Source organism: Argopecten irradians, chromosome 8, assembly GCF_041381155.1.
Source record: "Argopecten irradians isolate NY chromosome 8, Ai_NY, whole genome shotgun sequence".
In the NCBI taxonomy this organism is placed as follows: Eukaryota; Metazoa; Mollusca; class Bivalvia; order Pectinida; family Pectinidae; genus Argopecten; species Argopecten irradians.
The window spans coordinates 39424073-39560589 of NC_091141.1; the positions used below are offsets into that span (position 1 = coordinate 39424073).

The following is a 136517-nucleotide window of genomic DNA, read 5'->3' on the forward strand; positions in this document are numbered from 1 at the left end:
AAATACACATCCTTATAACCACTCCTTTCAATAGAGGATCTGACAACATCCCATGTCAATTGATAACGCCATTTCGTCACAATATACATATGCATTTAGCTTTGTTGTGCACTTTGGGCGAGATGGCTTCGTACACGAAAATAATTTTGACAGCTTTTTCAAACTATTTCGTCCCAAGTCAAGATTATGGTGCCAATTATCTTGAGGTGACCCCTGATGGGATGTTATCAGATCCCCTTATCAAACGCAGTGATGATAAGGATCTGTATTTCAATCAGATTGTATCAAATGCTTCTTGTTTGTAATGCAATGATTTCTCTTCCCAATATAGATCATAAATTACAAATTCAACGATTATTACAAAAACACATTTATTGAAAAATATATAATATTTTCTCTGAAATAAAATGTGAAATATAAAAAGAATATTATGCATGTACAATCAACATTATTCAATTGAATATTAATCTCTTTCACCTTAAAAATCCTTAAGAACTATTCCAGCCTTTGAATAAGCACAGTTCAAATATGTATCCAGGGATGAATGACTGAACTTTTAATTAGTGACACGATACGAACATAAATGGTAGTTTTATAACTGTTAGTTAACAATAATGGTACCAAATACAGGTAAACGTTGAACCATTTTGTGAACGTATGTATACCGTATTGTCTCACTCAAGAGGACAATACAATAAAAACATCATCAATGCAAAATATGGTATATAGTACAAAATATAATAGTGTTACCTATGCTATAATATTTATATACTTGAACAATATAATTAATATAATGCAGCTGTTAATATTAATCTAAAAATAGCTAAATACAGTATTTATAATAATGAGTAAATATACTAGATACTGATTATATTCACTCAAATGTTCTGCACTGAATCATGAATTCATGCGAGTAACTTGATTGTAATAATTTTAAGAATATTATAATTTGTTGAAAATGTGCTGCTGCATTACGTAATGATGTATCATGACATTGAGCGTTGTATATGTAGCCATTTATATCCAGCTTATTTTGTATTTGCATATTACAGAGTTATCTACCCTTGAAGGTAAGCATTGATTGTGACATCATGGGTTTGCAAGCGTAACGTCATACTTTACGGAACTGCGTTCACAAAATAATGACGTAACAATCGATACCTACCCGCAAAGGCATGTAACTCTGTAATATGCAAAGACGGAATAGAAACGTAAAGAGTGAATCGAGATGAGTGGTATCAGAATTATAACTGTGTCGTGTCTGTCCTGACGGAAGACAACGAAGTACTTGATTCCATGCTCTTGATGTCACCTGCTCGTTTGACTGGAGCGTCCATGGTCATCGGCAGACCTATACGGAAATGAAAAATATTGATAATAAATATCATTTTGGTGAACCGAAAATCATGCATTCTTCATAATAGCATACTTCGATAAAGAAGAAACATGTATTGTTTTGATGTAAAAGTGAAACATTTCTAGAAAACAAACATTATTGGCGATTCAAGAGGCATATGAAACGTACAACCAAATCAAATACACTAACGCACAAACATAAAGAACAAAATAAATATTTAACAAATTAATTAAAAATTAAGCGCTGTCCATGATTTCTAGTTGGACTTACTTCATTTACCCCTGAAATTCCAAAATGGACTAGTCTAGTCTTTGATTTGGAATAGCCTAAATGTGTCATTAAGGGTAAATGAGCTAAGTTGATAGTTTTTATGTTTTATAGCTTTAGTACAGGAATTTGGACACTTGAACTTGTGTGAAAATGCAAGGTCCATAACGTTTGCTCGTCACACATGATTTATTTTTTCCTATTACGCACTCTGACCGTTACACATGAAATACTACTCAAAGTGAACGTAGCACTTTCCAAAAGATGGATGACACCAAAATGAACGCTGATCTATCTTTATTTATAGTGTCAGTAACAATTAATGTGTTTATCGACGCAACATCCGCCAAATTAAATTCAATAAATTCTTTATTTTGCTCAGTACAGGAAAAGTACTTAGAACGTTTATCATCATGATATTTATTAATCACAAATGAATACAAAATATCAATTTTGATTTGCTAATTTACCTGAAAAGACTGCCATAGCTGTTGGAGTAGTTGGTAAAACGGACACAAGTGAGCATTTTAATTTGGTAAGCTTTTCCCTAGCGTTGTGGATTTTCGAAACCCTACGCTTTATTGATGCTTAAATTTCTATGAAAACATTTTAATGAAATCGGGAGATTGTCTATATTTTTGTAGCTACTCAAAATCTTATCCTTCCTGTATCATCAAATTATTAATTGCTTTTTTCTTATTGCAATAACACTTTGATTGGTTTTGAAAGTCGATGCATTCGACAGTCTTTTCAAAAGACGTCCTTAGAAAGAGTTATAGTCCTTAGTTTATCGTTTTGGCCATTTTGTCGGCAATTAATAATAATAGACAACAAAAACAAAAACAAAAGTAAACAAGGCATACGATGATTAAATAATTACTATTAAAACATCTTAAAAAATCATATATTTTCAAAAGTGTAAATCAAATTTGTGTTGATAAATCATTAGAAACATGTCTTTTTACTATGATACATTACAAATTAATACATTTATGTCGCAGGAATAAAATATGAAATATACATCAAACATCATGCATGTAAAATAAGCACTTTTCAATTATACATATTATTTATTTTAATTTTATCTTGAATATTATTAAATTCACTCGCCCTGAAAATATAAATGAACCATTCCAGCCTTTGAACCAGAAAAGTCAACATGTATTTCCAGGGGTGAATGACTTCACATTTCAATTAGTAACACGGTACAAACATTAATGGTAACTTATTGGTAATTACGTTACAGGTAAGTGTTGACTTTTTGCCAAATATGATATCAACTTAGCTAGCTATGCTTTCAGAGACATTGTTACATATTCTACAGCGATTAAATAATCATTAATAAAGCAGTTAGAAATATTACATACATTTGCATGTCCTTATCATAGTCTAGTTGCTGAGTTGGTGCAAATATTTTTGTAAACATGTAAATGTTCATGGCTTATAACGTACATTTGTATGTTAGCAATGTTATAATCCCCTCTGTAAAAGGATCTACTAGATGTACATGTATGTCCAAAGGGAGATAACAATAATATTCAATTTACAGGTTAAGGATAAATGTTATTATAGTCTATTGAATTTGACATTAGTTTTGTTTAAGTAACCTGCTCTGTTAGCGCAACAAACAAATTAGTAAACGACAAGATGTGTCAACATTGTTGTGATAGTGTAAAACATATGTTACTGTGTGACTTACCTCCCTTTTCTCCTGTTTACAATTATTGAAACAATTTTAATACACTTTTGATAATGTCCTCATCTAGGTATATCACGGGAGTTCTGTTTTTCATTTCAAATTAAATAATGTATTAGCATTGACACCAAATTTCATAATATACTTTATGGTAATAGATTTTTCGGTTACTAAACCGACATCCTCGATACTGCAGAGTTTCGATCACTTACGATCTCTACACCCCTGGACTATTTCATAGTAAAACTGAAGGCAGCTTACATGAAAACGTCTGAACCAATCACAGGCCTGCAAAAAAGTTTCTTAGAAGACTACAGAGAGAGAGAGAGAGCGACTCCCACCTTTCAAACCGAAGTCAACCACAGTGTACCGTTATACGGCTCTTTTGATGTACATCAAACGACTAAATTACCTGTTCTACTCTGTTGCCTCCAATTCTACTATGAGATAGTCCAGGGGTGTAGAGATCATAAGTGATCGGAACCCCTGGAGTATCGAGGAAGCTAACCGAAGGATATTCTTGAAATTATACATTCTCTTTTTTGAAACCCACACTCTATATATGCATTGTATATGTCGGGAAGACATAACAACATAGTATATATCCTCTGATTATTATTTACTGTAAACCAATTAATTTTTAGTGTAAACCAATTTATTTTCGGGCACAAATATAAAATCGCGAAATTCAATCACTGCGAAAAATTGTCACGCATATCTATACTAGAACTTACCCTATGGCACTAAATCGCAAAGTTAAATCACCGTAAAAAATGGATATTATATAAATCGACAGAAAAAAATTAAGTCTACGTATGCTTATTACAGTAGCTTTGCAAACTAAATACAGAAACATTGTAATTTATCTTAATTTTGATGGCTATGCGAGGATGGTATGAACTTTAAAACCGAAAGGATTCGCGTTTCACGTGAAAACCATATTGTACAAGTGTATCATCTAGATCTATTTTATTCCCATATTAGCAACAGGATCGGACACAAGTTAATTCAATCTTACAAACGCCCTCTCCAGTAAAATGTACAACACATATGGCTTCATATCTAATAATATCACCAAAAATTTTTGTCTTAAATTTGAACAGATAAGAGAGAGAGATAGAGAGAGATAGAGAGAGATAGATAAGATAGGGAGAGGGAGGAGAACGGGTTATAACATTAACAGTTTACATTTTAATATTTACAATCATTTGAGATATTATGTACAATAAAAATCAATATGATTAAAATACAGATTCATATAACCACTACGTTCAATAGAAGCTCTTTTCAACGTTGTGCTAATAAGGATCGGTATTGTAATCAGATTGAATAAAAAATTGTGTCATTCGGTACAGCTAAATTCAAACCAGTAAATTATAATTCCAAAACTTTCAGTTTTTTCTAAATATTTGTCACATCCTATACAACTGTAACTTACCAATGACAGTTTTAGAGAACGCTGTTGTTGATTTTTTTATCATAGACCGCAGTGTATCCCCCTTCTCACCCCAGCCATGTCCGTAAGACTCTACAGGATAGGCGGGCTCGCCGTGTTTAGGAATATCCAATCCTGAAAGAACATTAGTACACTACAACTTAGTTATGTGGTGAAGTGTTTCAGGTAAAAATTATTGCAATAATATCACAAGTTGAAAAAACACGAGATTAAAAAATACATAATAAATTAACAGTTTTCAGAAATCGTTTCTAAGACAAGCCTAGTTACAACACTGCCGTATCCAAGAATGTGTAGACATTTTTCTTTTGCTCGGCTCTATAACAAACCCCTATATGAAGCACAGGCGTTTTTTCTAAAGAAAGAAAAAGAAATTGGCTGCCTCAATAGGGGAATTTTCATAAACGATTCTGGAAATGCTTTTTTGTTTTGAATTTCTTTGACTGCTTATCAACTTGCATTGTCAGCCACCAATTTGAAAATAGAACACTGTACGCATGAATATTTTTATTTTTCAAATTGCAAGATAGTAAAACGTTTGTCATCAGAACTTTTTGTATGAAATTTAAATCGGATTAAATTGTCACAAATGGGGAATCTTGATATTAAAAATGCATTGTTTGCTATTCTGAGAGTATGTAATGGATTGATTATACAAAACGCATTTTTGATGAAAACACTGGTGTTGTAAATTCTGCATAGAGTCATGCTGATCAGCCAAACAAATTGGAGTTGGAAGATATTGTTTTAACGTGATGTGTGTAGGGCCTGAGCAATAAAATTTCGGTCATATCAGTCGACATCGTATAGGTTATAGACACAAAAACACATTAAAGGACAAAACATTTTGTAGAAAAAAAACGTTATAACAAAAATGTTTTTATAGTTTTACCTTTTAATTCGTACTCAAATGATACCCTCAGGTAGCCCACTGCCTTCAGAAGTAAAAACATCAAAGAACACAGAATACCGCCCCAGGCAATAATAGCTACGATACCCACAAGCTGCCAGGCCAGATGCTGAAATATTGATATAAGGTTTTACACAGAGGGTGAACACAACATATGGGTAATTCAAAATCCGAAATTCTTTATTTCCGTAAGTATACAGCTTATTGGAATATTAACATAAAATATACATATATACAATCAACAAGGGTAAACATTAAATTATCATAGACAAATTGAAATGCACATATGTGATTAAGTGATTCTGCTGTTGTTTGCCTCAATTATGTACTTGCCTAATCTTTTATGTTATGTGTATTTAGCAATTCAATAACTTTGTAAACAGATGGCTTTACCCAAAAATAGTTTTTAATATATTTTCTCCGAATATCTGAAAATTTTGGACAAATAAATAAAAAATGATATTCATCTTCTATTTCGAAGAGTTCACAGTTTCTACATAATCTATTATTCCTTTCAACCTTTCTATATCTACCTGTCTCGATTGTAAGATTATAAACAACGTTATCGTCGTCTAGGGTGTCTAATTTGCCGAAGGTGGACTTAAATTTGACTGAAATAAGACAAAAGAAAAGTACTCCCACATTCAAAATATGAATCCCAACTGAACGTTTAATTTTAGACGGGCAAAAATATTTCTACGGTGACACACGAAAAAGCAAAATACATTCTGTACAACGGTCTTTAGAAAATGCTACATATGCAATTACAAGCTTCGCATTGGGGACACGTGCCATACACAAAACTCATTTAAATTAAATGTTGATAAATGGTGACAAAATATACAATAGAATACCGTTATCACGAACCTCTTGTGAGGACCAAAGAAATCACTTCGTTATAAGCATAGTTCGTTATATACTTATTGCAGCACCTTGGCAGGTGAGGACAATTACTTTGTTATAACAATGGGTTCGTTGTAAGTATATTATTTATAGACGTGTTTTACTGCATTGATCTTTCAGTTGACATCAACCGACATCAGCCGCCATCAGATGAACACACGATGACATCAGCTGAACACGTGACCACATCAGCTAAACACGTGTTGACATCAACTGAACATTGATGACATCAACTGGACACGTGATGACATCAGCTGAACTCGTGACTTACCAGACCGGAGTTTGTGTCCCACTTGTATAGGATGCCGAAGTCTGTTGAGAAAAATGCTACTGAAATCACGCCCCAGGTGCCACCTCCGAAATGTACTGAAAGAAAGAAACGATGATATAATAATATGAACCAGTGGATGTCACAACTCTGGATCGTGGTTGGGAGCAGGAGGTGGAGATTTTCAACAGAAATTTTTGTTTTCTAAATGACATCAAATATCTTTTCTGCTTAGTTTCCTGTTCGAAGCCTTACCAGCAGTTGCGTCCAAAGGATCGTCGACCTTGAACTTGAACAGAACAACCCACGTGGTAATCATGTACGCCAATCCTCCAATAGCACCAACACACAGAGCTCCATATGTTTCAATCTGATTGGCTGGGCCGCATACTGCTACCTGCCATAATTAAGAGACAAAGTATGATAATAAAACAAACAAAGACTCTTAATTAAGCATTACAACGTCACTGTAATGAAATAAATCTAGTTTTAAATTCAAATATCCGTATCTGTGTTATGTTTTTTCATGATTTAAAAGAATGTTGAAAAAAAATCCTATTGTAAAGCATGCAGAGACAGGACTATATCGAAGTCAAGATGTGCGATAATGATTCGTACACTTTTGATAAAGATCAATAAATATTGAACATAGCTAGGTGGGTCCCACTTAGTCAAACAAGCCGATATTAGCCGACATTGTAATGTCAATGCTGAGAACGTCATGTGACTACCGTAACTACGTAACGTCTGTCCGAACTGTTCCGAGAACGGGTCATGAACTTTCTGACTTGGATCCGTTCGGCAATAATCGCAACTTCTATGGCGACCAGTTTAAAATGAGGCATGTTTTCAAGTATCGACTTTCAACAAATGCCGTATCAGAGTTATTAAGAAATCATTATAAATATTCTTTGATATGACTTAATTTTAACTTCATCTACAAATACTAACGATATTGGGATAGAATCTAACTTGACGTTTTGTTTGATAGTTACGTATAGTGTGGCTTTTAGTAGGCTTGACGTCCATTCAATAGGTAGGGTCATTTGAAGATAGCCTACCCTGTGGGCAACTCGTTCCGTGTCGGGATGTATGTATGTTTTGGGAGGCTGTAGTATATTCATATTGTGTCTTCTTGTCAGAGTGGAACTGTCCTTTTTATAGTGTTATCTCACTGAATCATGCCTCCGAAGGCACCAGAAAAAGTCCAGGCCACATTATACTGACAACTGGCGAACCAGTCTTCCCAATTCTTTATGTTGAGCGCTAACCAGGGAAATTACCATTTTTATAGACTATGCATGTCCCAGTCAAGGGATATAACCCAGAGCCTACCTCACAGGAGCGAGCGCTCAACTGAAGGCCAAAGGCGAGGCGGTGTCAAGCGAGATGTAAGAAAAAAATAAAGTCAGTTAGGAAGAAAGGAAACCTTAATTTAGTCGCCTTTTGCGATGGTGCAAAGTGGTCAACAAGTGCACCTCTAACGCCCTACTTGCATGTTAGACAATTGATGTCTTTTACAATTTATTTTGACAGTATCAATTTGGTATAACGATAACTACATTAGACGCTGTTGTAGGAAACGAAGGCAAGGTCCAAAACTAGTTGATGTATCATTGCAAGGGTTAAATGTATGACCACTTTGTTGATATGACTAGCGTAGTATATATTTGGACGCTTCTCAAAGCTTACCATGCCGGTCAGGGCTCCGTTGAGAGTGGTAAGAAAGCTCCATTTTTTGTCACCGATAGCTGGAAGTTTGTTCATTACAAGCGTTACCAGAGCTCCTGAGGACCCGGCAATCACAGTGTTCTTTACGGCGATAGCGACGGCCGCCCCGTCGCCCTCGCTAGATATGGCGCCCTGCGACGATCCATTAAAGGCGAAGAATCCAAACAACAAAATGAACCCGCCCAAAGCTGAAAGCTGCAAGTAATTTATCGGTAATGCGAACTTTAGAAGTGAACAAACAATATCAACTTCATGAGAATAAACCTTTTAAAAGTATTCTGAACAATACAAATTGTGCTGTAATGTGTATTGCGGGAAAGATGTTGTACAACATGCTTCATCTACTGTTATACATCTATTGTGGCAGCAACAAACTTGTAAACAAATACAGCGGGACGTCCTTAATAAACCGACCATGGTCGGTGCATAGAATTTAAGGTAAACTTTTCACTTATGGAGTTCAACAAATGAACCGTGAAATGGTCGTTATGAAACCTATCTATACACAAACATGATATCTCAATAGTGGCAATTACCGGTAGTAAAACTATAAAATTCTGTGATGTCCCTAAGCCATATATCTAAATCTATATGTCTCAATGACCTGTGTGCTAAGCGTACCGGGACCGAATGGCCCTTTATGTCCTCAGGTGCCCCGGTCTCTTTATCGAATCTCCCAATTCTAGGGCCCATGATCAAGGCTCCTGTGAAAGCTGCAATTCCGCCGAGCATGTGCACAACTCCACTTCCGGCAAAATCCTGTGGATGCAAGGATAATCATATTTCGTAAGGTAAATTATAAACTTTTGTTGAATAAAAGCCTGGATGTAGTTATCAGCAATGCAGAAGATCTTACAAAATCTGGTGTTTAAATCCTTCTCTTGTGAGAGGTCACGCTATGTTAATAGAACGACGTTTAAAAAAATCCAATTTAGGGATTATTTTAGGGATTATATTTCATACAAAATATAGTAAGGAATATTTTCATAAACAAGTTTTCCTTACACTATAACCGATTTCTAGTGTGGTCTCGTTGTCCACGGTGTATGTGAAGCCCTTCAGAAGCCAGCCTTCACTCGACCAAGCCCAATGAGAGAGTACGGGATATATAAAACCTGAAAATAAATACCAACAGTTTACAAATTCGGTTAACGGTAGACAGTAAATGACTAAAAGATGCTCCATCGCCGACAGAGCGTAAAGAATACTTATCAATGTTAGAATAATTGGTGTCTAATTAACACAAAAAATAACATGATATAGTTATTTTGCTTTTGGTGCATGCGCAATTACTACTTCATTCCATAAAGTGCCACAGAATTTTCGGGATGCAATTAATTTTATTATTTTGCCTTGAAGTAAGATTATATGCTCAAACTTTTCATTGGTGGCAATGGTGTAAAGTAAGTAACTTTTGTAACTGAAGAAAAATACTAAATCGTCTGCTCCTGTTTTGATCGCGAAAAAATGTCATTTGTCAGCGGTGGAGCATCTTTAATGTAACTAAACTACACATGAATTTGTTGTCATTATCTCCGGATTCTTACATTATCTGATTGCTGAACATTAATCAGAGGTGGTTTACTATTAAGGAGTGGATAGAACGACAGTGATAGTAACCCCTGAAGTATTGAGGATGAATGCTGCCATACATGAACAATAACCTGAATAGACTATCAAACAATGAACGTAACTTGAAGGTGGTAAACTTATCTCAATATCGGGACCGCAAAAACAAACAGAAATAGATTCCTTGAAAACACCTTTTGGAGCTTTATGACAATCTATTTCTTACCCATCTGTGATAAGTTGTATGAAATCAGAAAACGAAAAAATTAACTCTCAAATTAAACAAAATATCTTATAATTAGTAACAATGATATTAACTTAATTATAGCGATTCCCTCTGCATTGTATGCCATGTGTTGAGTGGATGGGGGAATTTGTACCTGTATTACATGTTTGTATATAAGGTTAAACTGTTAAGTCAAATGGCTTAAAGTAATAAGTTACTTGAAACTGAATTACCCACCTGTGATGAGCGAGCTGTAGACAAGATATGCTACGAAGTCACACCTCTCGGCAACAGCACCCGAGACAATGGTAGCTGCTGTAGCCGCAAACACAAAGTGAAAAAACCAATAGGCGTAATTCGTGTCCTCGAATTCGCTGTGCGCAAAGTTCGCAGTCCCTATGAATGCGTTACCCCCTCCAAATGCAAAGGCGTATCCGAACAGCCAATAACATACTCCTGAAATAACTAGAAATAAAAGATTGCATTATTATAGCTTTTGTATATAAAGTATTGTTTCAAAAATAAAGCTAATTTTCTTAGTCTACAACTAACCTTACGTAGGAAATGTTTCGAGTCATGTTTTCAAAGACTACACCAGACATTTGCAATGGAGACTTCTAGAAACATCTGATTATGCACTCCAAACATAATTACTTCCAGTAACGTACATTTGTAAAGCATAAATGAAATAATGCAAACAAATATTTTGACATTGTCTTACATGAATCAAGAAGATTTTTGATGAGGATGTTTGTCGTGTTTTTGCTTCGGACAGATCCAGCTTCCAATAGAGCAAAGCCACACTGCATCACTGCAACGAAATGGATTACTAATTCACACAACACGTGGACAAAAGTACGTTGGACACTTCATATTTTTACAATATATATTTCATACATTACCAATTTTCTCTACGAAATTTCCTGGTCTTTATTGACAAATTAAACTAAATTCAGTATATCTATAGAATAGAGAATTGTCTAGACTTTCAGCTCATAATGATTTCATAATTTTACTTTATAATATATTTTGGTAAATTAACAAGAAACACTTTTTCGTTGGCATTATGGTAAGATATGGACCAAGAGAGGGAAATGACGTCATCAATTCTAAGCGGTGATATTTTGAATACGACACATCGGATTGATGCAAATAGTACGAGCTGAAAGTGTAGACAGTTATCTGCAAGTGTACATTTGGTTAAAAATCAATACAACGATAACTATAGTGGAAATTCCCCCGGCATATGCAATTGCATCGCCTATACCCGATCTAAACCTTCACGAAATAATTTTAAAGATTTTCTTTCTGATTCATTTTTATCTTAGCGAAGTTTCATGAACATTCCTTAAATTTAGGGAATCCCTTAACTTAAAATTGTCCATAGGAAAGCACTACATATTTTAAGGAAGGCTCCTTAATTTAAGATTGTTTCCTTAACCTTTGTGATGCTTTTCTATGAGGAAATTTAAGTTAAGGAATTCCTTAAAGTTGAGGAACATTCATGAAACTGGGCCCTGAAGAAATATAAATACAGTAAAAATCGGATCCGTCGAAGTCGACGGGACTTAAAACATTTGACTCATCCGATGTATTCGATCCAAGCGTGTTCGACTCAAGCAAGTTTTACTGTACACTTGGCTTCTCGAGTGCCTGTTTTAGGAGCTGCAATTTCGTAATGTTCGTAGCATTATTTTAGTTGTTTTAATCTGCATGTTTTTTAAGGAATGATTTATGAGTAAATCGTTGTATTATCCTTAATTTGGAATGGATCATTCCTATTTTGCAGTTTAGACACAAAATCCTTCAGAATCTATATTTATGCCCGGTTGAACGATTCCCTGTATTAACTAAAAGTAGTTTTGCTGAAAATAAGAAACATGATCAGTCGATTTGAAGTGGACGTCACCAGACAAGCGGAAATACCAAGGAAATTATTCGTGCGTGTCAAAGATTGTATTTACTACATAGATAAAAACAAGTTTAATTATACATGATGCAGGTACGTCGCTATGCAATAAAAGACGCTTTATATAAATTTAACTTAAACTCAGTGAGAAATGACGAAGGTGAAAAAATAGGTCAGGTTTTGGTGAAATTATATTCTGGATAAACATCAATGTCATGAAATATGAACCCCTAATGACGTCAAAGTGATGCGTAAAAATAGGATCTCTCTTGCAGTTTCTTGTCGACGAACAAAGGATTGCGAACGACCTGTTACAGAACATTGTCATCAGCTTTTTACGACACGGTATATCAGGTCATTATTTCTTTTTATAGACCATGCGACAAAGTCAGATGTAAACCGCACATTCTTCAAATTTCAGATTCCGCGTATCTGATTTTGTGCATGTTGGTACTTCTTAATGAATATGTGATGATTCTCAATTAATTACGGAGGGGGGTTATTGATATATTGCTATAACTTATTCCCAATCCTTTTTGTCAACTTAAAAACGTAAAATAGAATATCTTAATTCTTTAAATCAATTAATTGCACACAACGCGAAACACTTTACGAAATTTATATCAACACGAAATTCATGAATGCCATCATCTTTTGTTTTCACACTTATGGATATTTTCACAAGATGTAGAGAGGTAGGATCGCAACTTAACGCGAATATTGATAAGTTTTGCAATCTCCCTCTATAGATGAAACTGCCATTTGTTTGTTAAACGCCTGTTTGCATAACATTTGAATGACCTCATACAGCTTTTCTTCTTGTGTGAAATTTCGTTATAAGATACCCCAAACATCGTGACGTCATGATATTGTGTGTAAGAAACCCAAAATACAGTGATGTAGCAATTAATCATTGTTTATGGTTCCTTTGACACGCCATGGCAGAATTTGAGTTTTTTTTAACTTAATACAATGCAACTTCATCCCATATTTTATATCTTTAAACGCATTATATAGGGTTTCTACCAATCCACATGAAATTTAATGATTTAAATTAATTATTTCGAGGTGTTTTAGATGACAAAACACTATGATAGAATCCTTCAAGTTTGCATCAAGGATTTGGGAGTATCAAGCCACGATCACTGATTCGAATTGGGTGGCAAAACCGAAACCAAAAGGCATTGAGTTGAGGAAGAACGGAACTGGTCTGAATTTCAAATAAAATCTTCTTCGACCATACTTATTTCTATACCAATGATCCATAGATATTACAAAATAAATTTTAATGGGAACAAGCCTGTAAGATAGGGATTTGGCTAACCAGAAATGGCAAATTAAGAATTTAAAAAAAAATAATAAATCATACTTGCGAAACGGCGCATAAAATCTGTTTATAAAACGTTTATTAGACTTTGTATGTTGAATACTTGATACAGTATTGAGATACCGTAGCCAAACTTTATTTGAAATATGATGCTAGTGTGTAGGTATTTTTTATAAGGTCAGTGTCCTCACGGTTGTTAGGAATGTGAGAAAGAGTGACCGATATCAATAAAGAGAATAAAGACAGAATACTTAGCCTGCTAAATTTGCGGGACAAAATTTTCGCGTTTCGGATTTTAAAAAAAACCTGAAAAAAAAATCAATTTTAGCGAATGATTTGGCCTCAAAGATATTAATAGTTCAAGGATCAAGGTTCGCGATCCAAATAAATTCGAGAAAGTTTATTTCTGGGAAAGAATATCAACACAACTTATATTGATAGGAATTTCTATTTAATTTTAAATCCGCGAATTTTAATCTTCGCTAACTACGAAAGTATCTACGTTCACATTAAATACTATCATAATCTTTCTCAACCGAGTTTTTGGTTTCATTCATCTCCATGGTCTCCTCATTTCCCTTTGTATACATGTATCCCCTTTCTTACAAGAATGACAATTTACTCATTCATTCGTTATTTAATTACTTTTTCATCTTAGCATTTGAAAAGAAATCCTGAAATGCATACATCCCTTCGGCCAGGCGAGGCAAACGGGGTCGGGCCAACGGGGTCAGATCAAATTTTTTATATCACTTTTGGAAGAATGGAAGGGAATTTTATGATTGAGATTAAATACCCTTTTATGATGTTTTCACCCGTGAAAAACATAATGATAATCGGAGCGATATACAGCCTCGCTTCCTCCTACATCACGCGATTTCATTGCTGTTTCCACGTCATTCAAATTTGACTCATAGATATTTGTATTGTAAACTGAAACATCCTCGATACTCCAGCAGTTACTATCACTGTCGTTATATATATTCACCCCTGGACTATATAACAGTGAAATTGAAGGCTCTGTGTGCAACAACGGATGAATATGTATTTTGGTCATTTGATGTACATTAAAAGCATTAAATAACAGTACATTTTGCGGGTTTGAAGTTGGGCGTTGCTCTCTCTGTTTTCTTCAAAGGAAGTCACTGCAGGCCTGTGTTTGGTCAGTTTTTTCCTCATGGGCTGTCTTTTGTTTTTAACTATGACATAGTCCAGGGGTGGAAATAACGACAGTGAAAGTAACCCCTAGAGTATTGCGGATGACACTGTTTGTGTTAGCAATGACGCGGACGACGATCATTCGCCTGTAACGTCTGGTTCCGTGAAGTTTCCTTCACAAATTAATTTGGGTTTTTTTGATAAAAAGAATTATCGGTTTTTAGTTCCGTTGTAGTGCCGATAAAATGTGTACAGTTTTTTTAAGCTCAAAAGTGTCCGACCTCACATCGTGTCCGACTTATAATCACTTACCCTATGAGCTGTTTGAGAGTAGCAAAGCTCGCCTCTGTCTAAACCGAATCATTTTCATACTCACGGATAAAGATGAGCTTTTAATATTTTATTCATCATGAAATATTACCAACATTTTGGGAATTGCAATACTTACAATGCATAGATTTTAATTTATTGGTACAAATATGAGCTGAAAATATTTTTTGGCAGTACTGTCAAAATGCCTTATTAATCTATATATTTACATTCACAAAGCAGTGACATGAATACATACGGTCGGACAAGGAAGCCAAGTTGCGGTCTATAATTTCATTTTTACAGTGGTGTTACTAATTGTAAAGTGCAGGTATGTTTCCATGAGAACATACATAAGGCTGCTATGGCATAAAATAAGAATTTTACAGAGCATAAATTCTGTGATGTAATTTATGTTAATAAGACATCGTACATGTTTGTCTGCCTATTTGAATGATTTTCACGGCTGTATTCATCACACCTGGTGGTTGTCAATAGATTTCTGAAGAAAAAATAACACATCAAAATTTTCGCCCATTTACGGCATATATAACTTTAAATGAGACAATTTTACTTTTATATATATATATATCCTTTGATGGCATAAACGCTAAACCATGCAAGTTCGGTTTGCCCAATTGGGCTTCTTGGGATTCTCAAAAGGCTTTGTATCTCCACTAAATTTCGCGATTTCCGTTTCAAAACATTTTCACGGAGATTAAGTTTCGTGGATTTAAAACTGAATGGAAATGCCTTTGAATTGAATACTGCAAGAATGATGAGAGATATTGAATTCGCTGTCATAAAATTTCGCTAATTCAACTTCTCGCGGAAATAAATCGCACACGAAATGTTGGTATACTGGAAATAAGCTGATTTTCATGGTGATCTAATTTCGCGGGGTTTTTTTTCAACGACATTTTGAGGTGATTGAAATTCGAGATTTACAGATGTAACGGTCTGACCTACTGGTAGTTTTTTGTTTGTTTGTTGTTGTTTTTTTCTGCGATTAATTTTTCGCAAATTCTGGTCGCCCGCCAAATACGCGAAAAGTTATCGCACGCTGAAGTAAGTTAATTTAAACAGTACCCTTCAAAAGAAGTTCTAGTTTTGACCAAGACAGAACATTTTCATTCCAGAATATGTCAATGAATATATCCTTTCATCAATGCAAACTGTCCACTAAAACCACTATGGTAAGTGTCTAGTGGTCCACAATTAACCAGGTGTGCCCACTGCGTAATCTAAGGTCATTTTCAAAGCAGCCCCAGGTGGAAATCTCACTATAACGCATATAAATCTATTTTTGAGTACAGATTTAACAATTATGGACCTATGTTGAGGTTAACATGGTATCATACTGCTCTGATTTCAATGGGAACCATTACAGATGTCCTCCGAACGACACGGAGACGTATCATTGTGTTCGGTGTCCGTCTTAAACGCCTTTGTCCAAATTTTCATCTCTTTCAAGCACCGTCAAAACTTTCTTCCATTTTGTCACTATGGCAACGGATCATAACAAAAATGTTCCAATTGTTTTAGGTATTTTTCGTAACTGGACGTACCAATTAAATATTCATCTTTTTTCGAACATCTATATTTCGATTAATCAAGAGCCTGTATAATTCAACATGTACATGTGGTAAATATGAACAGAGAAATGGATGTTACAGAGTTCTGTCTTTTGGTAATCAAAGATTACAATGAATTGTTCCCTGACTTTGCCACAATTGCATCTATTTTGTTAACATGTCCACTGACCAGTGTTCCATGTGAACATGGGTTTTCATTACAAAACAGACATGTAAATGCTGTTACAAGGAGGAGGTCTGTGTCCTCAGTTGAGGATAGAATGGTAATTGAATATTGTTCCAAGCAAAAGGGTTATAATCAGAATGAGGTTGTACAGAAAGCTGCAGAGAAATACTATGCACAGAACTGTTAAGTTCAGCACAATACTCTGTACCTGTACAATTTCATGATTGTTTGTACAAACTGTTGATAGAAATGAAAAAATAAAAACGAAAACAAGTTATTTTTACGAGTTGTTTTTATTATCTTTTTCATTTTGTGAAACAACCCCCCAGTTATTTAACAAAACGCCCTCTTTGAAAAGCTGGGGGTTATGAAAACCTTCAACAGCTAAAAGTGGTGGGAATGCTGCCGTATTTTGTTTCCATGGCACCTATTTATTCGAAAATGTTGCATCCCCTTAAACCACTATAAACCAAATTTCAGCTGAATCAGAGACTGAAATCTTTAAACAGAATCTTGGAATTCTGGTCCGGTAAGAAGCCTTTTACCTCTGGAGTGTGTCTGTCAAGTTCCGTGATAATTCTTATATCATATATGGAGTTTCTTATTTTAAGAAATGTCAAAATGGTTATCTGATGTGCTTTATCACATGCACACGAAGAACGATGGCCTTAGAACACCACCCTGTGGAACTCAACGATTGACCATAGGCGTTCACAAGCGCAAAACCGACGCAATTTTAACATTCGCGTTACAATAGTTATATCAACTCGGTGTTTCTAAAAAATGGAAATATAGGGTCATGTTTTCTGGGTGGGACTTGGGGTGGGGTTGGGAATGAGCACAATGTGCTAAAAACTAGCTAAATTTCTTAAAATTGTGTGGTTCGATGAAACTTTAGTTGACGAAAAGTGTTGATGTATGGGTTGCCGAAAGGTTGCCAAATTGTCTGCCAAGGGTTGGTGGTGAAATCTAATGAAGATATCGAGTACACAAACATTTTAATGGAGTCTACAATCCGGATCGTACAGATATCATGGGTTAACTTTACAATTTCTTCTTGTGACTAGACCGAGACCATTGTGTATTGCCCTTACAGATTTGTCAATTGCCTACCACTGATAAATACTTTCTTGTCGATCTGTTTACTATAAATAGAAGTATACTTTCATTGACTATACATTGTTTATGGTAGTAGATGCTCGTATTGTATTTAAATCAATTCATGTATTTTTGCCTCGAGTCATAACACATCTTGGGATTTTATATACATGTACAGGGCGTATACAATCAATCGCCGTTTTAATGGAGAATTGTTGTTTGATATTTGTAAACAAAGAAATTATACCTGTGGAAATATATATAAAGTGGGTAAAATATTTCTACATCTGTACAAATTTCTCGAACATGTAATAACCATTTAACAGTCTATTCACACAATAAGGTCATTCAATTATGGAAAGTGTACTAAGCGGAAATGTTTAAAGATATGTAACATATAAATTGGACATTGTGACAACTTAGGTCGAGAAGCTAGTACAAATTGTTCAGATTATTTCCGGAGCTTTGTTGGATCAAGAAAAACACTTCATTTTTTTATCGAAAAACTTAAAAGGATAAGTGTGCAACCAGAATGGAAATGTATCCATCCACATTAAAGAACGAACCTCAATGTATCTTCACCAGAAGGCTGGCCTTTCAATAATTCAATCCATTGATTGATTGATTGATTGATTTTGGTCAATTATAATTAGACTGTTGGCTTACCACAACTTAACATTTTAAGATAAGGTTATATAACAAAAGGTTTCGTTATGTCGGGGGTATTAGTCCAAAAGTCAGTATTTTGCATAGAACTGTGCGTCGTTTGTCTTCTTTATTGATTCACAACCCGCACACATTCTCTAAATCAAAATATGAACGTAATTGATTTTTATGATTTGCTGTTTGAAACTAGATTCACGCATTCCTGTGAGCAATATTATACATGTACATTACAGATAGCACGTACATAAAAAATTGGTTCTAGATAAATGCATCATGTAATGTTAATCATTGCTGATTTGTTCGTCCATATCATACGACCACGTAACAAATACCGTACGGCGCATGTGTAATAATAGTATCATGACGTCACAGTATCATGACGTCATGAGTACTCTGCTTTTGACGTAACGTTGTCTTATTGTTTTGTCGACAGAAACCATCAATGCTTGATGGACAAATAATGTATTTCGTATATCTCTAGATTAACTCTACATATATATACATCCTCGATACTCCAGGAGTTCCGATCACTTACGATCTCTACATCCGTATATTTGGTAAACATCTGAATCAATAACAGACCTGCAAAGATTTCCTTTGAATACTACAGAGAGAGCGACGTCCAACTTCAAAGCCCCACAGTCGACCACAGTGTACCGTTATACGGCTCCATTGATGTACATCAAACGACTACATTACCTGTTCTGTTCTATTGCCTCCAGTTATACTATGAGATACTCCAGGGTTGTAGAGATCGTAAGTGATCGGAACCCCTGGAGTATCGAGGATACTCTTTATATGGACATTACCCGTAGGATACCCTGCATAACATAATAACAGAAATTCTTTGAGGGATATGTAATCATATAGCCTATCTGTCACCTTCCTACTTAGAAATACAATTTCATATCCATGATGTGACATAATACATATGTGGCAATTCATAAATTGAAAAAAACCCACTGTATATAATTCGCCTCATTATAATACTTTGCGGAATCCTATTGCGCATGCAATTATTATTCACATTCAATGGAGCAGGGTGTTTGTCGTTTATTTTGTATGCTCGAGTTATTTTGGTGTCTGGAGCTGGAGTTTTATATTCGAGACATAATAAAGACGGACGATGAGGGTTTGTGTCTTGGTGCACAAATTTAGTCAGGGTCATACGAGGATTTGTGTCAAGGAAACAGTCAGGGTCATATGAGGGCTTCTGTCTAGGGGCACCAACAGTCAGGGTCATATCATAGTTTGTTTCCAGGGGAGACCAACAGTCAGGTTCATGTGAGGGTTTGTGTCCAGGGGGCACCAACAGTCAGGGTCATATCAGGGTTTGTGTCCAGGGGCACCAACAGTCAGGGTCATGTGAGGGTTTGTGTCTAGGGGCACCAACAGTCAGGGTCATGTGAGGGTTTGTGTCTAGGGGCACAACAACAGTCAGGGTCATACGAGGGTTTGTGTCTAGGGGGCACCAACAGTCAGGGTCATATCAGGGTTTGTGTCTAGGGGCACCAACAGTCAGGGTCATGTGAGGGTTTGTGTCTAGGGGCACCAACAGTCAGGGTCATATCAGGGTTTGTGTCTAGGGGCACCAACAGTCAGGGTCATGTGAGGGTTTGTGTCTAGGGGACACCAACAGTCAGGGTCATATGAGGGTTTGTGTCTAGGGGGCACCAACAGTCAGGGTCATGTGAGGGTTTGTGTCTAGGGGCACCAACAGTCAGTGTCATATGAGAGTTTGTGTCTAGGGGCACCAACAGTCAGGGTCATATGATGGTTTGTGTCTAGGGGCACCAACAGTCAGAGTCATGTGAGGGTTTGTGTCTAGGGGCACCAACAGTCAGGGTCATGAGAGGGTTTGAGTCTAGGGGCACCAACAGTCAGGGTCATACGAGGGTTTGTGTCTAGGGGAGACCAACAGTCAGGGTCATATCAGGGTTTGTGTCTAGGGGCACCAACAGTCAGGGTCATGTGAGGGTTTGTGTCTAGGGGACACCAACAGTCAGGGTCATATGAGGGTTTGTGTCTAGGGGCACCAACAGTCAGGGTCATATGAGGGTTTGTGTCTAGGGGACACCAACAGTCAGGGTCATATGATGGTTTGTGTCTAGGGGCACCAACAGTCAGTTTCATTTGAGGGTTTGTGTCTAGGGGACACCAACAGTCAGGGTCATATGGGGATTTGTTTTTAGGGGCACCAACAGTCAGTGTCATACGAGGGTTTGTGTCTAGGGGCACCAACAGTCAGGGTCATAAGAGGGTTTGTGTCTAGGGGACACTAACAGTCAGGGTCATATGAGCATTTGTTTCTAGGGTCACCAACAGTCAAGGTCATACGAGGGTTTGTGTCTAGGTGGCACCAACAGTCAGGGTCATGTGAGGGTTTGTGTCTAGGGGCACCAACAGTCAGGGTCATATGAGGGTTTGTGTCTAGGGGCACCAACAGTCAGGGTCATGTGAGGGTTTGTGTCTAGGGGCACCAACAGTCAGGGTCATGTGAGGGTTTGTGTCTAGGGGACACCAACAGTCAGGGTCATAAGAGGGTTTGTGTCTAGGGGACACTAACAGTCAGGGTCATATGAGCATTTGTTTCTAGGGTCACCAACAGTCAAGGTCATACGAGGGTTTGTGTCTAGGTGGCACCAACAGTCAGGGTCATATGAGGGTTTGTGTCTAGGGGCACCAACAGTCAGGGTCATGTGAGGGTTTGTGTCTAGGGGCACCAACAGTCAGGGTCATATGAGGGTTTATGTCTAGAGGCACCAAGAGTCAAGGTCATACGAGGGTTTGTGTCCAGGGGAGACTAACAGTCAGGGTCATACGAGGGTTTGTGTCTTGGGGGCACTAACAGTCAGGGTCATATTGGGGTGACTATCTATTTGAACGTTGGTTCCGGTATCACGGATCGTTAAAATACAGTCGAATCTCGTGTTCGACATATAAGCACGTGTAGCTGGTCTACGACCTTAGAATTCGTTTCGTAATGTAAAAAAATATCCCGAAATCACTGTACCATGACTATTCCAATGTTTACAACTGACAACGTTTCCTAAGGGTGTCACAGGGTTGAAAACGTTTGCGTGACTAGGATGTATCTCCGTCAACGTGAATTAGCGTACAGCGAATTCCAACAAAGAAAGGACATATTTATAATTCGATCAACACATCTACATGTATATAGTCTGTATCACTAAATATATTATAGCAAACACCTTGTTCAGGAGGTGCATGCATAATTATATAGACTGCACAATAGTGGTAAAATAAATTGAATTGTTCGAACCATGCATCATTTTACATTGCCAAAAATTACATTGCAGTCACCTGAATTAGAAAAAGGACGCAAGTATACACACGACATCACTTTCATGAAATCGATGCCTTTGTTTCATCGCTAGCGGCAATTTCAATTTCAATCTATTTCTAAAATTAATACAACTTATAGGAATAAGGTTATTCGGAACAGATGCGAAATATCAAAATGCACATTCATCAATTTGATGAAACTGAGTTGATTAAACAAAAAAAATCAAAAGTTACTGTGAGTCAAGTTTTCTCTTCTTCTTTTGTTACTATGTGAAAAAATACTTCAGTAAGTGTTTCGCTTATCAGTTTGTTTCAAGAAATCGGGGACAGAATATAGATGCACTAACGTTTCAAAAAGATCCAAACGTGTTTGTAAACCTTCAGATAAACGTTAAACATCACTACTTACGATAGATGATAATCCCCATTGTAATCAAGAAGAATTGGTCCATATTATCATTTGTGTAACTCTGCCAAGTCTTCAGCTTTTCCACTTCTGCTTGTAAATCCATAATAGTTTGATTTGTCTGTGCCATCGTTAAGTTTAAAGATAAATAAATATCCTCCTTGGAACAGGTATAACCACCGTGTCCAACAGACCACGGTAGACTGGAGTTACCTATATAGTTTCACTGGTTTACGGCAAGCGTCGTACCGATTGGTTGATTTTCTGCATGATCTTCACGCGATAATGATAGGTAAACGTTGTCTATCCGTACATGTTTTAATGTTCTTGATACGATAGACAGGTATTAAAGAACCATCGTAAACACAAGTTTGGCGTACATACAGTTCTGTTTTTTTACAATTAAATGTCGATCATTTGATCATAAAGTAGTTTATCATCTTGTGTAGCATTCACTCAGCACAGGGGCCCGATAGGATAAACTGTGTATGTTTGTATGACATATATGTGCTAGAAGGACGAAATATCTTTTAAAAAACCCCAGAGAATATCACATGCCATATCCCTGTGCGAATAATTAATCTGAGTTATGAACACTTTCTTCCTACCGTTTCTGGGCGTTTCGTGACTCGGGAATTCTACTTTGTAATCAATTGCATAGAACTTGTAAAAAACTAAAAAGGTCTTTGTAGCCAAGTGATCTATATTCAAAGGTCAGGTTCTGTTAAAATTGACATCCCAGAGAAATGGTCTAATTAAGCAGTTGGTCTTTATGCAGAGGTTACTCATCATTGCCAAGTGTATAATGTAGTTTATCATTTAACTCTTTGACAATAATTTTAAAGCTGCTACACCGCTGATGAATGGTATTAGTTTCTTAATCAAAAACAGGAGCAGACGAATTAGATTTTTTTCAATTACAAAAAGTTACTACTTAACACAACTGAAAATTCGAGCTTCTTATTTTACTGGATTTTTTTTTAAATATTAAAATAATTAATTGTGTCCCGAAAATAGTCCACGGCACTTTGTCCAATATGAAATGAAGTACAATGGACTTATTATGCATCCACTAAAGCAAAACAGCTTATCTAAAATTTTTTTTTTTTTTTTTTTTTTTGTTAAGTAGACATCTTACATGTACATGATAGTAAACATCAATTATTGTTCAAATGATGAGTATCGTTTATGCTGTGCCGACATGGGGCATCTCTAACTGATCAAATATTTTTAGGAAAATGAATAGTTATCTCAGTACAGCCAGTCCGTGTTTATCCCTATAACCGAAGTTGTGAGTGATTTTTGTTTCGTTAATCGTGTAGGTCCTCGCATGGAAGAAAATAAAATGAATGATATAGACAGCTTTGCTCTACGGTCTAAGGGAGATAACTCGAACAGTCCTGATGCTCTGCTTTTATTTCTGTTCTCATTTCTCAAGCGCTTCCATATAAACAAGCATGAATTAATACATCCCATATTTACTATAATTAGGATAAAATTTGCAGTGGAAATATAACATGATTTTGGGACTGATCAACTGAAATAGCATATACCTTTTAATAGGTATACATGTATAAAGTTTATTTCATCCGTACAGAGATTTAAATAATATATCATATACACAGTTATCATGTATTACGCAGGAAATCTTGCATATGTTTGGTGTTGTTACCTAATCTTAAGTCATCGATATGTATTTTCTTATGTTATTAATGTTTTGAAGAAACCTTTAAATTTTCTTCCGGAAAGGTAGTGGGCCTTTAACATTAAGACACCCAATTTGCTAGTCAAGGATATTCAGTACGCAGGCTTTCGGCTCTATAGCTATACCGACACCCCCTTGGCATAGTATTAATTACTCATATGGTGGTGTCCGTATACAAATAAATATCTAAGAGCCAAAACTTTTGAAAAGCCTGTGTTCGGTACGCAAGATCCAGAAGGGTATCGATATATCGTATACGTACTGAATATCATTGGCTTTCGAAATTGCAAGATATTATGCATTAGAATTGTATTAGGCCAAAAAATATCTGTTTTGGGTTACCCGACTGACCCTAATCTTTTACCCCCGACCCTAACTTTTTTCTCCATTAGATAAAAAATACATATATTCCACATTTCGACTCTATCCTCCTATACAACTGTTTCCTCTCTAACCTATCTTCTTAACCTCTTCTAAATGTCATGTATGTCTGAACGAATGTGGGTGTATGGAAAGCTTTGGCCTTTAATATAATAATTTAAGTAAACTCCTTGGTATATGTGTGAGGGTGTGTGTTTGTGTGTGTAAAATTATAAATGTGAATGTCATGTAAAATTGATACAAATGAGATACTTTTGTTTTTGTATTTATGATGTTAAATTAATTGTCTTTGTCTGTATTGTCTGTAAAAATGAAAATGATTTCAAAAATAAAAAAAAATATTAAAAAAAAAACACCCACTTTTTTCTCTACTTTTCTATGAAAAAACCCTCTTAAAAGTCGGGATTTCAATCTGAGACTCCGTTTCCGGCCATTATTTTACAGTGAAAGACACTAATAAAAATCCCGACCTACCGACCTTTTTTTTTTTTTTTTTTTTTGCTAATGTAACCCTAAACATACATTTTTTTTTTTTTTTTTTTTTTTTGGGGGGGGGGGGGGGGGGGGCTTAGTTTGAATGGGATTGGGGCACAAGCTCTGTTTACCATACCTGTATTTCATATAAAGCTAAGGTATCCATCCAGGGCCAAATTTCATGAATATTCCTTAAATTTAAGTTTAGTAGGTTCTGGATGTCATACATCCCCAACGCATCGTAGAATTAAAATGGTCTCAACATGTCATCATGATCTTTTTAATAAGAATCTAGATATACTATTAAATTATAATCTATTTGTTTCTGCTTTACAATTATATTTGTATATGTATATTTGAAAATAACTTAATTGAAATGACTTGATATTTAAACATTTAACTGAAATTTAAATGAAAAATTTAGACGAAGGTTGAAAACATATACATATGTATTATATTATATACATGTAGGCCTATAGTTTGAGAATGATTTTGAAAAAAAAAATGTGGCAAGTTCCAATTCATCCATTCTGTTAACTTGTAATGCTATTTCCCTCTCATAACATTATTTTACTATGATATCTTGAAATTAGGGGAAATATTGCTTTTAAAAATGAGCGATGAGCGACAGAGATTTCAATAGTAATTTTTTTATACTCTATGTCTGGCCGTCCGGATTACGAATTTCCAGACTACCGTATTTTACAATGATCATAATAAATAGCCGCTCAATTAGTTGTTGGTGACACATTTATGAAATATTCATCGCTTTGACCTGTCACCGCTTATATTTAATTACACCTGTTACTTGCCACGGGCGATAACTTGGACATTATTTCAGATTTCGACCGGTAGGCGTCGCATAATCTTCTAAGCAGGAAGTCGCATGTTGTTTGTTTTCATATATAGATCGAACAGGTGCAAATCAACAAGAGGGCATTGTGACCACAGGTATGCCAAGTGGTACTGACCAGCTACTGGACATCGTGGTCACTTTATAACTACACGAGACCTATTGGAATTAAGAAACATCTGTGATATAACGAATTCGCGTTAGAAAGTCATTCGAAGTGGATGAAATATTTCTGAAATGATATCATTTCATTCCTGTCTAAGAATGGCCGGGGGAAAGTTGGTAATCAGCTGTTTTGCTTGAAAACTGGAAATGTGTCTAAAAGACGTGTTGACTTCATAATCTGGGACATAGAGAAGGAGCAAGTTATATTTAACACCGCCAACATGTCTTGGAATCCCACGCACGTTCAATTCACAGGTAAATTGCATATTACGGTATGTGTATTGTGTGTGTGTTACCTGACGAATACCTGTTGATGTATGACCTTATCCGTCTTTCACACTTTGATAGTCTGATGTTGACGTGATAGTGTGTGATAATATTTATCAAGTACATGTACATCATTACATGCTAATTAAGTGTACTAGTTGACATTATAGGCCTATATGTATACTATTACATTCTGTAGCTAACTCTATATCTAGGTCCGTTACACACAAGTTTTTACACGGGGGTGTGTCCGAATTACTTGTGTCTAAATCTAGGTTATCAGAAATGGTGTAGTGTTATCAACACTTACAATTAATGTACATTAGTTCATTACAATACACCCATTGTCTCAAATCATAATTAATTAATAAAATATGTTGATTAATCAATTTTGATATTGATGAAGTTTTACGCATAATTTGTACGCCCACAATCTTGAATGAAGTGTGTACTGGTACATTATTGTATATGATTGACATACTTGTAAATATAATTTCAAAATATGTTAATTAATCTCTTTTGAAATTAATTAAGTTTTTATACATAATTTGTACTCTTCACAATCATGAATGAAGTATGTTCCTGATTAAAATTGTTTGAAATGTAACGTCTGAAGCAGTGTATGTCGCTTATGTGTTAATATTACTTAATTATAGTTAAATTAATAATTAACTTTAATTTACATATCCAGTACGTTTATACAGTTAAATGTCTGCACTGCATTTTCTTTTTACAAAATAAATTAAGCATGGTTTGACAAATACCTAGTGTAATGTTTAAAATACATATATACTTGGTTATTAAAGTTGTTGTAATAGAGTCATATATTATGTGAATTTATGTGATAAATAAAAGTGGCCATGGTATAATAGTGTGTTGAAAATTAATTTGTCAATTAATTAAGCCATCTTATTAAAATACATGTACAGTAATTCAACAGATTCTTATTAGGTATTCCCAAATAATTACTAAGAGGATCTAACAATTATAATATTCCATTAGGGTTCATGTTCTGATGACCTTCTTCACAAACCTAATTTGCATATGCATGATATAGTAAATTCATTTTGCATGTTTCAGTACTGAGGGGAAAGAATTTGTTAACCAAAGGCAAGGGAGGTAAGTGTAATGTTTATATATAGGAAACAATTCAATTTTGAACACCTGTAATATAATCCCCCCCCTCATCACTAGGCCATATATAATTAATTAATGATAAAATTAATTAGTTTATTTCTGTAAATTGATTTAATTAGCTTCAAGTCATTTAAGATATTCATGTTAAATAAAGTGTTTGTTTTTTTTTATTGTAAAAAAAAAAAAAAAATGGAAAGAAAATCCAGACATAAACAAGTGAGTGATGCATGTCTATTGGGCCTCTTGTTGACACATTACATATATTGTATACAAAAAGTCTATTCAAATACATGGAGTTGAAAAACATAGATAAAGAAGGAAAAAATCGGGACCACATAATTTTATGCAAATAACCGAAATATTCAAATAACCGTTATTCGATTATGTGGAGTCCTCTGTAATTGTATATATATATATGTTTGATTTCAGGGATGAAATTGACGGATGTGTTTGTTTCAATCTTACTTGGCAAAGAAAAGTTCCAAACTTCTACAATCAAGAATGCTCTCAACCCTGAATGGTTTGAACAGTGTGACTTGTAAGTATTACAGAAAAAATATTTAAAAGCTAGATGTCATGACTTCCCTCGTAGTTTTACTCACTGTTCATTCATTTATTGGTTTGGTTTGATTAATGTAACGTCCTATTAACAGCAAGGGTCATTTAAGGACGTGCCAGGTTTGTTGTTGGAGGAAAGCCGGAGTACCCAGAGGAAAACCTCTGACTAACAGTCAGTGCCTAGCAACTGCCCAATGTGGGCTTCAAACTTGCAACCAAGAGGTGAAGGACTTGTGGTAATTAATATGTTGGGTAATTTTAAATGGCCATCACTTTTCTGAATCGGCTTTTAATTTTTCAAATGGAAATGTAAAACAAGATTGATAGTTTTGTAAAGTCACAAAAATTATTAGCTTTAATGTTAACCCAACACTTATCATCACCTTCTGAAAAATTTAATTAAAATAAATTAAAAGTTAATTGTCATAACATGGGTCATATCAGGATTCCAATCTTCCTCCTAATTACCTTGCGTTAGTAGATCATCACTGCACCAGAAAAAAGAAACAAGCTCAAAAATTGACCAAGACATCGTCATATAACAACTACATGTGACAAACACCGTATGATTGGTAGCTGTTGCATTCTGCAGTTATTCTTTTCATATAGTGTTCTGTTTGATAATTACTTGATGGTGGGAATTGACATTTTATATGTCACCTAAACAAAATGTGAAAGTTAAAGTCAGTTTAACACCAGGCCACATATGTAGCATTTGTGTATACATATACGTATGTAAATTGTAATACTGTTCTTTTCATACTTGTGTTATTTCAGGGGCTTGTCCTTTTGTCCTTAATTTTCATCTTTGAAAATATATATATTTCAAAGACTTTTTTTTTCTTTTTTTTTTTGAAAATGTTTATACATAAAAGTTGAAAAGGGATTTGTCTCAATTAAAAAGTTTCATTGATAGGATCCCCTCGGACTCTAGGTGTACATGTGCATAGCTTAAAATGTTTAAAAAGTAGAGAAAAGATTCCTCTTTATCTCCCCTTTTGGCACTGACATATTTGTTGCAGTGATCAGTTATGGCATGCAATGAAAATCTCCCCTTTTGGACACCAACATGCTTTGTGGTAGTCGGTTATAGAATTCTGTGATTATTTTCCCTTTTGGCACTTACATAATTGTTGTAGTTAAAAGTCAGCCATGGATAAGTAAAATAATAGTTTATCCCCCTTTTTGGGACACTAACATATTTTTTGTAAATTAGCCAGTTATGGAATATATTGATTATCTCCCTTTTTGGAAATTAATATTTTTTGTTGTAGTAGAAGTTGGCCGAAGATCAATACACAGTCAATATTTCTTCACATGAATTTCATGTGAATTTTGCCAGTGTATGTTTCGTTACTCTTTTAGTGTGTATGATAATTATATTTCTTTCCATCGGACTCATAACATATTAATTGGCACCGATTGTTACATCATGTTTGTATGGATGTGACAAAAAAATAATATTTTCAGGAAAAAATATTAATTTTTGCGCACAGAGTAATGATATCATCGAAAGGTAGAGAAAAGATTCCTCTTTATCTCCCCTTTTGGCACTGACATATTTGTTGCAGTGATCAGTTATGGCATGCAATGAAAATCTCCCCTTTAGAACACCAACATGCTTTGTGTCAGTCGGTTATAGAATTCTGTGATTATTTTCCCTTTTGGCACTTACATAATTGTTGTAGTTAAAACTCAGCCATGGATAAGTAAAATAATAGTTTATCCCCCTTTTTGGTACACTAACATATTTGTTGTAAATTAGCCAGTTATGGAATATATTGATTATCTCCCTTTTTGGAAATTAATATTTTTTTGTAGTAGAAGTCGGCCGAAGATCAATACACAGTCAATATTTCTTCACATGAATTTCATGTGAATTTTGCCAGTGTATGTTTCGTTTGTTCTAGTGCTCTTGTTGAGTATAATAATTATATTTCTTTCCATTCGGACACTCATAACATGTTATCTCCCCTTGCAGGTTGGCACCGATTGTTACATCATGTTTGTATGGGTGTGACAAAAAAATAATATTTTCAGGAAAAAAATATTAATTTTTGCTCACAGAGTAATGATATCATCATCTATACCAATGCATAAGGGAGATAACTCTTTAATGTTGTATTGGTATTATGAAACACACTTTTTATTTCCCCTTTTGAACATATGAGTGTATGTTTTTTACGTAAGTATGTATGTGTTTGAGAGTCTATTGAGTGTATTTGTATATTTAATTGTACTGAATGAAAATCACGAATAAAAAGATAATTATAAAAAAAAAAAAAAAAAAAAAAAAAAAAAAAAAAAAATTAGGGTTACATTGGCAAAAAAAAATAGAGTCGGTCGGTCGGGAGGATTTTTTTTTTTCTAAAGTGTTTTTCACGCTAAAATGATGGCCGGAATAGGAGTCTGAGATCAAAATCCCGACTTTTTGATATTTTTTCGTAGAAAAGTGGGGGAAAAAATTAGGGTCGGAGGTAAAAAATTAGGGTCGGTCGGGTAACCTTAAACAGACATTTTTTTTTGGCCTTATTATTGTTGTACAAATGTAGAATAAAATGATTATCTCCCATTTTGCTGAAGTTGTTTTATAGAATAAAATGATGATCGCTCCTTTTGCTGTAGTAGTTTTATAGAAATTGAATAAAATGATTATTTCCCCTTTTGCTGTAGAAGTTTTATAGAATAAAATGGTTATCTCCCCTTTTTTAGATCCATACAAGGGGGCATGGATCAGGACATATCTGTGACAGTGATGCATCGTGGATTACTATCGGACGATTTCATTGGCTACGCTACCATCCCATTGTCAGATTACAAAGTGTTTGACCGACCCAAGAGCCAGTAAGTGTAAAATGAGTGTAACGGTAAAGTGTTTGACCGACCCAAGGACCCAAGAGTCAGCTAGTAAATGTAAAATGAGTGTAACGATAAAGTGTTTGACCGACCCATGAGCCAGTAAGTGTAAAATGAGTGTAACGGTAAAGTGTTTGACCGACCCAAGAGCCAGCTAGTAAGTGTAAAATGAGTGTAACGATAAAGTGTTTGACCGACCCAAGAGTCAGCTAGTAAGTGTAAAATGAGTGTAACGATAAAGTGTTTGACCGACCCAAGAGTCAGCCAGTAAGTGTAAAATGAGTGTAACAGTAAAGTGTTTGACCGACCCAAAAGCCAGTAAGTGTAAAATGAGTGTAACGATAAAGTGTTTGACCGACCCAAGAGTCAGTAAGTGCAAAATGATTGTATGTGCGGTGAAGCAGGGCAGGGCTGGGGAAATGTACACGTCTGCTCGCCCAGACGAGTGGATATAGCTGTCGGACAAGAAATTTGCTATTATTACCTGATGATACTTGAGTGGTGGGATGTCTGAAAATAAGAACCCCCCCCCCCCTCCCCCATCCAGTACCTTTTTTTCCATTTACTGGAAGATGGATTTGATAAATGGAATAACTATTAAATGTCACATGGAGTGATTGTGTACCACTCAGTATTTGTTTTTTGATTTATTTTGATGACATTATTGTGTCCTAGATGGGTAAAACTGCGGGGAAAACCTCACAAGCCACCAGACAATAAGAATCGTGGAGAATTAGAAGTGAAACTGACGTTTCAAGTCAAGAACAGAACTCAAGAGGAAGTTGCACCATCACTGAAAAAATTGTCTTCTAACTCCTTAAAATCAATAGCTTCAGCAGTTGGTAAGTTTAATTTTCTACAATTTTACTTCTCTGTAATTTTGGCTACATTTTATAATGAAGTTCTAATTCCGTATTTGCATATTACAGAGTTATCTGCCCTTGCAGGTAGGTATAGATTGTGACGTCATGTGTTTTCGAGTGTAACGTCATAATTTTCAGGGAAAAAGACGTGAATTGCGCTCACAAAATAATGACGTAACAATCAATACCTACCCACAAGGGAGCTAACTCTGTAATATGCAAAGACGGAATAGGAGGGACTGTCACCTGCAATTTGATGCATTGCAATATTATTGCTATCGAGGAAAACACTATTCTGATAGTTAAACTTTTGCAGACTATAATTGAAATTATAGCATTGCAATAGTATTACGTTCTAAATTATATGAAATTCCAGTTGATGAATTGGCGGCCATGTCGTAAATCTAGTGCCAAGTTGGTTGAGAGTCACTTCCCTTTACCTGCTAGCATCAGTAGCAATTCAATCACAATGACGATTGTGATCTAGAACAATGACAGCTCTTTGATTGCATAGCATGGAAAAAGTGACATTTTATCGTGACTCTTAGTCTGTTACTGTGTATAAAATAAAGAAATAAAAAAATAAAATAAAGTTCTTTCTTGTGAGCTTTAAATTCAAATTATATTTAAAATGAAAACACAGTAAGGGTTAAGTTTTTTGGAAATATAGAAAAAAATCTGATTTTGAATGATTTTATTTTTGAATTATAAAAAATACATATAGAAGAGATGGATAGAGCTAACACCTCCAGTTTTCCTAGGTTACTAGTGGGTTCTGCACTCCTTCACTGGATACCTGAGGGTGTGCAGGATAATTGGGAAATGGTGAAAACTAGTGGTGTTCCGATTAATTGAGTTGGTCGAGTATCGTTGGTTTGAGGTGTTTGATCAATCAATCGAGTTAGAAATTTGTAATCGAGTTTGTCAGAATTTTCTGACACCATGATAAACGAAAGTATATAAAGTTAGCTGATCACTAAAACATGCAAAAAAAATCATAGCCAACTTGTTAAAATCATTCCCTTGTGTGTGCATGTCACTCATATCATTTAAAATTTTAAGCGTCTAGACGAATTGAAGAGCGCATAAGCACTACATTGTAATGTAAACGTTCAGATGAGCATGATTTGTGAAGAAAATAAACAACACAAAGTCATCACAGCACAGAGAGGTGTCGCGATCGTAAGCCGTTGAAAGAAATTTTTTTATGAGATTTGTTTATACATCAAGGAAAAAAATAATCGATTTTAATCGATCATTGATTGGTTAAATAAACCTGATGATCGACCATAAAATTTCAACCGATTCCCAACACTAGTGAAAACCAAAAGGTGACGACAATCACAACAGCTTCAGAGTGTGGTTTGTTTTAAAGGTTATTTTCCGTCGACCTGTTTCGTCTGTGTATAGGGCTTCTTCTGGACCAAATACATAAAACTATTACTCAGATATTATGTTGGTTTTTGTGACCCCTATGACATTTGAATATGACAACATGCATGACCTGTTATAAGAACTTGGATTTGTAGAATTTGTTACAATAAACTGTCAAGTTTCTTGATAAGAAATCAATAATTTCAAACATTATAATATTTTGTACATTTCTTAGGTCTTAAAGTTGGTGACAAATTCCGTCGTTCTCTGAGGGAATCCCAGAATCCTTTGCAGCAGTCTGCTGAAAAGAGAAGAAATAGTTCAGCATTTAGTTCTGATGGCGGACGAATACACGTGAGTGATTGAATGACAAAGTGACAAAAAAATAGAAAAATCAGAAACCTATAAGACTTCAATTTTGTATATTTGGTACCATAAGGTCAGTTTGAATTTTTTTCAAATCTTGCAAGAAGATGCTTGATCATTAAAATTAGTACTAGTGATATTTATATATCATGATTTGTTCAAGTTGATTTTTTTTGTTGTTACATTAATATATCTTGTTAGTATTCGTATAATCTTTTAAAATATCATATATACAGTTAAATGTTGTTAACTCAAAATTAAAAATTAAAACTTTTTAATTTTATATTCTCCTTGTACTGATCAAACTTTTTAATATATTCCGTACTATCAGATCAGATAGATTTTACCATAGTCACTCAGATTTCGAGCAAATAATCTCAGTAGACTGGTAAATTTTGTCCTTATTTCTTTTACAATAAACCTGTACATCAACCTGAATCCATACAATATGTATTATATATACACGAGTATTATAATGATAATATATACCATATATGTATATGCCTGTTTATCCAACCTGAATGCTAATTAGAATCCCATGTATTTTACACCCATGATACATATAAATACACATATATCTTATCCTATGTACCAGTATTATATATTTGAAGCATATAGTAGTATTATATATATATATATATACTTGCCAACTGTTAATTTTTGAGGGTTGGGGTTAAAAAAAAAGAAAAAAGTGAGAGATGACACTCATACCGATACTCAAATATTTCAAGGCGCCATTATGATTGATTTGGTTTGACGCCCAAGGTCATTTAATTAAGGATATATCAGGTTTAGGAGATGAAAAAAAGCCAGAGTACCTGGAGAAAAACCATCAACCTGCAGTGAGAACCTAGCAAATGTCCTGCATGAGATTAAAAAAGTTAACCACTGCGACCCCCAATACTGAAGCCTTCAATGAAGTTTAATTTGTATATTGATTTTTTTGTTTTCAATTTCTGATAATTAAAGTATCATAGAAACATATTTCTTCAATTGATGAACTTTCATCTGGACAAAACAAAGTTTAAAAAATGTGCCAAAAAGTTCAGAGTCACTGATTACAAAGTTGGCCAGTATATATATATATTAATGTATGTGGTCGCTGATATATTCTTTGCATGCTGACCAAATCTTATTTTTAATGACTATCGTATTTATGCATGAACAGTTATCTATGACACAAGTATATATTTTCTATACATATAAACTGTTTGGATGTGCGTATGTCTTTGTTATGGTCATAGCTGAGTTTTGAAAATTTTGTTTCTTGCATTATTTACACATGCATCTGCACACCCATAGCTTTCAGTATTGTGCAAATCAATTATTAAAGTTACACAGCATTAATTATCCTGTACGATAATTAAATTGGCCAATATTTGGTTTAAGTAAGTTAAAAAATTCTTCTATCTTGAATTTGATGAATTAACCTTGACATGTAATCAATGACCATGACATGTAATCAATGACCATGACATGTAATCAATGACCTTGACATGTAATCAATGACCTTGACATATAACCGTAACGGATGACCGTGACATGTAATAAATGACCTTGACATGTAACCAATGACCTTGACATGTAATCGTAACCGATGACCCTGACATGTATATCAATGACCTTTACATGTAATAAATGACCTTGACATGTAACCAATGACCATGACATGTAATCAATGACCGTGACATGATTTTTGATTTTGAGAGTGTTCCTACTAAAAATTTGGTAAACAAATTCCGTAATCAAGTATTTCAAAGCAGAAATATATACCTGCTCCAAGAAATGTGCGATACAACAGCTTTCGCAATATGTTGGTTTAGAGATAACAAAACGACATTGGTCAAGTACGATTGATTAGTCAAACCTTTTGGTGATTGCGACGTCATATCGTAATGTGACGTCACAATCACTGGAATTTGTATCTAAATCGATGGTAAGTTGTTCATTACTTACATCATTTTGGTATCTTGAAACCCCTTGTGTTGAAATACAAATGTTTTATTATGAGAGTAATTCATCTTTACTGAGTGACCCATGCTAATTGTAAAAATAAGAAAAAAATTTTCATTAGCTCGTATAAAAACTAAAGACAATTTTGTAGAAATGCATATCAAATATATTTTCATTATTAATGTATGTATGTAATTGTACACATGTATTGAAATCATTATTCAACTAACACGTTTGTCCAAGCTAACTTTTTTGTTTAATCTTGATTGTATCGTCCAGGCTAATAACTTCCCACCATCTTCCGTAAACGGCTCCATGAACCTCAAGGGGGCAGCACGATCTGCCTCTGTCGACGGCGCTAACTTTCCTGCAGTAGATATACCCCCACCTCAGTGGGACGATTTATCCGTGGTCAGTATATCATATGTCCAGAGTTGTCGTGGTAACTCGTAACTTTTTTAACAATAGAGATAGAAATGACCATTGTTGTCATGGTAATCTTTTAAAAATGGATGAGGAGCAGATTTTTTTTTTTTTTAAATGTTTTTTATGTTCACTTGAATTAATGTAACGCTGGTAACTAAAGATTAATATTAACTCATTCATCCCTGCAGACAGATTAAGACTCTTATAAACCAAAGACTAGATCAGTCCATTATGAAATTTCAGGGGTGAATTAATAACTGGGTTATCAGAATAAGAAACACTTGCACTTTTAATGTGATTAATAATAATTCTAGTTAGCATATATAAATTGTGTACCATATACAATTTAATTTGAGCTAATATTTTCTTCTTTTTTATTTATTATTTTCTTTCAATTTGGATGTTAAGGATATTTATCTACTCTATTTATAAAACTAATGTTTCTTTGATAACATATTAACTCATTAACCCCTGAATTCCCATAATGGACTGGTCTAGTCTTTGATTTAGAAGAGTCTAAATGTATCTGCAGGGGTGAATGAGTATATTTGGTAACTAATGGGTTCGTAGTTAAGGCAATCCAATGAAACATCTCCCTGGTGAATGGTTATAACCAATCAGCTTGTATTACTAGTTTTTGTTCGCTTTTTTTTATATTATTTATACATTTTTTATTTTAATCTATCTCTTGTTTCCACTAAACACTAATCCTTTCTGCTTTTACGAACTTTTTTCTACATTACATTTCTTTCTTTTTATGTAGAAAAGTAATTTATTGCATTTCAGCATTTTCCATTCAAATTTTGTATTCTCTGTAAAATCCAGTATTTTACTATTTTGTAATTGTTATCTATTCAAATTTTTACTTAGTACTATTAATTTTTTATCATGCATTTACAGATTTTGACAATATACAACATGAAAGCATATTTTAAAAAAAAGTTTCAATATTTATCAATTGATAGTAAATTTACTGAGTATCTTTCTTACTTTCTTAATCTTGCTTAAATTTCCTTATTTCTCATACAAATTAATTTGATTTGTGCTTGTTCATTTTGGGACTAAACATTGTGAAAATTGAACAAAATTGATATTTGGGAACTTTCCATCAAAACCAAAAACAAATATGTAAAAATAAAATCAATATACTATTTAACTGTTTAACTTACATAACTGTTAGATTTACATGGATTCTATGGAATTCTATGGATTTTATAGCGGTGATATTTGATAGAAAAGTTTAATCACTTTGGTGTTTCGTGGAATTTTCTAAACAAATATTTTCCAGGATGAAAATTCTATGGGTTTCCATGGAATTCATGGATTAAAATTCAATGTTTTCCCATAGAGATAAGTTTCAATGTTTTCCCATGTAGATAAGTCAATATTCATTTTGCCATTTTTGTCATTTTATGAATAGAATCACTATAATCCATTAATTAGCCATGTAAGAACTTTAAAGATGCTCCACCGCCGAGAGAGCATAAATGATATTCATCATTTGAACAATAATGGGTACTTAATCGTGTATATATATGCCTAATTAACACAAAAAAAATAAAATGAAATAATTTGTTTCGCCTTTGGTGTATGCACAATCAGTACTTCATTCCATAAAGGATATAGTGACACAGAATTTGTTCGGGATGCAATTAATTATTTTTCATATATTTAACTTGAAGTAAAATTAGAAGCTCAAATTTTTCAATGGTGGTAATGGTGTAAAGAAAGTAACCTTTGTAACTGAAGAAAAATACGAAATCGTCTGCTCACGTTTTTGATAGTGAAAAAATACCATTTGTCAGCGGTGGAGCATCTTTAAAGAAATGCTAATCTTTATCTTTATCTGGTATAACAATTTTTGATTTGGTAAAATAATTTCTCACATCTCTGAATCAAATATTTTTTGGGTGCCTACCTCACAAGAGATGGTAATATTTTGTATGCTAATTGATAGATTGTGTTATCGGCAGTAAACAATGACTAATCAGATAAAAGCCACATTTTCACGAAAAGCTTACCGGCGGGTAACTTAAAGCTTAATCTTTATATTAGGATCTAGAAGTTATGGCAAAAAAAGATCCTTAAATACAAAATTTGTAAAACATTTCTCTGTATGCATAGAAATAAATGTATAACATTATATCCCTGAAGCTCGTATTAGTCCCCTGCATTGCCTTCTTTCAAGCATGTTTTAATGCATCGTCCTTTCAACACATAATAGCGGAATAGGGTGTCTCGATTTAATTTAATTTGAAATGTGTAAGGATTACTGAGTGTATAGTCATTCAATTTTGCAAAGTATAAAATTTTCTGATTTATAGTTTGGAACTTATTTGCTGGGGTTTATTTTTGCGAATTATCTTTGTAGATTCATTTTTACAACAGGCTGTAATATGAAAATCAATGATTTTGATAAATTTTGTGAGGTATTAACTTTCTCCAATTGAGATGAATCATCAAATTGAACAGGGATAATATATTTCAAATTAAAACAGTATTTCAATATATCTGATTTCAAAATAAGTGGGTCCACTGTATCCAGTAATCTGTATATATATTGTATATCTATTAAATGGGGCAATTTAGTGTCATCAGTTTAATTAATATACGATATAACAGAAGGGTAATTAGTGATTAATAACTTCGTTAATTGTAGGCGGAGAATATCATGCACAGAAGTCGGAGTATGGTACTCGATCGACAGCGAGAACAGGATCAAAGCCACGGTGAGTATATCTATAGATAATAAAAATCAGCGTTCTTTTGTGTGCAATTTATTTTCGCAATGTTCTCAATTAAGGTAAATTTACAAAAAGCTTATTTTCACAAAATAAATATATATTCCGCAATTCTTGCACAATTTGATTGAAAAGTATTTCCATTCAATTTCAAATCCACAAGAATTCTTTGAAACAGAAATAGCATTTAGTAGCCATGACAAAAAGTTGATTTTCAATCTTATTATAGCTCCAATATTTGTCTTTGCGAAAAGGAATTCGTAACCTAATTTTTGTCTTGCCGCCAGATTATCATTTTGAATTATAATGAATTCATCTGTTTTTGAATTCGATTTGTTTAAAATGCTAGGTATTATATTTCATGAATGATGAAAATATTGTAAATTTTGAGAACATGATGTGATGCAAATTTTGTACTCTATGAAATATGATAAATATTATCAAATATATTAGATATATATATATATGACTTTGTATAATTACAGTTTTGTTGCTTTTGATTTTGTTTACTTAAATTTTCAATTTTATTATCAATATGTAGATGCATATGAGATAATGAAAGATGTGTTAAATGTTTTTATTGACAGTTGAAACCGAAAATGTAAGCAGTAGGTATGACCGGCCTGGAAATCGTCAATCGTTACCCCCATCTTACTGGGGAACACAGACTCTCCCTCACCCACGGGGAAAACGCTATTCCATGGACAATGAAAAAGGTGTTGCGGTGGTAACAAAATCGGCAGATGACCTTGACACTCCTGTGTCGTCACAACCAGGATATCTCGAGTCAATGTTTCGGAAAGAGCGTGAAGTCTACAAAAGTATGCAAAAAGACGATTCTGATTCATCCGAAGACGAGAAAGTGAACAGGAACAGACGACAAAGTCGTAAGAGTGCTAAAGAATATGTTTCGGATGAGCGTCACTCTTCAGATTCGGATTCGGAGGCGAGTGTTAAAGAAATTGCACTTCCTGTTGTGAGGCGGAAGCCTGAAACTAAAGGAAGGCCAAGATCAGACTCCAAGGGAAGTAACTCTAGTCAAGAAAATAAATCTGAAGTGTTAACGGAGCCGCCCACGTTAAGTAGAAATAATAGTAGTGATGGGAAGGTGATAACAGAAACGTCTTTTCCAGAATCTAGTACCGAGCCAGTGTATCACAATGGTAATGAGGACGACGCTAGTTCAGAATCAACTCTTGAGCCACAAGAAACAACGGAGAATGGTTTGATGAACGGCGGAGAGGAGTCCCCAAAGTCAGCACAAAATCGGCGAAAAATCACTCCAATACAACAGTTTTCATTTGAAAATTCTCCTGAAAAGCCCGTTGAGAAGCAGGATGGAGTGAGACGGCGGGCAAAAAGAGATCGACTACGCCAGTTATATAAACAAGGTATTTTTTGTCAAATACAGTGGGTTTTTTTAAAATCAACTGATTTACCCCTAAAATTTCATAATGGACTAGTCTATTCTTTGTTTCAGAAGAGTCTAAATGTGTCTTCAGGGTTGAGAAAGTTAAGTAGTAGCTAATTAAACTTGATTGGCGTTCTTTTTAGATGGGAAGTCTTCTTTAATATTAAAGATGGAAGAAGTTTAAAAGCTTACTATTGAATGTTCACAAGTTATATATACTAGAATTAGAATACAAGTTAAATAAGTCTCCGGACTGAACGACCATATTATCACTTTGATTCATGGATTGGGTTTATTCCTTTTATCTGTAAGCATCCTCAATACTTCAGGGGTTACTATGACTGACTTTATATCCACCAGTGGATTATCTCATAGTATAAGATGGTTGATGTGTTACAGGTGGCAGACGATACACTGTCCAAGGCTTACCACATCGTCGTCATGACGACTCATTAGCTGACCTTCGACCCCAACTCTCCAGAGAGTTGACGATTATACCGGATGATCTTATTGCAGTGTATAAGAATATGACAAAAGCGGTAAGTAGAAAGGTTTCTTGGAATACGTTGACACACTTTACAGAAAGACAAAAGAATACTCAAACTTATATAATTATTGTTTACATTTTCACTGCAACCGCACTATGTAACCTAAACAAATGCAGTTGGCATGCATGAACTCATTAAACTGCCATCTGCTTATTTTGACATCTACCATTGATCACAGAAAATGAAGTTTAAATGGCTTTTTCATCCTTGACGATAATGAATTGTTTATTCATTATAGATACAAAATCTCTGATATTATCATAAGATTGTTATCAAATATAAATAAAAGCATGGTACTGCATTCTGTTGGCAGTTATCGGAATATTAATGCCATAGCTGGACAGCAGCAAATTCAACATGAAGCACTAGTGCACATTACTTAGTTTGCTGCCGTTCAGGTTGCATTCATACTACGATAATTGCCAAATGAATGCAGTTCAATTGCCAAATGAATGCAGTTCAATGATTATGGCCTTAATTTACATTTTCATAAAATCGATATAGGATCATAAATACTATTTTTATCAGGATATATGAAAATTGTTTTTGATTTTTTTGTTTCTATGTGCCTTGGGATGCAATTCTTTGAGATGAGTTTCTAAATTTCATTTGAGAATGATGATATAGTGTGATATGAAAATTGTTACTCACACCATCCTTGGATTCTGATATGTCATATTATTATCATTTTCTGACTTCATAATGTCACAATGGATTTCAAGTCTGATACATCCAATGAAAATCTCTCCAGGTCATATCACACTTGTGACATACAGTGCAATTACAAAATATTATTTGAGTGAAGTCACTGAATATCCAGCTATGTAATGAAACTGAATGTTTAATTAATCAATATCATGCAATTATCTTGAGGTATGTGTTTGATATTTAGATGCAACTTCAGAACATTCATATTTAATTGGAAATTTTGTTTTGGTTAGCTTATATTCTATTTCATCGTTGATACCCCAGGGGTTACAAATATTTCATAGCAAAACTGAAGACTCTGTGTGCGACAATAGATGGATGAGGTTGTTTTGTCTTTTGATGTACATTAAAAGAATTGAATAATGGTACACTGTGGTTGACTGTGTGGATTTGATTCACTGTTTCTTATATTCAAAGGAAGTCTCTGCAGACCTGTGATTGGTCAATTTTATCTCCTGAAATATCATCAGTTTTTTACCATTGAATATTTCAGGGGTGGATGTAATGACAATGAGAGTAACCCCTGGAGCATCAAGGATGAATCATTTTCAAAAATCTTATTAAATATTGATATTTGAAGTACTTAACTATATAATATGATATAACTGTATATTTTGTAAAATTTTCATATACTATATAATATGATATAACTGTATATTTTGTAAAATATTCATATACTATATAATATGATATAACTTTATATTTTGTTAAATTTTCAGGAGCTGATCCATCTCGTAATAACACATAAAGCACAGCTAATTCGTAAAGACCAGTACGTCAAAGACATGGAGGATTACATAGACAATATGCTGGTTCGTGTGATGGAGACAAACCCGCGTCTTCTTCAGAGTAAAAACAGATTCAAATAATCTCACTTCAATTACAGTATACATAATAACTATTGTTTTACCAGGTGCCCTGCTGAATGTTAGTACGGTTCGGTGGGATAAAACTATAAAGTTGGTATTAGATGGCTATACAATAGAGAGTTATACACCGCTAATCTGATCTGACCCACCACATACTCAATCACCACAGTGGAATGCTGTATTAGTCCGGAAAACTCAAGACGAAAATATAATGGAACGGATCAGGACGATTTGAAATGGGGAGAAATTAAGTGTTTGGGTTATCGAGGTTCCACTTAATTTAAACATGTTTTGTTGACAAATTAGCAACAGGATCGGGCACAAGTTAATTCTAACTTACAAATGCCCTCTCCAAAAGGGTCCCCTGTATAGAGTGTTTCCTTAGCTATAGGTGACCATGGCTGTTGACAGTTAAAACGTTCTCAAACCGTTTTAGTGGTATGTGTTCAGTACATCATATATCACAATAAATACAACATTATTCATATTTTATACACTTTCCTCAACCACTGTGGCTATGAACAACATATTTTAAAAAAAATTGCATTATCTCCCCTTTCACAGTGTAGTTAACAGCATTCATTTTTTTTACATTGTTTACAACTACTATTATAGATTAATTACATCAGGAACATTACTGGTTGTGATTTGAATTCATTTTCTGTTTAATTAATTCACTCCTGAAAATTCATAATGAACTGTTCCAGCCTTTGAGTTAGAATAGTTCAAATGTGTCTTCAGGGGGTGAAGGGTGTTACTAGTAAAGGAGGTTGTTTCTCCATTTTATTATATGATGTGTTCACGATGTTTTTTTTTTATATATTAAAGACTTATTAAAGGAAATATATGTTGTTCAGTATACATATTATATATTAACTGTATGTTTTATTAATATATTTTTTGTTTGATTATGTAATTGTGTGTCCTTCAAACTTAATATATTTTTGTACAAAAATCATCGTTCAGTTACAAAACTGGATATTATGAGTGAAGTTAATATTAGAATAAACCCATCGCCTATTCGTAACAAAATTTTATATTTTATTATATTTAGTATTAAATTGATCTGAAATACTTCTGTATTATGAAATGTCTTTATACAACAGATCTGATTTTTTCTTTGATTTATAAAATCTGGTATTATAAAGTATGTACAAAACAATACTTTAATTTCTTGACGTAGTATGGCGCTTACAGGTACCTTTTTTTTATTTAACTTTCACTTTTTACTTTCTGGATCTGTCTGTCAATTACCATTTATTCAGTAATTTTCACGGGGAGGATATTTTTGCTATTTTACATTTTTTCCTATATTGTTCTGGTCTCAAAAACAAGCAAATCAAGTACAAAATACATTGTATAAGTAAATGAACATCAAATTTCGATTCATGAAAATGTAACTCTCATGCCATGTCAGAGTTGGTTTTTTTCTCCAAAAATTATTGTTTCATCAAGGAATATTTAAACCAAATCGATGGCGATTTCTGATAAATTCTGAATCTACCAGAGTTACTTCCCTTTGTAGTAGAGTTTATATGGAGAATTTGAAAATAATACTGCAGAGATTTTGATCTACTGTGTTGGTAAGAACATGGGAACCCTAATCTTATCTTTTGTTTTGCTATTAATTAAAAACTTTGTAAAATGGTTTTTTTCTTCAATTTTTGCTGTCACAGTGATGTCATAACAATTGATCAATGACAATAAAAACTGTAGAAAAATGTGAAATGTTGTTTAAAATGATATTGCATAATAAACCTAGGAGCCAGTGCTGTCACATACATGTCTTTTATTATAAATATCAAAGTTATGAAAACTTCAGTATTTATATAAGATACTGTTAGCCACTTTACTTTCACAACAATTAAACTTAAAGATTTAAATGAAATGTTGTAATGCTAAAACAAATATTATAATTATGTGTTAGACATATGTTTTCAGCAGAAAATTAAAATGTGAATAGTTTTTTTTTGTTTTTTTTTGTTTTACTATTTATGGACAATAGAAATTGTGAAATGCTAAATTGTTTCAGAGAAATTCATCTCTAATTAGTAATTAATGAGAAGTGCTTTATGACAATTATGTTAGTCATTTGATGAATTAAAGGACAAATCCTAGATACATAGGCTGTTTCATAAATACTGCCTAAATTATGATGTTCAGTTATAGGCTGTTTCATAAATACTGCCTAAATTATGATGTTCAGTTATAGGCTGTTTCATAAATACTGCCTAAATTATGATGTTCAGTTATAGGCGGTTTCATAAATACTGCCTAAATTATGATGTTCAGTTACAGAGTTAAGTTTATATTCTTTCTATTTTAATCTGTCTATGCATGTGATTGGAAAATACTTTCATACAGCTGGTAATATTTGTGGATATGGTATTTTCGCGACATTGTTTGATGTTACCTTGGTGACAAAGATGTAATACATGTATATGAAATACCATATTTGCCATTATAAGCGCCCAGCACGCTTAGAATTATAATAAAAGGGGCGCTTATTAAGAAATGAAAATGTAAGTTTTTAATGAAATACCTCTAAAGAGAGCCAGCCATATTTTATTTGTAATTTGTTCCCTACACCTGGTACATTGATCTGTTGTAGTAAATATACATTATGTCGTTTGTTTTTTCTTTGATACACGTCATGATCCTCTGACAAGTGAAATTAAGACTTTCATGTTCATATGTAATATGGAATACATTGGCGATGTCATAAGCACCACACAGTTGTAAAACATTTTTAAATCTATGGGATAGGGGGAGGCGGGGCATATTACCCTCAAAAACCGGTGAGGGGCATATATATAGGGGGCTTATTACGAAGAATATGGTAGTCACGGACCAACTACCTAGGCAATTGATAAAATTGAAATTATCATTTTAAAGATGCTCCACCGCCGACAGAGCATAAATGGTACCCATCATTTGAACAATAATTGGTATTTATTCGTGTATATATATATATGTCTAATTAACTAAGAAATAATATAAAATAATTGATTTTGCTTTCGGTGCATGCGCAATCGGTACTGCATTCCATATAGGACATAGTGCCACGGAATATTTTCGGGATGCAATTAATTATTTTTTAATATCTTTATCTTGAAGTAAAATAAGAAGCTCAGACTTTTCAATGGTGGTAATGGTGGAAAGTAAGTAACTTTTGTAACTGAAGAAAAATACTAAATCGTCTGGGCCTGTTTCATAGAGAAAAACTATCATTTGTCAGCAGTGGAGCATCTTAAATCAAAATTGGAAAAAAAATAAACTCACAAAAATAATCGGCTGTAAAGTATGGTATTCTAGTTAGATTTTATAAATTTTATACAATTAATGGTTGTGATGTTTGTATGCTATATGATGAACAAAATCGTGATGATATTCATTCCAGATATAATTCAATCTGGTTGTGATTCTCAAAAAAAAAAAATGATATTATTTCTTAAAATATACAAAAAATGTACATAATTGTTTTACAAAGACTAATATTGTGATTTTTTAAAAATGTATACTTTTATGTAGGACTCGTTTTCATGCTGTGCATCTGGTCACAAAAAATAAACTGTATAAATTGAAGAGTGTAAGCATAAACAGTGACGTAGATAGTTATATCTATGTATAACGATCAATGTCTCTGGCATAAATATATCATTATATATTTTGTTATATTTTTGGAAATGTTACGAATGCAGTTTCATTGGTTGTAAAGGTATGTAAAGTAATATGAAAGTTTAATGCATTTTTTAACTACTAGTTCTATCAATTCTATGCATATAAGTTTTGATTTTGACAGATTGCCATTACAGATGGTATCTAATTATAACCATGCCTCATTCTCGCACACACAGGAAACAATGCAAAATAAAAAGTTATGCAGGTACCATGATTGTTTGATTGATAGCTGGTGAAATGTGAATTTCAAAAAAATGGATTTTATCCAGGTATACGTTATCATTGTTTATTTTGTAATTAACATGTTCATCGTTAGAAATCTGTTTGTGTTTCTATATCAAGTTAATTCGATTTTCACAAAGTCTATTCATTGTTGATAGAGAGGATATTTATTTATTTATTTATAGATTGTCTGATATGATTTGTTTTTCAATTTAGGAATGTAACGTCTTACGTTATGTGTTGGTAATTAGCTAAAAGTATTATCTATATCATTGAAAGAAATATCCATGCATGCATCCTCGATACTCCAGGGGTTCCTATCACTTACAATCTCTACACCCATGGACTATTTCATAGTAAAACTGGAGGCAACAGAACAGGTAATTTAGTCCTTTGATGTACATTAAAAGAGCCGTATAACGGTACACTGTGGTTGACTGGGGTTTTGAAGTTTTGGAGTCGCTCTCTCTGTAGTCTTCAAAGGAAATATTTGCATGCCTGTGATTGGTTCAGATGTTTTCCACTGAGGTGCCTTCAGTTTTACTAGGAGATAATCCAGGGGTATAGAGATCGTAAGTGCTTGGAACCCCTGGAGTATCGAGGATGTCATGAATGGTGTAGAGTCAGTGTGGTTACTGGGAACACAAATATTTGTTGACAAGGCTTAATATTAATATTTGATAATCTATCATTTCGTAAATATAAAACTTATTCCATCAAAGTTTTATATATTGAATATTTGTACGTTTGATACATCTATTAATTATATGATTATTTGCTATTATGATACAGATATATATGTTTGGTGCTAGATATATATTGTATTTTCATTGTATTATGGTTTAAACCGTATCATCATTAGCAGTAGAAGGAATGTCTGTTTTAGTGCATTTAAAGTGTGTTTTATAATATATTGACACGTCAGATCCTCAAATCACTTCTTGACATTTAACTATCATGTTTTTGATCAATTAGAGTTACTTCCCTTCAGTTCACGATGGAATGAAATGAAAAGAATTAACTTTGAAAGATCAAAATAACCAACGTTTGAATGTTATTTTTCAATTAGTGTACAGTTAATTGCAATCTCATTGAATTAATTGATTAATTATAATGAGCAGGTGTTTATTGTAAAACCATGCGATCATATCCATAAATAACATTGCCACCTCAATAATCTACTCTGGCAATTTGGTTTGTGTCTCGTTGGATGTTGATTGGCAGAAAGTCCATGTGACCGTAATTTATAAATTCCGGAAACATGGAAAGAAACGAAGGAAACCTGCCTTTGATACTGGGAATGACGACTTTCTAGATATCTAAATATTTGATCGCGTGATGTCGCACTCTAAAAGTCGGCGAACATTGGTATATTTTAGTAACATTTGTATGTATAGGTCTATTTACTTATGAAAGTTTGACACAAGACGCAAACATATCTTATAGATATACATTTTACAAACAGAATGCACATAAAATATAAATTGATGTCCGAAAATGTAATGTTATATATACATGTCTACATGTACATACAATACGTGTCACCACGGGGACTTGAAATAAATTTTAAACCTGTACCTGTCAAAATATATTTATGTATTATACTACGCGTTGGTTGAAACGTGTGACAAGTCCCTGTGGTGTCAACCAAAGAAAAGGCGTTGAATGATTCACTTTGGATACTTTAAACATAATATTGTGATATTTTGTCGTCTAATAAAAACACTGTGCTAAATTTAGTGAATATAGTTTTTTTTTTTATCTTTCTAGAAATCTAAATAGTCAATCGTGTGATGTCGCACTCTAAATTCAGTAAAAACATGAAATCTAGTTATAGTTGTGAAATATGTAGGAGTCTATTGACAAATTCTGACACAAAATACAAGTATATCTTAGACATATATTTTGCAAAAATTATACACATGAAATATCAAAGTCTGGAAATGTAATTATAATTTACCATGTTTTATACACGTACGTGTCAAACACAGGGACTTAACACAAATTTTCGACGAATGATCAATATATATATATATGCTTTGTAATATCTGTTGTTTAAATATTTGTGCCAAGTCTCTGTGGTGAGAAAAAAAAGAAAAGATGTGAAATGATTTTTTGGAATACAAAGTTTAAAAATATCTTGGTATTTTTCATTTAACAAACACACTGTGCTGCATATAATGGATATTGTGTTTGTAGCAAATATAATTGTATTTGTAATAAACACATTCTGTTAATGTGTTTTAGATTACGTATTTTGTCTTTTTTAATCAGATTATAATTCATACTAAATATAGATGTTAGAATGATAAACTGATATGAAAATGTCAGAATGACAATGAAGCCACTATATTGAATCCTGAGCTTATGTCATGGCGCGGTGTCCGTCGTCCGTCAACATTTCCTTTAAATTGCTACTAGTCATAGAGTTCTGCATGGAATGTAACTAAATTTGGCCAGAAACATCCTTGGGGGAAGGGGAACAGAGCTTGTATAAATATTGGCTTTGACTCCCCGAGGACAGGAGGGGTGGGGCCCAATATGGGAAATAGAGGTTAATCCTTTAAATCGCTACTAGTCATAGAATTCTGCATGGAATGTAACTTAATTTGGCCAGAAACGACCTTGGAGGAAGGGGAACAGAGTTTGTATAAATATTGGCTCTGACTCCCCGAGGACAGGAGGGGTGGGGCCCAATAGGGGAAATAGAGGTTAATCCTTTAAATCGCTACTAGTCATAGAATTCTGCATGGAATGTAACTTAATTTGGCCAGAAACGACCTTGGAGGAAGGGGAACAGAGTTTGTATAAATATTGGCTCTGACTCCCCGAGGACAGGAGGGGTGGGGCCCAATAGGGGAAATAGAGGTTAATCCTTTAAATCGCTACTAGTCATAGAATTCTGCATTGAATGTAACTAAATTTGGCCAGAAACATCCTTGGGGGAAGGGGAACAGAGTTTGTATAAATATTGGCTCTGACTCCTGAGGACAGGAGGGGTGGGGCCCAATAGGGGAAATAGAGGTAAATCCTTTAAATTGCTACTTGACATAGAGTTCTGCATGGAATGAAACTAAATTTGGCCAGAAACATCCTTTAGGGATGGGGAACATAGCTATAGTTTGTATTATTTTGGCTTAAACGCAGTGGAGCAGAAATAATGGGCCCCAATAGGGAAATTAGAGGTAAGACTTAAATTTCTTCAGAAAAGAAACAAGATCCTGTAATCGGAACATTACTTGGCACTACAATAACCAGGTGAGCGATACAGGCCCTCTGGGCCTCTTGTTTATTATCTTGAGTCTTTCGGCTCATCTGTTTAACACACACACACATATATATATCTACACACAGTACATTAACATAAAATCACACACTGTCATAGACGTGCATCAGAGTTACTTCCCTTCGTTCCACTCCGTCAGTACTGTAGCAAAGGGAAGTAACTCTGATAGATCAGAATTGTCATGTTTCGCCATGTTTCTTTGTGGTGAGTAAGTATGAATCCTCGATTTCTTTACGATTTAAAAGAATACTCTAGATTCGTTAAACGACATGGATTGCACAGTAATCATGTAGGTGTGAGTTTGTGTTAGAAAATCATACTTGTAGCACAATAAAATACTCATCCTAAAATCTGATTCATCGTCTCTTGTGTTTCATTTCATAACTCGAGACGGGAAGGTGGGTTTACCTCAATCTGATTAAAATACAGATCATTATAACCACGCCGTTACATAAAGGATCTGACAATATCCCATAGGGGGGTCACGTCCAGATGACATTTTCTACACCTTGTAACGTCTATTGTAACGATATTTCTTCCCAGTATACATGTGCAATTAGCGTTATTGTGCTCTTAGGGCGAGTTGGCAACGTAAACCAAAATGATTCTGACAGTTTTTAGCTCACCTGGTCCAAAGGACCGAGGTGAGCTTATGGGATACCGCAGCGTCCGGCGTCCGGCGTCCGTCGTCCGTCGTCCATCGTCCGTCGTCCGTCGTCCGTCAACAATCGACTTCTTCTCCATAACCGCTGGTCGGATTTCAACAAAATTTGACTGGTAGCATCCTTATGGGCTACTAACTGAAAATTGTACAAATGATGGGGCTGACCCCCCGGGGGCCTGAGGGGTGGGGCCAAAAGGGGTCAATTTGGCTATTTCCATATAAACAACTTCTTCTCTGAAACCAAGCATGGGATAGCACCCATAATGCAATGGTAGCATCCTTATAGGGTGGGGATTCAAAATTGTACAAATGATGGGGCTGACCCCCCGGGGGCCTGAGGGGCGGGGTCAAATGGGGTCAATTTGGCTATTTCCATATAAACGACTTCTTCTCTGAAACTAAGCATGAGATAGCACTCATAATGCAATTGTAGTATCGTTATAGGGTGGGGATTCAAAATTGTACAAATGATGGGGCTGACCCCCGGGGGGCCTGAGGGGCGAGGTCAAAAGGGGTCAATTTGGCTATTTCCATATAAACGACTTCTTCTCTGACACCAAGCATGGGATAGCACCCATAATGCAATGGTAGCATCCTTATAGGGTGGGGATTCAAAATTGTACAAATAATGGGGCTGACCCCCCGGGGGCCTGAGGGGCGGGGTCAAAAGTAGTCAATTTGGCTATTTCCATATAAACGACTTCTTCTCTGAAACTAAGCATGGTATAGCACCCATAATGCAATGGTAGCATCCTTATAGGGTGAGAATTCAAAATTGCGCAAAAGATAGGGCTGACCCCCCGGGGGTCTGAGGGGCAAGGTCAAAAGCGGTCAATTTGGCTATTTCCATATAAATGACTTCTTCTCTGCAACTAAGCATGGTATAGCACCCATTATGCAATGGTAGCATCCTTATAGGGTGGGGATTCCAAATTGTGCAAATGATGGGGCTGACCCCCCGGATCCTGAGGAGCGGGGTCAATAGGGGTCAATTTGGCTATTTCCATATAAATGACTTCTTCTCTGCAACTAAGCATGGTATAGCACCCATTATGCAATGGTAGCATCCTTGTAGGCTGGGGATTCCAAATTGAGCAAATGATAGGGCTGACCCCCGGGGACCTGAGGGGCGGGGTCAAAAGTGGTCAATTTCCATATAAATGACTTTTTCTCTGCAACTTAACATGGGATTGCGCTCATAATGCAATGGTTACATCCTTATAGGGTTTGGATTCAAAATTTTGCAAATGATGGGGCTGACCCCCCGGGGGCCTGAAGGGTGGGGTCAAAAGGGGTCAATTTAGCTATTTCCATATAAACGACTTCTTCTCTGCAACTAAGAATGGAAGAGCACTTATAATGCAATGGTAGCATCCTTATAGGGTTGGGATTTGAAATTGTACAAATGATAGGGCTTACCCCCTGGCCTTAAACGGCAATATATGCGAGGTCAAAAAGGTCAATTAGGCTACTATTTTCATATAAATTACTTTGTCTCTGAACCTATGTATTGGATAGCATATTTGTATGGTATCAATAGCATCATTGTATGGTTGTGATTCAAAATTAAACTTTGGGAGTCAATTTTGCTTATTTTTCTAATTGTCAGAGTCTTGTGATAATTACAAACAAAAAACCAGGTGAGCGATACAGGCCCTCTGGGCCTCTTGTTTAAACTATTTCGTCCCTGAAATTCACTGTAAAATTTTTATGTCATGGCGCGTCGTCCGTCGTCCGCCCGTCCTTCCGTCCGTCAACATTTCCTTTAAATCGCTACTAGTCATAGAGTTCTGCATGGATTGTAACCAAATTTGGCCACAAGCATCCTTGGGGAAGGGGGAACAGAACTTGTATAAATTTTGGCTCTGACCCCCCGGGGGCAGGAGAGGCGTGGCCCAATAGGGGAAATAGAGGTAAATCCTTTAAATCGCTACTTGTCCTAGAGTTCTGCATGGATTGTAACCAAAATTAGCCACAAACATCCTTGGGTGAGGGGGAACAGAACTTGTATAAATTTTGGCTCTGACCCCCCGGGGGCAGGAGGGGCGGGGCCCAATAGGGGAAATAGAGGTAAATCCTTTAAATCGCTACTTGTCCTAGAGTTCTACATGGATTGTAACCAAAATTAGCCTCAAACATCCTTGGGGGAAGTGGAAAAGAACTTGTATAAATTTTGGCTCTGATCCCCCAGGGGCAGAAGGGGCGGGGCCCAATAGGGGAAATAGAGGTAAATTCTATAAATCGCTACTTGTCCTAGAGTTCTAAAAGGATTGTAACCAAATTTGGCCACATACATCCTTGCGGGAAGGGAAACAGAACTTGTATAAATTTTGGCTCTGACCCCCCGGGGGCAGGAGGGGCAGGGCTGAATAGGGGAAATAGAGGTAAATCCTTTAAATCGCTACTAGTCATAGAGTTCTGCATGGATTGTAACCAAATTTGGCCATAAACATCCTTGTGGGAGGGGGAACAGAACTTGTATAAATTTTGGCTCTGACCCCCTGGGGACAGGAGGGGGGGCCAATAGGGGAAATAAAGGTAAATTCTATAAATCGCTAAATCGCTACTTGTCCTAGAGTTCTAAAAGGATTGTAACCAAATTTGGCCACAGACATCCTTGCGGGAAGGGAAACAGAACTTGTATAAATTTTGGCTCTGACCCCCCGGGGGCAGGAGGGGCTGAGGGCTGAATAGGGGAAATAGAGGTAAATCCTTTAAATCGCTTCTAGTCATAGAGTTCTGCACGTATTGTAACCAAATTTGGCCACAGACATCGTTGCGGGAAGGGAAACAGAACTTGTATAAATTTTGGCTCTGACCCCCCGGGGGCAGGAGGGGCAGGGCTGAATAGGGGAAATAGAGGTAAATCCTTTAAATCGCTACTAATAGAGGATGGATTGTAACCAAATTTGGCCACATACATCCTTTGGGGAGGGAAACAGAACTTGTATAAAATTTTGGCTCTGACCCCCGGGCGGGGGCGGGCTGAATAGGGGAAATAGAGGTAAATCCTTTAAATCGCTACTTGTCCTAGAGTTCTGCATGGATTGTAACCAAATTTGGCCACAAACATCCTTGGGGGAGGGGGAACAGAACTTGTATAAATTTTGGCTCTGACCCCCCGGGGGCAGGAGGGGCGGGGCCCAATAGAGGAAATAGAGGTAAATTCTTTAAATCGCTACTTGTCCTAGAGTTCTGCATGGATTGTAACCAAAATTAGCCACAAACATCCTTGGGGGAAGGGGAACAGAACTTGTATAAATTTTGGCTCTGACCCCCCGGGGGCAGGAGGGGCGGGGCCCAATAGGGGAAATAGAGGTAAATTCTTTAAATCGCTACTTGTCCTAGAGTTCTGCATGGATTGTAACCAAAATTAGCCACAAACATCCTTGGGGGAAGGGAAAAGAACTTGTATAAATTTTGGCTCTGATCCCCCAGGGGCAGAAGGGGCGGGGCCCAATAGGGGAAATAGAGGTAAATTCTATAAATCGCTACTTGTCCTAGAGTTCTAAAAGGATTGTAACCAAATTTGGCCACAGACATCCTTGCGGGAAGGGAAACAGAACTTGTATAAATTTTGGCTCTGACCCCCGGGGCAGGAGGGGCAGGGGCTGAATAGGGGAAATAGAGGTAAATCCTTTAAATCGCTACTAGTCATAGAGTTCTGCATGGATTGTAACCAAATTTGGCCATAAACATCCTTGTGGGAGGGGGAACAGAACTTGTATAAATTTTGGCTCTGACCCCCTGGGGGCAGGAGGGGGGGGGGCCCAATAGGGGAAATAGAGGTAAATTCTATAAATCGCTACTTGTCCTAGAGTTCTAAAAGGATTGTAACCAAATTTGGCCACAGACATCCTTGGGGAAGGGGAACAGAACTTGTATAAATTTTGGCTCTGACCCCCCGGGGGCAGGAGGGGCGGGCCCAATAGGGGAAATAGAGGTAAATCCTTTAAATCGCTACTTGTCCTAGAGTTCTGCATGGATTGTAACCAAATTTGGCCACAAACATCCTTGGGGGAGGGGGAACAGAACTTGTATAAATTTTGGCTCTGACCCCCTGGGGGCAGGAGGGGCGGGGCCCAATAGGGGAAATAGAGGTAAATATCTTTAAATCGCTACTTGTCCTAGAGTTCTGCATGGATTGTAACCAAATTTAGCCACAAACATCCTTGGGGGAAGGGGAACAGAACTTGTATAAATTTTGGCTCTGACCCCCCGGGGGCAGGAGGGGCGGGGCCCAATAGGGGAAATAGAGGTAAATCTTTAAATCGCTACTTGTCCTAGAGTTCTACATGGATTGTAACCAAAATTTGGCCTCAAACATCCTTGGGGGAAGTGGAAACAGAACTTGTATAAATTTTGGCTCTGATCCCCCGGGGCAGAGGGGCGGGGCCCAATAGGGGAAATAGAGGTAAATTCTATAAATCGCTACTTGTCCTAGAGTTCTAAAAGGATTGTAACCAAATTTGGCCACAATACATCCTTGCGGGAAGGGAAACAGAACTTGTATAAATTTTGGCTCTGACCCCCCGGGGGCAGGAGGGGCAGGGCTGAATAGGGGAAATAGAGGTAAATCCTTTAAATCGCTACTTGTCCTAGAGTTCTGCATGGATTGTAACCAAATTTGGCCACAAACATCCTTGGGGGAGGGGGAACAGAACTTGTATAAATTTTGGCTCTGACCCCCTGGGGGCAGGGGGGGGGCCCAATAGGGGAAATAGAGGTAAATTCTTTAAATCGCTACTTGTCCTAGAGTTCTGCATGGATTGTAACCAAATTTTGGCCACAAAACATCCTTGGGGAAGGGAAACAGAACTTGTATAAATTTTGGCTCTGACCCCCCGGGGGCAGGAGGGCGGGGCCCAATAGGGGAAATAGAGGTAAATCCTTTAAATCGCTACTTGTCCTAGAGTTCTGCATGGATTGTAACCAAAATTGGCCACAAACATCCTTGGGGGAAGGGGAACAGAACTTGTATAAATTTTGGCTCTGACCCCCCGGGGGCAGGAGGGGCGGGGCCCAATAGGGCAAATAGAGGTAAATCCTTTAAATCGCTACTTGTCCTAGAGTTCTAAAAGGATTGTAACCAAATTTGGCCACAGACATCCTTGCGGGAAGGGAAACAGAACTTGTATAAATTTTGGCTCTGACCCCCCGGGGGCAGGATGGGCAGGGCTGAATAGGGGAAATAGAGGTAAATCCTTTAAATCGCTACTAGTCATAGAGTTCTGCATGGATTGTAACCAAATTTGGCCATAAACATCCTTGGGGGAAGGGGAACAGAACTTGTATAAATTTTTGCTCTGACCCTCCAGGGACAGGAGGGGCGGGGCCCAATAGGGGAAATAGAGGTAAATCCTATAAATCGCTACTTGTCCTAGAGTTCTAAAAGGATTGTAACCAAATTTGGCCACAGACATCCTTGCGGGAAGGGAAACAGAACTTGTATAAATTTTGGCTCTGACCCCCCGGGGGCAGGAGGGGCAGGGCTGAATAGGGGAAATAGAGGTAAATCCTTTAAATCGCTTCTAGTCATAGAGTTCTGCACGTATTGTAACCAAATTTGGCCACAGACATCGTTGCGGGAAGGGAAACAGAACTTGTATAAATTTTGGCTCTGACCCCCCGGGGGCAGGAGGGGCGGGGCCCAATAGGGGAAATAGAGGTAAATCCTTTAAATCGCTACTAGTCATAGAGTTCTGCATGGATTGTAACCAAATTTGGCCACATACATCCTTGCGGGAAGGGAAACAGAACTTGTATAAATTTTGGCTCTGACCCCCCGGGGGCAGGAGGGGCGGGGCCCAATAGGGGAAATAGAGGTAAATCCTTTAAATCGCTACTTGTCCTAGAGTTCTGCATGGAATGTAACCAAATTTGGCCACAAACATCCTTGGGGGAGGGGGAACAGAACTTGTATAAATTTTGGCTCTGACCCCCCGGGGGCAGGAGGGGCGGGGCCCAATAGGGGAAATAGAGGTAAATTCTTTAAATCGCTACTTGTCCTAGAGTTCTGCATGGATTGTAACCAAAATTAGCCACAAACATCCTTGGGTGAGGGGGAACAGAACTTGTATAAATTTTGGCTCTGACCCCCCGGGGGCAGGAGGGGCGGGGCCCAATAGGGGAAATAGAGGTAAATTCTTTAAATCGCTACTTGTCCTAGAGTTCTGCATGGATTGTAACCAAAATTAGCCACAAACATCCTTGGGGGAAGGGGAACAGAACTTGTATAAATTTTGGCTCTGATCCCCCGGGGGCAGAAGGGGGCGGGGCCCAATAGGGGGAAATAGAGGTAAATTCTATAAATCGCTACTTGTCCTAGAGTTCTAAAAGGATTGTAACCAAATTTGGCCACAGACATCCTTGCGGGAAGGGAAACAGAACTTGTATAAATTTTGGCTCTGACCCCCCGGGGGCAGGAGGGGCAGGGCTGAATAGGGGAAATAGAGGTAAATCCTTTAAATCGCTACTAGTCATAGAGTTCTGCATGGATTGTAACCAAATTTGGCCATAAACATCCTTGTGGGAAGGGGAACAGAACTTGTATAAATTTTGGCTCTGACCCCCTGGGGACAGGAGGGGGGGGGCCAATAGGGGAAATAAAGGTAAATTCTATAAATCGCTACTTGTCCTAGAGTTCTAAAAGGATTGTAACCAAATTTGGCCACAGACATCCTTGCGGGAAGGGAAACAGAACTTGTATAAATTTTGGCTCTGACCCCCCGGGGGCAGGGCTGAATAGGGGAAATAGAGGTAAATCCTTTAAATCGCTACTTGTCCTAGAGTTCTGCATGGGATGTAACCAAATTTGGCCACAAACATCCTTGGGGGAGGGGGAACAGAACTTGTATAAATTTTGGCTCTGACCCCCTGGGGGCAGGAGGGGCGGGGCCCAATAGAGGAAATAGAGGTAAATTCTTTAAATCGCTACTTGTCCTAGAGTTCTGCATGGATTGTAACCAAAATTAGCCACAAACATCCTTGGGTGAGGGGGAACAGAACTTGTATAAATTTTGGCTCTGACCCCCCGGAGGCAGGAGGGGCGGGGCCCAATAGGGGAAATAGAGGTAATTCTTTAAATCCCTACTTGTCCTAGATTTCTGTATGGATTGTAACCAAAATTAGCCTCAAACATCCTTGGGGGAAGGGGAACAGAACTTGTATAAATTTTGGCTCTGATCCCCCAGGGGCAGGAGGGGCGGGGCCCAATAGGGGAAATAGAGGTAAATCCTTTAAATCGCTACTAGTCATAGAGTTCTACATGGATTGTAACCAAATTTGGCCACATACATCCTTGCGGGAAGGGAAACAGAACTTGTATAAATTTTAGCTCTGACCCCCCGGGGGCAGGAGGGGCGGGGCCCAATAGGGGAAATAGAGGTAAATCCTTTAAATCGCTACTTGTCCTAGAGTTCTGCATGGAATGTAACCAAATTTGGCCACAAACATCCTTGGGGGAGGGGGAACAGAACTTGTATAAATTTTGGCTCTGACCCCCTGGGGGCAGGAGGGGCGGGGCCCAATAGGGGAAATAGAGGTAAATCCTTTAAATCGCTACTTGTCCTAGAGTTCTGCATGGATTGTAACCAAAATTAGCCACAAACATCCTTGGGTGAGGGGGAACAGAACTTGTATAAATTTTGGCTCTGACCCCCCGGGGGCAGGAGAGGCGGGGCCCAATAGGGGAAATAGAGGTAATTCTTTAAATCGCTACTTGTCCTAGATTTCTACATGGATTGTAACCAAAATTAGCCTCAAACATCCTTGGGGGAAGTGGAAAAGAACTTGTATAAATTTTGGCTCTGATCCCCCAGGGGCAGAAGGGGCGGGGCCCAATAGGGGAAATAGAGGTAAATTCTATAAATCGCTACTTGTCCTAGAGTTCTAAAAGGATTGTAACCAAATTTGGCCACAGACATCCTTGCGGGAAGGGAAACAGAACTTGTATAAATTTTGGCTCTGACCCCCCGGGGGCAGGAGGGGCAGGGCTGAATAGGGGAAATAGAGGTAAATCCTTTAAATCGCTACTAGTCATAGAGTTCTGCATGGATTGTAACCAAATTTGGCCATAAACATCCTTGTGGGAGGGGGAACAGAACTTGTATAAATTTTGGCTCTGACCCCCTGGGGACAGGAGGGGGGGCCAATAGGGGAAATAAAGGTAAATTCTATAAATCGCTACTTGTCCTAGAGTTCTAAAAGGATTGTAACCAAATTTGGCCACAGACATCCTTGCGGGAAGGGAAACAGAACTTGTATAAATTTTGGCTCTGACCCCCCGGGGGCAGGAGGGGCAGGGCTGAATAGGGGAAATAGAGGTAAATCCTTTAAATCGCTTCTAGTCATAGAGTTCTGCACGTATTGTAACCAAATTTGGCCACAGACATCGTTGCGGGAAGGGAAACAGAACTTGTATAAATTTTGGCTCTGACCCCCCGGGGGCAGGAGGGGCGGGGCCCAATAGGGGAAATAGAGGTAAATCCTTTAAATCGCTACTAGTCATAGAGTTCTGCGCGTATTTTAACCAAATTTGGCCACAAACACCCTGGGTGGAAGGGAAACAGAACTTGTATAAATTTTTGCTCTGACACCCTGGGGGCAGGAGAGGTGGGGCCCAATAGAGGAAATAGAGGTAAATCCTTTAAATCGCTACTAGTCATAGAGTTCTGCATGGAATGTAACCAAATTTGGCCACAAACATCCATGGGGAAAGGGGAACAGAACTTGTATAAATTTTGGCTCTGGCCCCCCGGGGGCAGGACGGATGGGGCCCAATAGGGGAAATAGAGGTAAATCCTATAAATCGCTACTTGTCCTAGAGTTTTGCTTGGATTGTGACCAAATTTGGCCATAAACATCCTTTGGGGAAGGAGAACAGAACTTTGGCTCTGACCCCCTGGGGGCAGGAGGGGTGGGGCCCAATAGGGGACTTAGAGGTTAATATTAAAATTCCTTCAAAAAAGAAACAATGAACCTGTATTCAGAACATTACTTGGCATTACAAACCAGGTGAGCGATACAGGCCCTCTGGGCCTCTTGTTTCAAGTTTGATTGGCCATTTCCAAAGGTCATCCGGACATGACCCCTAATGGGATTTTTTCAGATCCTCTTATCAAATGTAGTGATAATAAGGATCTGTATTTTAATCAGATTGGGTTTTAAATATCTGAATACAAATTGGTCCAAGCACTATTTTTCATTTCAATTTCATTTTATTTCCAAATGTAATATGAATTGCATACACCATATATAGGATCTTAAATGAGTGTTCATTTCATTTGGGGTTTAATGATTTTTTACAATCCTTGGCGAGCAAAAAGAATCATAATTTCGAGATGAAACACACATTTCAGGTACTTTTTCAAAGAACTTCAACATCAAAATGTTCTTGCAAAACAGCCATTTTGTTCCGCTGCCCTCGAAATCCTGACGTCACTTAATTGCTTCTGTTATGACGTCTCAGTGAATTTCCTGCTCACAGTTGACACAGCAAATGACAAATGCAAAAATATTACACAGGTGAAAATATCAGGATATCAGGCGAATTATGTGATAAAAATGTATATTACAATACACGGTATAAAATGCTGGTTACATTATGTAAAATGTTTTGAGCACATTAGTTCCATCTGATGTAATTGAAATAAAACATAGATTTGTGGAATACAACTAAAATATATTAAATAAAGTTACTCCAAAGGACCAAGGTGAGCTTATGTGATACCGCGGCGTCCATTCGAATTCTTCAAAATCGCTTGTAGGATTTTTACAAACTTCGACTGGTAGCATCTTTATAACTTAAAATTAAACAGATGATTGGACTGACCTCCAGGGGGTCAAAAGGGGTCAGTGTGGCTATTTCTATATAAACAACTTCTCTGAATATATTGCATTGGGAACATCCTTTTGGGGTGGAAATTCAAAGCTGTACAAATGGTTTGAAGGCCTTAAGGTCGGGGCTAAAAGTGGTCAATCTGGCTATCTCCATATAAACAACTTCCTCGTAAGACTCCGTATTCAAATTAACCGTTAAATCATACTTAAGTTCTAATCTTTAATGTTTCGTTTTATCATACATACATGAAGATAATGCTAATAGAATTTAATGATTGAGTTTAAGAAAACCAAATAAAAGCAATAAAATTGATGAATACTTAAAATCTTGATTATTAAATAAAACTATCGTATGTATACCATACATAGCTATAAGCACAGGGCTTACATACCGCGTCCAAAATGTCAATGACATCATTGTAACTCTAACTCCCTCTCGGGGACGAGGCATAGGAAAGAACAGACACCTTCAATATTATCAATTATGTACTAACACTATATTTCTAATCTAATTAAAATGATGACCGGTTAGGACAATTGTATGTTAATTATAATGGACAGTTATTTTGCATCTTGTGTGCATCTATCGGTAATTATTACGACCAGTTATCTAATCTAATGGTATTCTTTAAAGAAAATAAATGACTTTTTTTTAAAATTGTCATACATTGAATATTGACCAAAGTCTTGATGTGGAAATATATATGTTCAACGGCATCAATGTAACGCCCCCTCCCCCTCGGGAACAAGGCATGGTGTTATAGGAAGCCACAAACCACATTCGATATCATAACTTATGTACTAACACTATAAGTGCAAATTTTAAGATGAAGCATAAAATAAAACCGTAAAATCTTTTATCAAATTAATCTTGTAAAATGATCAGCGGCTGGGACAATTCTAATGTAAATATTATGGACAGTTATTTTGCCTCCTGTTTGTATTTATCAGTAATTATGGACATCAGTTATGTAATCTGATAGACTGTATTCCTATATTTAACTTACAAAATAATTTACTTTTTATAATTGTGATACATTGAATATTGACCTAAGTCCTGATATGGTAATATATCCGATTAACTTGAGCCAATTTACTACCATGTTACATCAATGAAAATGAAATCAAAGCTAAAATCATAAGGTCACAGATTCCTGCGAAGAAGGGACGGTACAAGCCTTCAGCAGAATACAAAATATGAAAAAAATAAAGGAGTTTGTATTGCGAAATATTGCTGAACCTAACTTTAACTAGATTACTTTAAACTTACTGCATCTTGCAAGAATGGTTTAACCTGGTGACATTACATTTTGACTCAAATGAAAAGTATAGACCTAACAGTCCTGATAGTGATATATAAGTACAAAGGGAAAATGTCATCACAAAAGTTGTTTTATCAAAGTGGTCAGATCAACTGAAATAAGCGAATAGAATTGCGATCTGATCTTGACTGATTCGTCAAAACAAGCTTATCACCATACACGAATATAGCTAGCGGTTTTGTGATACCGTCCGCTGCTGTTAACAGTTCCCTGACGTTTGTCCCGTCCCCAGACATCTGTACCACGTTGTTTGACTCCCATCCACAGACATAGACGTTACTCTCCATGTCCACATCCACTCCATATGCGTAGCGTACTATACCTACATTCAACACGTCCTTGTATAGATTGTCAGTAGACAGACTACCGACGGCCGTACCTCCAGGATTGTTGATGTGGTAAGGAAGGAAGAGAGTCCCGGTACGGTGGTCTTGAGATAATGCGTATATACAATTAGGGCATTGTTGTAGCATCTGTGTCTTACCGTCCTTTGTCACCCGGTACACTTCTGTACCTGAACTCACGATGAACTCTCCATTTCTGTACGTTATACCGTAACATGTTTTCCCAATGTTTATTACATTCGATAATGTAAGTTTAGAGGATGTAACTGTCACCACATGTACACCATTACCTATCGCAGCTGCAACAGTAGTGTTGTCTACCAAACACAAATCATAAGGTATTCCATTCACCTTCAACTCATCCACAACATCTCCGTCAGTGTTGATTAATTTCAGCTTCTGATTGTTATAATCTCCTACAACAATACTGCCGTCAGGAGTGATAACAACTCCACGAGCATCACAATTGGACCGATCTGATTTCATTTTTATGTTCACTTTTCTTACCTCCTTTAGTTCACATTCTGATAAAGGTTTGGTTAGGCCTGGGACATCTGTAAATTGTCTCTGTTGCTTCTGGACGACAATTTTACCAAAGTTCAGACTTGTTCCATCAAATTCTGCTTCGTGCTTAAGACTGACAATAGAGCTCGTCATCCTCATCTCTTTGACTAAATCTTTCCAAGCATCCAGCTCTGTTTGTCCTCTCTGGTACAATAAAATCGTACCCATGTGGTCGTTCTGCTGCCGGGCTGTAGCAGTTGATTCCATTGTATTCTGCATAGCGATCTTCAGTCGTTCACACTTTTGACTTGTCGCCTTCAGATTGTCACTCTCCACTTTGTACTTAGCTATCAAATCATCTGTGATTTCCTTCTTCATTTCTTTCATTCGTTGGATGAACCGTTCTTCCATATCGTCGATGCTCTGTAATGCCGACTCCTTGTCGTCTGCAATGCTCTGTAAATATTGCTGGAAGTTCTTTACCGCCGATTCCAGTGAGTCAGTAGCCTTTTGTAGGTAGGTCGTCGTTTCTTTGAGTGTTGAGTTTCTGTCCAATGTACTACAGTAATCTTCAGTGGTTGCTACATCGTTGCATTTCCTGTGACCGACTGTTATACATTTGGTGCAGCCGAAAGTTTTATGATCGACGCAAAAGTAATCCATCTTCTCATTGTGTTTGTCGCATTTCTTGGTCAGTGTTTCTGATCGTAGTAAAAGGTTACCACCGGAAGCTCTGATATCCATACCATCACAGTTGGGGTGTATGATATCATGGTGATTTAGTTTACAAGACTCGCAAAACAAACACTGGGTAGTCTTACACCAGAACTGAGCCAGAACCTTCTTGTCTTTAGTTTTTTCACAATACGTACAGTAGTGACTCTCTGTTGAACCGCTCTTCATTTGTATCAACTCCATGACAACTTTGTCTACAGGAAACTGCTCGGCCCATTTGTCCTTATCCTCAGTCTTATCAATAGGGTGAGTAAGTGTTCTACATACCGGACAAGTAAAGGTAGTCGCCGTATCCCTCTTCCCCGACACCTCACTGGTGATGTAAGTACTCAGACATTCCTGACAAAGAGAATGGTGACATGGTAGACATCTTGGCTGGTGAAGCTGTTCCAGACAGATCGGGCACTCCAGGAGGTGTGAGTCCGACTGATTACTGTCTTTAGGGATCGATTCCTGATTGGGACCACCTTCTGCCATGACGGTATCAGTCGATGATTAGGTATCCTGAAACAGAAAACAACGATGCAGCTTTTTAAAGATTTTTTTAAAATAAAATATATCAACCCCACAGTTTAATTACCGAACCTATAAAATACAATAACACATGGCATATTTGTTATTGTAATATTTGATATCTGTTCTTATACAATAGTGTCAATTTACATAGAATGTGTGCCCAATATTATGGTTTATATCATTATAATCGGTAGGTCTGAGGTTATAACGCATTGGTAGAATAAAATAGCGACCGAGGGCGTAGCTACTCTACCAGGGCGGTATAACACCTTATGGACTGAATCAAAGTTCTTTAATTTTTATATTAGATATTGTCAAAATGTTTGCTTCGTGCAATTTAGAAATGCATGGACGACGGGGTATTGTGACGTAATAATCGCAATATCGACTTGGGAATGACGCCACGTCAATAGGAATATCAGGTGTGACATCACAATATTGATCGATATTTCTAAAAATAGAAACATCGAGTCAATATGCGTTCTGAAAATTTAAATATCTAGTCAATACGCTAAATATCGCCCTCCACGTGACAGCGTATTTACCAAGAGGAATAGTATAAAATCGGATCATATCCAATATATCCTTATATGCAGTTGATTTTACTGTATATGCGATAGATATGTCTTTATATTTGAAACATATGTCTTTATATGCTGCAGATGTATCATTATATGCAGTGCTTTTATAATATTCGTTACATTTTCTACTATACGCGGTCATTAAATCGTTATATTCGGTGCGGGCTTTTCTATTATCATAGGTAGTCATATTGAAAGTTTATTTTAACATCTTTATGTGATGTACAACTTCTATATATGGTGTGCAAACATTTATGTGATGAAGAACAAATCCGGAACATTGGCTAGTGGGAAATTGGGTGATACCTTATGTACACTATGTATTTGTGTGTAAAATCAGTTAAAAACGAGTAAAGTCAGAGATGCTTTAGAAAACAAAAGAATATTGCATGGAGTGCATTGCATTACAGATTGAGTCAATATAATGTACGTACCTTCTCTAACGTTATCACCAAAACGTTGCGTTCTTCAGAGTGACGTCCTGTAGCCGTCGTTCTTCCTTAATTAAATATAAATTATTTTGGCATTTGTCAAAGGAACTACAATAGATAGACAAAAATGACGGTGGGCGGAAAGTATCAAACATCCTAACACGGTGGATGTTAAAGTTCTCTGCTACAAGTTGAGAAAATAATTACAATAAATAGCCTCCTGTCTTACCGAATATATTTTTTCATACATAAATAATAACATGGCTATATCACAAACCTAAATAAACAAAGAGTGGTAGTCACGTGGGGTTAAGATTTCCTGTCTTTTTTTATCTATGTAACATCACAGAAGCTTGACGTTTTTATATACTATATAAAATTTGGCCAATGATGCATTTTATTCCTGTTGTTTTTATATTTACATTGCCAGTGCACAGTACCTATATGTTGCTACTGAACCCAATGTATGATAATTTTCAATATCAACATTGTCACTTAGGCTCTGGCATACTAACACCTTCATCAGAATTAAAGAGGACACGAAAAGACTAGGTTTAATTCTGTGTGATAATTCATTAAAACATATTGAAATATTCTTAAAATGGATCAATGTGAAAATATATTCTAATTAAAATATTTTAAATAGATTGAGGTATTTTATTTATCTTTGTATATCAGCTTTACCTATATGACTTTTTCATCAACTGCTATTGTATAGTCGGTTGTCCATGGGAAAACATCGGAATACACTGACTCACTTTCATATCAAATGATATATTTTCTCTTTGGAGCCGTAGAAGTGTTATTTTCACACTTTAGTTTTTAACTATTTCCCCTTAAAAACGGGAATACTTTAATGTAGATAAAAGCATTGATAGTCATATTTTGGCATGCATTGATGTGTAACATATATTGGGCGTTGTAGTAATATATCATGGTGCGCTAGCGCGCAACATTGAATATGCTAGAACACCCAATGTATATTACACAACAATGCGTGTCAAAAATATGACAACCAATGCTTAAATATAGCAAACTGGTGGTATCTAATTTAACACTATACATTACTTAAAGAACGTCAAACTATCATGGTAACATATACGTAGATACAATCATATTTTAAATATCTGAAATACAAAATGTATGTAAGCGCTTACCGTCAATATTGATAAACGCGTGAAATTCAGGTCAGATATAGGACGGTGTACCTTGTGATTATACGCCTACTCAATAGATATAAGCGCTGTGCATTACATCCACTTTCGGTTTGCATATATCTAACACGGCCATAATATAATCACAATAACCGACCTATTACAGGATATAAACTTACTTTAATGTACGTTTTTGTTGTTAACACAAACTTTATATATCGAGTTATGTCAGTGAGATGATGTTAAAGAGTTATATCCTTAACTTATCTAACATAACTTACCGTCAATATTGGCCAAAACTTCAACTTCATGTCAGGTGATATAGACCGGTGTGTCTGTCTCCGTGACCTAAAGTTGAGTGATATTCGGCAATCCTCGGTCAATTCCGGAAATCACTATAATGGGCACCACAGGGATCTGGGAATTAATCACAGTTTATATCAATATGGACCCAATAGAACATTTTTGACATTTTAGGGGTCTAGATCTAAAATGTGGCCATACTGGTGACTCAAGTGAACATTTTGAAGTAAAAAGAGGTGAAATTCCGTCTTCATACTAGGCGTAAGAAGAACACATTCTTAAAATGACCGACAAATAAGCCATTTTTTAAAAATTATTGTACAGTATATAATTCTACCAAAAATAGAAGTCTCGTGTTTTATACATCTAAAAATAGAGACATTTAGTTTTTAAAAATCACAAAATCTCTTCGATCAAGGTTGAAACGAGACTTCAATGAGACTGAAACCTCACCAGACAAGTATCTGAATTGATGTATGTAAAACCATTTGGTTGAAAGGATATTCAAATAATACCGAAAGGCGAATGCTAAAGCTAAACCAAAGAAAGTGTTTTAACGTTACGCTTCGGCGTCTTTTTTCTTCGTTTTTTTTCTTATTTCGTTGTGGTAAATGTTTGCTTGTTCGTCCTTTTCGTCTACAGGTATTTGTTATTTTTCGATTTTGAATAGCGTATTTTGGAACACACTAAAGCGGAAAGACGAAATGTCTGAAGAAATCAAAATGGCATGCCGCTCTCTGTATTTCCAGTTCATGCACCTAATCCAAATTCAAAACACTTGAGAAGTAGCTCAAATATATTACGACTGTGAAGGTAACCCCATCCTCGATATTCCAGGGGTTACTACAGATATTACGACAGTGAAGGTAACCCCATCCTCGATATTCCAGGGGTTACTACAGATATTACGACAGTGAAGGTAACCCCATCCTCGATATTCCAGGGGTTACTACAGATATTACGACTGTGAAGGTAACCCCATCCTCGATATTCCAGGAGTTACTACAGATATTACGACTGTGAAGGTAACCCCATCCTCGATATTCCAGGAGTTACTACAGATATTACGACTGTGAAGGTAACCCCATCCTCGATATTCCAGGGGTTACTACAGATATTACGACTGTGAAGGTAACCCCATCCTCGATATTCCAGGAGTTACTACAGATATAACGACTGTGAAGGTAACCCCATCCTCGATATTCCAGGAGTTACTACAGATATAACGACTGTGAAGGTAACCCCATCTTCGATATTCCAGGAGTTACTACAGATATAACGACTGTGAAGGTAACCCCATCTTCGATATTCCAGGAGTTACTACAGATATTACGACTGCGAAGGTAACCCCATCCTCGATATTCCAGGGGTTACTACAGATATTACGACTGTGAAGGTAACCCCATCCTCGATATTCCAGGAGTTACTACAGATATAACGACTGTGAAGGTAACCCCATCTTCGATATTCCAGGAGTTACTACAGATATAACGACTGTGAAGGTAACCCCATCTTCGATATTCCAGGAGTTACTACAGATATAACGACTGTGAAGGTAACCCCATCTTCGATATTCCAGGAGTTACTACAGATATAACGACTGTGAAGGTAACCCCATCCTCGATATTCCAGGAGTTACTACAGATATAACGACTGTGAAGGTAACCCCATCTTCGATATTCCAGGGGTGACTACAGATATAACGACTGTGAAGGTAACCCCATCCTTGATATTCCAGGAGTTACTACAGATATTACGACTGTGAAGGTTACCCCATCTTCGATATTCCAGGAGTTACTACAGATATAACGACTGTGAAGGTAACCCCATCCTTGATATTCCAGGAGTTACTACAGATATAACGACTGTGAAGGTAACCCCATCCTTGATATCCAAGGGGTTACTACATATATTACGACAATGAATGTAACACCATCCTCGATATTCCAGGAGTTACTACAGATATTACGACTGTGAAGGTAACCACATCCTCGATATTCCAGGAGTTACTACAGATATAACGACTGTGAAGGTAGCCCCATCCTCTATATTCCAGGGGTTACTACAGATATTACGACTGTGAAGGTAACCCCATCCTTGATATTCCAGGAGTTACTACAGATATAACGAATGTGAAGGTAACCCCATCCTCTATATTCCAGGGGTTACTACAGATATTACGACTGTGAAGGTAACCCCATCCTTGATATTCCAGGAGTTACTACAGATATAACGACTGTGAAGGTAACACCATCCTCGATATTCCAGGATTTACTACAGATATAACGACTGTGAAGGTAACCCCATCCTTGATATTCCAGGAGTTACTACAGATATAACGACTGTGAAGGTAACCCCATCCTTGATATTCCAGGATTTACTACAGATATTACGACTGTGAAGGTAACCCCATCCTTGATATTCCAGGAGTTACTACAGATATAACGACTGTGAAGGTAGCCCTATCCTTGATATTCCAGGAGTTACTACAGATATAACGACTGTGAAGGTTAACCCATCCTCTATATTCCAGGAGTTACTACAGATATTACTACGACTGTGAAGGTAACCCCATCTTCGATATTCCAGGAGTTACTACAGATATAACGACTGTGAAGGTAACCCCATCCTCGATATTCCAGGGGTTACTACAGATATAACGACTGTAAAGGTAACCCCATCCTTGAGATTCCAGGATTTACTACAGATATTACGACTGTGAAGGTAACCCCATCCTTGATATTCCAGGAGTAACTACGATTATTACGACTGTGGAGACAATCCCATCCTCGATATTCCAGGAGTAACTACATATATTACGACTGTGAATGTAACCTCATCCTCGATATTCCAGGGGCTACTACAGGTAGTCTAATAATTTGATTGAGAAGGCAACCTCTAGTTACTATAATGTGTCAATTATAAGTAAACAAGTCAAAGTCTAAATTCCTGAACTCTAAACAGAAAGGTATTGTATCACTTTGTTTGTTTGTTTGTTTGATTAATTAACGTCCTATTAACAGCTATGGCCATGTAAGGACGGCCTCCCATGTATGCGGTGTGTTGCGTGTATGTTGTGCGAGGTGCGTGTCTTGGGAGACTGCGGTATATTCATGTTGTGTCTTCTTGTATAGTGGAACTGTTGCCCTTTTTATAGTGCTATATCACTGAAGCATGCCGCCGAAGACACCAAGCAACACACCCCACCCGGTCACATTATACTGACAACGGGCGAACCAGTCGTCCCACTCACTGTATGCTGAGCGCTAAGCAGGAGCAGAAACTACCACTTTTATAGACTTTGGTGTGTCTCGGCCAGGGGACAGAACCCAGAGTCTTCCTCACAGGGGCGAACGCTCAACTCAAGGCCAAAAGTGAGGCAGTGCCAAGGGAAGCATTAGGAAAGATAAAGTCAGTTAGGAAGAAGAGAAAAGAAAAGATCCTTAATTTAGTCGCCTTTTACGATCATGCAATAGGGGCAGCAGGTACAATTCTAACGCCCTACCTGCAGGGCCGTATCACAAGCGATGATCACATCACATGTTATGATATAAAGTCGATGTAAAACGTTTAATGGAATAGGTCTACTGATTAATTCTATAGACCAAGTCGATCGATAGCCCTATTCAGTTATACTTTTACGCATAATTATATCATAATCTGTAAGCGCCTGTGCGTCCTATCACATCTAATGGACATCTATCTCACACAATCTTATACCGACAGAGATAAAGAGTGTTACGGCGTCTCATGACTCTGAAACAAAGGGAGGTTACTCTGATTGAGGATGATAGTGTTTATCTTATGCATGGTGGCTCATCGTCGGGGACCTACTAGTGATCGCACAACACTATGGTGGAACAACCTGTAGCGTAGTGCGATCACCTGCGGTGTGTAACGATGATGGTAACTTTTTGTCATTTCATTGTATTGTCCTGTCGCCCCAACAGAACGATGATAACTTTGTCGTCTCGCCTCTAATTGGTACCTCAATAACTAAGTCAAAAATCACAAATTATACTACCGACAGAACGATGATAACTTTGTCGTCTCGCCTTTAATGGGTACCTCAATAACTAATGCGATCACCCGTGTTGTCTAACGATGATGGTAACTTTCTGTCATTTCATTATATTGTCCTGTCGCCCCAACAGAACGATGATAACTTTGTCGTCTCGCCTCTAATAGATACCTCGATAACTAAGTCAAAAATCACAAAATCTACTCTCGAGAGAACGATGATTACTTTGTCGTCTCGCCTGTAATGGGTACCTCATTAACTAAGTCAAAAATCACAATATCAACTCCCGACAGAACGATGATAACTTTTACGTCTCGTCTGTAATGGGTACCTCAATAACTAAGTCAAAAATCACAAAATCTACCCCCGACAGAACAATGTAACTGTTATGTCGTCTCGCTATCACTACAACTTGTGCTGTTATCAATATGTTTGAGAATTGTATTTCGTGTGTCAATAAAATTTGACGTTATCTTATCAAGGTGCATAGATATGAGTAAATAAGTCCCTGGCTCACTATATCTTACATGTATGTGCAATAATTTTCTTGAATCAAGAAGGGTTTTTTATATATTTTTGTTTACAAAACAATTACCTACATTTTGGGAATAACTATGCACATGTATTAATTTCAAAAGTACAAATAAGAGCTAAAAAGGACTTTTGACAGTATAACAAAAATCACTATATTTACATCTACAGTGCATAGAAATGAGTGCACGCTGTAGACCATGGAATAAGTCCCTAGCTGACTATATAATATGTATTATTTATGATTCAAGAAGGACTTTTGACATATTATTTACCAAAAATTACAGATATAATAATGAAAGAAATACAAAACTTACAATTATAGGTATTGATTCTAAAAGTTCCAATAGGAATTGGAAATGATTTTTATGATATACGGTAGACCATGGAACCAAGTTTTTAATTTGTATACATATAAAGCGTATCTTAAATGATAATATATAAGATATATACTATTGATGTTATATCCACTCCCCTTCCTCTCTTCATATTTATCTGTTTATCTCTTTCTTCTCTCTTTATCAATCTATCTCTTTTCTCTCTCTTTATTTGTCTATCTCTTTCTTCTCTCGTATCTGTTCCTCTTTAAAAACTAATTATGGTATAATATCTAAAATATAGAGCCATCTTATGATATGTATATCAATATATGTTGTAAATTTCAATGAAGAGGGCGTTGCTAAGTTTCGTTTATGGCAAAAGAATATGTTTAAACTAAACAAATTGTGGAATGAAAAGCAACTGAAGTAAGGAAACGCACCAATCGAGAGTTTTCTTTCTCAGTAATGCATGTAGTTGTAACAAAACAAAACAAAAGACAAACAAAAATCGTCAGTATCGGCATGATTTGTTTTTATTAAAAATTAATTATCGTCCTAATTAACGCACGTTCGTTGACTATCACTGAGCCAGACGGCAAAACAGCGAAATGAACATTCACTATTAACATAAATTATACCGGGAAAATTGCATTTGGTTGGTGTTGTTTCATTTCAGGCTGCCGATATGAATGTTCTTATGTTACAGTTTTTTAAACCTGTTTTTTTTTTGTTTCGGAAAGGTAGTGGGCCTTTAACATTCACCGTTTTGTAACATTAACGATGAGTTAATAACTTGTGGGACTCAAAGTTAAATTTTAAAAATGAAAATTAAATAAAATTCGATGAAGATATGCACCTTACAACTGAATTTCCAGAAACGGGTATCTGATGGGTTTTCCCATCCTCGATGTTCTAGAGGTTACTATCTGCCGTTATACACATGAACGTTTCCACGTATAATAAAACGACAATGATAATGATATAGTCCCAGAACTGGACTATACCTGGCAAAGGTCCTCAATATTTTGTAACCCCCCCCCCCCCCCCCCCGCTAAAAGGAAATTAAAGAATACGCAAATTGGCCAAATTAGCGTGTGAGCGCCGAAGGCGCGAAATTTTGGTGTATGCCGTATTTCGGGTGTCTTCCATTCAAATATAATTGCCATGTTAAAAATGGGTTGCGAACGTCCGCGTTATGTCTGACCCTGACCTATTGTCATCATGCACCGTCCGTCGTCGTGCGCCGTCCGCCGTGCGTAAACTTTTTATTCAAATGACTTCTTCTCAATAACCGAAAGGCCCAGGGTACTGATATTGGGCCTGTAGCATGCTGGGATAAAGAGCTACCAAGTTTGTTCAAATGAATGACCTTGACCTTCATCCAAGGTAACAGGGGTCAAATAGGCTGAAAACTTGAAATAACTTTTTGTGAATAATTAAGGTACCTAGAGACCTGATATTGGGTCTGTGACATGCTTGGATGAAGGACTACCATATTTGTTTTTTTAAATGACCTTGATCTTCATTCACAGGGATCAAATAGGCTAAAATCTTTAAACGATTATGTTGTATTGCGCCAATAGTCAGATGACCGTTAAGGCCCATGGGCCTCTTGTTATGTTCGTGTCTGATAATTTTACTTGATTCACGCTTTGTTTGATTGATATATTTCGTCGATTTGCATATTTTGTGTTATTTTCGGGTAGACATATTGTATCGGTTGACGTTTCGCCATTTATCAATGGACAAAAAAATGTCATTGTCAATGCAAGTCAATTCTTCATACGCGATATTTTCAACGCAAATTATGTTATTTGTATCTTTAAAAGGGTCAATTCAGTGAGGCTATTTCTGTTACATAACCACGAACCAAAATATGGAATAAATGAATTGTTCTACATTCATTATGAAACATATAGCAAGAAATATTGACAAATTTCACGACATTGTTAAGTATTTTGATTGATACTGTTGATATTCCAAATCGTTGATCAATACGATTCTTAGACTGAATTGTCTCTTTAAAGTGAATCCAGCGTAGTTTCTGAAAAAAATGTTTAAAATTGTACCGAAAAAAATAGTAATTTTGTCGACGCTGTGACGCCAGGAGGCTTTATTGCATGGGTAGCCATGTACTACCACAGTGTATGAACGAAAGTGTATAGTATTTTTTAAATTTCGTAGTTGCGATTCTGTATAGCGGTACTCGGTCACTTGCTAAGACAAATTAATCAATGGTTTGCCAATTTTATTTATTCTATACGTTTTTGTTGTAATCTTAAGTTATAAACGGCGTCATGGATAGCAATTTGAACTACCAGTGACTAATGATGTGTTGAGTGTTAACCAGCATTAACATTTCAGACACTTTTCTGATCTGTTGTTCATCATCGATGAATCGAGGCAACCGTCTAATATTTTGCACTATTTTAAGGTATTCTGACTGTCTTTCAATACTTCAAGCACCATTACAGGTTTATAAATGAATCCAACAATATAAAAAACATAAATACACATTAATGGACACAATATCTTTTACTTAATCGTATTTTGAAGTTGTAGGATGATCAGTTAAAATGGTATAGTCACTTGCATTGTTTTGAAATTGGCAATGTATAGCTGCTTGCGAGGACATTAGTATACTCGCTTGTTATACAGAGGAAATATATTCAGTGATAAAAGGTTCTAAAGCTAACAAATTAAACAAATTAGTCTAACAGATTTATCAAACACACTATCAATTTAAACGTTTAGTCAACTTTGTTGCACATATCATAATAATACAATTAAGATCGAGTAAATACAACAATATGCAATAGAATATGCACCACGTTGTGATATTCAGGTATAACTTGGATTTCTATGGACCAGTCATCACTTTTAAAAAATGTCAGAATTACGTAGAAAACAAATTCTTCTATAATCATTAACAAAAATTACTTACGTCATTTTCATATTTCTTTCGCCGGAAATGGCTGTTCACTTACAAAATTATTTTCATATTTTCGTGTCTAACGTTATTCCACGGGGATTCAATTTTGCGATTTAAACTTTTGTTTTTACTGTACATAATACCATTGTTGCGGCGATGGATTTTCACAATTTCTTATTATCAGCAAAATAAGTATAATATGATCGCACGCGTAAATATAAGTTAGTTGCAAAGATACCTTATGGGGAAAGATTAATTCCGTTAGTATGGACAAAAATAATGTCAAATTTTCGAGGCGATCTGTCCCATTATCAAGACACAAGAAGAACAAACAAAAGTTCATGTTAATGACGGTCAAAAGGTCCACATCCTCACATATTATTTTTAAATAATAACACATGTATAGGCTGATTGATTATTAGTGATGATAGTGATGAGCAACTAATCTACCCTTGTGCGTCTGTATAGACTGGTATGTACATATTTAATATCGTTGTCGCCCGGGAATCACGTGATCAAAAAAGTGAACTTTCAATGAATCAAATCATAAAAAAACAAGATTAACGCAACTTTCCACTTTTTATTTATATGTTTCTCAATGCTTAACACATCCTGTGGCCTAAAACGACATCATATGCAGCTTCCTTTTGCTTGAAGATTGCTGAAAATTAGAAATATGAACGATTTATAATGAAATTTTTGCGCAAGTGACTATACAGTTATTTTTTTTTATTAAAACATGCGACTATACAGTAAAGTAACAAGCGACTATACAAAGCTATTTCGTGTATGCATATTTTAAGATATGTTTTATAGCCGCTTTCTAAATACGAATGATGTAAAATATAGAAACTGTTAATAACTAAATAATCAAATTATACATATAAGTTACAAATATGAGATATATTTCAGAAAAAACGGGGGGAAACATAATTTCCTTCGAAAACACATCGCGGTTTTGATTGTAATTCAGTGATTACACTTCGATTCTTATCTATTGCTAACATTATTTTCAAAATCATGTTCATACATTTGTTAATATACATGTTATGAGGACGTCTATAATGTTAAACATATTTGTAGTTACGAATAATGCCGATATTTGGTGTTTTACCGACCCGTCCACCATGCATGTTTACATTCATCCCGCTTCGATACTCACAAGTGACGATACAAAAAGCAATTAACGGTTATACTATACACTTCCGTTCATACACTGTGATATTTTATTAATTTTATTATCCAATATAGTGGTATAAATAGTAAATCTGACATACGTATATTTTAGCTTGAAACCCTGAACGTCTGTAGGTTCTGTGTGAGCCTAGTGTTGGCCTTTGTTCTATGTGAACATTTATGCATACATTTCATGCTGATGCGACGTGTCATGAACTTTGTTGACTTTGATCTGTATCTGTGTTGCTGCATCCAGGTAGCATCAACGGAATCCCAAGGTAGCAGCTATTAGCCAGACCCTGGATTACAGACCATGACACCTCCAGTAATCGTATCTTAGATACTCTAGGGGTTATTATGTAATTAGCTTTTATAGGTACCTCTACCTCTGTATAATATTGTATCATATGTGTAATTTGTGTAATAAGTGAATCTAGTTTTACTTAAGGAAAAACCCCAAAACAATCATGTATATTTTGTAAAATAAATCTTGTATATATTGTATAACAGTCTGATATCTCCAGCGGAATGCCCATTAGCCTGGTGACCTGTCGATGACTGCATACACCGCTTTCCTATGCCAAGCGAGATAACTCAAACTTAAATGTAAATATTTTTCAAAGAAAAACAACTCATATGACCTTACGTATATTTCATTAATCGATAATATCTGTATCATAATATCCGTTGGTTGAAATTTTGTAACACGTCCCAGTGGTGTCAAACAAAAAAACCATTAAATAACATCTTGTGGTATATTTTCATTTAACAAATATACATTGTGCTGGAGAAGTGACATTGTAACTGTAACTCAAACGTACTGATTAAATGTGTTTTTAATCAAATCATATTTCATATTAAAAGAAAAAAAAATCAAAGGAAATGAAGACTCTGTATTGAATCTTGAAATGATATGTTATATTTCAATAATTACTCGATATGTGTAAGTACTGCCAGGTTATATCTGTTTTCCATACCGTACAATGTAACCTGTCTAAATCGTATGTCACGGGGACCAGCATATTTGACCGGTATAGTCAGGTTTCCGTATTATACAGGTTTTTTGGTATGAATTAAGAAGGATAATTCTATACAAGTAACTCATAACGCACAGGGATTCGGATTAGACAAGGGCCGGTTATGACAAGTTATACTGTTTCTAATGGGTTTTTTCATAAAGAGTGAGTTGCTGAAATGTTTTCTCTTTGTTTTAGATCTTTGTCAAGTAGCGTCCAAGTACTTAACACTAGCAATGTGTTCTGGACCAGTGTTCCTTAACTGAAAAATCTTTAACCTAAAATTCTTCGTAAAAATATTGCATTAATTAAGCATTGGTGTCACAATTTTTTAACTTCATAGGGGCATGAAAGAAATTTGATGGCAAACTGTGTAGCAGTGTGCAAAGTCTATTTCATAACCCTATGAAGTTAAAAAATAGTGACACCAATGCTTATAATTAATTTTTCAGACTACGTTATAGCATAAAATACGTTTAAATGTACGATTTCAGTGAGTTTTCCAATGGATTATATTTTCTTAATCAATACGCAACGTCGACGTCCCTATTGTGACGTCATGATAACGTTAGGTTTCCGCACCATTCTCGGATTTTTTCTTCACAATACATGAAGAAAAAGAATCGGCCAATCAGAAAGTCGGATTTAGTATGAAAACAAATTGAAACTAGTTATATTCGATTATTTTTTCATCTTGAGCCCTTCGGCTCATCGGTTTGAAATACATTTATTTGTATATATAGTGCATGAAACACAAAATCTGTTTCTTACTTTAAGGCCAATCAGTATTAATTATCTATTTTTGTATACTGTAAATAAATACTCAAGATTCGTTAAACGATATGGAATGCATAGTAATCATGTGGGCGTTAGTTTGTGTTAGAAAAATCATACGTGTAGCACAATAAAATACTCATCCTAATCTTTTCAAAATTCAAGACAGGAAAATGGGTTTACCTGAATACAGAGTAGTTCAAACAACTACCGTTTTTATAATTTCACTTTATTTCCAAATGTAATATAACCAATATGAAATACATGAAACAAATGTGTGATCTTCATTTGCTTAAGCGATACCATGGCATCAGTCCATCCGTCAAAACTCGCCATCTTCATAGCCGTTGACCAGTATCTATCAAAATTTGACTGATGTCATCTTAAAATTATGACTCTAAATTGTACAAATGGTCGGGCTGATAATTGAAATAACCTGTTAAAACAACGAATTTTAGTTTTTATGTTTAAAAAAATGTTTCCTTTTAACAAATATACATGATGATAATGCTTGAAACCAAATAAAGCAACAAAAATGATGAATACCCCAAAACTTAATCATTAAACAAAACTCTATGACGCATATCATAGATAGCTATGAGCACATGGCTCACACATCACGTGCGAAATGTCAACGACATCAATGTAACTCCCCCTCCCGCGGGTACAAGGCATAGGAAGGAACAGACACCTTTGATATTAAAAATTATGTACTAACAAAATACGTGCAAATGTTAAGAAAAAAACATCAAATAAAACCACCAATTTCTTTCATTGCAATTAATCTAATCAAATTGATGAGCGGTTGGGACAATTGTATCATAATTATTATGGACAGTTATTTTACATCCTGTGTGTATTTATCAGTAATTATGGCGATCAGTTATGTAATTAAATAGTATTTCTGCTTTGTTTAACATTAAAGAAAATAAATGACTTTTTATAATTGTCATACATTGAATATTGACATAAGTCCTGATATGGAAATATATCCGTTTCCTTTAATTTACTACCATGTTACATCAATGAAAATGAAATCAAAGCTAAAATCATAAGTTCACAGATTCCTGTACTAAAGAGACGGTACAAACCTCCAACAAAAACACAAAATGATAAAAAATAAAGGAGTTTGTTTTTACCAAACATGTCTGAACTTCACTTCACTTAAAATAGTTTAAAGGTTTAACTTAATGCTTCTTGTAAGATTGTTTTAACCCGATGAAGTTTTTTTGGGCTGACGAACTGATGAAGTTTGATCCAACGGAAAGGTATCAACCTAACAATCCTGAAAGTGATACTTAACTACGTAGGTAAACTGTCATCACAAAATTGGATACATCATTGTGATCAAATAAACTGAAATAAGCGAATAGAATTGCGATGTGGTGAACCTGGTGACATTACATTTTGATCCAAATGAAAAGTATAGACCTAACAGTCCTGATAGTGATGTGTAACTACAAAGGGAAAATGTCATCACAAAAGTGGTTTTATCAAAGTGGTCAAATATACTGAAATAAGCGAATAGAATTGCTATCTGATCCTGACTGATTCGTCACCACAAGCGTATCACCATACACGGATACAGCTCGTGGATAATTGATACCGTCCGCTGCCGTTAACAGTTCCCTGACGTTTGTCCCGTCCCCAGACATCTGTACCACGTTGTGTGACCCACATCCACATACATAGACGTTACCCTCCCCGACCACGTCCACTCCATACGCGTACCTTCCTACACCGACTTTCATCACGTCTTTGTGTAGATTGTCAGTAGACAGACTACCGACGGCTGTACTGCCAGTGTTGTTGTAGTGGTAAGGGATGAAAAGAGTCCCGGTACGGTGGTCGTGGGATAATGTCCATATAGTGTTAGTACCTCCGTGTAGCATCTGTGTCTTACCGTCCTTTGTCACCCGGTACACTTCATTATCTCTTGTACTTGCAATGAACTCTCCGTTTCTGTACGTTATACCATAACATTTTTTATCAATGTTTATTACATCCGATAATGTAAGTTTAGAGGATGTAACTGACACCACATGTACACCATTTCCTACCGCAGCTGCAACAGTAGTGTTGTCTACCAAACACAAATCATAAGATCTTCCATCCACCTTCAACTCATCCACAACATCTCCGTCAGTGTTGATTAATTTCAGCTTCTGATTGTTATTATCTCCTACAACTATGCTGCCGTCAGGTGTGATAACAACTCCACGAGCATCACAAATGAACCGATCTGATTTCATTTTTATGTTCACTTTTCTTACCTCCTTTAGTTCACATTCTGATAAAGGTTTGGTTAGGCCTGGGACATCTGTAAATTGTCTCTGTTGCTTCTGGACGACAATTTTACCAAAGTTCAGACTTGTTCCATCAAATTCTGCTTCGTGCTTAAGACTGACAGTAGAGCTCGTCATCCTCATCTCTTTGACTAAATCTTTCCAAGTATCTAGCTCTGTTTGTCCTCTCTGATACAATAAAATCGTACCCATGTGGTCGTTCTGCTGCCGGGCTGTAGCAGTCGATTCCATTGTATTCTGTATAGCGATCTTCAGTCTTTCACACTTTTGACTCGTTGACTTGAGATTGTCACTCTCCACTTTGTACTTAGCTATCAGGTCATCTGTGATTTCTTTCTTCATTTCTTTCATTCGTTGGATGAACCGTTCTTCCATATCGTCGATGCTTTGTAATGCCGACTCCTTGTCGTCTACAATGCTATGTAAGTATTGCTTGAACTTCTTTACCGCCGATTCCAGGGAGTCAGCAGCCTCTCGTAGATAGGCCGTCGTTTCTTTGATAGTTGAGTTCCTGTCCAATGTACAACAGTAATCTTCAGTGGTTGCTACATCGTTGCATTTCCTGTGACCGACTGTTATACATTTGGTGCAGCCGAAAGTTTTATGGTCGACGCAAAAGTAATCCATCTTTTCATTGTGTTTGTCGCATTTCTTGGTCAATGTTTCTGTTCTTGGTAGGAATTTACCAGCGGAAGCTCTGATATCTATACCATCACAGTTGGTATGTATGATGTCATGGTGATTCAGTTTACAAGATTCGCAAAACAAACATCTATTAGTCTTACACCAGAACTGAGCCAGAACCTTCTTGTCTTTAGTTTTCTCACAATATGTACAGTAGTGACTTTCTGTTGAACCGCTCTTTATTTGCATCAACTCCATGACAACTTTGTCTACAGGAAACTGCTCGGCCCATTTGTCCTTATCCTCAGTCTTATCAATAGGGTGAGTAAGTGTTCTACATACCGGACAAGTAAAGGTAGTCGCCGTGTCCCTCTTCCCCGACACCTCACTGGTGATGTAATTACTCAGACATTCCTGACAAAGAGAATGGTGACATGGTAGACATCTTGGCTGGTGAAGCTGTTCCAGACAGATCGGGCACTGCAGCAGGTGTGAGTCCGACTGAGTACCGTCTTTAGGCACCGATTCTTGATTTGGACCACCTTCTGCCATGGCGTTATCAGTCGATGATTAGGTATTCTGAAACAGAAAACAATGATACAGGCTTTAAAAAAAATTAGCAATAAATGTATGAAGTCCATATTGAATAATGGTCCTATGTAACAATATAACACATTTCAACAATAACGTAAGATGTATTTGATTTTGTGAAATTCAATACCTTGTATTCTACTCTGTAATAGTACATGTATGTCGATTTATGTAGAATTTGTGTCCAGCTGGTATTTATTAATGATTTCAACATATATCGAATGATGTTACGGTTGTATGTATTTGTTTATATTCAGAATATGTTTACGACATATTTTCTATGACTTTATGCGTGATATTTGTTTCTTCAATAATTAACCTTTGTACATATTCTGAATGTCAATAATTTCGTGTCCTGGTCTGAACGCTTTAGAGTTTAATGACAAATCTGCTGCCAGATAGATGAATGATTCTATGTTGGGGTGGTGGTAGGTCAGGGGTTTGTAAGCATGAGGATGGTTAACTGATTCACCCCTTATGACGCATTTAGACTCTTCTAATTCAATGACTAGATCCGTGCATTATGAAATTTCAGGTGTGAATGAGTTCAATAGAATGTGAACATTTCAGGCTACGTCATGCTATTCATAGGATACATATTTGGGGACTATATAAGTGAAATATATATCCAGAGTTTAATCATAGATGTCATCTTCTGGCCGATATATTAAAAATAAAAGTTAAAAGGGATGCCAATGGGTACATATTAGACAACAGTTTTGTTTTATACATTGTGGTCTCTGTAGGAAATATAGTGTTTCTTTACTCTAATGTAGATAGATGCATATAAATGTTATTTTAGTTACAATGTCGCTATAGCATTACTAATGTGAAAGTAAGCAACAGGAATATACATGTACATAAATGTATGGTTTGGATTGATTAGTGTGCTGTTTGGATAATTTGTTTAGTGTGGTGTGTGTAACATTTTATTTATCACCAGGGCCACCTAAGGACGTACATGGGTTATAGGTGGAGGAAAACCGGAGTACCGGAGAATAAACATGTGAAAGTTAGCAACCTGGTTTTACAAGTGTATGAAAACATGTATTTATATGACGGCTGTCATGGATGATTTGATTAGGGTGGTTTGTGTAACGTCATATTAACAACCAAGGTCATCTAACGACGGAACGATTTCTTGGTGGAGGAATACCGGAGTACTAGAGGAACAGCCATCGGCCTACGGTCAGTACCTGGCAACTGCATGTCTAACATGGGATTCAAATTTGCGATCCAGAGATGGGATGAGAGTTCATAATTACGTCGAGACATGTTCACTTTTCGGCCATAGCGGCCATGAATGGAGTAATCCTAACTTCAAAAAGGAATACTATAATGGATTATTCCAATGTTCATGTCATACAATGTATAATGAAATATTGAGATACTCTTGTACTGTTAATTTGAGTTAGGATCATCGATTCACCAACCATTCGTATCATTTCTTTCTAAACAATTTTGACGACGTTTACCTTTCGGCCATAGCGGCCATGAGTGGATTAATCCTAACTTCAAAAAGCAATACTATAATGGATTATTCCAATGTTCTTGTCATACAATGTATAATGAAATATTGAGATACTCTTGTATTATGAATTTGAGTTAGGATCATCGATTCACGACTTATCCCATATTCTGCCACTATATTAAAATAGTCACTACCTTTAAGCAAAAGATATCAAGCAAATTCTCTGATACACATTTCCTACTTTCGGAGATACATGTAGATGACTTTGAGGGGTCTTGACGACAAGTCAACAGACACACGAGATGAAATAACATACTAGACAAGTAACCTTTTCTGGTTTACGGGACTCAATGCTCATGAAATAGAGACCTGTTTGAATAGTAAACTTTTACCAGTGAGCTCTGTATAGTTCCGCCTTAAAACAAAAAATTTACCACAATGTTCATACATGAACTCGTCATCCCAATACTTTAACGGGTCTCTGCTGTACTATATGTTTGAGTAAATTTGACCTCACTGAACTTTAATACAGTTCAAGGTCATCGATTTCACGAACTAGCGACACATTCAGGATCACACACTAGGTTTCATAGTGGGAAGTATTTAATAAACAGCGTTATGAAATAAAATCTAAGACATCAGGAACGTTGAATTTAAACAATCTTTGTGTAGTCTTCAAGGTTGAAGCCTAACACCATATAATTATATATCAAGCTTGCTGGAATTTAAAGTTCTTAATTTAACAACAGGGACAACGAGATAGATTGATCATTGGTTCACGATCTGTCAATAATAAAGCATAAACATATACCGGGTATATATCCCCTATATAGAAATATACTTAATTAAACTTTGGCTAGCGATGCATTCGTGGTGTTTTTATATAGAATAAAAGTAGTATTTATATATATATATAATCATACTTTATGACAGAACGTCAAGTTCCTGTGGTAACTTTATCTAGATACCATCATATAACTTATCGAATGATATACTATAATAAACGTGTCCAGGTACTACATTCAGTGTACCAACATGTTGAACCGTCTATATAATTATCACGTAGAATGATTCATTATTTGAAGTTCATACAACGTATAAAGTGCAGGCATTGAACACATAATCAACTGTAGACCTACCCGATAATATAAACGTCAGGTCAGGATATGGGACGGTGTACTTTGTAATTATACGTCTACCCGATTGATATAAGCGATGTGTATATAACATCCGCTTTCGGTTTGTATATATCTAACACAGCCATAATATAATCACAATAACAGACCTAGTACGGGATATAAAATTAAATGTACGTTTTTGTAGTTAACACAAACCTTATATATCGAGTTATGTCAGTGATATGATGCTAAAATTAATATCATAAACTTATCTAACATTACTTACCGTCAATATTGGCCAAAACTTCAACTTCATGTCAGGTGATATAGAACGATGTGTCTGTCTCCGTGATCTAAAGTTGAGTGATATTCGGTAATCCTCGGTCAATTCCGGTAATCAATAGACGCCACCTATGATTCTAACAAACAAGCTTTAAGAAAGATCGGAATTTATGTATTGATATATGAAACTATAATGTCAGTGTTATATTTTGTTTTGATAAATATGTATATAAATTTGGGTAATATAAATGCTAAGTATGCAGTTTCAAAGTTTAAAGTATTTTGAGTAATATGACAGTATAATGCATTTTTTAGCTAGTTTATTCTATCGATCTAAGTCTTGATATAATTGACCGATCACCAGACGGTATCTAATTAGATATATAGATATGTAATCACGCCGCGTGCTCTTGTACACAGGTGTACTTATTCAATGTTAGAGTATGCACAATACAAACTACAAAGTTACACCGGTACCAAGGCGATTAAAATGATAGTTGGTGAACCGCGAATTTCAAACAAAGTGGATTTCATCCAGGAATGTTTTCACTGTTAGGAACAATTCCTCGGTTATATTGTAGTTAAATTCTATATACTGCTCATATAAAGGATATTTATGTATTTGTTTATTTATTTATAGATTAAGTGTCTTATGGCTATTTTCAGTTAGCAATCGGGGCATGTTAAAGTCAAGTGGTTAAGATGCCCCAAAGTGTATAACTAGCCCTCTACATCTTGGTCGCAAGTTCGAATCCCACATGGAACAGTTGCTGTGTACTGATCGCTGGTTGGTGGTTTATTTGCTGGGTACTCCGACTTTCCTCTACCTCCTTAACCAAGTACATCCATTAATAACCATGATAGTTTATAGGTAGTTAAACCAGACTAACCCATGTGCCTGAGGACTGTATTTTAGTAGTGAGTGTGGAGTCTGTTTGGGGTAGGTCGGTGGTCTTTCTTCCAGTACTCCTACTCATACTCACTTCTACCATCAAGTACTGGCACATTCTTAAACATGTCTAACTGTTACAGCGGTTTTGAAATTATCTCTAGGGTAGTTATTTGACATTGATCATACTTTTTTTCCCTAAAAGGAATACTACAAACTGGTTAATTTATCAGTATGATTTCGTTTATACAAAATAAAAAAAACACATTATTTTTCAAAGTAATTTATCCTGTCAAAGAAAAATTGCAGAGTGAATTTCGACCCGAAATTTGGTCCTATTCGTACTGCAAATCGTACTGAATATCTTCTCATTATACATCTTCTCATTTAAAATATATGCAGCAAAATTTGCAGCCAGAATAGGACCAAAATTCGATTCGCAAATTCACTCAGCAGTTTTACTTTGACTGGATAATTTATTTTATCTGTTTTAAAAAAAGAAATTGATTAATTTCCAAGATAACTTTAAAAAGAGGAGGTTGACATCATTCCTTGTATGGTAAAACATCGGTGGTACCAACTATTTAACTCATTCATCCCTGAAATTCCATAATGGACTGGTCCAGTCTTTGATCTAGAAGAACATTAATGTGACTACAGGGGTGATAAAAAATCAGTTCATGAAGCCTTGATGGTAACACAAGAATGCTTTTTTAATCAAAATTAAAATGATTCATTTATATATCTAACAACCTGATATATTTTGGGAGAAACAGGATTTGACGGATTTACCCGTAAAAGTTATGTGTGCTGATGCGTATGTGTAGTTATTATGTATATCATTTACAGAAACATCCAGGATTGATAACAAGTTTTGGTGTAGAGTCGGTGTGGTTACGGGGAGCACAATATTTGTTGACAAGGCTTAATATTAATATTTGATAATCTATATTTTGTAAATATTAAACCTTTCCATCAATGGTTTATACGTTGATTGTTTTTACATTGGATACAATTAGTAATTATTTGCTATTATAATATATGTTTGGTACTAGTTTATAGTGTATTTTCATTGTGTAATGATTGAAATAGCATCATCCTGATCAATAATCTATAGACACTTCAGTTCCTCAAACCACAGAGGATTATTTACGTTTTAACCATCATCTTTCTGATCTATCAAAGTTACTTCCCTTTAGTTGACGACGGAGTGAAACACAAATAACTTCAGATCATAATAGCCATCATTTGAATGCTATCATTTTATCATTGTTCAGTTAATTGCAATCTGATTGAATCAATTGATTAATTATAATGGGCAGTTCACTGTAAAACCATACGATCATGTCCGTAAATAACTTCATTAATTTCCTGTATGTTATATATCTGCATATCTCCCTTACGGTAGGTATCGGTTGTGACGTCATAACTTAAGTAAACAATTACGTCATCTTCTCTGATGCTACACTCTTTATCAGTATAGTATACGCATGGCAAAAATACATTACAAAATGGCAAGCCATGGTATGCCAAAGAATCAATCGCTATGATTGGGCATTTACTTTGAATTTCACAGCATTTTTATTTCAATGTCAAATTCAATGGCATTGCCACCTCGATATGTTTACAAGCTAAAGTCTACTCTGAGAATTTGTCTTGTGTCTCGTAGGGTGTTGATTGGGACAAAGTCCACGTGACCATATGTTATAAATTCCAGAAACGTGGAGAGAAAAGGAAACCTGCCATTGTTACTGGGAATGACGACTTTCTAGAAATCTAAATATTTGATCGTGTGATGTCGCACTCTAAAGGCAGTCCAATCTGATTAAAATACAGATCCTTATTATCACTACGTTTGATAAGAGGATCTGAGAAAATCCCATTAGGGGTCATGTCCAGGTGACCTTTGAAAATGGCCAATCAAATTGCTACTTGCAAAATTTTGACAGTGAATTTCAGGGGACGAAATTGTTTGAAAAAACCGTGACCCCCTATGGGATTTTGTCAGATCCTCTATTTAACGGAGTGGTTATAAGGATCTGTATTTTAATCAGATCGCACTCTAAAGGCAGTGAATATTGGTATATTTTATATAATTAGTTACATTTGTATGTAAAGGTCTATTTACTTATGAACGTTTGACACAAGATGTAGGTATATCTTAGATATATATTTTACAAACAAAATGCACTTATACTATAACTTGCTGTCCGAAAATGTAATGCTATATACATGGCTACATACACTACGTGTCAACATAGGGACATGACACAAATTTTCAACCGACGGTCAAATTATATATTTATGTATTATACTATGCGTTGGTTGAAACGTGTGCCAAGTCCCTGTGGGGTCAACCAAAGGAAAAGGTGTGGAATGATTCGTTTGGAATACAAATAATAAAAAAAAACATCCTGTGGTATATTGTCTTCTAACAAAGCATTGTGCTTAATATAGTGAACATAGGTATTTTTGTCTTTCTAGATATTGAAGCATATGATCGTGTGATGTCGCACTCTAAATTCAGTGAAAACATAGAATCTAGTTAGTTGTCAATGTGAATTATGTAGGAGTCCATTGACAAATTTTGACACAAAATACAAGTATATCTTAGATATACATTTTATAAAGATTATACACATGAAATATCACAGTCCGAAAATGTAATTATATATCTACCGTGATATATATAGGGCAAAGAAGTAATTCTAACAGTGTGGACAAAAGATTGTCAAATTTTCCAGGCGATCTGCCCCTTTGTCAGGACACAAGAAGAATAAATAAAATTACATGTTAAGGACGGTCACGGACGTACACAAAAACATAAACAATGAACACATATAGAATATACAGATAAACTAAAGGGACAATATCTATGTGTATTGTCTGAATGATCCCTTCGGTCAGTCGCTATAATTAGTTGCTATCGCCGAAGGCTTATTTAGTTCATCTGTAGAAGGGTATATCAAAACGTGTCAAACACAGGGACTTGACACAAATTTTGTATTTTTGTATTGTAGTATCCATTGGTCAAACATTTGTCCCTGTAGTGTCGAACAAAAACAAAGACATGAAATTTATTGTATGGAATAAAAAAATTAAAATGTGTTCTTTAAAATTATGGTATTTTTCATTTAAAAAACACACTGTGCTAGATACAATAATATTGTATTTGTAGCAAGCACATTCAGTTAATGTGTTTTAGTATTTTGTTATTTATTCAAATTATGTTTTATATTAACTATAGATGTTACAATGAAAAACTTATATGAAAATGTCGAATGGAAATGAATTCATTATATTGAATCCTGACATATTGTGGTATACTTCAATAATTCATAGATGTATTTGTATGAACGAAGTACTGCCAAGTTACTGTTTTTCAAGTCATATGAATTTTGATAATTTCTAATGTTTTTCAGTATGAAGAATAATTTCTTCGTCAGAAAAAAGAGAAAAGTATTCTGACGACTACAAAATGTTCTGATTCAACGAGTTTCTGGCCCAAATTTTATACATGTTCCTTAACTGGAAATTCTTTTCTCCATAAAAAGTCGCATTAAAGAAATTCAGGGGGAAATCTTAATTAATGTATTTTTTTATTGTCTTGAGGCTTTCGGCTCATCCGTTTGATACATAGATATATATCTACATACAGTACATTAACACAAAATCCCACAATGTCAAAGACATGCATCAGAGTTACTTCCCTTCGTTTCACTCCGTCGGATTGTAGCAAAGGGAAGTAACTCAGATAGATCAGGATTGTCATGTTTCGCCATGTTTCTTTGTGACGTATAAGTGTTAATCCTCGATTTTTTTTGACGATTTAAAGGAATACTCTAGATTCAATTCGTTAAGCGACATGGATTGCACAGTAATCATGTAGGTGTGAGTTAGTGTTAGAAAAAAATCATACTTGTAAAAATTGTAGCACAATAAAATACTCTTCCTAAAATGTGGTTCATCGTCTGTTGTGTTTCCTGTCATAACTCGAGACGGGAAAGTGGGTTTACCTGAATACAAATTGGTCCAAGCACTATTTTTCATTTCAAATTCATTTTATTTTCAAATGTATAAGAACACGTATGAATTGCATACACCATATATAGGATCTTAAATGAGTGTTCATTTCATTTGGGGTTTGATGATTTTTTACGATCCTTGGCGGAATTTTCATAATTTCGAGATGAAACACACATTCCAAGTACTTTTTCAAATAACTTCAACATCAAAATGTTCTTGCAAAACAGCCATTTTGTTCCGCTGCCCTCGAAATCCTGACGTCACTTTATTGCTTCTGTTATGACATGACGTCTCAGTGAATTTCCTGTTCACAGTTGACACAGCAAATGACAAATGCAAAAATATTACACGGGTGAAAATACAGGATATCAGGCGAATTATGTGATAAAAATGTATATTACAATACACAGTATAAAATGCTGGTTACATTATGTAAAATGTTTTGAGCACATTAGTTCCATCTGATGTATTTGAAGTAAAACATAGATTTGTGGAATACTACTAAAATATATTAAATAAAGTTATTCCAAAGGACCAAGGTGACCTTATGTGATACCGCGGCGTCCATTCGAATTCTTCAAAATCGCTTGTAGGATTTTTACAAACTTCGACTGGTAGCATCTTTATAACTCAAAATTAAACAGATTATTGGACTGACCTCCAGGGGGTCAAAAGGGGTCAGTGTGACTATTTCTATATAAACAACTTCTCTGAATATATTACATTGGGAACATCCTTTTGGGGTGGGAATTCAAAACTGTACAAATGGTTTGAAGGCCTTAAGGTCGGGGCTAAAAGTGGTCAATCTGGCTATCTCCATATAAACAACTTCCTCGTAAGACTCCGTATTCAAATTAACCGTTAAATCATACTTAAGTTCTAATGCTTAATGTTTCGTTTTATCACACATACATGAAGATAATGCTAATAGAATTTAATGATTGAGTTTTAAGAAAACCAAATAAAAACAATAAAATTGATGAATACTTAAAATCTTAATTATTAAACAAAACTATCTGATGTATACCATACATAGCTATAAGCACAGGGCTTACATATCACGTCCAAAATGTCAATGACATCATTGTAACTCTAACTCCCTCTCGGGGACGAGGCATAGGAAAGAACAGACACCTTCAATATTATCAATTATGTACTAACACTATATTTCTAATCTAATTAAAATGATGACCGGTTAGGACAATTGTATGTTAATTATTATGGACAGTTATTTTGCATCTTGTGTGCATCTATCGGTAATTATTACGACCAGTTATCTAATCTAATGGTATTCTTTAAAGAAAATAAATGACTTTTTTTAAAAATTGTCATACATTGAATATTGACCAAAGTCTTGATGTGGAAATATATATGTTCAACGGCATCAATGTAACGCCCCCTCCCCCTCGGGAACAAGGCATGGTGTTATAGGAAGCCACAAACCACATTCGATATCATAACTTATGTACTAACACTATAAGTGCAAATTCTAAGATGAAGCATAAAATAAAACCGTAAAATCTTTTATCAAATTAATCTTGTAAAATGATCAGCGGCTGGGACAATTCTAATGTAAATATTATGGACAGTTATTTTGCATCCTGTGTGTATTTATCAGTAATTATGGACGTCAGTTATGTAATTTGATAGACTTTATTCCTATATCTAACTTACAAAATAATTTCCTTTTTATAATTGTCATACATTGAATATTGACCTAAGTCCTGATATGGTAATATATCCGATTAACTTGAGCCAATTTAAAACCATGTTACATCAATGAAAATGAATTCAAAGCTAAAATCACAAGGTCACAGATTCCTGTGAAGAAATGACGGTACAAGCCTTCAGCAGAATACAAAATAAGAAAAAAATAAAGGAGTTTGTATTGCGAAATATTGCTGAACTTAACTTTACTTAGATTACTTTAAGCTTACTGCATCTTCCAAGAATGGTTTAATCTGGTGACTTACATTTTAATCCAAAGGAAAGGTATAGACCTAACAGTCCTGATAGTGATATGTAACTACAAAGGGAAAATGTCATCACAAAAGTTGTTATATCAAAGTGGTCAAATAAACTGAAATAAGCGAATAGAATTGCGATCTGATCCTGACTGATTCGTCACAACAAGTTTATCACCATACACGGATATAGCTAGTGGATTGCTGATACCGTCCGCTGCTGTTAACAGTTCCCTGACGTTTGTCCCGTCCCCAGACATCTGTACCACGTTGTTTGACTCCCATCCACAGACATAGACGTTACTCTCCATGTCCACATCCACTCCATATGCGTAGCGTACTATACCTACATTCAACACGTCCTTGTATAGATTGTCAGTAGACAGACTACCGACGGCCGTACCTCCAGGATTGTTGATGTGGTAAGGAAGGAAGAGAGTCCCGGTACGGTGGTCTTGAGATAATGCGTATATATATAGTGTTAGGTACTCTTTGTAGCATCTGTGTCTTACCGTCTTTTGTCACCCGGTACACTTCTTTACCTGAACTCACGATGAACTCTCCATTTCTGTACGTTATACCGTAACATGTTTTCCCAATGTTTATTACATTCGATAATGTAAGTTTAGAGGATGTAACTGTCACCACATGTACACCATTACCTACCGCAGCTGCAACAGTAGTGTTGTCTACCAAACACAAATCCCAAGGGTCTCCATTCACCTTCAACTCATCCACAAATCTCCGTCAGTGTTGATTAATTTCAGCTTCTGATTGTTATAATCTCCTACAACAATACTGCCGTCCGGTGTGATAACAACTCCACGAGCATCACAAATCGACTGATCTGATTTCATTTTTATGTTCATTTTCTTACCTCCTTTAGTTCACATTCTGATAAAGGTTTGGTAAGGCCTGGGACATCTGTAAATTGTCTCTGTTGCTTCTGGACGACAATTTTACCAAAGTTCAGACTTGTTCCATCAAATTCCGCTTCGTGCTTAAGACTGACAGTAGAGCTCGTCATCCTCATCTCTTTGACTAAATCTTTCCAAGCATCTAGCTCTGTTTGTCCTCTCTGGTACAATAAAATCGTACCCATGTGGTCGTTCTGCTGCCGGGCTGTAGCAGTTGATTCCATTGTATTCTGCATAGCGATCTTCAGTCGTTCACACTTTTGACTTGTCGCCTTCAGATTGTCACTCTCCACTTTGTACTTAGCTATCAAATCATCTGTGATTTCCTTCTTCATTTCTTTCATTCGTTGGATGAATCGTTCTTCCATATCGTCGATGCTCTGTAATGCCGACTCCTTGTCGTCTGCAATGCTCTGTAAATATTGCTGGAAGTTCTTTACCGCCGATTCCAGGGAGTCAGTAGCCTCTTGTAGATAGGTCGTCGTTTCTTTGAGTGTTGAGTTTCTGTCCAATGTACTACAGTAATCTTCAGTGGTTGCTACATCGTTGCATTTCCTGTGACCAACAATTATACATTTGCTGCAGCCGAAAGCTTTGTGGTCGACGCAAAAGTAGCCCATCTTCTCATTGTGTTTGTCGCATTTCTTGGTCAGTGTTTCTGATCGTAGTAAAAGGTTACCACCGGAAGCTCTGATATCCATACCATCACAGTTGGGGTGTATGATATCATGGTGATTTAGTTTACAAGACTCGCAAAACAAACATTGATTAGTCTTACACCAGAACTGAGCCAGAAACTTCTTGTCTTTAGTTTTTTCACAATACGTACAGTAGTGACTCTCTGTTGAGCCGCTCTTCATTTGTATCAACTCCATGACAACTTTGTCTACAGGAAACTGCTCGGCCCATTTGTCCTTATCCTCAGTCTTATCAATAGGGTGAGTAAGTGTTCTACATACCGGACAAGTAAAGGTAGTCGCCGTGTCCCTCTTCCCCGACACCTCACTGGTGATGTAAGTACTCAGACATTCCTGACAAAGAGAATGGTGACATGGTAGACATCTTGGCTGGTGAAGCTGTTCCAGACAGATCGGGCACTGCAGCAGGTGTGAGTCCGACTGAGTACCGTCTTTAGGCACCGATTCTTGATTTGGACCACCTTCTGCCATGGCGTTATCAGTCGATGATTAGGTATTCTGAAACAGAAAACAATGATACAGGCTTTTAAAAAAATTTAGCAATAAATGTATGAAGTCCATATTGAATAATGGTCCTATATAACAATATAACACATTTCAACAATAACGTAAGATATATTTGATTTTGTGAAATTCAATACCTTGTATTCTACTCTGTAATAGTACATGTATGTCGATTTATGTAGAATTTGTGTCCAGATGGTATTTATTAATGATTTCAACATATATCGAATGATGTTACGGTTGTACGTATTTGTTTATATTCAGAATGAATGTTTACGACATATTTTCTATGACTTTATGCGTGATATTTGTTTCTTCAATAATTAACCTTTGTACATATTCTGAATGTCAATAATTTCGTGTCCTGGTCTGAACGCTTTAGAGTTTAATGACAAATCTGCTGCCAGATAGATGAATGATTCTATGTTGGGGTGGTGGTAGGTCAGGGGTTTGTAAGCATGAGGATGGTTAACTGATTCACCCCTTATGACGCATTTAGACTCTTCTAATTCAATGACTAGATCCGTGCATTATGAAATTTCAGGTGTGTAATGTGTAATGAGTTAAATAGAATGTGAACATTTTAGGCTACATCATGCTATTCATACGATACATATTTGGGGACTATATAAGTGAAATATATATCCAGAGTTTAATCATAGATGTCATCTTCTGGCCGACATATTAAAAATAAAAGTTAAAAGGGATACCAATGGGTACATATTAGACAACAGGTTTGTTTTATACATTGTGGTCTCTGTAGGAAATATAGTGTTTCTTTACTCTAATGTAGATAGAAGCATATAAATGTTATTTTAGTTACAATGTCGCTATAGCATTACTAATGTGAAAGTAAGCAACAGGGATATACGTGTACATACACAGATGTATGGTTTGGATTGATTAGTGTGCTGTTTGGATGATTTGTTTAGTGTGGTGTGTGTAACATTTTATTTATCACCAGGGCCACCTAAGGACGTACAGGTTTATAGGTGGAGGAAAACCGGAGTACCGGAGAATAAACATGTGAAAGTTAGCAACCTGGTTTTACAAGTGTATGAAAACATGTATTTATATGACGGCTGTCATGGATGATTTGATTAGGGTGGTTTGTGTAACGTCATATTAACAACCAAGGTCATCTAACGACGGAACGATTTCTTGGTGGAGGAATATCGGAGTACTAGAGGAACAGCCATCGGCCTACGGTCAGTACCTGGCAACTGCATGTCTAACATGGGATTCAAATTTGCGATCCAGAGATGGGATGAGAGTTCATAATTACGTCGAGACATGTTTACCTTTCGGCCATAGCGGCCATGAATGGAGTAATCCTAACTTCAAAAAGCAATACTATAATGGATTATTCCAATGTTCTTGTCATACAGTGTATAATGAAATATTGAGATACTCTTGTATTGTGAATTTGATTTAGGATGATCGATTCACGACTTATCCCAAATTCTGCCACTATATTAAAATAGTCACTACGCTTAAGCAAAAGATATCAAGCAAATTCTCTGATACACATTTCCTACTTTTGGAGATACATCTAAATGATGTTGAGGGGTAACGGCGACAGGTCAGCAGACAGAGATCATATAACATACTAGACAAGTAACATGTATTTGTTTAGTCTGATGGGATACGATATTTCTTTAGGGGGTAAAAAGCTCAAAGCTCACTGGTAATAGTTACAGTGGTTTTCCACAATATTGTTTGGAAAGAATGATATAATTTTTTTATTAATAGAAGAAGATTTGCGTCACTGTAAATGTGTACTCCAAGGCTCATTACGCATTAAATCGACTCGGTAGATAATTATATAACTGTTTCAATTAATCAAAAAAAAATCCCAACCATTCGTATTATTTCTTTCTAAACAATTTTGGGGACTAAAACTGTGATTTTATCTTTTCTGGTTTACGGGGTTCAATGCTCATGAAATCGAGACCTGTTTGAATAGTAAACTTTTACCAGTGAGCTCTGTATAGTTCCGCCTTAAAACAATAAATTTACCACAATGTTCATACATGAACTCGTCATCCCAATACTTTAACGGGTCTCTGCTGTACTATATGTTTGAGTAAATTTGACCTCACTGAACTTTAATACAGTTCAAGGTCATCGATTTCACGAACTAGCGACAAATTCAGGATCACACACTAGGTTTAATAATGGGAAGTATTTAATAAAACAGCGTTATGAAATAAAATCTAAGACATCAGGAACCTTGAATTTAAACAATCTTTGTGTAGTCTTCAAGGTTGAAGCCTAACACCACATAATTATATATCAAGCCTGCTGGAATTTAAAGTTCTTAATTTAACAACAGGGACTTGGAAATAATTTCCAGCCAACGAGATAGATTGATCATTGGTTCACGATCTGTCAATAATATAGCATAAACATATACCGGGTATATATCCCCTATATAGAAATATACTTAATAAAACTTTGGCTAGCGATGCATTCCTGGTGTTTTTATATAGAATAAAGGTAGTATTTATATATATATATAATTATGCTTTATGACAGAACGTCAAGTTCCTGTGGTAACATATATCTAGATACCATCATATAACTTATCGAATGATATCCTATAATAAACGTGTTCAGGTACTACATTCAGTGTACCAACATGTTGAACCGTCTATATAATTATCACGTAGAATGCTCCATTATTTGAAGTTCATACAAAGTATAAAGTGCAGGCATTGAACACGTAATCAACTGTAGACCTACCCGATAATATAAACGTCAGGTCAGGATATAGGACGGTGTACTTTGTAATTATACGTCTACCCGATTGATATAAGCGATGTGTATATAACATCCGCTTTCGGTTTGTATATATCTAACACAGCCATAATATAATCACAATAACAGACCTAGTACGGGATATAAAATTAAATGTACGTTTTTGTAGTTAACACAAACCTTATTTATCGAGTTATGTCAGTGATATGATGCTAAAGATTTATATCATAAACTTATCTAACATTACTTACCGTCAATATTGGCCAAAACTTCAACTTCATGTCAGGTGATATAGAACGATGTGTCTGTCTCCGTGATCTAAAGTTGAGTGATATTCGGTAATCCTCGGTCAATTCCGGTAATCAATAGACGCTACCTATGATTCTAACAAACACGGAAGATAAGAATTTATATATTGATTTATAAATTAATAATATCAGTGTTATCTTTTGTTTTGATATACATTTATATAAATTGGGGTAATATAAATGTTACGTACGTAGTTTCAAAGTTTGAAGTATTTTAAGTAATATGACAGTATACTGGATATTTTAACTAGTTTGTTCTATCGATCTGAGTCTTGATACAATTGACCGATCACCAGACGTATCTAACCACGCCCCGTTATGTGCTCGTCACACAGGTGTACTTATTCAAAGTTGGAACATACACAATGCAAATTACAAGGTTACGCCGGTACCAAGACCGTTTAACCGATAGCTGGTGAACCGTGAAATTCAATCAAAATGGATTTCATCCAGGTATGTTATTATTGTAAGAAACTATTCATCAGTTATGTTGTAGTTAAATTCTATGAATTGTTCATATAAAGGATATCTATGTATTTGCTTATTTATTTATAGATTAAGTGTCTTATGGCTATTTTCAGTTAGCAATCGGGACAGGTTGAGGTCAAGTTGTTAAGATGTCCCAAAGTGTATAACCAGCCCTCTACCTCTGGGTCGCAACTTCGAATCCAATATGGAACCGTTGCTGTGTAGTGTGTACTGATCGTGGGTTGGTGATTTACTCGCTGGGTAATGTGGCTTTCCTCTACCTCCTTAACCAAGTACATCCATTAATAACCACGACAGTTTATAGGATGTTAAACCAAACTAACCCATGTGCCTGAGGACTGTATTTTAGTAGTGAGTGTGGAGCCTGTTTGGGGTAGGTCGGTGGTCTTTCTTCCAGTACTCCTACTACTCACTTCTACCATCAAGTACTGTCACATTCTTAAACATGTCTAACTGTTACAGAGGTTTTGAAATTATCTCTAGGGTAGTTATTTGACATTGATCATACTTTTTTCCCTAAAAGGAATACTACCAACTGGTTAATTTACCAGTATGATTTCGTTTATACAAAATTAAAAAACACATTATTTTTCAAAGTAATTTATCCTGTCAAAGAAAAATTGCAGAGTGAATTTCCGACCCGAAATTTGGTCCTATTCTTACTGCAAATCGTACTGAATATCTTCTCATTATACATCTTCTCATTTAAAATATATGCAGCAAAATTTGCAGCCAGAATAGGACCAAAATTCGATTCGCAAATTCACTCAGCAGTTTTACTTTGACTGGATAATTTATTTTATCTGTTTAAAAAAAGAAATTGATTAATTTCCAAGATAACTTTAAAAAGAGGAGGTTGACATCATTCCTTGTATGGTAAAACATCGGTGGTACCAACTATTTAACTCATTCACCCCTGGAATTCCATAATGGACTGGTCCAGTCTTTGATCTAGAAGAACATTAATGTGACTACAGGGGTGATAAAAATCAGTTCATGAAGCCTTGATGGTAACACAAGAATGTTTTTTTAATCAAAATTAAAATGATTCATATATATATCTAACAACCTGGTATATTTTGGGAGAAACAGGATTTGACGGATTTACCCGTAAAAGTTATGTGTGTTGATGCGTATGTGTAGTTATTATGTATATCATTTACAGAAACATCCAAGATTGATAACAAGTTTTGGTGTAGAGTCGGTGTGGTTACGGGGAGCACAATATTTGTTGACAAGGCTTAATATTAATATTTGATAATCTATATTTTGTAAATATTAAACCTTTCCATCAATGATTTATACGTTGATTGTTTTTACATTGGATACAATTAGTAATTATTTGCTATTATAATATATGTTTGGTACTAGTTTATAGTGTATTTTCATTGTGTTATGATTGAAATAGCATCATCCTGATCAATAATCTATAGACACTTCAGTTCCTCAAACCACAGAGGGTTATTGACGTTTTAACCATCATCTTTCTGATCTGTCAGAGTTACTTCCCTTCAGTTGACGACAGAGTGAAACACAAATAACTTCTGATCATAATAGCCATAATTTGAATGCTATCATTTTATCATTGTTCAGTTAATTGCAATCTGATTGAATCAATTGATCAATTATAATGGACAGTTCACTGTAAAACCATGGGATCATGTATGTAAATTAAATAACTTCGTTAATTTCCTGTATGTTATATATCTGCATATCTCCCTTCCGGTAGGTATCGGTTGTGACGTCATAACTTAAGTAAACAATTACGTCATCTTCTCTGATGCTACACTCTTTATCAGTATAGTATACGCATGGCAAAAATACATTACAAAATGGCAAGCCATGGTATGCCAAAGAATCAATCGCTATGATTGGGCATTTACTTTGAATTTCACAACATTTTTATTTCAATGTCAAATTCAATGGCATTGCCACCTCGATATGTTTACAAGCTAAAGTCTACTCTGGCAATTTATCTTGTGTCTCGTGGGATGTTGATTGGGACAAAGTTCACGTGACCATATTTTATAAATTCCAGAAACGTGGAGAGAAAAGGAAACCTGCCATTGTTACTGGGAATGACGACTTTCTAGAAATCTAAATATTTGATCGTGTGATGTCGCACTCTAAAGGCAGTGAATATTGGTATATTTTATATAATTAGTTACATTTGTATGTAAAGGTCTATTTATTTATGAACGTTTGACACAAGATGCAGGTATATCTTAGATATATATTTTACAAACAAAATGCACTTATACTGTAACTTGCTGTCCGAAAATGTAATGCTATATACATGGCTACATACACTACGTGTCAACATAGGGACATGACACAAATTTTCAACCGACGGTCAAAATATATATTTATGTATTATACTATGCGTTGGTTGAAACGTGTGCCAAGTCCCTGTGGGGTCAACCAAAGGAAAAGGTGTGGAATGATTCGTTTGGAATACAAATAATAAAAAAAAACATCCTGTGGTATATTGTCTTCTAACAAAGCATTGTGCTTAATATAGTGAACATAGGTATTTTTGTCTTTCGAGATATTGAAGCATATGATCGTGTGATGTCGCACTCTAAATTCAGTGAAAACATAGAATCTAGTTAGTTGTCAATGTGAATTATGTAGGAGTCCATTGACAAATTTTGACACAAAATACAAGTATATCTTAGATATACATTTTATAAAGATTATACACATGAAATATCACAGTCCGAAAATGTAATTATATATCTAATGTGATATATACACATACGTGTCAAACACAGGGACTTGACACAAATTTTGTATTTTTGTATTGTAGTATCCATTGGTCAAACATTTGTCCCTGTAGTGTCGAACAAAGAAAAGATATGAAATTAATTGTTTGGAATAAAAATTGGAAAAAATGCGTTCTTTACAATTATGGTATTTTTCATTTAAAAAACACATTGTGCTAGTGACAATACATACTTTATTTGTAGCAAGCACATTCAGTTAATGTGTTTTAGTATTTTGTTTTTTATTCAAATTATATTTTATATTAACTATAGATGTTACAATGAAAAACTTATATGAAAATGTCGAATGGAAATGAATTCATTATATTGAATCCTGACATATTGTGGTATACTTCAATAATTCATAGATGTATTTGTGTGAACGAAGTACTGCCAAGTTACTGTTTTTCAAGTCGTATATATTTTGATAATTTCTAATGTTTTTCAGTAAGTAGGTTTCCAGTCATTGACTATTAAATAAATAGTTTCTTTGTAAGAAAAAAGAGAAAATTATTTTGACGACTACAAAATGTTCTGATTCAACGCGTTTCTGGCCCAAATTTTATACATGTTCCTTAACTGGAAAATCTTTTCTCCATAAAAAGTCGCATTTAAGAAATTCAGGGGGAAATCTTAATTAATGTATTTTTTTATTGTCTTGAGCCTTTCGGCTCATCCGTTTGATACATATATATATATTCTACACACAGTACATTAACACAAAATCCCACAATGTCATAGACATACATCAGAGTTACTTCCCTTCGTTTCACTCCGTCGGATTGTAGCAAAGGGAAGTAACTCAGATAGATCAGGATTGTCATGTTTCGCCATGTTTCTTTGTGGCGTATAAGTATTAATCCTCGATTTATTTACGATTTAAAGGAATACTCTAGATTCGTTAAACGACATGGATTGCACAGTAATCATGTAGGTGTGAGTTTGTGTCAGAAAAAAATCATACCTGTAGCACAATAAAATACTCATCCTAAAATGTGGTTCATCGTCTGTTGTGTTTCCTTTCATAACTCGAGATGGGAAAGTGGGTTTACCTGAATACAAATTGGTCCAAGCACTATTTTTCATTTCAATTTCATTTTATTTCCAAATGTAATAGAACATTTATGAATTGCATACACCATATATAGGATCTTAAATGAGTGTTCATTTCATTTGGGGTTTAATGATTTTTTACGATCCTTGGCGAGCAAAAAAAAAATCATAATTTCGAGATGAAATACACATTTCAGGTACTTTTTTCAAAGAACTTCAACATCAAAATGTTCTTGCAAAACAGCCATTTTGTTCCGCTGCCCTCGAAATCCTGACGTCACTTTATTGCTTCTGTTATGACGTCTCAGTGAATTTCCTGTTCACAGTTGACACAGCAAATGACAAATGCAAAAATATTACACGAGTGAAAATACAGGATATCAGGCGAATTATGTGATAAAAATGTATATTACAATACACAGTATAAAATGCTGGTTACATTATGTAAAATGTTTTGAGCACATTAGTTCCATCTTATGTATTTGAAGTAAAACATAGATTTGTGGAAAAATACTCAAATATATTAAATAAAGTTACTCCAAAGGACCAAGGTGAGCTTATGTGATACCGCGGCGTCCATTCGAATTCTTCAAAATCGCTTGTAGGATTTTAACAAAATTCGACTGGTAGCATCTTTATAACTCAAAATTTAACATATGATCGGACTGACCTCCTCAAAAGGGGTCAATGTGGCTATTTCAAAATAAACAACTTCTCTGAATATATTGCATTGGGAACATCCTTTTGGGGTGGGAATTCAAAACTGTCCAAATGGTTTGAAGGCCTTAAGATCGGGGCTAAAAGTGGTCAATCTGGCTATCTCCATACATGTATAAACAACTTCCTCGTAAGACTCCGTATTCAAATTAACCGTTAAATTATACTTTAGCTCAAATGCTTAATGTTTCGTTTTATCACACATACATGAAGATAATGCTAATAAATTTAATGATTGAGTTTTAAGAAAACAAATAAAAACAATAAAATTGATGAATACTTAAAATCTTAATTATTAAACAAAACTATCTGATGTATACCATACATAGCTATAAGCACAGGGCTTACATATCACGTCCAAAATGTCAATGACATCATTGTAACTCTAACTCCCTCTCGGGGACGAGGCATAGGAAAGAACAGACACCTTCAATATTATCAGTTATGTACTAACACTATATTTCTAATCTAATTAAAATGATGACCGGTTAGGACAATTGTATGTTAATTATAATGGACAGTTATTTTGCATCTTGTGTGCATCTATCATTAATTATTACGACCAGTTATCTAATCTAATGGTATTCTTTAAAGAAAATAAATGACTTTTTTTTAAAATTGTCATACATTGAATATTGACCAAAGTCTTGATGTGGAAATATATATGTTCAACGGCATCAATGTAACGCCCCCTCCCCCTCGGGAACAAGGCATGGTGTTATAGGAAGCCACAAACCACATTCGATATCATAACTTATGTACTAACACTATAAGTGCAAATTTTAAGATGAAGCATAAAATAAAACCGTAAAATCTTTTATTAAATTAATCTTGTAAAATGATCAGCGGCTGGGACAATTCTAATGTAAATATTATGGACAGTTATTTTGCATCCTGCTTGTATTTATCAGTAATTATGGATATCAGTTATGTAATTTGATAGACTGTATTCATATATTTAACTTACAAAATAATTTCTTTTTTTAATTGTCATATATTGAATATAGACCTAAGTCCTGATATGGTAATATATCCGATTAACTTGAGCCAATTTACTGCAATGTTACATCAATGAAAATGAAATCAAAGCTAAAATCATAAGGTCATAGAAGGGACAGTACAAGCCTTCAGCAGAATTGAAAATAAGAAAAAAATAAAGGAGTTTGTATTGCGAAATATTGCTGAACTTAACTTTACTTAGATTACTTTAAACTTACTGCATCTTGCATTGCAAGAATGGTTTAACCTGGTGACATTACATTTTGACCCAAATGAAAAGTATAGACCTAACAGTCCTGATAGTGATATGTAACTACAAAGGGAACATGTTATCACAAAAGTTGTTTTATCAAAGTGGTCAGATAAACTGAAATAAGCGAATAGAATTGCGATCTGATCCTGACTGATTCGTCACAACAAGCTTATCACCATACACGAATATAGCTAGCGGTTTTGTGATATCGTCTGCTGCCGTTAACAGTTCCCTGACGTTTTTCCCGTCCCCAGACATCTGTATCACGTTGTTTGACTCATATCCACAGACATAGACGTTACCCTCCCCGTCCACGTCCACTCCATACGCGTAACTTACTATACCGACCTTCATCACGTCCTTGTGTAGATTGTCAGTAGACAGACTACCGACGGCCGGACTGCCAGCAGTGTTGATGTGGTAAGGGATAAAGAGAGTCCCGGTACGGTGGTCGTGGGATAATGTCCATATAGTGTTAGTACCTCTGTGTAGCATGTGTGTCTTACCGTCCTTTGTCACCCGGTACACTTCTGTACCTGAACTCACAATGAACTCTCCATTTCTGTACGTTATACCGTGACATGTTTTCCCAATGTTTATTACATTCGATAATGTAAGTTTAGAGGATGTAACTGTCACCACATGTACACCATTACCTATCGCAGCTGCAACAGTAGTGTTGTCTACCAAACACAAATCATAAGGTCTTCCATCCACCTTCAACTCATCCACAACATCTCCGTCAGTGTTGATTAATTTCAGCTTCTGATTGTTATAATCTCCTACAACAATACTGCCGTCAGGAGTGATAACAACTCCACGAGCAATACAATCGGACCGATCTGATTTCATTTTTATGTTCACTTTTCTTACCTCCTTTAGTTCACATTCTGATAAAGGTTTGGTTAGGCCTGGGACATCTGTAAATTGTCTCTGTTGCTTCTGGACGACAATTTTACCAAAGTTCAGACTTGTTCCATCAAATTCTGCTTCGTGTTTAAGACTGACAGTAGAGCTCGTCATCCTCATCTCTTTGACTAAATCCTTCCAAGCATCCAGCTCTGTTTGTCCTCTCTGGTACAATAAAATCGTACCCATGTGGTCGTTCTGCTGCCGGGCTGTAGCAGTCGATTCCATTGTATTCTGCATAGCGATCTTCAGTCGTTCACACTTTTGACTTGTCGCCTTCAGATTGTCACTCTCCACTTTGTACTTAGCTATCAAATCATCTGTGATCTCCTTCTTCATTTCTTTCATTCGTTGGATGAACCGTTCTTCCATATCGTCGATGCTCTGTAATGCCGACTCCTTGTCGTCTGCGATGCTCTGTAAATATTGCTTGAAGTTCTTTACCTCAGATTCCAGTGAGTCAGTAGCCTTTTGTAGGTAGGTTATCGTGTCTTTGAGTGTTGAGTTCCTGTCCAAAGTACTACAGTAGTCTTCAGTGGTTGCTACATCGTTGCATTTCCTGTGAGCATCAATTATACATTTACTGCAGCCGAAAGTTTTGTGATCGACGCAAAAGTAGCCCATCTTCTTATTGTGTTTGTCGCATTTCTTGGTCAGAGTTTCTGACCGTAGTAACAAATTACCACCGGAAGCTCTGATATCCATACCATCACAGGTGGGGTGTATGATATCATGGTGATTTAGTTTACAAGACTCGCAAAACAAACATTGATTAGTCTTACACCAGAACTGAGCCAAAACCTTCTTGTCTTTTTTGGTTTTTTCGCAATACGTACAGTAGTGACTGTCTGTTGAGCCGCTCTTCATTTGTATCAACCCCATGACAACTTTGTCTACAGGAAACTGCTCGGCCCATTTGTCCTTATCCTCAGTCTTATCAATAGGGTGAGTAAGTGTTCTACATACCGGACAAGTAAAGGAAGTCGCCGTATCCCTCTTTCCCGACACTTCACTGGTGATGTAAGTACTCAGACATTCCTGACAAAGAGAATGGTGACATGGTAGACATCTTGGTTGGTGAAGCTGTTCCAGACAGATCGGGCACTCCAGGAGGTGTGAGTCCGACTGAGTACCGTCTTTAGGGACCGATTCCTGATTGGGACCACCTTCTGCCATGACGTTATCAGTCGATGATTAGGTATCCTGAAACAGAAAACAACGAGACAACTTTAAAAAAACAATTAAATAAAATATATCAAACCCACATTATAAATAATGAACCTATAAAATACAATAACACATGCCATATTTGTTATTGTAAAATTTGATATCTGGTCTTATACTCTGCAATAGTGTCAATTAACATAGAATGTGTGCCCAATATTATGGTTTATATCATTATAATCGGTAGGTCTGAGGTTATAACGCATTGGTAGAATAAAATAGCGACCGAGGGCGTAGCTACTCTACCAGGGCGGTATAACACCTTATAAACTGAATCAAAGTTCTTTAATTTTTATATTATATATTGTCAAAATGATTGCTTCGTGCAATTTAGAAATGCATGGACGACGGGGTATTGTGACGTAATAATCGCAATATCGACTTTGGAGTGACGCCACGTCAATAGGAATATCAGGTGTGACATCACAATATTGATCGATATTTCTAAAAATAGAAACATCGAGTCAATATGCGTTCTGAAAATTCAAATATCTAGTCAATACGCTAAATATCGCCCTCCACGTGACAGCGTATTTACCAAGAGGAATAGTATAAAATCGGATCATATCCAATATATCCTTATATGCAGTTGATTTTACTGTATATGCGATAGATATGTCTTTATATTTGTAACACATGTCTTAATATGCTGCAGATGTATCATTATATGCAGTGCTTTTATAATATTAGTTACATTTTCTACTATACGCGGTCATTAAATCGTTATATTCGGTGCGGGCTTTTCTATTATCATAGGTAGTCATATTGAAACTTTATGTTAACTTCTTTATGTGATGTACAACTTCTATATATGGTGTGCAAACATTTATGTGATGAAGAACAAATCCGGAACATTGGCTAGTGGGAAATTGGGTGATACCTTATGTACACTATGTATGTGTGTAAAATCAGTTAAAAACGAGTAAAGTAAGAGATGCTTTAGAAAACAAAAGAATATTGCATGGAGTGCATTGCATTACAGATTGAGTCAATATACATGTACGTACCTTCTCTAACGTTATCACCAAAACGTTGCGTTCTTCAGAGTGACGTCCTGTAGCCGTCGTTCTTCCTGTAATTAAATATAAATTATTTTGGCATTTGTCAAAGGAACTACAATAGATAGACAAAAATGACGGTGGGCGGAAAGTATCAAACATCCTAACACGGTGGATGTTAAAGTTCTCTGCTACAAGTTGAAGAAAATAATTAAGATAAATAGCCTCCTGTCTTACCGAATAAATTTTTTCATACATAAATAATAACATGGCTATATCACAAACCTAAATAAACAAAGAGTGGTAGTCACGTGGGGTTAAGATTTCCTGTCTGACATGAATATCTATTAAACATCACAGAAGCTTGACGTTTTTATATACTATATAAAATTTGGCCAATGATGCATTTTATTCCTGTTGTTTTTATATTTACATTGCCATTGCACAGTACCTATATGTTGCTTCTGAACCCAATGTATGATAATTTTCAATATCAACATTGTCACTTAGGCTCTGGCATACTAACACCTTCATCAGAATTAAAGAGGACACGAAAAGACTAGGTTTAATTCTGTGTGATAATTCATTAAAACATATTGAAATATTCTTAAAATGGATCAATGTGAAAATATATTCTAATTAAAATATTTTAAATAGATTGAAGTAATTTATTTATCTTTGTATATCAGCTTTACCTATATGACTTTTTCATCAACTGCTATTGTTTAGTCGGTTGTCCATGGGAAAACATCGGAATACACTGACTCACTTTCATATCAAATGATGTATTTTCTATTTGGAGCCGTAGAAGTGTTATTTTCACACTTAAGTTTTTAACTATTTTCCCTTAAAAAACGGGAATACTTTAATGTAGATACAAGCATTGATAGTCATATTTTGGCATGCATTGATGTGTAACATATATTAGGCGTTCAAGTATGTATATCATGGTGCGCTAGCGCGCAACATTGAATATGCTAGAACACCAATGTATATTACACAACAATGCATGTCAAAAATATTGATATACGCGTGAAATTTAGGTCAGGATATATGTCGGTGTACCTTGTGATTATACGCCTACTCAAATAGATATAAGCGCTGTGCAATACATTCACTATCGGTTTGCATATATCTAACACGGCAATAATATAATCACAATAACCGACCTATTACAGGATAAAAACTTACTTAAATGGACGTTTTTGTTGTAATGACAAACTTTATATATCGAGTTATGTCAGTGAGATGTTGTTGAAGAGTTTATATCCTTAACTTATCTAACATTACTTACCGTCAATACTGGCCAAAACTTCAACTTCATGTCAGGTGATATAGACCGGTGTGTCTGTCTCCGTGACCTAAAGTTGAGTGATATTCGGCATTCCTCGGTCAATTCCGGAAATCACTATAATGGATACCACAGGGATCTGGAAATTAATCACAGTTTATATCAATATGGACCCAATAGATCATTTTAGGGGTCTAGATCTAAAATGTGGTCATACTGGTGACTCAAGTGAACATTTTGAAGTAAAAAGAGGTGAAATTCCGTCTTCATACCAGGCGTAAGTAGTACACATTCTTAAAATGACCGACAAATAAGCCATTTTTTTAAAAATTATTGTACAGTATATAATTCTACCAAAAATAGAAGTCTCGTGTAGTTTTACATCTACAAATAGAGACATTTAGTTTTTGAAAATCACAAAATCTCTTCGATCAAGGTTGAAACCAGACTAGCGTACAATTTGGAAAACACACTAAAGCGGAAAGACGAAATGTCTGAAGTAAAATCAAAATGTGCATGCCGCTCTCTGTCTTTCCAGTTATGCACCTTATCTAAATTCAAAACAATTGAAAGAAGTAGCTCAATAAATTACGACTGTGAAGGTAACAACCCATCTTCGATATTCCAGGGATTACTACAGATATTACGACAGTGAAGGTAACCCCATCCCTGGATATTTCAGGGTTACTACAGATATTACGACAGTATGTAAGGTCACCCTAAATGTCCTCGATATTCCAGTGGGGTTACTACAGATGTTACGGCAGTGAAGGTAACAACTCGTCCATCCTCGATAGGGGTTCCAGGGTTCAACAGATATATGTGTACAGATGTTACAGGTAACCCATCCTTTATTTACAGGAATGTTTTATACATTGATTACGACTATAAACGATGATGAAGGTTAAATTCGATATTTCCAGGTTTCCTAAGGTCTAAATATGTGTACATATATGAACATGTATTATTTCAATGTACTATTTCCGTGTGTTCAAATAAACATTCTGATTCGAATGATTAATACAGGGTTACAGGAATTGTGGAGTACTACATTCCTCAGATGATACCAACATGATATTTTAAACCGTCCTATATACGACATTGTAAGATATCCCATTCATCGTATTATTGAAGTTAATCTACAACAGTATACAAAGTAGGAAGCATGAACAGATCCGCGATAACTTCCAACGGCCTATGACGACCGTGCATATAAATTTCAGGATATAGGTTAAATCTACCTGAATATTAGGTGAACAATTTTAGTTCATACCTATTATTCCCGAGGATACACAGATATTTAGACTATATGAAGAAATATAATCCAGAGTTTAATCATAGATGTCATCTTCTGGGCCGATATATTAAAAATAAAAGTTAAAAAAGGATGCCAATGGGTTCATATTAGACAACTGTTTTGTTTTTATACATTGTCGGTCTCTGTAGGAAATTTAGGGTTTCTTTATCTCTAATGTAGATAGATGCATCTTAAATGTTATTTTAGTTACATGTAGTATTTCATTACTAATGTCAAAAGTAAGCAACAGGGATATACGTGTACATTAACAGATGTATAGTTTGATTTTGATTAGTGTGCTGTTTGGATGATTTGTTTAGTGTGGTGTGTGTAACATTTATTTATCCCAGACATCTAAGGGATGTACATGGTTGATAGGTGGATGACAACCGGAGGTACCCGGAGAATAAACATGTGGAAGTTAGACAACTTGGTTTTTACTATGTATTTGTATGGACATGCTGTCACGGATGATTTTGATTAGGGTGTGTGGTTTGTGTAACGTCCTACGTAACAGCCAGGTTCATCTAAGGACGGAAAGATTTCTTGATGGAGGAAAACAAGTGTACTAGAGGAACAACTGCATCGGCTACGGGCAGTACCTGGCAACTGCCTGTCTAACATGGGATTCAAATTTGCGATCCAGAGATGGATGAGAGTTCATAATTACGTCGAGACAAATGTTTACCTTTTATTTTTTTCGGGCCCCCCACCCATTTAGCGGCCATGGAAACAGAAAAAAAAAAAAAATTGGGAGTAATCCTAACTTCAAAAAGCCATACAATAATGGATTATTCCATTGTTCTTGTTATACAATGTATAATGACAATATTGAGATACTCTTGTATTGTGAATTTGAGTTAGGATCCATCGATGTCATACGACTTATCCCATAATTCTGCCACTATATATTAAAAATAGTCACTACCTTTAAGCAAAAGATATCAAGCAAATTCTCTCGATACACTATGTCTACTTTCGGAGATACAATGTAGAGATGAATTTGAGGGGTCCTTGGCGACAGGTCAACAGACACAGAGATGAAATAACATACTAGACAAGTAACATATATTAGTTTAGTTCTGATGGGATACAATATTTTTTATGGGGGCGGCACATAACTCACTGGTAATAGTTACAGTGGTTTTCCACAATATTGTCTGGAAAGAATGATATAATTTTTTATTAATAAAAGGTTTGCGTCACTGTAAATGTGTACTCCAAGGCTCATTACGCATTAAATCGACCCCGTAGATAATTAATAACTGTTTCAATTAATTAATAAAAAAATCCCCCAACCATTCGTATTATTTCTTTCTAAACAATTTTGGGGACTAAAACTGTGATTTTATCTTTTCTGGTTTACGGGGCTCTATGTTTATGAAATCGAAACCTGTTTGAATAATAAACTTTTACCAGTGAGTTCTGTATAGTTCCGCCTTAAAACTAGTTCCGCCTTAAAACAATAAATTTACCACAATGTTCATACATGAACTCGTCATGCCAATACTTTAACGGGTCTCTGCTGTACTATATGTTTGAGTAAATTTGACCTCACTGAACTTTAATACAGTTCAAGGTAATCGATTTCACGAACTAGCGACACATTCAGGATCACACACTAGGTTTCATAGTGGGAAGTATTTAATAAAACAGCATTATGAAATAAAAAACTAAGACGCCAGGAACCTTGAATTTAAACAATCTTTGTGTAGTCTTCAAGGTTGAAGCCTAACACCACATAATTATATATCAACCCTGCTGGAATATAAAGTTCTTAATTCAACAACAGGGACAACGAGATAGATTGATCATTGGTTCACGATCTATCAATAATATAGCATAAACATATACCGGGTATATATCCCCTATATAGAAATATACTTAATAAAACTTTGGCTAGCGATGCAATTCCTGGTGTTTTTATATAGAATAAAGGCAGTATTTTATATATATATATATTTACATTTTCACTGCAGTCCCACTATGTAACCTTACCAAGCGCAGTTGGCAGTCATATAGACAATGAACTTCAAGCGCTTATTATGACGTCATTATCATTGTGACGTCACAATTGTCGTGCCAGCGATCACGGCAGACGGCTGTTCAAATGGCTGTTCCATCCATGACGATAACGAATGATTAATTTATTATATATGCAAAAATTCCTTGGATTTCATCATAAAATTGTAACCAAATGTAAATATAAGCATTGAACGTCTTTAAGTTGGCATTCATAACCAATATGAATGCAAACTGGACAGAGGCAAATTCAACATGAAGCGCTAGCCAACTTAAAGTCGTTCAATGCTTAAATATATATATAATCATACTTTATGACAGAACGTCAAGTTCCTGTGGTAACTTTATCTAGATACCATCATATAACTTATCGAATGATATACTATAATAAACGTGTCCAGGTAATACATTCAGTGTACCAACATGTTGAACCGTCTACATAATTATCACGTAGAATGCTCCATTATTTGAAGTTCATACAAAGTATAAAGTGCAGGCATTGAACACGTAATCAACTGTAGACCTACCCGATAATATAAACGTCAGGTCAGGATATAGGACGTGTGTACTTTGTAATTATACGTCTACCCGAGGGATATAAGCGATGTGTATATAACATCCGCTTTCGGTTTGTATATATCTAACACAGCCATAATATAATCACAATAACAGACCTAGTACGGGATATATAATTAAATGTACGTTTTTGTAGTTACCACAGACCTTATTTATCGAGTTATATCAGTGATATGATGCTAAAGATTTATGTCATAAACTTATCTAACATTACTTACCGTCAATATTGGCCAAAACTTCAACTTCATGTCAGCTGATATAGAACGATGTGTCTGTCTCCGTGATCTAAAGTTGAGTGATATTCGGTAATCCTCGGTCAATTCCGGTAATCAATAGACGCCACCTATGATTCTAACAAACACGGAAGATAAGAATTTATATATTGATTTATAAATTAATAATATCAGTGTTATCTTTTGTTTTGATATACATTTATATAAATTGGGGTAATATAAATGTTACGTACGTAGTTTCAAAGTTTAAAGTATTTTAAGTAATATGACAGTATACTGGATATTTTAACTAGTTTGTTCTATCGATCTGAGTCTTGATACCATTGACCGATCACCAGACGTATCTAACCACGCCCCGTTATGTGCCCGTCACACAGGTGTACTTATTCAAATTTGGAACATACACAAGGCAAATTACAAGGTTACGTCGCCGGTACCAAAACGATTTAAGCGATAGCTGGTGAACCGTGAAATTCAGTCAAAATGAATTTCATCCAGGTATGTTATTATTTAAGAAACTATTCATCAGTTATGTTGTAGTTAAATTCTATGAATTGTTCATATAAAGGATATCTATGTATTTGCTTATTTATTTATAGATTAAGTTTCTTATGGCTATTAGCAATCGGGGCAGGTTGAGGTCAAGTTGTTAAGATGTCCCAAAGTGTATAACCAGCCCTCTACCTCTGGGTGTAGTGTGTACTGATTGCTGGTTGGTGGTTTTTTTGCTGGGTACTCCGACTTTCCTCTACCTCCTTAACCAAGTACATCCATTAATAACCACGACAGTTTATAGGATGTTAAACCAAACTAACCCATGTGCCTGAGGACTGTATTTTAGTAGTGAGTGTGGAGTCTGTTTGGGGTAGGTCGGTGGTCTTTCTTCCAGTACTCCTACTCATACTCACTTCTACCATCAAGTACTGGCACATTCTTAAACATGTCTAACTGTTACAGCGGTTTTGAAATTATCTCTAGGGTAGTTATTTGACATTGATCATACTTTTTTTCCTAAAAGGAATACTACAAACTGGTTAATTTACCAGTATGATTTCGTTTATACAAAATAAAAAACACATTATTTTTCAAAGGAATTCATCCTGTCAAAGAAAAATTGCAGGGTAAATTTCCGACCCGAAATTTGGTCCTATTCTTACTGCAAATCGTACTGAATATCTTCTCATTATACATCTTCTCATTTAAAATATATGCAGCAAAATTTGCAGCCAGAATAGGACCAAAATTCGATTCGCAAATTCACTCAGCAGTTTTACTTTTGACTGGATAATTTATTTTATCTGTTTAAAAAAAAGAAATTGATTAATTTCCAAGATAACTTAAAAAGAGGAGGTTGACATCATTCCTTGTATGGTAAAACATCGGTGGTACCAACTTTTTAACTCATTCATCCCTGAAATTCCATAATGGACTGGTCCAGTCTTTGATCTAGAAGAACATTAATGTGACTACAGGGGTGATAAAAAATCAGTTCATGAAGCCTTGATGGTAACACAAGAATGCTTTTTTAATCAAAATTAAAATGATTCATATATATATATAACAACCTGGTATATTTTGGGAGAAACAGGATTTGACGGATTTACCCGTAAAAGTTATGTGTGCTGATGCGTATGTGTAGTTATTATGTATATTATTTACAGAAACATCCAGGATTGGAGTCGGTGTGGTTACGGGGAGCACAATATTTTGTTGACAAGGCTTAATATTTATATTTGATAATCTATAATTTTGTAAATATTAAACCTTTCCATCAATGGTGTATACGTTGATTGTTTTTTACATTGAATACAATTAGTAATTATTTGCTATTATAATATATGTTTGGTACTAGTTTATAGTGTATTGCATTGTGTTATGATTGAAATAGCATCATCCTGATCAATAATCTATAGACACTTCAGTTCCTCAAACCACAGAGGATTATTGACGTATTTAACCATCATCTTTCTGATCTGTCAGAGTTACTTCCCTTCAGTTGACGACGGAGTGAAACCATCATTTGAATGCTATCATTTTATCGTTGTTCAGTTTAATTGCAATCTGATTGAATCAATTGATATAAGTCATGCGATCGATATGTCCGTAAACAACTTCATTAATTTCCTGTATGTTATATATCTGCATATCTCCCTTCCGGTAGGTATCGGTTGTGACGTCATAACTTAAGTAAACAATTACGTCATCTTCTCTGATGCTACACTCTTTATCAGTATAGTATACGCATGGCAAAAATACATTACAAAATGGCAAGCCATGGTATGCCAAAGAATCAATCGCTATGATTGGGCATTTATTTTGAATTTCACATCATTTTTATTTCAATGTCAAATTCAATGGCATTGCCACCTCGATATGTTTAAAGCTAAAGTCTACTCTGGCAATTTATCTTGTGTCTCGTGGGATGTTGATTGGGACAAAGTTACTTGACCATATTTTATAAATTCCAGAAACTTGGAGAGAAAAGGAAACTTGCCATTGTTACTGGGGAATGACGACTGTCTAGAAATCTAAATATTTGATCGTGTGATGTCGCACTCTAAAGGCAGTGAATATTGGTATATTTTATATAATTAGTTACATTTGTATGTAAAGGTCTATTTATTTATGAACGTTTGACACAAGATGCAAGTATATCTTAGATATACATTTTACTAACAGAATGCACTTAAAATATAAATTGCTGTCCGAAAATGTAATGCTATATACATGCTACATACACTACGTGTCAACATAGGGACACGACACAAATTTTCAACCGACGGTCAAAATATATATTTATGTATTATACTATGCGGTGGTTGAAATCGTGTGCAAGTCCCTGTGGGTGTCAACCAAAGGAAAAGGTTGTGGAATGATTCGTTTGGAATACAAATAATAAAAAAAAATCCTGTGGTATATTGTCTTCTAACAAAGCACTGTGCTAAATTTAGTGAACATATGTATTTTTGTCTTTCTAGATATTTAAGTATATGATCGTGTGATGTCGCACTCTAAATTCAGTGAAAACATAGAATCTAGTTAGTTGTCAATGTGAATTATGTACGAGTCCCATTGACTAAATACAAGTATATCTTATATATACATTTTATAATGATTATACACATGAAATATCACAGTCCGAAAATGTAATTATATATCTACCGTGATATATATAGGGCAAAGAAGTAATTCTAACAGTGTGGACAAAAGATTGTCAAATTTTCCAGGCGATCTGCCCCTTTGTCAGGACACAAGAAGAATAAATAAAATTACATGTTAAGGACGATCACGGACGCACACAAAAACACAAACAATGAACACATATAGAACATACAGATAAACTAAAGGGACAATATCTATGTGTATTGTCTGAATGATCCCTTCGGTCAGTCGCTATAATTAGTTGCTATCGCCGAAGGCTTATTTAGTTCATCTGTAGAAGGGTATATCAAAACGTGTCAAACACAGGGACTTGACACAAATTTTGTATTTTTGTATTGTAGTATCCATTGGTCAAACATTTGTCCCTGTAGTGTCGAACAAAAACAAAGAAAATGAAATCAATGGTATGAAATAAAAATTTTAAAAGTGTGTTCTTTGAAATTATGGTATTTTTCATTTAAAAAACACACTGTGCTAGATACAATACATATTGTATTTGTAGCAAGCACATTCAGTTAATGTGTTTTAGTATTTTGTTTTTTAATCAAATTATATTTTTATATTAACTATATATGTTACAATGAAAAACTTATATGAAAATGTCGAATGGAAATGAATTCATTATATTGAATCCTGACATATTGTGGTATACTTCAATAATTCATAGAAGTATTTGTGTGAACGAAGTACTGCCAAGTTACTGTTTGTCATGTCGTATATATTTTGATAATTTCTAATGTTTTTCAGTAAGTAGGTTTCCAGTCATTGACTATTAAATAAATAACTTCTTTGTAAGAAAAATGATAAAACGAGTTTCTGGCCCCAGTTTTATACATGCTCCATAATAAAAAGTCGCATTAAAGAAATTCAGGGGGAAATCTTAATTAATGTATTTTTTTATTGTCTTGAGGCTTTCGGCTCATCCGTTTGATACATATATATATCTACACACAGTACATTAACACAAAATCCCACAATGTCAAAGACATGCATCAAAGTTACTTCCCTTCGTTTCACTCCGTCAGTACTGACGGATTGTAGCAAAGGGAAGTAACTCAGATCGATCAGGATTGTCATGTTTCGCCATGTTACTTTGTGGCGTATAAGTATAAACCTCGATTTTTTTTTTACCATTTAAAGAAATACTCTAGATTCGTTAAAGGACATGGACAGTAATCATGTAGGTGTGAGTTTGTGTTAGAAAAAAAAATCATACCTGTAGCACAATAAAATACTCATCCTAAAATGTGGTTGATCGTCTGTTGTGTTTCCTTTCATAACTCGAGACGGGAAAGTGGGTTTACCTGAATACAAATTGGTCCAAGCACTATTTTTCATTTCAATTTCATTTTATTTCCAAATGTAATAGAACAGGTATGAATTGCATACACCATATATAGAATATTAAATGAGTGTTCATTTCATTTGGGGTTTAATGATTTTTTACGATCCTTGGCGAGCAAAAAAAATCATAATTTCGAGATGAAATACACATTTCAGGTACTTTTTTCAAAGAACTTCAACATCAAAATGTTCTTGCAAAACAGCCATTTTGTTCCGCTGCCCTCGAAATCCTGACGTCACTTTATTGCTTCTGTTATGACGTCTCAGTGAATTTCCTGTTCACAGTTGACACAGCAAATGACAAATGCAAAAATGGCTATTTCCTATTACACGGGTGAAAATACAGGATATCAGGCGAATTATGTGATAAAAATGTATATTACAATACACAGTATAAAATGCTGGTTACATTATGTAAAATGTTTTGAGCACATTAGTTCCATCTTATGTATTTGAAGTAAAACATAAATTTGTGGAAAAATACTCAAATAGATCTATATTAAATAAAGTTACTCCAAATGACCAAGGTGAGCTTATGTGATACCGCGGCGTCCATTCGAATTCTTCAAAATCGCTTGTAGGATTTTTACAAAATTCGACTGGTAGCATCTTTATAACTCAAAATTAAACAGATGATCGGACTGACCTCCAGGTGGTCAAAAGGGGTCAATGTGGCTATTTCCATATAAACAACTTCTCTGAATATATTGCATTGGATAATCCTTTTGGGGTGGGAATTCAAAACTGTACAAATGGTTTGAAGGCCTTAAGGTCGGGGCTAAAAGTGGTCAATCTGGCTATCTCCATATAAACAACTTCCTCGTAAGACTCCGTATTCAAATTAACCGTTAAATCATACTTAAGTTCTAATGCTTAATGTTTCGTTTTATCACACATACATGAAGATAATGCTAGTAGAATTTAATGATTGAGTTTTAAGAAAACCAAATAAAAACAATAAAATTGATGAATACTTAAAATCTTAATTATTAAAGTTATATGTGCCGTAACTGGACGAAGAATTTGACATGTTAATTTTCTTCATAATCGATTGAAAACCATAAGGTTTGTGAAATTAAGCCGTGAAAATCATTCAAATAGCCTCAGATGCCTTAATAAACGTTTGTTACAACACAGAGATTATGTATTGTAAAATTGTTGTTTTTTATGCCTTATGTGTGTTTAGATGGAAACATCCTACAAAAATCACTTTACAATTACTAATAATATTGTAAAAACGTGACACGAAATTGTAGAACACAATTTGGCTTCATAGTCTGGCCGTAGGTATTCATTTCGTTTCACTATAGATGTACATATAATGATTTTTGGCAGTACTGCTTAAATCATTTTCTGCTCTTATTTGTATTTTTTAAATTAAAACCAGTGCATTGAAAGGACTGTTATTTTCAAAATGGTAGTACTTCTGTTAATGAATAACATATTAAAGGCTTATCTTGATTCCTGAGTATGAAAAATACGCCACATATAACTTTAAACAAAACTATCTGATGTATACCATACATAGCTATAAGCACAGGGCTTACATATCACGTCCAAAATGTCAATGACATCATTGTAACTCTAACTCCCTCTCGGGGACGAGGCATAGGAAAGAACAGACACCTTCAATATTATCAATTATGTACTAACACTATATTTCTAATCTAATTAAAATGATGACCGGTTAGGACAATTGTATGTTAATTATAATGGACAGTTATTTTGCATCTTGTGTGCATCTATCGGTAATTATAACAGCCAGTTATATAATCTAATGGTATTCTTTAAAGAAAATAAATAACTTTTTAAAAACAAATTGTCATACCTTGAATATTGACCAAAGTCTTGATGTGGAAATATATATGTTCAACGGCATCAATGTAACGCCCCCTCCCCCTCGGGAACAAGGCATGGTGTTATAGGAAGCCACAAACCACATTCGATATCATAACTTATGTACTAACACTATAAGTGCAAATTTTAAGATGAAGCATAAAATAAAACCGTAAAATCTTTTATTAAATTAATCTTGTAAAATGATCAGCGGCTGGGACAATTCTAATGTAAATATTATGGACAGTTATTTTGCATCCTGCTTGTATTTATCAGTAATTATGGATATCAGTTATGTAATTTGATAGACTGTATTCATATATTTAACTTACAAAATAATTTCTTTTTTTTTTAATTGTCATATATTGAATATAGACCTAAGTCCTGATATGGTGATATATCCGATTAACTTGAGCCAATTTACTGCAATGTTACATCAATGAAAATGAAATCAAAGCTAAAATCATAAGGTCATAGAAGGGACAGTACAAGCCTTCAGCAGAATTGAAAATAAGAAAAAAATAAAGGAGTTTGTATTGCGAAATATTGCTGAACTTAACTTTACTTAGATTACTTTAAACTTACTGCATCTTGCAAGAATGGTTTAACCTGGTGACATTACATTTTGACCCAAATGAAAAGTATAGACCTAACAGTCCTGATAGTGATATGTAACTACAAAGGGAACATGTTATCACAAAAGTTGTTTTATCAAAGTGATCAAATAAATTGAAATAAGCGAATAGAATTGCGATCTGATCCTGACTGATTCGTCACAACTAGCTTATCACCATACACGAATATAGCTAGCGGTTTTGTGATATCGTCTGCTGCCGTTAACAGTTCCCTGACGTTTGTCCCGTCCCCAGACATCTGTACCACGTTGTTTGACCCATATCCACAGACATAGACGTTACCCTCCCCGTCCACGTCCACTCCATACGCGTAACTTACTACACCGACCTTCAACACGTCCTTGTGTAGATTGTCAGTAGACAGACTACCGACGGCCGTACTGCCAGCAGTGTTGATGTGGTAAGGGATGAAGAGAGTCCCGGTACGGTGGTCGTGGGATAACGTGTATATAGTGTTAGTACCTCTGTGTAGCATCTGTGTCTTACCGTCCTTTGTCACCCGGTACACTTCTTTATCTGAACTCACGATGAACTCTCCATTTCTGTACGTTATACCGTGACATGTTTTCCCAATGTTTATTACATTCGATAATGTAAGTTTAGAGGATGTAACTGTCACCACATGTACACCATTACCTATCGCAGCTGCAACTGTAGTGTTGTCTACCAAACACAAATCCCAAGGGTTTCCATCCACCTTCAACTCATCCACAACATCTCCGTCAGTGTTGATTAATTTCAGCTTCTGATTGTTATAATCTCCTACAACAATACTGCCGTCAGGAGTGATAACAACTCCACGAGCATCACAATCGGACCGATCTGATTCCATTTTTATGTTCACTTTTCTTACCTCCTTTAGTTCACATTCTGATAAAGGTTTGGTTAGGCCTGGGACATCTGTAAATTGTCTCTGTTGCTTCTGGACGACAATTTTACCAAAGTTCAGACTTGTTCCATCAAATTCTGCTTCGTGCTTAAGACTGACAGTAGAGCTCGTCATCCTCATCTCTTTGACTAAATCCTTCCAAGCATCCAGCTCTGTTTGTCCTCTCTGGTACAATAAAATCGTACCCATGTGGTCGTTCTGCTGCCGGGCTGTAGCAGTTGATTCCATTGTATTCTGCATAGCGATCTTCAGTCGTTCACACTTTTGACTTGTCGCCTTCAGATTGTCACTCTCCACTTTGTACTTAGCTATCAAATCATCTGTGATTTCCTTCTTCATTTCTTTCATTCGTTGGATGAACCGTTCTTCCATATCGTCGATGCTCTGTAATGCCGACTCCTTGTCGTCTGCGATGCTCTGTAAATATTGCTGGAAGCTCTTTACCGTCGATTCCATGGAGTCAGTAGCCTTTTGTAGGTAGGTCGTCGTTTCTTTGAGTGTTGAGTTTCTGTCCAATGTATTACAGTAATTTTCAGTGGTTGCTACATCGTTGCATTTCCTGTGAGCATCAGTTATACATTTGCTGCAGCCGAAAGCTTTGTGGTCGACGCAAAAGTAGCCCATCTTCTCATTGTGTTTGTCGCATTTCTTGGTCAAAGTTTCTGATCGTAGTAAAAAACTTCCACAGGAAGCTCTGATATCCATACCATCACAGTTGGGGTGTATGATATCATGGTGATGTAGTTTACATGACTCGCAAAACAAACATTGGGTATGTTTACACCAGAACTGAGCCAGAACCTTCTTGTCTTTAGTTTTTTCACAATACGTACAGTAGTGACTCTCTGTTGAGCCGCTCTTCATTTGTATCAACTCCATGACAACTTTGTCTACAGGAAACTGCTCGGCCCATTTGTCCTTATCCTCAGTCTTATCAATAGGGTGAGTAAGTGTTCTACATACCGGACAAGTAAAGGTAGTCGCCGTATCCCTCTTCCCCGACACCTCACTGGTGATGTAAGTACTCAGACATTCCTGACAAAGAGAATGGTGACATGGTAGACATCTTGGCTGGTGAAGCTGTTCCAGACAGATCGGGCACTGCAGCAGGTGTGAGTCCGACTGAGTACCGTCTTTAAGCACCGATTCTTGATTTGGACCACCTTCTGCCATGGCGTTATCAGTCGATGATTAGGTATTCTGAAACAGAAAACAATGATACAGGCTTTTAAAAAAAATTAGCAATAAATGTATGAAGTCCATATTGAATAATGGTCCTATATAACAATATAACACATTTCAACAATAACGTAAGATATATTTGATTTTGTGAAATTCAATACCTTGTATTCTACTCTGTAATAGTACATGTATGTCGATTTATGTAGAATTTGTGTCCAGCTGGTATTTATTAATGATTTCAACATATATCGAATGATGTTACGGTTGTACGTATTTGTTTATATTTATGTTTACGACATATTTTCTATGACTTAATGCGTGATATTTGTTTCTTCAATAATTAACCTTTGTACATATTCTGAATGTCAATAATTTCGTGTCCTGGTCTGAACGCTTTAAAGTTTAATGATAAATCTGCTGCCAGATAGATGAATGATTCTATGTTGGGGTGGTGGTAGGTCAGGGGTTTGTAAGCACGAGGATGGTTAACTGATTCACCCCTTATGACGCATTTAGACTCTTCTAATTCAATGACTAGATCCGTGCATTATGAAATTTCAGGTGTGAATGAGTGAAATAGAATGTGAACATTTCAGGCTACGTCATGCTATTCATAGGATACATATTTGGGGACTATATAGGTGAAATATATATCCAGAGTTTAATCATAGATGTCATCTTCTGGCCGATATATTAAAAATAAAAGTTAAAAGGGATGCCAATGGGTACATATTAGACAACAGTTTTGTTTTATACATTGTGGTCTCTGTAGGAAATATAGTGTTTCTTTACTCTAATGTAGATAGATGCATAAAAATGTTCTTTTAGTTACAATGTCGCTATAGCATTACTAATGTGAAAGTAAGCAACAGGGATATACGTGTACATACACAGATGTATGGTTTGGATTGACTAGTGTGCTGTTTGGATGATTTGTTTAGTGTGGTGTGTGTAACATTTTATTTATCACCAGGGCCACCTAAGGACGTACATGGGTTATAGGTGGAGGAAAACCGGAGTATCCGGAGAATAAACATGTGAAAGTAAGCAACCTGGTTTTACAAGTGTATGAAAACATGTATTTATATGACGGCTGTCATGGATGATTTGATTAGGGTGGTTTGTGTAACGTCATATTAACAACCAAGGTTCATCTATCGACGGAACGATTTCTTGGTGGAGGAATACCGGAGTACTAGAGGAACAGCCATCGGCCTACGGTCAGTACCTGGCAACTGCATGTCTAACATGGGATTCAAATTTGCGATCCAGAGATGGGATGAGAGTTCATAATTACGTCGAGACATGTTTACCTTTCGGCCATAGCGGCCATGAGTGGATTAATCCTAACTTCAAAAAGCAATACTATAATGGATTATTCCAATGTTCATGTCATACAATGTATAATGAAATATTGAGATACTCTTGTATTGTGAATTTGAGTTAGGATCATCGATTCACGACTTATCCCAAATTCTGCCACTATATTAAAAATAGTCACTACCTTTAAGCAAAAGATATCAAGCAAATTCTCTGATACACATTTCCTACTTTCGGAGATACATGTAGATGACTTTGAGGGGTCTTGGCGACAGGTCAACAGACACACGAGATGAAATAACATACTAGACAAGTAACATATATTAGTTTAGTTCTGATGGGATACAATATTTTTTATGGGGGCGGCACATTGGTAATAGTTACATAAGTTTTCCACAATATTGTCTGGAAAGAATGATATGATTTTTTTTATAAATAGAAGAAGCTTTGCGTCACTGTAAATGTGTACCCCAAGGCTCATTACGCATTAAATCGACCCCGTAGATAATTATATAACTGTTTCAATTAATAAAAAATCCCCAACCATAAGTATTATTTCTTTCTAAACAATGTTGTGGACTAAAACTGTGATTTTATCTTTTCTGGTTTACGGGACCAATGCTTATGAAATCGAGACCTGTTTGAATAGGAATAGTTCCGCCTTAAAACAATAAATTTACCACAATGTTCATACATGAACTCGTCATCCCAATACTTTAACGGTCTCTGCTGTACTATATGTTTGAGTAAAGTTTACCTCACTGAACTTTAAAACAGTTCAAGGTCATCGATTTCACGAACTAGCGACACATTCAGGATCACACACTAGGTTTAATAATGGGAAGTATTTAATAAAACAGCGTTATGAAATAAAATCGAAGACATCAGGAACCTTGAATTTAAACAATCTTTATGTAGTCTTCAAGGATGAAGCCTAACACCACATATTTATACATCAAGCCTGCTGGAATTTAAAGTTCTTAATTTAACAACAAGGACGTGAAATAATTTCCAGCCAACGAGATAGATTGATCATTGGTTCACGATTTGTCAATAATATAGCATAAACATATACCGGGTATATATCCCCTATATAGAAATATACTTAATAAAACTTTGGCTAGCGATGCATTCCTGGTGTTTTTATATAGAATAAAGGTAGTATTTATATATATATATAATTATGCTTTATGACAGAACGTCAAGTTCCTGTGGTAACATATATCTAGATACCATCATATAACTTATCGAATGATATACTATAATAAACGTGTTCAGGTACACATGTACTACATTCAGTTGAGCCGTCTATATAATTATCACGTATAATGCTCCACTATTTGAAGTTCATACAAAGTATAAAGTGCAGGCATTGAACACGTAATCAACTGTAGACCTACCCGATAATATAAACGTCAGGTCAGGATATAGGACGGTGTACTTTGTAATTATACGTCTACCCGAGGGATATAAGCGATGTGTATATAACATCCGCTTTCGGTTTGTATATATCTAACACAGCCATAATATAATCACAATAACAGACCTAGTACGGGATATAAAATTAAATGTACGTTTTTGTAGTTAACACAAACCTTATATATCGAGTTATGTCAGTGATATGATGCTAAAGATTAATATCATAAACTTATCTAACATAACTTACCGTCAATATTGGCCAAAACTTCAACTTCATGTCAGGTGATATAGAACGATGTGTCTGTCTCCGTGATCTAATGTTGAGTGATATTCGGCAATCCTCGGTCAATTCCGGTAATCAATAACCGCTACCTATGATTCTAACAAACACGGAAGATAAGAATTTATTTATTGATTTATAAATTAATAATATCAGTGTTATCTTTTGTTTTGATATATATTTATATAAATTGGGGTAATATAAATGTTACGTATGTAGTTTCAAAGTTTAAAGTATTTTAAGTAATATGACAGTATACTGAATATTTTAACTACTTTGTTCTATCGATCTGAGTCTTGATACAATTCACCGATCACCAGACGTATCTAACCACGCCCCGTTATGTGCCCGTCACACAGGTGTACTTATTCAAATTTGGAACATACACAATGCAAATTACAAGGTTACGCCGGTACCAAGACGATTTAACCGATAGCTGGTGAACCGTGAAATTCAGTCAAAATGAATTTCATCCAGGTATGTTATTATTGTAAGAAACCATTCATCAGTTATGTTGTAGTTAAATTCTATGAATTGTTCATATAAAGGATATTTATGTATTTGCTTATTTATTTATAGATTAAGTGTCTTATGGCTATTAGCAATCGTGGCAGGTTGAGGTCAAGTTGTTAAGATGTCCCAAAGTGTATAACCAGCCTTCTACCTCCTGGTCGCAAGTTCAAATCCCACATGGAACAGTTGCTGTGTACTGATTGCTGGTTGGTTGTTTATTTGCTTGGTACTCTGGCTTTCCTCTACCTCCTTAACCAAGTACATCCATTAATAACCACGACAGTTTATAGGATGTTAAACCAAACTAACCCATGTGCCTGAGGACTGTATTTTAGTAGTGAGTGTGGAGCATGTTTGGGGTTGGTCGGTGGTCTTTCTTCCAGTACTCCTAATACTCACTTCTACCATCAAGTACTGTCACATTCTTAAATATGTCTAACTGTTACAGAGGTTTTGAAATTATCTCTAGGGTAGTTATTTGACATTGATCAAACTTTTTTCCCTAAAAGGAATACTACCAACTGGTTAATTTACCAGTATTATTTCGTTTATACAAAATAAAAAAACACATTATTTTTCAAAGTAATTTATCCTGTCAAAGAAAAATTGCTTAGTGAATTTCCGACCCGAAATTTGGTCCTATTCTTACTGCAAATCGTACTGAATATCTTCTCATTATACATCTTCTCATTTAAGATATATGCAGCTTAATTTGCAGCCAGAATAGGACCAAATTTCGATTCGCAAATTCACTCAGCAGTTTTACTTTTACATGATACTTTATATATCTGTTTAAAAAAAGAAATTTATTTATTTCCAAGATAACATTAAAAAGAGGAGGTTGACATTATTCCTTGTATGGTAAAACATCGGTGGTACCAACTATCTAACTCATTCACCCCTGGAATTCCATAATGGACTGGTCCAGTCTTTGATTTAAGATAACATTAATGTGTCTACAGGGGTGATAAAAATTAGTTCATGAAGCCTTGATGGTTTCACAAGAATGTTTTTTTTAATCAAAATGAAAATGATTCATATATATATATATCTAACAACATTTGATTTGACGGATTTACCCGTAAAAGTTATGTGTGTTGATGCGTATGTGTAGTTATTATTTATATCATTGACAGAAACATACAGATTTGACAAAAAGTTTTGGTGTAGAGTTGGTGTGGTTACCAGGAACACAATATTTGTTGACAAGGCTTAATATTAATAGTTGATATAATCTATAATTTTGTAAATATTAAACCTTTCCATCAATGGTTTATACATTGATTGTTTTTACCTTGGATACAATTAATAATTAATTGCTATTATAATATATGTTTGGTACTAGTTAATAGTGTATTTTCATTGTGTAATGATTGAAATAGTATCATCCTGATCAATATTCTATAGACACTTCAGTTCCTCAAACCACAGAGGGTTATTGACGTTTTAACCATTTTTTTCTGATCTATCAAAGTTACTTCCCTTCAGTTGACGACGGAGTGAAACAAAAATAACTTCAGATCATAATAACCATCATTTGAATGCTATTATGTTATCATTGTTCAGTTAATTGCAATCTGATTGAATCAATTGATTAATCATAATGGGCAGTTCACTATAAAACCATGCGATCATGTCCGTAAATACCTTCATTAATTTCCTGTATGTTATATATCTGCATATCTAGTACATTTAGTTATGAACGTTTGACACAAGATGCAAGTATATGTTATAGATATAAGTAACATTTTACAAACAGAATGCAAATAACATATAAATTGCTGTTCGAAAATGTAATGCTATATACATGTCTAAATATACATACACTATGTGTCAACACAGGGACATGACACAAATTTTCAGCCGATGGTCAAATTATATATGTTTGTATTATACTATGCGTTGGTTGAAACGTGTGCCAAGTCCCTGTGGGGTCAACCAAAGGAAAGGCGTGGAATGATTCGTTTGGAATAAAAATAATACTAAAACCTGTGGTATATTGTCTTCTAACAAAGCACTGTGCTAAATTTAGTGAACATAGATATTTTTGTCTTTCTAGATATTGAAGCATATGATCGTGTGATGTCGCACTCTAAATTCAGTGAAAACATAGAATCTAGTTAGTTGTCAATGTGAATTATGTACGAGTCCATTGACAAATTTTGACACAAAATACAAGTATATCTTAGATATACATTTTATAAAGAGTATACACATGAAATATCACAGTCCGAAAATGTAATTGTATATCTACTGTGATATATACACATACGTGTCAAACACAGGGACTTGACACAAATTTTGTATTTTTGTATTGTAGTATCCATTGGTCAAACATTTGTCCCTGTATTGTCGAACAAAGAAAAGACATAAAATTAATTGTTTGGAATACAAATTTAAAATATGTGCTCTTTAAAATTATGGTGTTTTTCATTTAAAAAACACACTGTGCTAGATACAATACATATTGTATTTGTAGCAAGCACATTCAGTTAATGTGTTTTTAGTATTTTGTTTTTTATTCAAATTATATTTTATATTAACTATAGATGTTGAAATGAAAAACTTATATGAAAATGTCGAATGGAAATGAATTCATTATGTTGAATCCTGACATATTGTGGTATTCTTCAATAATTCATAGATGTATTTGTGTGAACGAAGTACTGCCAAGTTACTGTTTTTCAAGTCGCATATATTTTGATAATTTCTAATGTTTTTCAGTAAGTAGGTTTCCAGTCATTGACTATCAAATTAATAATTTCTTTGTAAGAAAAAAAGAGAAAAGTATTCCGACGACTACAAAACGTTCTGATTCAACGAGTTTCTGGCCCCAGTTTTATTCATGTTCCTTAACTGGAGATTCTTTTTTCCGTAAAAAGTCAGAAATTCAGTGGGAAATCTTAATTAATGTACATTTTTATTGTCTTGAGCCTTTCGGCTCATCTGTTTGATACATATATATATATACACACAGTACATTAACACAAAATCCCACAATGTCAAAGACATGCATAAGAGTTACTTCCCTTCGTTTCACTCCGTCGTATTGTAGCAAAGGGAAGTAACTCAGATAGATCAGGATTGTCATGTTTCGCCATGTTACTTTGTGGCGTATAAGTATTAATCCTCGATTTTTTTAGATTTTTTTTTCGATTTTTATCATGTAGGTGTGAGTTTGTGTTAGAAAAAAAAAATCATACCTGTAGCACAATAAAATACTCATCCTAAAATGTGGTTGATTGTCTGTTGTGTTTCCTTTCATAACTCGAGATGGGACAGTGGGTTTACCTGAAAACAAATTGGTCCAAGCACTATTTTTCTTTTCAATTTCATTTTATTTCCAAATGTAATAGAACACGTATGAATTGCATACACCATATATAGGATCTTAAATGAGTGTTCATTCCATTTGGGGTTTAATGATTTTTTACGATCCTTGGCGAGCAAAAATATCATAATTTCGAGATGAAACACACATTTCAGGTACTTTTTCAAAGAACTTCAACATCAAAATGTTCTTGCAAAACAGCCATTTTGTTCCGCTGCCCTCGAAATCCTGACGTCACTTTATTGCTTCTTTTATGACGTCTCAGTGAATTTCCTGTTCACAGATGACACAGCAAATGATAAACACGGGTGAAAATACAGGATATCAGGCAAATTATGTGATAAAAATGTAAATTACAATACACAGTATAAAATGCTGGTTACATTTTGTAAAATGTTTTGAGCACATTAGTTCCATCTGATGTATTTGAAGTAAAACATAGATTTGTGGAATACTACTAAAATATATCAAATAAAGTTACTCCAAAGGACTAAGGTGACCTTATGTGATACCGCGGCGTCCATTCGAATTCTTCAAAATCGCTTGTAGGATTTTTACAAAATTCGACTGGTAGCATCTTTATTACTCAAAATTAAACAGATGATCGGACTGACCTCCAGGGGGTCAAAAGGGGTCAATGTGGCTATTTTAATATAAACAACTTCTCTGAATATATTGCATTGGGAACGTCCTTTTGGGGTGGGAATTCAAAACTACAAATGGTTTGAAGGCCTTAAGGTCGGGTTAAAATGGTCAATCTGGCTATCTCCATATAAACAACTTCCTCGTAAGACTCCGTATTCAAATTAACCGTTAAATTATACTTTAGTTCTAATGCATAATGTTTCGTTTTATTACACATACATGAAATAATGCTAGTAGAATTTAATGATTGAGTTTTAAGAAAACCAAATAAAAACAATAAAATTGATGAATACTTAAAATCTTAATTATTAAACAAAACTATCTGATGTATACCATACATAGCTATAAGCACAGGGCTTACATATCACGTCCAAAATGTCAATGACATCATTGTAACTCTAACTCCCTCTCAGGGACGAGGCATAGGAAAGAACAGGCACCTTCAATATTATTAATGATGTACTAACACTATATTTCTAATCTAATTAAAATGATGACCAGTTAGAACAAGTGTATGTTAATTATAATGGACAGTTATTTTGCATCTTGTGTTCATCTATCGGTAATTATTACGACCAGTTATCTAATCTAATGATATTCTTTAAAGAAAATAAAAAAAACTTTTTTTAAATTGTCATACATTGAATATTGACCAAAGTCTTGATGTGGAAATATATATGTTCAACGGCATATGTAACGCCCCCTCCCCCTCGGGAATAAGGCATGGTGTTATAGGAAGCCACAAACCAAGTCCTGATATGGTAATATATCCGATTAACTTGAGCCAATTTATTGCCATGTTACATCAATGAAAATGAAATCAAAGCTAAAATCATAAGGTCACAGATTCCTTCGAAGAAGGGACAGTACAAGCCTTTAGCAGAATACAAAATAAGAAAAAATTGAAGGAGTTTCTATTACGAAATATTGCTGAACATAACTTTAACTAGATTATTTTAAACTTACTGCATCTTGCAGGAATGGTTTAACCTGGTGACATTACATTTTGACTCAACTGAAAAGTATAGACCTAACAGTCCTGATAGTGATATGTAAGTACAAAGGGAAAATGTCATCACAAAAGTTGTTTTATCAAAGTGGTCAGATAAACTGAAATAAGCGAATAGAATTGTGATCTGATCCTGACTTATTCGTCACAACAAGCTTATCACCATACACGGATATAGCTAGCGGTTTTCTGATATCGTCTGCTGCCGTTAACAGTTCCCTGACGTTTTTCCCGTCCCCAGACATCTGTACCACGTTGTTTGACCCATATCCACAAACATAGATGTTACCATCCCCGTCCACGTCCACTCCATACGCGTAACTTACTACACCGACCTTCAACACGTCCTTGTGTAGATTGTCAGTAGACAGACTACCGACGGCCACACTGCCAGCAGTGTTGATGTGGTAAGGGATAAAGAGAGTCCCGGTACGGTGGTCCTGGGTTAACGTGTATATAGTGTTAGTATCTCTGTGTAGCATCTGTGTCTTACCGTCCTTTGTCACCTGGTACACCGTATTATCTCCTGTACTTGCGATGAACTCTCCATTTCTGTACGTTATACCGAGACATAATTTCCCAATGTTTATTATATTCGATAATGTAAGTTTAGAGGATGTAACTGACACCACATGTACACCATTACCTACCGCAGCTGCAACAGTAGTGTTGTCTACCAAACACAAATCATAAGGTATTCCATCCACCTTCAACTCATCCATAACATCTCCGTCAGTGTTGATTAATTTCAGCTTCTGATTGTTATTATCTCCTACAACAATACTGCCGTCAGGAGTGATAACAACTCCGCGAACAAAGCAATCGGACTGATCTGATTTCATTTTTATGTTCACTTTTCTTACCTCCTTTAGTTGACATTCTGATAAAGGTTTGGTAAGGTCTGGGACATCTGTAAATTGTCTCTGTTGCTTCTGGACGACAATTTCGCCAAAATTCAGACTTGTTCCATCAAATTCTGCTTCGTGCTTAAGACTGACAGTAGAGCTCGTCATCCTCATCTCTTTGTCTAAATCCTTCCAAGCATCCAGCTCTGTTTGTCCTCTCTGGTACAATAGAATTGTACCCATGTGGTTGTTCTGCTGCCGGGTTGTCGCAGTGGATTCCATTGTTTTTTGCATAGCGATCTTCAGTCGTTCACACTTTTGACTTGTCGCCTTCAGATTGTCACTCTCCACTTTGTACTTAGCAATCAAATCATCTGTAATTTCCTTCTTCATTTCTTTCATTCGTTGGATGAACCGTCCTTCCATATCGTCGATACTCTGTAAAGCCGACTCTTTGTCGTCTGCGATGCTCTGTAGATATTGCTGGACGCTGTCTACCGCTGATTCCAGAGAGTCAGCAGCCTTTTGTAGGTAGGTCGCCGTTTCTTTGAGTGTTGAGTTCCTGTCCAATGTACTACAGTAATCTTCAGTGGTTGCTACATCGCTGCATTTCCTGTGACTGACTGTTATACATTTGGTGCAGCCGAAGGATTTGTGGTCGATGCAAAATAGTCAATCTTTTCGTTGTGTTTGTCGCATTTCTTGGTCAGTGTTTCTGTTCTTGGTAGGAGTTTACCAGCGGAAGTTCTTATATCCATAATATCACAGTTAGTATGTATGACGTCATGGAAACTCAGTTTGCAAGACTCGCAAAACAAACATTGGGTAATCTTACACCAGAACTGAGCCGGAACCTTCTTGTCTTCGGTTTTTTCACAAGGCATACAGTAGTGCCTCTCTGTTGAACCGCTATGCATTTGTATCAGCTCCATGGCAACTTTGTCTACAGGAAACTGCTCGGCCCATTTGTTCTTACCCCCAGTCTTATCAATAGGATGAGTAAGTGTTCTACATACCGGACAAGTAAAGGTAGTCGCCGTATCCCTCTTCCCCGACACTTCACTGATGATGTAAGTACCCAGACATTTCTGACAAAAAGAATGGTGACATGGTAGACATCTTGGCTGGTGAAGCTGTTCCAGACAGATCGGGCACTGCAGGAGGTGTGAGTCCGACTGATTACTGTCTTTAGGGATCGATTCCTGATTGGGACCACCTTCTGCCATGACGGTATAAGTCGATAATTAGGTATCCTGAAACAGAAAACAACGATACAGCTTTTTAAAGATTTTTTTAAAATAAAATATATCAAACCCACATTATAAATAATGAACCTATAAAATACAATAACACATGCCATATTTGTTATTATTATACCTCACTTTTATTTAGAATGTTCTGATTGGATTAAACTTGATCACATGACACTGAATAAGTTAGATGTTTCCCCCGGAATTGGAAGGCGAGGGAAATAACCCCAGGGAAATAACCCCCGAGGGAAATAACCCCAGGGAAATAACCCCCGAGGGAAATAACCCCAGGGAAATAACCCGTTGGAAGCTCCGCACGTGACCGGAAGTTGACGTCATCTGCAACGTCAACCAACAATGGCAACGGTGTTGTTTATTTTTTTGTAGCCCAACGAATTTAACAACGTTGTTGTTGGGAAATATCTTCATGGGTTCTTTTAACAGAGATTTCTTTTAATTTTGTTCGGTATAATAAAATAATTATGTCCCTATGTGTCGGGATACATCTAGAATTGTCTCCCTGAAAAGAGTTATTTTCTCTCGGGCTTCGCCCTCGAGAAAATAACTCTTTCCAGGGAGACAATTCTAGATGTATCCCTCCACAGAGGGCCATAATTGTATATTGTAAAATTTGATATCTGGTCATATACTGTGCAATAGTGTCAATTTACAGTGACTTTGTGCCCAATATTATGGTTTACATCATTATAATCGGTAGTTTAATATTTATATGTCGTAGCTATATTGTTATATGCTGAGGTCTATATGGTATTATAACGCCCTGGTAAAATTAAATCACTCTACTACTCTACTCTACCAGGGCGTTGTAACACCTTATGGACTGAATCAAAGGTCCTTAATTTTTATATTAGATATGATAATTATTGTAAAATGTTTGCTTCGTGCTAAGTAATATAGAAATGCGTGGAGAATGGGTCGACTACATCTTCCCGAAGAACTCGACGTCCGGGTATTGTGACGTCATATTCGCCAATAGCGACTTGGGAGTGACGTTACAATAGGAATATCTAAAAATAGAAACATCAAGTTTCTTTTGCTAGATATCGCCCTCCAGGTGACAGTGTTTCTGCCAATGGGAATGGTGGAAAATCTATATATCCTTATATATAGTTGATTTTACTTTATATGTGATAGATATGTCTTAATATTAGGAACATATGTCTTTTTATGCTGCAGATGCATCGTTATATGAGTGCTTTTATAATATTCGGTACATTTTCTATTATACGCGGTCCTTAAATCGTTAACTTCAGTTCCATTTCTATTATATTAGGTAGTGAAATTGAAACTTTATATTCGGTGTAAACTTCTTTATATTCGGTACAATGTACAACTTCTATATATGATGTAGAAACATTTATATGATGAAGATCAAATACGGAACATTTGGCTGGGGGAAAATTGGGTGATACCGCACGTACGTATGTAAAATCAGCTTCAAACGGGGAAAGTCAGAGATGTTTTAGAAAATAAAAAAATGTTGCATTGCGTGCATTGCATTAAAGATTGAGTCAATATATTTACCTTCTCTGACGTTCTTACTAAAACGTTGAGTTCTTCAGGGTGACCTCCTGTAACCGTCGTTCTGTCGTTCTTCCTGTAATTAAATATAAATAATTTTAAATATCGTTAGACATTTGGCAAAGGAACTCTATATCTGATATAGAAATTAAGGATCTTTGATTCTGTCCACATGGTGAATGTTTGAGTTCTCTCCAACAAGTTAAGACAGTAATAAAATAAATAAATTCCTGTCTTACAGAATATATCTTTTTATAAATAAATAAAGACATGTCTATGTTACAGACCTTAGTAAACAAAGAATGGTAACAAGGTGGGGTTAAGATTTCCTCTCTGACATGAAAATCTCAGTAACATCACAGCAGCTTGGCGTTCTTTCAACAAAATGTAACATACATTTATACTATATATTTAGATTTATGCTATATGAAAAAGGTCGTTGAGTTTTATTTTTCTGCATACATTGATATATATAAATAACACCAATTTACTATATAAAAATTTAGTCAGAGATACATTTCATTCCTGATATTTTATGTAGTATATTATATTAGTGGTATTTATATATACATTTATGTTGCCAGAACGCGAAGCTCCTGTGGTAACATATATCTAGATGCAATATATAACTTATCCGAATTCCTTTATCAATATGTCAATGATACACCATAATAAATGTTTCCAAGTACTACATTCAGTGTAATAACCAACATGATGAACCGTTTATAACGTAAAATATTCCAATATTAAAAGTTCGTGCGAAGCGCGAAATGCAGGCATTGAACATGTAATCAATCAGCCTATAATTGTAGACCTACCCGGTAATAAAAGCGCTTATTGTCAATATTAACAAAGACGTAAACTTCATGTCAGTACAAAGGACGGCGTGCCTCGTTAGTGCTGTGTATTATATCCACTTTCGGTTTGCATATATCTAACGTGGTCATAATACACCCAACCTACGATTACAGGATTTTAAATGATATGTAAGTTTGTGTCGTTATCACAAACCTTATATATCGAGGTATGTCAGTGAAATGTTGTTGAAGAGTTATATCATAAACTTATCTAACATAACTTACCGTCAATATTGGCTAAAACTTCAACTTCATTTCAAGTGATATAGAACGGTGTGTCCGTCTCCGTGACCTAAAGTTGAGTGATATTCGGCAATCCTCGGTCAATTCCGTTAATCAATAGACGCCACCTATGATTTTCACAAACATGGAAGATCGGAATTTATACATTGATTTATAAAGTTAAAATATAAATGTTGTTCTTTGTCTGTCTATGTATAAATGTTACGAATATAGTTTCAATGGCTGTTAAGGTATGTTAAGATATATAAAAGGACAATGCGTATTTTTATATAGTTTATCTGATTCAATTCTATGCATCTAATTCTTGATCTAACCCTGTCCCGTGCTTTTAACACAAGAGCACCTATTCAATATTGGAGTATACACAATGTAAAGAATAAAGTTATATGTGGTATCATGCATGTTTGATAGATGGGTGACAGACTTCCAAGCAAAACATCCAGGCCCATCTAAGGACATGTCGGGTTTATAGGTGGGGTAAACCTATCTAGAGTACCAGGGGGATAAACACCGGCCTATGGACAGTACCTGACAACTGCCTCACATGGGATTCAAACCCGCAATCCAGAGACAGACGCAGGGTTTGTTGTTATAAGTCGAGACATCTTAATCAGTCGGCTACCGCCGCCATGAATTGGCCAATCCTGAGTCAGAAAGGTTTTGTGATTTCAAAGTGGTAATTTCCAAATAACAACTACCTTACCTGATAACTATTGATGGTTAATTGCTTCTCTCAGATACTTGAAAGGAATAATACTTACGAAACGGTTATATAATGTGTGGTACAGAGTCGATTTCATGCGTAATGAGCACCGGATCACACATTTACAGTGACCACCATTAATCAGCAGAGAATCCTACATGTATAACATATATATACCATATTCCAATGCAGTTAAGCGCTTGCCGTCAATGTTGACAAAGACATAAACTGTGTCAGAATATCGGACGGTGTGCATTTTAATTACACGCCTACCCGATATATATACGTGCTGTGTATTGCATCCACTTTCGGTTTGTATATATCTAACACAGCCATAATATAATAACAATAACTGATATTTTACAGGATATAAAATGAAATTTACGTTTTCGTTGTCGACACAAACCTTATATCGAGTCAGTGATATGATGCTAAAGATTTATATCATAAACTTATCTAACATTACTTACCGTCAATATTGGCCAAAACTTCAACTTCTCGCAGGTGATATAGAACGATGTGTCTGTCTCCGTGATCTAATGCTATGTTTACACTATGTTCCCGGCGGCCACGGCAGCCTCGTTTCAGGCCACCGTGGACAAAATGTGGTGATTGCGAGACAACGCAGAAGGACGTGCTAGACAAACGTGAGCGGTCGTGATTACCGTGGATGCCGTGCCAGATTTTGTAACTAACACAAAATTTGTTACGGCAGTCACGGTACAGATGGTGAACGCCATAGGACGTAATAAAACGGGACGAGGCCGTAACAAAACTTCCTGACGGTCCGTAGTGGAACGGGCAGCAAGCACGTTCCCCGGAATTTCACGGTGATTTCAAGTTTTGTCACTTTTGTGACGTTCTGTTGCGTTTTTTCCACGTCTTATCATGGTTGATGCAGATTGGCTGCACGTTTCGTGCCGTTTTGTTCAGGTTTGTCAAGGTTTTAACGACAGACCAAGGTGGATGATAACCGCTTTAATGCGTTCTGTCAAGGCACATCACGGCTTGTAGCGGTTGAAAGCCCGACGTGTTACGTCTTATTACGTTCTTACGTTGCAAACAATATATAATGGAGTATCATTGCCTGGCCTGGTACATGTAGAGATTGAACAGTGTTTTGATTGCGTTAAAGGTGGTATGAACGCAATGGGATACATACATATGCTACATGTAGAATATGTCTGTATCCCATTGCGTTCATATCACCTTTAACGCAATCAAAAACACTGTTCAATCTATATATTTACATAAATAAATTTACTTTTACGTAAAATTTAAAACGGTGATGGTTGCTAAGTTGGGTAACTACGGTAGTCAGGATGACCGAAGATATAGTTCCGATTGTAGAATGTTATAGCTGCAATTTGGTTTGAAATACAACAATGACACTTTTCAATTATTTTCAACATATATTTTTTTCAAGTTGATAATATATATTAATAATGTCCAGTTCGAATAAAAATTGAGATAACCAAGGCGGAACGACTACCGGTAGGTATCGTTGTCAGGGTAGCGATGCGGTCCGAAGTAGAGCGAACCGCCATATTTGATTTTCAACCGAGGAAAGCTACTGTGATATAGCCTATTGATGGTATGACCGTTGAGCTACTGAATGGTTGTCATGTATGTATCGGTCTACGAATACGATATAGACTAAATTCTTCATAGTCATGACTTTTATTTTATTGTACGCATGATAGACAAGTGTTTGTGTGAGTGTAGACCTATTTTGAATGCTAACGGTGGTAACGCTGATACTGTTTCGGATAGGTTTCCTGTAATGTTTTTTTTTCAGGAAACCTGTATATGATCTGTTAACCTATAGTTCGCTTAGTTGCTCCAAGAATTATTCACCGACAATCAGATGTTCTGAATATTTAGGTGAAATGAGTGACCGAACACTCATGTACTACTGAAGTAACTATGGAATTCCCCGAATATTCCTTGGGAAAGCCCCCCGGTTGTAGCCCCGACCAGCGAATCATTTTGTTGTTTATTACCGTTACAATGCTTGAACACATCTTTTGTTTTGATGTCAAATACATATTTAATTGGATCTAATAAAAACTCTGTATTGTTATATTGAAATCCGTCAACTTATGACGCAAAATATTATCGAAGCGTGAACTAGAAGTAGTCCGAACCTGTAATGCGTTTGTATTCATACGTCATTGCGATTACGTTAATTTGAACGCAACGCCCCTCCCATTGACTATATAGGGGCATATGTAAATATATTTGCTACTTCATGGAATTATTTGTATTGATGAATAGAAATAGTCATTATCAAACACATTTAAACCATCAAATTATACCAAAGCAATTATTAAAAAAGGCCGATTAAGTGGGAACCATTACAGAAAAAAATATTTGCTTAGAAATACTTGGCTATAATAATTATATATTTATACCAAATATAGTTTAGACTTTCTTTTCTTTTAACACATTTTGTAATTAAAACGTGTTTAAAATGACATTTTCGGTAATAAATACTGTTTCATTTGCTCCAAAAAAGCCCGGCATCAGACTTTCATCCTTAGTCCTTGGCGGACCGTGTAAAACGTACATGTATCGGAGCTTGATAAAAACGTGTAAAACGTAGCAGACCTCATCATATCGTAACAGGCCTAGATAGAACGTAGTGGTATCCTTGATAGACCGTGCTATAGCCGTAGTGTACCTTTAACCTCCGGGAACAGCACTTTCCCCTATATCCACGGTCTACCACGTAATCCGTAAAAGACCGTGACAAAACTTCACAAGACCTAGCTCAACTTGAATACAGAGACAAAAATAGCCAAAATGTCACAGCGCACCACGTTTCGGGCAAACGGGGCTACCGTGGTCGCCGGGAACATAGTGTAAACCTAGCACAAGTATTAGCTTCCCAAAAAGCTAAGAAGGCTACCATACAGCATTATTTATTAAGGAGCAATGATACGAAAGCTTGACGCATTGTTCTGTTCACAATTAGCTGCCTTAGTTCGTATGATATTTCATTTTTGATGAATGATAATTTAAATGCTTTCGCATTCAATGTAAAAGATAATCAACTTCATGATATTCATGAAATGGCCACTAGGCCACCTTTCCGAAACAAAAAATAAAAGTTTCTTTAAAACAATTTTAACATAATATGGCCAAAGACGAGGTTACAACACTAAACAAAATGAAGGTTTGCCGTCTGGCGCAGAAATAGTCAACTAACGCGACGTCGGGGAAACATAATACGGCATGCGTTATGAAAATTAACGTTTTGTTTATTTTAATAAAGTGTACTGATATGTATACATGTACATGTACTTGGACAAGTTGGTGTAATACATAATATACGTATAGAAACAGACATAACATGTTGGTTAAAACTGTACTTTACTTTAGCGCATACAGTTCCGCAAATATTTGCTAAGTTAAGCCCAAACTTTGTTTCAGCATCTCTCATATACTAACAGTTTTTACAAGTAGGTCATGATCATCTAGCTAACAGTACTAGTTAGGCTATATATAGATGCTCCACGCGCTCCTGACAAGGTTACCAAAACTCGTCAAATCACCGAACTTATACAATTGCAACATCTCAGAGTAATTTCCGTCAATTTCTCCGAGGGGATCCGATTGCGAACTTATATTTTCAGTACGTGTAGCGCCGCCTTGTGCGATTTCTGAGAATAATGTCCGACAACCAGAAAAAAAAACCCATTCGGATTTCTCTGGGTTTATCAAAGAATAATTTGTTTGCAATAATTTCCCCACTGGTACCCCTTATACAAATATACAAATACAATCTTCAACAAGTAACTAATCAACACACGTAAATCGTTTTGGCCAGTCAATCAAAGTGAACAGACTATTTATAACCATGTGAAATCCCAACAACATGGCAAGCAAAGCGAC

The 136517-nt window shown here is 35.7% G+C and overlaps 7 protein-coding genes and 1 pseudogene across 11 annotated transcripts; 1 reads left to right on the top strand and 7 right to left on the bottom strand.

Annotated features, from left to right (window-relative positions):
- Window positions 1-354: 354 nt before the first annotated feature.
- LOC138330334 (putative ammonium transporter 1) lies at window positions 355-22551 on the bottom strand. Of its 2 annotated transcripts, XM_069277894.1 has the most exons (12): window positions 22327-22549; window positions 11105-11194; window positions 10621-10848; window positions 9594-9703; window positions 9210-9347; window positions 8550-8783; window positions 7113-7254; window positions 6861-6955; window positions 5669-5795; window positions 4759-4890; window positions 3324-3335; window positions 355-1351 (listed from the first exon to the last, which is right to left on the bottom strand). In XM_069277894.1, the coding sequence occupies exons 1-12, from the start codon at window positions 22451-22453 to the stop codon at window positions 1245-1247; spliced, it is 1542 nt and encodes a 513-aa protein (XP_069133995.1). In that variant the 5' UTR covers window positions 22454-22549; the 3' UTR covers window positions 355-1244. The 2 variants fall into 2 exon arrangements, with proteins under 2 accessions (XP_069133995.1, XP_069133996.1); XM_069277895.1 differs by lacking the exon at window positions 3324-3335 and having other exon boundaries at window positions 22327-22551.
- A 3206-nt stretch (window positions 22552-25757) lies between these two features.
- LOC138330336 (rab11 family-interacting protein 2-like) lies at window positions 25758-49522 on the top strand. Of its 2 annotated transcripts, XM_069277896.1 has the most exons (11): window positions 25758-26156; window positions 27249-27287; window positions 27735-27843; window positions 30576-30707; window positions 31395-31561; window positions 33192-33310; window positions 35555-35686; window positions 38361-38430; window positions 39030-39833; window positions 40253-40392; window positions 41829-49522. In XM_069277896.1, exons 1-11 carry the CDS (start codon window positions 26123-26125, stop codon window positions 41976-41978), a joined length of 1896 nt encoding a protein of 631 aa, XP_069133997.1. In that variant the 5' UTR covers window positions 25758-26122; the 3' UTR covers window positions 41979-49522. The 2 variants fall into 2 exon arrangements, with proteins under 2 accessions (XP_069133997.1, XP_069133998.1); XM_069277897.1 differs by lacking the exon at window positions 35555-35686.
- Window positions 49523-59029: 9507 nt separating this feature from the next.
- LOC138330340 (tripartite motif-containing protein 2-like) lies at window positions 59030-65693 on the bottom strand. 2 transcript variants are annotated; one of them, XM_069277902.1, is made up of 3 exons: window positions 65540-65693; window positions 64108-64172; window positions 59030-63080 (listed from the first exon to the last, which is right to left on the bottom strand). In XM_069277902.1, exon 3 carries the CDS (start codon window positions 63051-63053, stop codon window positions 61077-61079), a length of 1977 nt encoding a protein of 658 aa, XP_069134003.1. In that variant the 5' UTR covers window positions 63054-63080; window positions 64108-64172; window positions 65540-65693; the 3' UTR covers window positions 59030-61076. The 2 variants fall into 2 exon arrangements, with proteins under 2 accessions (XP_069134003.1, XP_069134004.1); XM_069277903.1 differs by lacking the exon at window positions 64108-64172 and having other exon boundaries at window positions 65540-65669.
- A 10850-nt stretch (window positions 65694-76543) lies between these two features.
- Window positions 76544-82936, bottom strand: LOC138330337 (tripartite motif-containing protein 2-like). The gene is made up of 2 exons (XM_069277898.1): window positions 82728-82936; window positions 76544-79840 (listed from the first exon to the last, which is right to left on the bottom strand). The coding sequence occupies exon 2, from the start codon at window positions 79811-79813 to the stop codon at window positions 77834-77836; it is 1980 nt and encodes a 659-aa protein (XP_069133999.1). The 5' UTR covers window positions 79814-79840; window positions 82728-82936; the 3' UTR covers window positions 76544-77833.
- A 6336-nt stretch (window positions 82937-89272) lies between these two features.
- Window positions 89273-94887, bottom strand: LOC138330338 (tripartite motif-containing protein 2-like; annotated as a pseudogene).
- Window positions 94888-100613: 5726 nt separating this feature from the next.
- LOC138330339 (tripartite motif-containing protein 2-like) lies at window positions 100614-109733 on the bottom strand. Of its 2 annotated transcripts, XM_069277901.1 has the most exons (3): window positions 109601-109625; window positions 104206-104270; window positions 100614-103177 (listed from the first exon to the last, which is right to left on the bottom strand). In XM_069277901.1, exon 3 carries the CDS (start codon window positions 103148-103150, stop codon window positions 101171-101173), a length of 1980 nt encoding a protein of 659 aa, XP_069134002.1. In that variant the 5' UTR covers window positions 103151-103177; window positions 104206-104270; window positions 109601-109625; the 3' UTR covers window positions 100614-101170. The 2 variants fall into 2 exon arrangements, with proteins under 2 accessions (XP_069134002.1, XP_069134001.1); XM_069277900.1 differs by lacking the exon at window positions 104206-104270 and having other exon boundaries at window positions 109601-109733.
- A 5006-nt stretch (window positions 109734-114739) lies between these two features.
- On the bottom strand, window positions 114740-121781 carry LOC138330341 (tripartite motif-containing protein 2-like). The gene is made up of 2 exons (XM_069277904.1): window positions 121650-121781; window positions 114740-118681 (listed from the first exon to the last, which is right to left on the bottom strand). Exon 2 carries the CDS (start codon window positions 118652-118654, stop codon window positions 116678-116680), a length of 1977 nt encoding a protein of 658 aa, XP_069134005.1. The 5' UTR covers window positions 118655-118681; window positions 121650-121781; the 3' UTR covers window positions 114740-116677.
- Window positions 121782-125512: 3731 nt separating this feature from the next.
- LOC138329895 (tripartite motif-containing protein 2-like) lies at window positions 125513-133189 on the bottom strand. Its single transcript, XM_069277182.1, has 5 exons — window positions 133091-133189; window positions 131900-132024; window positions 130821-130893; window positions 128861-129278; window positions 125513-128693 (listed from the first exon to the last, which is right to left on the bottom strand). The coding sequence occupies exons 4-5, from the start codon at window positions 129249-129251 to the stop codon at window positions 127273-127275; spliced, it is 1812 nt and encodes a 603-aa protein (XP_069133283.1). The 5' UTR covers window positions 129252-129278; window positions 130821-130893; window positions 131900-132024; window positions 133091-133189; the 3' UTR covers window positions 125513-127272.
- Window positions 133190-136517: the final 3328 nt, after the last annotated feature.

Excerpts from the sequence above, each read along its gene's own strand:
- LOC138330334 (XM_069277894.1), bottom strand. The coding sequence starts at position 22,453 with ATGGCACAGACAAATCAAACTATTATGGATTTACAAGCAGAAGTGGAA. Across the intron at positions 10,849-11,104 it reads CAAAAATCTTCTTGATTCAT|TTATTTCAGGAGTATGTTAT; the intron begins GTAAGACAATGT and ends TTTTATTTCTAG. Across the intron at positions 5,796-6,860 it reads GGGACACAAACTCCGGTCTG|CATCTGGCCTGGCAGCTTGT; the intron begins GTAAGTCACGAG and ends TCAATATTTCAG.
- LOC138330336 (XM_069277896.1), top strand. The coding sequence starts at position 26,123 with ATGTCTTGGAATCCCACGCACGTTCAATTCACAG. Across the intron at positions 33,311-35,554 it reads CTGATGGCGGACGAATACAC|GCTAATAACTTCCCACCATC; the intron begins GTGAGTGATTGA and ends TGTATCGTCCAG. Across the intron at positions 39,834-40,252 it reads ACGCCAGTTATATAAACAAG|GTGGCAGACGATACACTGTC; the intron begins GTATTTTTTGTC and ends GATGTGTTACAG.
- LOC138330340 (XM_069277902.1), bottom strand. The coding sequence starts at position 63,053 with ATGGCAGAAGGTGGTCCCAATCAGGAATCGATCCCTAAAGACAGTAAT.
- LOC138330337 (XM_069277898.1), bottom strand. The coding sequence starts at position 79,813 with ATGGCAGAAGGTGGTCCAAATCAAGAATCGGTGCCTAAAGACGGTACT.
- LOC138330339 (XM_069277900.1), bottom strand. The coding sequence starts at position 103,150 with ATGGCAGAAGGTGGTCCCAATCAGGAATCGGTCCCTAAAGACGGTACT.
- LOC138330341 (XM_069277904.1), bottom strand. The coding sequence starts at position 118,654 with ATGGCAGAAGGTGGTCCAAATCAAGAATCGGTGCTTAAAGACGGTACT.
- LOC138329895 (XM_069277182.1), bottom strand. The coding sequence starts at position 129,251 with ATGGCAGAAGGTGGTCCCAATCAGGAATCGATCCCTAAAGACAGTAAT. Across the intron at positions 128,694-128,860 it reads GGTTCCGGCTCAGTTCTGGT|TTTGCATCGACCACAAATCC; the intron begins GTAAGATTACCC and ends AAGATTGACTAT.